We start from the raw sequence: 144179 nt of genomic DNA, 5'->3' as shown, positions 1-144179 counted from the left end.
AAATATTTTACAATAATTTAACTTTTTTAGGCTACATCTTCCAAGAAGGAAAATACTAAAGTACCACCTGCTGAACCAGCTGAAGTTACAAACGGAACAGATGAAAAAAAAATTACAAAACGCAATAAAGCAGAAGTGAGTATATGTTGCCACCAAGTCTTTTTTGTTTTATGAAGTGTATTTTAGCCTGTAAGCGTTGAAAATGTCGAGGAATCTGTTGCACCTAAAGCATGGGAAAACAAGGTATTTATATTTTACTTGAAGTGAATTTTTGTGATAATTTCCACAAAAAAAAAGTGTGCTTCAGTTCTAAATATTTTACAATAATTTAACTTTTTTAGGCTACATCTTCCAAGAAGGAAAATACTAAAGTACCACCTGCTGAACCAGCTGAAGTTACAAACGGAACAGATGAAAAAAAAATTACAAAACGCAATAAAGCAGAAGTGAGTATATGTTGACACCAAGTCTTTTTTGTTTTATGAAGTGTATTTTAGCCTGTAAGCGTTGAAAATGTCGAGGAAACTGTTGCACCTAAAGCATGGGAAAACAAGGTATTTATATTTTACTTGAAGTGAATTTTTGTGATAATTTCCACAAAAAAAACGTGTGGTTCAGTTCTAAATATTTTACAATAATTTAACTTTTTTAGGCTACATCTTCCAAGAAGGAAAATACTAAAGTACCACCTGCTGAACCAGCTGAAGTTACAAACGGAACAGATGAAAAAAAAATTACAAAACGCAATAAAGCAGAAGTGAGTATATGTTGCCACCAAGTCTTTTTTGTTTTATGAAGTGTATTTTAGCCTGTAAGCGTTGAAAATGTCGAGGAAACTGTTGCACCTAAAGCATGGGAAAACAAGGTATTTATATTTTACTTGAAGTGAATTTTTGTGATAATTTCCACAAAAAAAAAGTGTGGTTCAGTTCTAAATATTTTACAATAATTTAACTTTTTTAGGCTACATCTTCCAAGAAGGAAAATACTAAAGTACCACCTGCTGAACCAGCTGAAGTTACAAACGGAACAGATGAAAAAAAAATTACAAAACGCAATAAAGCAGAAGTGAGTATATGTTGACACCAAGTCTTTTTTGTTTTATGAAGTGTATTTTAGCCTGTAAGCGTTGAAAATGTCGAGGAAACTGTTGCACCTAAAGCATGGGAAAACAAGGTATTTATATTTTACTTGAAGTGAATTTTTGTGATAATTTCCACAAAAAAAAAGTGTGGTTCAGTTCTAAATATTTTACAATAATTTAACTTTTTTAGGCTACATCTTCCAAGAAGGAAAATACTAAAGTACCACCTGCTGAACCAGCTGAAGTTACAAACGGAACAGATGAAAAAAAAATTACAAAACGCAATAAAGCAGAAGTGAGTATATGTTGACACCAAGTCTTTTTTGTTTTATGAAGTGTATTTTAGCCTGTAAGCGTTGAAAATGTCGAGGAAACTGTTGCACCTAAAGCATGGGAAAACAAGGTATTTATATTTTACTTGAAGTGAATTTTTGTGATAATTTCCACAAAAAAAACGTGTGGTTCAGTTCTAAATATTTTACAATAATTTAACTTTTTTAGGCTACATCTTCCAAGAAGGAAAATACTAAAGTACCACCTGCTGAACCAGCTGAAGTTACAAACGGAACAGATGAAAAAAAAATTACAAAACGCAATAAAGCAGAAGTGAGTATATGTTGCCACCAAGTCTTTTTTGTTTTATGAAGTGTATTTTAGCCTGTAAGCGTTGAAAATGTCGAGGAAACTGTTGCACCTAAAGCATGGGAAAACAAGGTATTTATATTTTACTTGAAGTGAATTTTTGTGATAATTTCCACAAAAAAAAAGTGTGGTTCAGTTCTAAATATTTTACAATAATTTAACTTTTTTAGGCTACATCTTCCAAGAAGGAAAATACTAAAGTACCACCTGCTGAAGCAGCTGAAGTTACAAACGGAACAGATGAAAAAAAAATTACAAAACGCAATAAAGCAGAAGTGAGTATATTGCCACCAAGTTTTAATTGTTTTACAAATTAAGATCTGTTCTAGCCCGTAAGTGCTGAAAGTAAGGAGGAACCTAAGGCAGAGAAAACTAAGGTATTTTATTTTTCACTTGTAATAGAATTTGAAGAATAACACAAAACTTTATAGGGTAAAACTGCCAAGAAGGCAGACAGTGGAAATAAAGAAGAAACCCAAGTGGAAGAAGCGAAAAAACCTCAAACACGCACAGGTCTTGCTACTAAGAGAGAGTTTGTACCAAAGGGGCCTAAAAATTCGACAGTAACTAATTGGGAAAATATAAATTTCAAATGCACTACGAAATCCCCGAAAGGAAAAGCTCCCAACTTTCATATCACTACGTGGAATGTAGACGGATTAAGAAGCTGGTTAAAGAAGGGATGCCTTGATATCTTGAAGTATGACAAACCAGATATACTTTGTATTCAAGAGACTAAGTGCGCTGTATATAAATTACCAGAAGAAGTCAAGACTATAGAAGGTTACGAAACATTGTGGTGCTGTAGCGATAAAGATGGCTATGCAGGTGTAGGCATTATGGTTAAAGATAAACCACTTAATGTTATTTATGGGATTGACTCTAAAGAACATGATACAGAGGGCAGATGTATCACTGTGGAGTATGAAACTTTCTTTGTAGTCAACGTATATGTCCCCCATGCAGGTAAATGTTTAATTTTTTTTTATCTGGAGAGAATTTATTTAGTAAAAGACTCACTACTTTTATTGAAAAAAAAATACAACGCTTTTTAACCAATGTGTTGATTTTTGAAATCTGTTGAATCTTAAATGAGCTGTGTTCTTTAAACCAAGTGTTAATTGGTCCCATATTTGTTCAGTAAATTGTAAATAAAAAAGTTGGAGTTATGTGGATAGCCAATCATAAAATAGCGAAAAATTATTGAAAATGTGAGAATTTCTGACCCGACGTCAGCAATGTTTCTTTTTGGATCAGCCAGTCACAGAACAAGAGATAGAAAACTTGCCAACAAAGGTAGCTTGAACTTTTTGGCTATAAAAATTCTAATGTGTTCTAGGTTCTAATTACCAAATTATCTTTTTTTTTATAAGTGTATTTAATACTTTTTGTGTAAAATTTCGAGAAAATTGTCTCTAGTGCATTTTTAATACCAAAAATGTCAGGAAATGTGTTTACTCCAAGGTTTAAATGTCTTTGGCCTATAAAATGCGGTGATTTTTGCCTTATTTCTGACGAAATTCTTTGAAATAGTTTCGTATTTAGTCGATTATATTTCTTAAAAACTTAATGACTGGAATGTCTGGAAGTAAAATAAAATTTGTGGAATTGGAATAAAAAAACATTCGGAACAAAAAAAAAAACATCAAACGAAACTAATAACTTATCTTCATGCAGTTTGATACAACTATTTGATTTTACTTATAAATTTTAAAGATATTTTAATTGAAAAACTAGGCTGCTGACTTTTCCGATTTGTGAATTTTTAGAAGACAATAAAAGTTTAGGAACAATTGAATTTAGTATGATTTTTGTGAAATCTCGTAAAATACTTGTTGAAACAATAAAAAAGGCAATAATTATTTATGTTGACCTAAACCACAGTTGTCCAACTTTTTTTCTAGTTTTTAGAACGTGTTTACACCAAGGATTATACTAACCGCTTGAAAAAAGGCGAAATATTGTCATAATCAAATAAATTCAGTGGTTTTCCGCTACTTTTAGCCACATTTCGCGAACTTTTTAGTACAAAATTTTTGAACTAATTTAATAATTTTTCTCCTCAATCTGAGTTATATATTATTCGTCAATAATTTGTTGATCCGAATTGTTTTGGAACAACAGGTCTTCTAAGTAGATTTTTGACTTATGTTCAGATTTTTCTTAATTTTTAGAAGGCGCTTATACTAAGGATTAAGTAAAAGTCCTTGGCCTTCATTTTTGACATATGTTCAGATTTTTCTTAATTTTTAGAATGCCCTTATACTAAGGATTAAGTAAAAGTCCGTGGCCTTCTTACTCGAAAATACAAAAACCCTTCATTTTAAACATTAATTTTATTTTTGCTTACGTTGCGCATTAGATTTATATTTTAATTTATAAAAAAAATAAATAAACAAAAAATAACAATAAAAAACAGAGTTGATTTAACATTGTGTCAATTCGTAATAAAATACAGCCACATTTTTTGGTTCTTCGAGCCGGATATCTTACGATTTGTCATTGAAATTGACATTTGTCATTGACAATGCTTTGTTTATGATTAACTGTGGACTGTATTTTATGATGAATTGATGCATTGTTCAATCAAACTATTTTTTTTTTAACTGATAATGTTACTACAAGATGGTATCATTTTATAAATGAAAATATAAGTCGAGTGAGCAACACATTTTTGAGGAAACTCTTCCAAATACTGGCGTTTTTGCCTGATAAACTTGATAGAACGTTCGAAAAAAATTATTCACCTTTAAACACAAAAAAAGGCAAACATAACACAATTTTCGAATACTTTTCGGTGTATTTTTGCCGATATTTTTCAAAACATTTGCCTGACAGGGCCAAAAACATGCTAAATCCCTTGTAAAAAGGTAAAATGATGCCATGATCATTTGATCAAACAAATTTAGTTGTTTTTTGTCAGTTTTAGCAAAATCTCGCGGTTTTTTTTAATAAAAACGTCTTTATTTTTCGCTTAAGGAAAGAGAAAAAAGTATTCTATTTTTGAATTAATGTAATAATAATTTTTCGCCTCATTCTGATTGTATGCTTCACAATTTTTATTTAAAGTATTTTTCCTAGCTCTTACTTAAATATTTTGAACAATCTTGAACAACCTTCTCACGGGTTGATGCAACGTTTTTTACAGTAATTTGTTTCAAAATTTCAAATATCTCCTCCAAATTTTAATTTAAAGGCTTACGCGTATTTGAATCGACCAAGTCTCAAATATTTTATTTAAAAGCTTTTGTATGAGAGATTTATCGAAGATGTGACGTAAAGAATAATGTATTTGGTACATTTCTCTTAAATTAGTTTGTATGTTACTATCGTCTTAAGTTAACCAAAGGCATTGTTTTTGTTTTTTAAATAAAAGTTTGATGTGTCGGGTTTGTATCGAATTTATATTCATTATTTTCACACCAACGATCGAACAGTAAGTAATTCATTCGCATTTATTAACAGGTCGAAATTTAGTCACCTTGCCAAAACGTTTAGATTGGAACGAACAATTCGAGAAGTTTATTAAAAATTTGGACTCCCAAAAACCAGTCATAATTTGTGGGGATATGAACGTGGCACACAAAGAGATTGACTTGGCTAATCCCAAAACCAACACCAATAGTGCTGGGTTTTCAGTGGAGGAACGTGACGGCATGACTGCTTTTCTTGGAAACGGTTATGTTGATATTTATCGCCACTTATATCCCGAGAAGGAAAAAGCTTACACTTTCTGGATCTACATGAGAAATGCCAGACCTAACAACGTTGGATGGTAAAATAATAATACTGTGCGATATCTAGTTTTAATATTAAATTTTTCAGGCGCTTGGATTATTTCTTAGTCTCCCAAAGATTTGTGGACAACGTTTGCGATAACATAATACATAGTGATGTTATGGGGTCAGACCATTGCCCCCTTTCACTCCACATCCAGATTTAAGTGTTTGGGCCAACTCTCTGTCTTGTAGTGCCCCAACTTCTTTCAATAATTGTTTCTTCTCTTCAAAATAGTTTTTGAACCACTCGATATGTTCCCGTTTGGCGTCAACTGTCAAGTATGGATTTTTCGAAAGTCCGACACAGACCAACTCCATGAAATGCCTCAAGGGCCCCTTTTGAGGACACCAAGGCTCTAAATACTTCTCAAGAAACACGTGCTCGGTAAAGTAAACTTTCTTTTCCTCATCAAGCCCTAAAATTATAAATATGACACGATACTTAACAAATTAGGCGCAACCTTGTTCGTTATCAATGGGAAATTTCCATATTTTCCCCTGTTCGGTCCACAAGATCATCTGTTGGAAATAATTGCTAGGAGGGTGAGTAACAGCCAGCTTTAAATCCCTCTGGTATAACTCGTTCCAAGTTTTGTTTTCAACGCCCTAAACACTAAATTAGACGCTTTGCCCTCTTCAGACGTCTTTAAAAGCTTCATCAATAATTCTGTCTCGGTTTGCTTCACATCTCCTCCCAACGTCTCTGCTACGTCCTTTACAACTCTGGTCATTTGTGTCTCTGCAACAAAATTGTTTTTGCAACAAACCAGAAGTTTTTAATTCTGTTCACCACTAAGTTTTTTCAAAACAGCATACTCAGATTGATTTCTTATAGAAACTTTTCTTATTTTTTTCTTTTTGAATTCAAATTGAAATATTCAAATATTTGATCTTCATGCGCCTTTTATACTTTGTTGACAACTTTATTGAAGAGGATGTTAATAATTACTTTTTCTGTTTGTGCTAATGCGACATTCTCGTTTCTATTTTTTCGACCAAACCCGGAGCCGCTCCGGGCAACGGTTCCGGCTACAGAGGCGATCAAAGTTTTTCACTAAAAAAATTCATAAAAAAAAACTAAAAGTCGTAGAGCATTGCGGTTTGTTCGATTGAATTCTACGGCTCATTTTACATATTATATCGATTTTTCACAAGAATTAGAAATTTAAAATTTTTTGCCTAAATTTAGGGTGGCCATTTGTCTTAGTGAAAAATTTTATTCATTAAAAAAATTCATAACTCGAATAAAAGTCGTAGAGCAGTGCGGTTTGTTCCGTTGGATTCAGCGGCTTTTTTTCTCTATTATACTAATTTTTCACGCAATTTAAAATTTTCAATTTTTTTGCTCAAATTTCACCTTCAAAGAGGTGAAAAAAAATATTTTTTTTAAACTCACTCCAGTAGATTTTTATGGACTCTACATGTCTTAACAACCCACAAAAGTTGTTAGAAGTCCACAAAAAGTCCATATGTTCGATTTTTTGATGTTTGATTTTTTCAATTTTCGTCGCAGTTTTTGTCGATTTTGGGTACCCGGAACATTTCTCGAGCAATAGCTCCGGAACTATTCGAGATAACCCCATGAAGTGTAGCATCGTTGGAAAGCCCTTTTAATGATCTATCATTTGCAAAAAAGATTATTGTTGTCCGACTTATAGTTTTCGAGAGAATGCAAATAAAAGCGAAAATTAGATCATATACTCAAAAATTCATAACTAAAAAACTATTAGGAATTTGGCAATTTTCTTGATGCCAATCGATTCCCCGGATTATTTTGCATAGGTATGGATCAAAATAGTTCCACTTTTTAGAATAGTTTAGCCGTAAATGAGAAAATAAAAAAAATAAAAAAAATTTTACACCCCCCCGTTAGAAATTTTTAAAAATTTTTAAAGTGTCTCAAAATCAAATGAAACCGATTCTATCTTATAGATTTTGATGTGCTCTTTCCGATCTAAAAAAGCGTTTTCTTCTAGCTTTTTTAATTTGGGCGTAATCGGCGTTTGAAAATTGAAAATTTTTTTGGCGAGAAATCGCTTTGAGTCCTATGCCATTTTGTAGAGTTTTTTATTCCGGTTATTCTCCATTTTTCCGTTTCTCGATAACTCTAATAGTTTCGCCGTAATTTTTTTTTCACCTCTTTGAAGGTAAGTGTATTACTCAGGAAATTTTAGCAAAAAAACTGAAAATTTTAAATCTCGTGAAAAGTTGGTATAACACAGAAAATGAGCCGCTGAATTCAATGGAACAAACCGCATTGCTCTACGACTTTTAGTTTTCGAGTTATGAATTTTTTTGTTGAATAAAACTTTTCACAAAAAATTTTAAATTTTTAATTTTTGTGAAAAATTGATATAATATGTAGAATGAGCTGTAGAATTCAATGGAACAAACCGCAGTGCTCTACAACTTTTAGTTTTTTTTTTTGAATTTTTTTAATGAAAATCCAAATCTGCCAGAATCAGATCACTACGACTAACCGTTCAGAAGATATCGGCAAAAATAGAGAAAACTTTACAAATTGATTCAACTAAATTTTTATCATTGACAAGCAATTTTTTGGAGTTATTTTCTTATGATTAAGTGTTTCTAACGTAGAATGACCGGCGGAATCTAAATCTGCAAGAATCGGATCACTACGACTAACCTTTCAGAAGATATCGGGAAAAATATAGAAAACTTTACAAATTGATTCAACAAAATTTTCATCATTGACAAGCAATTTTTTGGAGTTATTTTCTTATGATTAAGTGTTTCTAACGTAGAATGACCGGCGGAATCTAAATCTGCAAGAATCGGATCACTACGACTAACCTTTCAGAAGATATCGGGAAAAATATAGAAAACTTTACAAATTGATTCAACAAAATTTTCATCATTGACAAGCAATTTTTTGGAGTTATTTTCTTATGATTAAGTGTAAGATGATGAAGATGATGGTTGTGGTGTTTCTTGTCGTTTCTCACGTATGTTTTCGTTTATATACTGCATTCGTTTTGGATTAACAATAAACGCACGTGGTACGTTGATTTTAGATAAAATTTGTGAAAAATTTTTCCAACCAGTCGGTTCAGCAGACAGTCTACTACTACTAGTACCACTTTTCATAAGGTCAATGATTATAATTAATTATATTTGAATCAGGAATTGTTTTACCGTCGTAAATAACGTTACCAACTTCGTTCCATGCAACACCATTGCTTGTTATATAATCAACTAAAACACTAGCCTTAGCTTGTAAAGTTTTCGGTAACGATTTTAGAAAATTTTTGTTAAGATGATCGGCTGCTATTAACTTATTATTTTCAACATCAACATTTTCTTTTTCACCTGTTTCAATCATTGGTATTGTTACAGGTTCACGAAATCGATTTATCACTTTTAAATATCTTTGAAGAACTTGATTGTACAACGTCCATTTCTCGTTGTCGTCAATGTGTTTCAGTTCTATAATTCTTCACATTTCACGATCCAAATCATTTATGATGTTTGGTTGATTGCTGGTACCACTTTGCATACGTTCAAATACACCTGGATCAACCATTATCATTTTCTTAGCATGCTCCATTATCGTTATTTACGAAATAAATGACCCAATACACCCGATATTATTGGCGCTAACAATAACGGTAAGAAGGCACCACCTTTTTGAACAATCAACTTTTTCTTTTGCTGAACAGACAATTTTCGATTAACTAAATCCCTCAACACTTTTTTATGTTTTTTTAGTTTACTTTTTTGTACGATTCAATGGAACTTTACCCAACAAAGTATTATGAGCGCATTCACAAATACAATGAACCAGATTTTTGTCCGCTGTATTTAAAATTGATTTACGATATTCAGGTGTTGTTTTATGTAAGAATTTTAAAAGATCAGCGTTTCTTGCTAACGTTCGCGACATCTCAAATACAACTGAGAAATGAATAACACGTTTTTTAAATTTATACTTTTTTCATACGTCTCTTAGGTATATATGCAAAAGTAGGTGATTCATCGGGTAAAATGTTTGTACGAATACGATAATCATCGGACGTATCCTGTTTTAAATCGATTAACAAATATCCATGCGGTTTCATAGTCGCATCCTTATAAGCTTCTTGAAGAAATTTTGTATTTTCTGGAAAAATCTGTCGGGCTAAAAAATTGACTTGAGCCTTGTCACGGGGGTTTTTGAAATATATAATGTAGTTTGCATTCAGTGAAATGTCTCTCTGTCCTTTGCCTTGGTGGAACAGATTTTGCGTAATATAAAAAACACTAAGATTTCGATGATGGCTACCTTTTGTAAATATATCCACAACACCACCATTTGTTTCACGCATTAAATCATCCAAAATTATTAACGTCGGCTTTAAACCATCAAATTCAGTCATATCAGGCATACCTTGACGATACTCGATTCTTAAATTACTAACAATATCATTTTTTTCATATAACGGTTGCCATTCATCATAATACTATATCACACGATCAAAACTTGTATCACACATTGATTTCAAATGATTTAAGAACTGCGTTATAAAATGTGTTTTTCCACAACCTGAAGGGCAGTGACAATAGCCGTGAACGGTGCTTTAAAACTAAAAATGTTTCCGTACTTCAATGTTTATATACATTACGTATATATAGAAGGTCTTCACGGATCAATTTAAGTACATTTATTTATATTTTTTTTATTTAAATTTCGTACCGATGTTTGAAAAGCATCCCAAACGATATAGCGACAAAAGGATTATAGGATTTGCAGCGACAATTAGTAACCTAGACAGTCGTCTGTCTGGCTGTTTTGATGAAAGAAAAGATGATTCACCGAACCATTAGAAATCTTTCTCTCAAATTTCATCCCCTACCAACATCACCACCACCACCACCACTACCACCTTCAAACCCTTTTTTCCTCATTTTCAAAGCTGACTTTCGGCGACACAAGTACCTATACATTTTTACGTGCCAAGTGTTAAATTGTGTGACAAATGTTTGGTAAGTTAATAAATAAATACAAGTCTATTTTCGCAATATGAATTTATTATTATTAGATGGACAATGTGTAATCCTGTACTCCAGAGGGGAGTACCGTCTAACATTTAGGCGGTTCACCACGTATAGAGCGTTACAGGAGGAGAATATCCTCTGCAAGTGGTGCGCCAGGCTAGAAGAAAAAGTCTGGTACAAACATATGCACATTTATAATGTAACACTCAAGTGTACGCGGTGTGAAACACCTATATTACCCCGGACACATATGGGGTGTCCTAGACGGATACATTTAGGGCGGGAAAAGGTACCCTATAATTCCCTTTTACGGAAAATTGTGTTCCCGGAATCGGACGATGACCAGTCTGAAGAAGAAAGCGGCGTCGAGGATGTAGAATGATTGTGTGGGCGATTCTTAAATATATGTTTATTTTTAATAACGTTTTTATTGAACCTCTAATAACAAGATAAAGCTGATGTGTGATTAATTTTCCGTTAATTTGTAACTAATTTTGATATATTTTAATTTTTTATTGAAACCTAGGTGTAATTCCCCGCTTAGCGACACATTCAAATTTACCGCTAAAAAAAAAGTGATTTCGAAATTGAACACTAGATGGCGCAGAGATCTGTCACATTTAAATTTCCCGCTGAAAAACTTAAACACCAGAGGGCGCCGAGATCTGTCACATTTAAATTTCCCGCTAAAATGTTTGAACACCAGAGGGCGCCAGAAAAAGTTGATGATCCAATTAATTCGTCATTAATTAATTATCGAAGGTCAATTAAAAGAGAAAGTTTGATATCAAATTTCAATTAAATTAATCGGTCGTTATCAATTTAATTGTCATTAATTATCAATTAATATGTCATTAATTAGTCATTAATTCACTAATTAATTTTTAAATGGGTCCCCCTTTCTACTTTTGGAGTTCACCATTTCCGGTTCCGATGTGGTTGGCTTGGGCGTCGCTGGTATCGGTGAGGTCAATTCCGCCGGAGGCGGAATTCTGATGAGCGGAACTCTTTTTGGTTTTCGGATTTTCGTCCGATCCCCGATGGCATCAAAAGTGCGCTTTGTAGGCACAGTTTTGTGAGGGAGTTTTGGCCTGGACCTCACTTTGAAAATGGTTTGGTTCGTTTTGAGAAAAACGCTTTTTCACGCAAGGTGGAGCGCACAACTAGCACAAGTACAAGTCGCAAAGGGTTGTCGCTAATCTGAACAGGTAAAGGTTTAAAACTTTGACTGCTTGATCGAGACTTCGAAAATTTAATTTACTTTTTTCTTCTTTAAACGTGGGGAATGTTGATTTTTTGCACAGTTGGCAACATTACCCTCTCCTCCTCTACTTGTCTTTGACAGATTGACATTTATTGTAATTCTTCACAATTGTGTTATTTCAGTGAAATTGGCATGGTTGGACGTATTACGGTAAATAATGTCCGACTCAGAAACGACCCCCAGCGATTGTAACAGCCCCCAAATTCAAGAACTGAACAACTTGCGGCACCTCCTCAAATTACAACGCGACAGGTACACCCATCTCCAAATACTATACCAAGCTGTGGCCGATTTTATATCCACTGCTGGTGCCTTGAACCCTGAACTTGCAACCAAAGTGGAAAATATTTTACATGAGCAAAGTTGCCAGCAAGTTGATGTGTTAGACAATGAATACACACAGTTACTAGGATTACGATCTTCAGGAAACAGTGAGTTAAGCTTTAACGAAGGTCGCACTCTCAGAAAAGAAATAGGGCTCATTTTGGAGCACAAATACAAGAAAGTTTGTGACGAGTTTTTGAAAGCAACTTCGCAGAATGTGAACTCAGTGGATGGTCGTGACGGTTGTGATTTCAGTGTCAGGCCTGAAGATAACACGTTGGTGGTGTTGAAGAAAAAACTGGAGGAGCAACAGCAAAAGTATTTAGAAAATGAATTAACTAAAGAGAAGATTTTGGAAGATATTGCTAAACTACGACTGGAAAAATTACCAAAAGTGTGTGATGAAAAAATAAAAGAATGTCAAATAAGGGCCCAAGTGGGCGAACTAAGAACGAAACTTGCGTGCGAGACTTCCAGAATTGACGTATTTATGGAGAGAAGCAACTCGTTGAAAGCCTGTTACGTTTGGAAAATCCACCCTGACTTAGAAGGGCGGGTCAGGGTGTAATTTTAATGCCCTTAACGGCGTCAGAGTGAACGGCTGACGTCGGAGCGTCAATGTTCCTGTTCCTTCTGTGATGTCCGCTTTTTTGTCAACCTTACAAAGAAATGTTTTTTTCTTCCTTATATGTGGCTCGGTGCGTCCCGCATTCAGTTGTGGGCAAACTTGAATGTCGCAGCCTTTTAGTGCCCACTGTCCTGAAAATGTTTCTGGTTAAAACCGTAGGTTGGTACCTTGATAACTTAGTTGGGAAAATCGTCGGAAATGCTATCCGTTAGGGCCGGATAGCCTCCTTATTTCCTTTTGCCTGCCCTAGGGGTTCCCATGTGGGCTATGGGGGCCTTAGTTTAATTGCCCATGTCATTGTTTACATTTTCTTATCTGTTTTGAATTTGAATCTAACCTGTAATTGTCAATCTTAGTTACCTTTCTAAACTCCCTAGTTTTCCTCTTATCTTCTGTTTAGCGCGTAAATTTTAAATTTTCGTTTCCGTTTCACTTTTTTTCTGAGTCTCGTTCTTTAAAACTCCGAACGGAAATCGTTCTAGCACTTTTGTCCTAGCTCCGTTGTGGGAGTCATCTCGAGTGATCAGATTTTAGATCATCTCACATTATTGTGGAGATTTGCGGTCATCGAGTGTGAAAATTTAAGTATCGTATGGAGTGATTCGTTGTGAGTGCAGCTTCACTAAGATTTTCGTGGTAAATGCTCGCACCATCGCCGTAGCCGAATAGTCGGATTCGCAGGACAAAATTCTTTTGCTAACACGAGGAAGCCGCCCAACATCAAAGGTACCGAATTGATTCTGATGAGCCCTTTTCTTTGTTTTCTTGGTTCAGTGTGTATTTCGATTTAAAGGCTTCAAATTGGGGGGAGTAAAACCTTCGAGGGGACCTAACATCCCATCATCTCTCGTTCCGGACGTGGTCCTTCGCCGTTATCACCAAACCCGCCATCTGCGAGGTCAACAGCTACCTCTGAGGGAGCCCCTCATCGAAAAGACGGTCAGGCAAGCCTTTGTTAATTACGGACGCGCCGGAACCCCCTAACCTCGAGCCTTTTTGCTGTCTCGTGTGTTCTCTTTCTTCCAATTTTTTTTGTTTGATCGCCTCACGATCAAAGGTAATATTGCTGATCTCATTTTGTAATTTAATATATATAATTTCGTTGTAAATCGTCTCTGGACATATCGGTTGGTAGATTCGGTTATTAATTTTGCGCTTATCGATATCAGTCACAAAACATAGATCTATGAGTTTGCGGCCGACAAAGAATAATATTCCGAGCACGTGATCGGTATAAGAGAATCACTTTTCTCCTGTCTACTTGTCCAGCGTAGATAGAATAGTATTTTTTATTTCTTTAATAATTTTTAATTTCCTACATTTTTTTAAATCTTTGTTATATAATATTTTAATCCATTAAAATTTAATTTCGGGGAAACCCCTTTTTCTTTCCTTTCTTTTTTTTCCCCCTCTAGTTGGGGTTATACAACTAGTGGCGCCCAATAACTTCGGTTTATAGTTCTTTGTGATCACCCACGCCCAACACCCAGAGCCGGCTGGCACCAACTTGTGTTACTTAGGTAACATATTTTGGCGCCCAACGTGGGGCCACGTTTTCTGAATTGTGTGGGAATTTGTCGTTGAGTTAGAAATATTCGGGTTGGCCGTTCTGGTCGTTATTACTGTTAAAAGATGGATCCACATCGGTTAGGTCGTGATGAATTAAGATATGAGCTATTAGTAAGGGGTTTTTCCGATGTTAGGGCAGAAACATTGAGCTCGTTGCGGAGGAAATTGTCTGAGCTGCTGCGTACCGAGTCATTCGGGGAACTCGTCTTAGATAGTAGCGTAAAGTTAGATAGGGTGGATGAATTAAGAATTGTCAACACGAAAGTGGTTGAATTAAAGCATTCGTTGGAAGCCGTAGCGCGCTTGCAAAAAAATAGTAATGACCACCGAGTTTTTGAAAGCAAGTTACGCCATCTGTACGGTCGGGTAATTCGGGTGCAGCAGTCTCTTAGCTCGGAAACACCTGACGAAGCTGTCGAAAACGCTATCGCCAACATCCTTCAGGAATTGGATGACATAGACATGTCCCTGAACTTAAAACTCTCGAGTGCCGACCCTTCTGTAGCGATGGGAAGTTTGCCATCCCCAATAGTGGAGGGCGCCCAGGGTTTGCCGGTTCAGGTTCGTAGTCATCCACAACCACCAGTACCGGTTTATAAATGGGGCATCACTTTTACCGGAGAGAAGGACGGACTAAGCGTGAATGCGTTTATTGAACGGGTGGAGGAGTACCGAGTGGCACGCTCCTGTACCGAGGCCCAACTGACCGACTCAATAATAGATTTGTTGGGAGGTAGCGCCCTCATTTGGTACCGGTCGGTTCGGGCGGAAATTTCGACATGGACGGATTTTGTGCAACGGTTGCGGGCGGAGTTTTTGCCCTTCGATTACGAAACGGATTTATGGGGCGAGATCCGATCACGGGTTCAAAGCTCGTCTGAACGCGTGGGCAACTATTTCGCTTGCATGGTGAATTTATTTAATCGTCTCCCCACAAAACCTACCGAGGAAGAGAAACTAAAAGTATTGCGTCGGAATATTTCCCCATATTATATCCGCGGTCTCGGGCTGAGCGATGTAACGAGCGTCCAGCACCTCTTAGAACTTTGCAAAAAGCTGGAAGTTTCTAAGCAATATGCTTCTGTCACTCGTCCGGCAATAAATCAGGTAAATTTATTAGAGCCAGACCTTGCAGGTCCCGGAACTTCGGAGCCAGACATTAAACTTGAGCCGATCGAGAGTGTCTGTTGGAACTGTAACGAGCGGGGACACTACTTTTCCGGATGTAAAAAGCCGCGAAGACAAAGGTTTTGCTATCGATGTGGGAAGAAAGATGTGGTAAAAAGTCAGTGCTCTTGCAGTTCGGGAAACGCGGACGGGGATCGTGGAAAAGCCGGACCACGATCTCAGCAGTAACGGGAGCAACGGCGGATAATTCATGGCAGGAGTGGCTTAACCTTATTCGTACCGAATTTAAAAAGGCCAAGATTGAAGCGCTTTTCGCAAAGCAGACGGGGGATCCGCGACCCTATTTAGACGTATCGATACACGGAATTAAGTTCTCTGCGTTGTTGGATTCGGGAGCCACTCAAACGGTATTAGGTTGTAGTGGGTGGGCTAAAGTAAGCTCATCCGGTGTAGTTTTAGAACCACCAAGTAGTGTTTCAGTTAGGGTTGCAAATGGGGAATGTTGCAAGGTTATGGGGTCGGCCAATTTGCCAATTGTTTTGAACGACCGCGTGAAGTTAATTAAGGTATTGGTGGTGGCCAATTTAGAGAGTGATCTCATCTTGGGAATTGACTTTTGGAAGGACATGGATATTATCCCTTGTTTTCGGACTAATCGTTATTGTTTCGGCTCGAGACAAATACCGGATCACATATCAGCAATCGCTGATAAAAAGGTTTCGGAACAAGGGTTGTTAAAGTTTAAAGAAATGATAGGACAGTTCTTTGAAAGAATGGGGTCGGAGCTAGGGTGTGCACGAGGCATACAACACAAAATCACCGTGGGTGATCACCAACCGATTAAACAGCGGTACTATCCCGTGTCGCCGTTCATTCAGGAGAAAATTAATGAGGAAGTGGATAAAATGCTTACTCTAGGCGTAATTGAACCGTCGCGGTCGGCGTGGTCTTCACCAGTTGTGATGGTGAAGAAGCCAAATAACGAGTATCGGTTCTGTATAGATTTTCGGAAGGTCAATCAGATTACCAAACGCGATGCCTATCCACTTCCCTACATCAACACTATCTTGGATCGGTTACGCAATGCAAAGTATCTCTCGTCAATTGACGTAAAGAGTGCATATTGGCAGATTGAGCTGGAGGAGTCAAGTAAGGAAATAACCGCGTTTACTGTACCGGGTAAGGGGCTCTTTCAGTTCCGTCGTATGCCGTTTGGTTTGAATAACGCCCCTGCCACCTGGCAAAGGTTTGTCGACCAGGTCCTGGGAGCAGAGTTAGAACCTATGGTTTTCGTTTATTTAGATGATGTGATAATCGCCACTCCGGATTTCGCCACTCACTGTGAAGTAGTGAAAAAAGTTCTAGATCGACTTTCAGGGGCGGGTTTGACACTAAATCAGGAAAAATGCGAATTTTTAAAACCCCAGCTTAAGTATCTGGGATATGTTGTGGACGAAAATGGTCTTCGGACGGACCTGTCGAAGGTGGAGTGTATGGTCGATTATCCCACCCCCAAAAATGTCCGAGAAGTGCGGCGATTTATAGGGCTTGCTTCATGGTATAGGCGGTTCATTAAAGATTTTTCGACTATATTATCCCCTTTGGCCAAACTTACTCGTAAATCGCAAAAGTTCGTCTGGTCAAAAGAAGCAGAGGAGGCTTTTTGCAAAATTAAACAGTGTCTCGTAACTGCGCCGATCCTGGCGTGTCCAGATTTCTCCTTGCCGTTTATTCTTCAATGTGACGCGTCACAAGTCGGGTTAGGTTGTGTCCTTAGTCAGAATTTTTCGGACGGCGAGAAAGTCATAGCTTACGCTAGTCGGTCTCTGACCCACGGTGAGTCTCGGTTCTCAACAACGGAGCTCGAATGTCTCGCGGTATTGTGGGGAATAGAAAAATTTCGGCCCTATATTGAGGGGACTAAGTTTAGTGTGATAACCGATCACTTCTCTTTACTGTGGCTCCATAAACTCCAAAATCCTTCAGGTAGATTAGCTCGTTGGTCGTTAAGGTTACAAGGTTACGAGTTCGACATTATTCATCGAAAAGGGAAATCCCATGTGGTGCCAGATGCTTTATCGCGGGCGGTTGAATACATTGATGTTTCTCGGGCGGACCAGGACGACTGGTACAAAGACTTAATACGAAAAGTCACTTCTTCTCCCAATGAATATCCCAAGTGGTGTGTTAGAAACGAAAAACTTTATAAATTAGCTCGTTCTGGACCATGCTCGTCTAATCCGGATAGCGAGTGGAAGCTAGTTGTCCCAAAATCGTGTCGCGAAGCCGTTTTGATAGAGCAACATGATGAACCAACTGCAGGTCATTTGGGGTATTTCAAAACGAAAAAACGCGTTGCTGCTTTATATTATTGGCCTAAAATGGATGCAGATATTGCTCGATACGTTCGTCGATGTGAGGTCTGTCAGAGCCAGAAACCCGAACAACGCCCCCCATACGGGAAGATGGGTAGAAGAGAAGTCTCGCAACCGTGGGAATTAGTATGTACGGACCTTATGGGTCCTTTTCCCCGATCCAAAAAGGGAAATCGGTTTATTTTGATTGTAGCTGATTGCTTTACCAAATATGTACTTCTGTTCGCATTAAAATCGGCAACGAGTAAAGAAGTCGCATATCACCTGGAAAACGATTTGTTTTTGGTATATGGAGTCCCAAATTTAATTATATGTGACAATGGGATGCAGTACGTAAGTAAAAAGGTTAAAGACATGGTTGCGTCTTATGAGTCCAATATAACGTTTAATCCAAACTATCATCCGCAAGCCAATCCTAGCGAAAGGATCAACCGAGTCGCCAAAACTGCAATTAGGTGTTATCTAAAAGACTCTACGCACCAAGAATGGGACGCAAATTTAAGTAAGGTCGGTTTTGCGTTACGAACTGCGGTACATGAGGTCACGGGGTATAGTCCAGCTTATTTAAACTTTGGTAGAGAACTGTTTTTATCGGGAAAGCTCCATAAAATCTTCCAAACTAATGAAAAGGGTGATGTCATAGATTTTGCGGGGAGAGATAGTTTAGCTTGTCACGTAAAGGAATTGCAACAGCTATGCGATATAGTAAAAATGCGGTTAGATCAAGCGTACGCTCATAGTGCTAGGCGTTATAATTTACGGACTCGCCCCCTATCGTTAGAGAAAGGTCAAGTCGTCTGGAAGCGGAATTATGTTTTGTCGAAAGCGGGTGATAATTTTGCGGCCGGACTCGCCCCGAAGTTCGTCAAATGTATCGTACACCGTCGAGTTACGTCCAATGTGTATGAACTACTGGATTTTGAATCAAGGAAAAACCTTGGGTCGTGGCATGTTAAAGATTTGAAACTGAACCGCGGTGACGACTAAATTCTTCCTGGTGTGGGTCCATTTTTTTTTTTGGTAAGGGGGGGTTGTTACGTTTGGAAAATCCACCCTGACTTAGAAGGGCGGGTCAGGGTGTAATTTTAATGCCCTTAACGGCGTCAGAGTGAACGGCTGACGTCGGAGCGTCAATGTTCCTGTTCCTTCTGTGATGTCCGCTTTTTTGTCAACCTTACAAAGAAATGTTTTTTTCTTCCTTATATGTGGCTCGGTGCGTCCCGCATTCAGTTGTGGGCAAACTTGAATGTCGCAGCCTTTTAGTGCCCACTGTCCTGAAAATGTTTCTGGTTAAAACCGTAGGTTGGTACCTTGATAACTTAGTTGGGAAAATCGTCGGAAATGCTATCCGTTAGGGCCGGATAGCCTCCTTATTTCCTTTTGCCTGCCCTAGGGGTTCCCATGTGGGCTATGGGGGCCTTAGTTTAATTGCCCATGTCATTGTTTACATTTTCTTATCTGTTTTGAATTTGAATCTAACCTGTAATTGTCAATCTTAGTTACCTTTCTAAACTCCCTAGTTTTCCTCTTATCTTCTGTTTAGCGCGTAAATTTTAAATTTTCGTTTCCGTTTCACTTTTTTTCTGAGTCTCGTTCTTTAAAACTCCGAACGGAAATCGTTCTAGCACTTTTGTCCTAGCTCCGTTGTGGGAGTCATCTCGAGTGATCAGATTTTAGATCATCTCACATTATTGTGGAGATTTGCGGTCATCGAGTGTGAAAATTTAAGTATCGTATGGAGTGATTCGTTGTGAGTGCAGCTTCACTAAGATTTTCGTGGTAAATGCTCGCACCATCGCCGTAGCCGAATAGTCGGATTCGCAGGACAAAATTCTTTTGCTAACACGAGGAAGCCGCCCAACATCAAAGGTACCGAATTGATTCTGATGAGCCCTTTTCTTTGTTTTCTTGGTTCAGTGTGTATTTCGATTTAAAGGCTTCAAATTGGGGGGAGTAAAACCTTCGAGGGGACCTAACATCCCATCATCTCTCGTTCCGGACGTGGTCCTTCGCCGTTATCACCAAACCCGCCATCTGCGAGGTCAACAGCTACCTCTGAGGGAGCCCCTCATCGAAAAGACGGTCAGGCAAGCCTTTGTTAATTACGGACGCGCCGGAACCCCCTAACCTCGAGCCTTTTTGCTGTCTCGTGTGTTCTCTTTCTTCCAATTTTTTTTGTTTGATCGCCTCACGATCAAAGGTAATATTGCTGATCTCATTTTGTAATTTAATATATATAATTTCGTTGTAAATCGTCTCTGGACATATCGGTTGGTAGATTCGGTTATTAATTTTGCGCTTATCGATATCAGTCACAAAACATAGATCTATGAGTTTGCGGCCGACAAAGAATAATATTCCGAGCACGTGATCGGTATAAGAGAATCACTTTTCTCCTGTCTACTTGTCCAGCGTAGATAGAATAGTATTTTTTATTTCTTTAATAATTTTTAATTTCCTACATTTTTTTAAATCTTTGTTATATAATATTTTAATCCATTAAAATTTAATTTCGGGGAAACCCCTTTTTCTTTCCTTTCTTTTTTTTCCCCCTCTAGTTGGGGTTATACAACTAGTGGCGCCCAATAACTTCGGTTTATAGTTCTTTGTGATCACCCACGCCCAACACCCAGAGCCGGCTGGCACCAACTTGTGTTACTTAGGTAACAAGCCTACAAGGAGCTGCTAAAGGATATAAAGGAGCAACAACTTGAATGTGAGAGCGAGATTAAACACTTGCAAAAGATGAGGGAGAAGTACAAACAAGTGGCCTGCAAGCAGTTTGATCAGATTTTGAAGTCCTACGTGGAATACAAAGCCGCGCTTTCAAGAAAGGTAAATGATCTATAAAGCTTATTATAAATAACTAACTATTTTTATATTATATTTCTAACACTTTTGCTACATTTTTATTTAAACAAAATACAAAATTGTAATACTAGAAAAACGTCAGAAGTCACAGTGATTTTTTGCAAGCAAAACAAAACAGGCACACAATTCTTTACAAAACCATTTTCTATTCATTAGTTAGCCTTTGTGATTAAGAATAGTACACGCAAAGTCTCGTCGATATTTCCCTAATCTTATGCTTAAGAGTAATACCGATTATAATACATGGAAATGATTATTTAAACAGATGCAGTAATTAACATTAATACACACAAGTATCTTATATTACATAGAACACATTTGTAGATTAAACAAAGTTGACTTATTAGAAGCCCTTTCATATTAAAGGTCTGATCATAGATCAAAATTGTTTTTTTGTTTTAGGGTGAACTACAGGCCGAGTCTGCTAAAAGTATATTTTTACTGTAGTTAAAAAATAATCACACAGAACTCACTACTGAGCGTTTGCTACTAAATTTTTTTTCTATGTTTTTATAATTATTACTGAAAAAATAGGTTTTTTATAATTTCTATTAATATTCTTAAAGAAACGTTTTTTTGTGCAAAAAAGACCTAAAAATAAGCTTATTCGTTGTATAGCTCACAATTAATTTTAATTTGCGATTAATTTGACTTTTGGTCAATTAAATGTTAACTTAATTCGTTAGTCAATTAATTTTTAGGGTTCATTGTGAGCTACATAAGGAATAAGCTTTGAAAAAGGTTTAATAAAAACCGAAACGTCAGCTAAAGTGGTAAATTTATTTACACCCAGTTCATTGCCCGTAACAACTTTAATAAGTTATAAGGAATAAACTTAATTTTTTATGGGGTTAGTAATATTTTTTTTAAATATTTTTTGGACAAGACATTTAAGTTTTAAGTATGCTGAGAACGTATGAAAAAATATCGTAACTTTCTGAGGGCTTTAGCTGTAACAATACATAGAAATATGAAAAAAAATCCGTGTCTTTTAAAACGAAAATGGAAAAAAAATCTTTTCATTTAATTTTGTTATTAAAAAATACGATAGCGAAGACACAAGCTTAAAGTTCGTGGACTGTCGTTAAGTTTTTTCAATTTTTTTTGTTGGAATATTTTAATAATTTTAATTTAAAAACACGTTGCTATAGAAAACATATTTTAAAATAGTGGTAATAATCTAGGATTCAGGTATTAAAAAGAAGGCTTAAAATGTTACCAACAAAAAACCTGTTAAAATTGGTTACAAATATTTAATCCAATTGTAAAAGAATATTTTATTTATTATTTTTCTTAAAAACTCAGTCCTTATTCCATGTTCAGTCTGTTAAAAAAATATTTTTTTCAAAAAATAAATGAAGTATTTAACACCAAATATGAAAATACAGTAAAAATCTACTCTTAAATTGTTATTAAATTATTGTTAAAGGAAAATAACAAACAAAATGTTTGGATTTCGGTCCTAAATAGTTGAATTTTGTTTTTTGAGAAAACCCAACATTCAAATCTCGTGAAAATATTCCAATTATAAATCAAAAAGAATAAATTGTTTTATCTAATAAAAAAGACACTGTCCAAAATTATATTCAACACAGTTTTTTCTTTAAATGCTTTGAAATAGGTAATGTTGCAAAAATGTTTTATTATGAAAATGTTACGGTCTTACGGTATTTTTTTCAGTGTTTCCACGTATTTTTTTATTAAAAATAAAGCTTTAATTTCAACTGTGTAAAGGTAATTCAGAATCGTAAGTTCTTTTTTGGAAGATGTTAATTGTAATTTAAAAATAGACTTTTCATACGTAAATTGGGATTGAAATTTAAAATAACAAAATACTACAGAAAACAAAAGCTATATACTTGATTACCACTGCTTTTATTTATTACCTAATTTTAATTAAAAAATATTTAACAACTTCAACATTTTTTTCAACAGCTGAAAAGAGTAAAATATTAATTACAACTTATTCTTGTACTCTGAAATACAATTTGTAACTTCCGAATAAAAAAAAATGTTTTCCCAAACCAAAGTAACTAATCTGAACTTCAATTGACGTTATTTGAAGTTGAAAAGAGTGTAGTTAGAAAGAATCACTTTGTTTATAATTTTTGATGAAAAAAATTGCTTTCAAATTTCGAATATTCACTTCAAATAGTTCAAAAAAACTATTTTTTTTTTTGTGAACATTATCAGTCAATTTACAAAAACAATAGAGTTTCTTATGCTTCTAACTTCTCGGCTGCAGATCTCTAAAAAAATGTTAAAAGGCTAAAGCTCATACTTTTTACTTTTAAGCTAAACTAATTTTTTGTTTTATACTTTTTCCAATTTCTTTCAGAACAAAGAAAGTAGTATTTGAATATCAGAAACCATCTTCTGAACTACAATTAATACCTTCTAAAATACTGAAATTATCGGAAATTAATCTTTCAGAATTAATCATTCTCAACTACAATTGGAAAAGATGTAGTACCATTCATAACATAACACTATTGATTTAACCGTGATCACTGATCAGACCGTTATCATAAGAATTGGTTTATAACTTTATTATTATTAGTATTGTGGTAATATGACAAAATCAAGGACAAATTTAATAAAAAGTAGATGAAAAATGCATTCAATGCATTTCTACAACGTAATAGCCTCTCATGAGATCAAAGACAAAATTTAATAGATTAAAAAACACCTGGAAATAACATAACGGTTTCTGGAACGATTTAGCCTTAGATAAATTTAATCGCTGATTTGTTTGGTGTTAGGTTACGTTAAATCGTTCCGGAAACCAATAAAGCAATACATTGTAACGTTTATAAAAAAAAACTTAAATTCTTAATAAAATCATGCGCGAAATATTTGGGGAGGGGTAGAGGTCGAACGGTCAGTAGGTGTTGAGAGGTCCAGTTAAGAACATCTGCAACAATTACCTGTGACCTTAAATTAGTTATTTATTTGTTAAAAATCCAACACTTAGAACGATCAAGCAACTTTTGAGGGCGCACACCACCAAAGTAGATTCATAACTTTAGTTTTTCCGATCCCTAATACCCCATTTTAGGCCCTCAACCCCAGTATCATCCTAAAGTCCGACACGCCAATGTCGTAACCGATCAGAGGAAAATCCGAGGTCCTCAAAGTTTCTGTTATTTCGTATCCGAAGGGTTCCCCTACAGTCGATTAGAGGAGGACTCCCTTCATCAAATGGTGTGACCTTCGGGAACCTCGTAAACGGCCAAGGACTGGACGCAGATAAGTCCCAGATATCAGTTCTTCGCGATTTTCAATCTTTTCGTTATAATATATTATTCGAATTTCCTTTCTTAAAAAAAAAATTATTTCAATTTTCAAATTTTCCTTTTTAAATTTCAATTTTTATGCAACTATTAGTAATTTTTTATAACTTATAATTTCAATTAATGTGAGCGAGCGAATTGGCCAATTCTAACGTAAAGATTCGTGTCAGTAGTTGATTTAACCATCAGGTCACAAGAGTAACTTTTAATATACGGAATTTTAATTGATTATTCAATAGTTTTCTTATCTCCTTCTCAGTTGGGAGCTTCGTTATCGATAACTGAGTGGCGCCCTTAAAAGGCTAGGTTAAAAGGAATCTTGAACTCGCTCTCGGGGTGTCGATCATAAAACTGTCGGCCCGACCGGCTTAGGGTGCTTCAAATTCTGTGGTTAAGCTGATGTCACAACAAAGAATGTATTTGTGATTTACAACATTACCTACATTGGTCTTACTTGATATTTGTATGCCCAAAGAAGATGTTCCCAATTTGAACAGTTTTATTTTAAATTTGAAGTGTTTATTTAATGAAAAAGAAAAAACGTTCTAAAATACTGGTAAATCACGATAAAAAGAAACTAATTCAAGGCGTTCTCTGGATTGTCAATTTTTCGGATTACTCAATTAGTTTAATAAATATAATTTTAATTTAAGATTCGATTAACATATAGTCGAATTAAAAGATTTGACTGTAGTTAGGAACGTAGGTGTTATGCAATGAAACATGCGTAAAAAAAGATTCATATATTTTCAAAAAAAAATCTAAATACTTTTTTAACTAACAGAAATTTCTATATTTCTATCTTCCATTGCCTTTGGATCTAGCCATTTTATAAAATGTCACTAAGCACAAACTCCACACAATAGCACAGCGAACTGTTAAACAGTAATTAAAAATTACCATAGTTTTGCACTTCTTATATTAGCAGATGCTTCCTCCTACCACTTTAGGGAGATTACATTACAATGTAGGGGGTTGGTGTTTTCTCTTTTGAATAGCAATAACTATACTTTCCCAAGAATGTAAATTTTATAAAAACGAATAACATATAATAACGAATAACACTCTTAAATACCTATGGTCACTGGTAGAGTAGACAATTAACAAAAAAATCTTTAGGTCAAAGAACTCAATTATGCAATTGCCATTCATCTTTTTTTACTTAATTTTAATTTTATTTTTTAATTACTAAAAAGTGTACTGTCAACAACAACAAGCAGAAATGTCAGTTGTTATTTACAAAAATAAAAAATTACGTTATAATTCAAAAACCAATTACGTCATTAATGTTGCTATACTGTCATAATCATAATATATATAGCATGCACACAACTGAGTCCTTTGAAAACTAAAACATTCCTTTTCAGCATATTATTTGTTATATTTAAAAAAAACAAAGTGTAAATTAGGTTTTTATTAAGAATAACAGTGTACACTGGCGAGCACTTTTGACATTTTACTGACATAATCGTGGGCAATACTACTCTAACCTTTTTGACAATGAAATGACAAATGTGTCCAAAATTTTTTGCTCGCTATTGTAGGTGTCATTTTTTGACGAAACAAAGTCGTGCGAATTTTTTTAATTCTATAATTATTATCATTATTATCAATTTTTACATTAATTTGTACAGAACACAATAGCTCCAAAGCGTTATAGTTTAGGAAATAGTCACGCAATACGAATTTACTGTTTTAAATTAAAGTTAGTAAACAAAGCCTAAAGTTAGTTAGGGTTTTGTTAGGTGCTTCTAGAAGTGACTTTTGATTTTTGAAAAAGAAAAACCAAAACCAATTCAATTTACGTTAACAATTTCTGGGTAATAGAAAATTAGCCTGGTGTGTGTTCACAAATAAAGTGCTTTCTAAATACCAGCCTTAGATAAAGAAATTATTAGATAAACAAGTTACCTATTATAATACCAATTATAAATAACGTGAAACCCTTAAATTATTATTAAGCGGATAATCCCTTTTCTGGTTACATGGTTTAACTTTCTCTGGGTTGGTTCTTAATCTCGACCAAATTCCTTTTTCAACGGAAACAAAAGTCATTATTGTTTCGATGAATAAGACTAACAAGAAAGTGAGATGTGACAAATCTAATCATTTTTAGCAGGTACCTACTTTTGGGTCTGTTACTCAGACCTAGACCCTCCGGTCCCATTGTAAATCTTTCTGCGGATTTGTCTAATCAACTGCTATAAATCATCGCCCAAGGAATTTTGTGCTTCCAATGAATTAAAATTTTCGCAATATTAAGCTTATTTTTAATAACAGAAAAAAATTAAAAATACCAAGGTGTTTAAAATAACAATCTCTATCGCTTGGCCGGAGAGTTTTTTCATTTTGAAGTCTTGGTGTCTTAATACGTGTATTATTTCGAAATCGTGTTTATTTAAATAGCCATAATTTATTGAGCACTAGATTTTTTAAAATTTTCTAATGGCCATTTTGTAAATATCATTTCTAAGATACATTGAGTTTTGAAACGATGTTGATATCTTTTCAAATAACTTAATTACAGCCACAATTCTTTTACATTGAAAACGCCATAAGACGAATACGTTTAACCTAGCCTTAAGGCTCTAGACCCTCTGGGAGCTGGCGCATACGTTTTACGTGTAAACTGTTTTTAGCCGCAAATTTAGACTTGAAGAGTTTCTTGACATTTGCAGTGTTTCTTTATAAGTAAATGTAAGTCGAAGAGTCATTTTTGATTGAAATAAATGCCTAGATATTTTTTTATTAAATAAAATGTCTGTTTATGAAGTTGATACGAATTTTTGATAACGGTGCATTGTATTGAGAATTTAAAAAAAACATTTTATAGGAAATTTAAAAATACAGACCTGAGATATTTTAGATTTTTGTTAACTGTTCTTAATTGTTAGATATAATGCAAAAATTAAATTGTAAGTAGGCAACTTTTAATGCATCCTTCTTCGAATGCGTAGCTAGCTGGAAGAAGATTTATGACGGGTTTAGGACGCACCGCTGGAGGTAACCACCATTGGGGTGACCCACAAGATAATAATTTTATTGCATTTGTTCAAGACAGAGAAATGTATCGGCACAAATAGGAATTTTAGCGATTTCTCTAATAGTGGTATAAAATGAAAGCACATGATTTCGGAATTAACATTTTTTAACAAAATAATTAGGTACCTATAGATTTGCATTACGTTTTTTTTGTAGACACTGCTATCAACGTATCTTATGAGATTTTGAAATACGAGTAATCACGCTCGCTATTTTTTTGAATACTTTTAACAATAAAATTATTCCTGTTTTAAAAAAAATATAAAAAAGATGATTAAAACTTTGGTTGTACTTAGCTTCGTTCTGCACAGGTTTTGTGATAGAACTACTGAGCTCCCTCACCACGACAAGGTGTCAACCCACTGAGGAAGTTTTTTTTACTTTTATTGTTCATTCCGTTTTAGAACCCTTTCGTTGTTTTTTCCAAAAATTACGCATTATTTGTTTTCGACTTTTTCTTTTTTTTTGAAAAACTTAGTTTACTATTATTACCCATAATTTTAAATATACAAAGATTTCAACTATTTACAAGTGATATAATAAGAAATTAGGAAATACACTTACCAACCAGCAGTCGCAACAAATAATTAAATAAAAAGAAATAGATAAAATTGATATTCTGCAAAGTAACAAATTAAAAACTACAAATACCACTGTTTAAAAATTACCACTTATTACAAAACACTGTTGGGCAAGAAAGTGACCAGCACTCTGCAAAGACTCAAAGAGTAAAGAAGTTGTAGAACTATATGTTTTGATTATATATAAGTACCAACCACCACCCTAAACCCTCCACTAAATACAAGTCTTATGACTCATGAGCTTATGAAAAACTTTCTAAACTTTTTAATAAACATTTTTGTTTACATGTAATTTCAGTTTCAGGTACCCGATCTTTAGCAATGTTTACTTATATTTTAAAGAAATACACAAAATTTATATAACGTAAGAGTAACGCAGCTATATCTTCGCAAGCTAGTTATAGAAAAATTGTATAAATTTAATAAAAAAACGAGAAATAATTCCTAAATTCTAAAATAATACATAATTATAAAAGTATCATTTATTTTACTAGGCGTAACGTAAACAAATTATATCCCTAAGACTGGATCTTACAATCTCTCGATACGTTATTTGTACTATAATTATTACTGGGTATAGTTACAATAAATTTTTACAACAATGTATTTTTCAGAATTTATTACCTGGATAAAATTATCAGACGAAAAAGCGGGTTTAAAGAAGTTTTCATCATTTTAATGAGATATTCCTAGTAACTTTTTTAAAGTTAAACTGTTTTCTGAAAGAACAATAATGTTTCACCAATTAATTTTTTTATTTTATATTTTTTCAATGCAAGTGATCCAATTAGAAATGCACATGACACATAATATAGCGAACAGAATTCGGTTAATTAAAACATAAAACCCAATAAATAAATGGTGTAATGGTGTATTATTTTTTACAAAACTATGCTAGTATTTTATTATTCTTTAGTATCAAATTTTTTTAACAAAATAAAAAACGTATTTTTCACTGTATGTTGCTTGAATCTCTGAAATAAGAGAAACTATCGTGGGCGATAGTGGAATTCAGTTTGTTTACATTATTTGCATTTTATGAGAAGGGACAAGACACCCCGAGGCGAAGGTCGGATGCCTATCCGATGATTGACAACTGTCACTGAAAACAGGTCTAAAAAAAGTATGCAACTTGTAGTACACCAATTCTCAACAATCGCTTCGGTACCCTGAAGCGATTCTGAATTCTGGGAATACCCGAAGGTGTTATAATCATAACAAACACGCGTTATTTAAGTTATTATTCAAAGATTATTTAAAAATTGATACCTATTTGGTGATATAAACAATAAACAAAAACATACAAGTATAAAAATTACAATTTTAATAAAAAAAAACATCAAAATTAAGCAACATATAGGCTGACCCAGGGATTGGAAAACTCCGTTTTTGACTCTTAAATAATTGAGAAATAAATAGTAAAAATTACTTCCAAATATACAGAGTGTTTCCGAAATGAGCTACAATATAAACTTATGTTTTTTTTTAAATGAAACCCTAAATTTTGGTGCATTTGCATTAATAATTTTTTAACTTTAATAATAATTTTGATCTAAACTTGCATTGGTCGATTCTGTTTAGTTTTTAAAATAATTTATTTTTTTTGACGAAAACACGTTATTTTTAAATGTATTTCACAAAAACTAATAATCCTAGAAAATTTAGACTTTCACCATTTTAAATGTTAAAGTTTAATTTTTGGCAAAACTTTGAAAAATGGGTGAGCTCTCTTGAAAAAAAATCTGCGTTCATATATATTATGATCTTTTGGTCTGTTTCAGCGAAATTACGCAATTACTATAAAAAAAATACTTTCGAAAAATGTAACAGAAACCTAAATCATAGAAGACAAAAACAGTGACGCTAAAACTATGGAATAATTCTATTAAAACTATAATTTATTTTGTTGTGGATAAAATGCTCGAACAGATATTTTTTAAAAGTAAGCCATTCCCAATATTATTATTTCGATTTTTTTTAAATAAAAACCCCAATTTTTTTAGACGCATCCATGTAGTATCTGATGTATCATGGCTCAAAAAATTAAATGCTACATCATAATATTTCCACAATAAAAATATAAAAAAAATATTTAACAAAAAAAATACAATTTTTACATAGCCATCCTCCAACCTCTTCACAATGATAATCATGTAAACAAAATTTTCTTGTACTTCAGTCCAGAAAAGTTTGTAATAATGTACATTTATAAACAACTTCCGGACTAATATTTTTTGAATCTTTTAAATTGATTGTCAATTAAGAGAAAAACTAAAGGATTGGTTGCACTTTTGCATCAAACAAATATCAAACTATTTTGACTACAAAAAATTCTTAAGAAACATTAGGCTAATATGTTTCAATTTATTCCCACTTTCTTGTGATACTACTAACGAACATAATGACCAAATGTAATAATTTCTGCTTGTTAAGTAACTTTTATTTTATTTTAATTTAAATTCAGATATCCATAAGAATAACATTAAAGTTATTATTAGCTGAAAATTTTATTTAATGTTTAAGGTTAAATATATTTTGAGTAATTAGTAAAAGATGGCTTCATTTTTTAAATTGTATGTCCTTTCACTATGAACTTCTTTCTTTTCAGTGGTGAAGATCCTACTTTTCTAGGATTCCTAGTTTTTATAAAATATTTTTTTAAAGCGTGTAAAACATCAGTGTTCCAAAAATGCAAAAAATAGGGTGTTCCATTTAAAAAAAGTATTGTAGCTAATTTCGAAAACAGCCTGTATCTGCTCTTGAGAATAATTTTAAGTGAATCAGGGGGTCAGTATCTTCCAGTTTTTCTAAAAAACAAGATTAATATTTAATTTTTATATTGTGGCACATCCAAGTAACAATTTGGATGCTGTTTAAAAACCACCTACGGTTTTGTAAAAGTTTTATGAAGGTAGTTTGTAGTTAAGTTGCTGTAAAATAATCTTGTCTACAGGTATTGTCAGCCAATTCTTCTCATCAAGGAATATTAAAATCATAAATTCTTAAGATAGTTTAACAAAAGTTTTATAACATTCTTATAATTTCCTTGTAGTCATGTTTAAAACTTTTTACTTCAGGACAATTTTATTTGGTCAATAGAGGTAATAAAACCATAATTACTTCTTAAGTGTTTATTTAATCAAAATACAGGGTGCTCAATAACTGGCGCACCAACTCAGTGGTACGTTGTTGAGAAGCATGTGTAGATCACAGGAAAAATCTTGAAAAAATTCCTAAAGTCATATTTTAAAAAAATCTGGAGCTACAAACTTATTTTGTTAACTTTTTCAGTTTTCATTATTTTTTAATGTTTTTATGTTTCACACTAAGTAATCGTTTCCCAACACAACGATGAATAACTATTTTTAAATTTCCCATCAGACTTTAGCAGTTTTTTTAATTTAAAAAAATTATAATTTATCAAAAAAATCACAGTTTGTAGATGTGCCAACACTGGAAATTATTTCCTAGGAAACCGTTTCAAAAATAATTTATTTTTATTGTTGATCAAATTCTTTTGCGATCACGACTGTTAGACAACGTTGCCACATATCATTTATTTAAATTTCGTTATTTATCAATAACTTTAATGCAAAGATTTTTTTTACTATATTTACCTTTTTATGTGAGCAACTCTTTACCACACTCCATTGAGTTGGTGCGCCGGTTTTTGAGCACCCGGTATAAATCAAACAGTTACCTTTAAAATTAAAACTTAAACCAGCTCTGCTTTGAACACAGTTAAAATTTCTGACGGGAAACATTTAACCAGACTTATAATTTATAATAGAATCATCTTAAAACTAAGTTGTTTTTTAAAGGTTCTGTCTAGAAGTTTTTTTTATCTGAATAAATAATATGTCTTATAGCGGTTTTTATAAAAATTATTTACACTTAGCTAAAACTTATTTACTTACTTTTATTGAGAGTTAATTTTCTTCTAAATAATTTTACACTGATCATGTAGTTTTATGAATTCAGCAGACATATTTTACTGCTATTTGACTTAAAATTGAAAAATATGCACTTTTTAAACATTAAAGAAATGGTAGTAATTTTTGTTTTTTGCTTTTGTCAGCAGTAAAACTTAGGATATCACTCAAAAAATCTACTAGAATCAATTTAAAGAATGAACGCACATTTTTTTGCGTTTAACGAACAAACCCTTCCTACGATTTTAATGAAAACACAAATCAACATTAAGCAACACCTAGTAAGTATTTTAAAGAAAAAATAACTCGTGGTTATCAAATTTGAAAAAAAATCGACTTGGCAACACAAAAAAACTCACCAAATTTGATGTTATGGTTTGTCTGAAGCAGCATTGGTAATTTTTTACTTTAACTACTTCTGGATTTTCAAGCTGAAACTTACGCCAAACTATTCCTCTGAGTGCCCTGATGACCGTACACTATGAATTTTCTTGTGCAAATTGAAAATAACATTAGAAAAATAATTTTTATTTTCACTCACTTTTCACTTGAATCGCCATTTTTGTTGATTTTAAGGGATACAACGTTTGCCACCACGGTGTGCATGCGTTGCGTGTGCTTATTTCTGATTGGTTGTTATTGTTTAGCTTCAACAGGTAAGAATCGCACCTGCGTGTTTGTTATGATTATAACACCTTCGGGTATTCCCAGAATGAATTTAAATGACGTATTATACCTTTTTCATTAAAAAGTAGGTGTATTTTTTCATATTTTGCAATTTGAATTTATGTCACTGTGCTCTGATTGACGGAAGTGGGGATGCATTCCCGCATTTCCCTTCATGCAATTTACCAACAACACCGTGGTGTATATTTCCTTTTAGTTAGCTGGGGCGCAGCCCCAGCCTCCGGCCACGAATTGTACGGCGCCCTTTCTCTATAAAATACACTATTCCACGTGTCGAGTTCCACGGTTTCGAGTTTAATTGTTCGTGGGGTATGTTTATTTTTAGTTCGCTGGGGCGAAGCCCCAGCCTGTACCCTAAGACCTGTACGCGCTGTAGCTCCATAAAAATCACTATTCCACATTTCGAGTTCAACATTTTCGAGTTTAATCGTCCGTGGGGTATGTTTATTTTTAGTATTTTTACTTTAGCTACTTCTGGATTTTTGAAAATTTTTTTTTTGCATTTTGCTTTAAAAAGCCTCTAGATCAAAGATATGAACATGAAAGTTTGTGCAAATGCCCCGTTTTCGAAAAATTCGGCTTTGAATGACCTTGATCTAGACTTTTTAAATTTTATTAACACTCTAATAAATGGTATTAACCGTAAATGTAACTATAAATGAGGCAAGGCGCCTACAGATGATAGCCCGGAGGCTGGGGCTTTGCCCCAGCGACCTAAAAATAAATTTAGTTGAATCAATTTGTAAAGTTTTCTCTATTTTTGCCGATATCTTCTGAACGGTTAGTCGTAGCGATCTGATTCTTGCAGATCTGGATTCCGCCGGTCATTCTACGTTAGAAACACTTAATCATAAGAAAATAACTCCAAAAAATTGCTTGTCAATGATGAAAATTTAGTTGAATAAATTTGTAAAGTTTTCTCTATTTTTGCCGATATCTTCTGAACGGTTAGTCGTAGCGATCAGATTCTTGCAGATCTGGATTCCGCCGGTCATTCTACGTTAGAAACACTTAATCATAAGAAAATAACTCCAAAAAATTGCTTGTCAATGATGAAAATTTAGTTGAATAAATTTGTAAAGTTTTCTTTATTTTTCCCGATATCTTCTGAACGGTTAGTCGTAGCGTTCAGATTTTTGCAGATTTGGATTCCGCCGGTCATTCTACGTTAGAAACACTTAATCATAAGAAAATAACTCCAAAAAATTGCTTGTCAATGATGAAAACTTTGTTGAATCAATTTGTAAAGTTTTCTATATTTTTGCCGATATCTTCTGAACGGTTAGTCGTAGCGTTCAGATTCTTGCAGATCTGGATTCCGCCGGTCATTCTACGTTAGAAACACTTAATCATAAGAAAATAACTCCAAAAAATTGCTTGTCAATGATGAAAATTTAGTTGAATAAATTTGTAAAGTTTTCTCTATTTTTGCCGATATCTTCTGAACGGTTAGCCGTAGCGTTCAGATTCTTGCAGTTTTGGATTCCGCCGGTCATTCTACGTTAGAAACACTTAATCGTAAGAAAATAACTCCAAAAAATTGCTTGTCAATGTTGAAAATTTAGTTGAATCAATTTGTAAAGTTTTCTATATTTTTGCCGATATCTTCTGAACGGTTAGTCGTAGCGTTCAGATTTTTGCAGATTTGGATTCCGCCGGTCATTCTACGTTAGAAACACTTAATCATAAAAAAATAACTTCAAAAAATTGCTTGTCAATGTTGAAAATTTAGTTGAATCAATTTGTAAAGTTTTCTCTATTTTTGCCGATATCTTCTGAACGGTTAGCCGTAGCGTTCAGATTCTTGCAGTTTTGGATTCCGCCGGTCATTCTACGTTAGAAACACTTAATCATAAGAAAATAACTCCAAAAAATTGCTTGTCAATGTTGAAAATTTAGTTGAATCAATTTGTAAAGTTTTCTCTATTTTTGCCGATATCTTCTGAACGGTTAGTCGTAGCGATCAGATTCTTGCAGATCTGGATTCCGCCGGTCATTCTACGTTAGAAACTCTTAATCATAAGAAAATAACTCCAAAAAATTGCTTGTCAATGATGAAAATTCAGTTGAATAAATTTGTAAAGTTTTCTCTATTTTTCCCGATATCTTCTGAACGGTTAGTCGTAGTGATCTGATTCTTGCAGATCTGGATTCCGCCGGTCATTCTACGTTAGAAACACTTAATCATAAAAAAATAACTTCAAAAAATTGCTTGTCAATGATGAAAATTTAGTTGAATCAATTTGTAAAGTTTTCTCTATTTTTGCCGATATCTTCTGAACGGTTAGCCGTAGCGTTCAGATTCTTGCAGTTTTGGATTCCGCCGGTCATTCTACGTTAGAAACACTTAATCATAAGAAGATAACTCCAAAAAATTGCTTGTCAATGTTGAAAATTTAGTTGAATCAATTTGTAAAGTTTTCTATATTTTTGCCGATATCTTCTGAACGGTTAGCCGTAGCGTTCAGATTCTTGCAGTTTTGGATTCCGCCGGTCATTCTACGTTAGAAACACTTAACCATAAGAAAATAACTCCAAAAAATTGCTTGTCAATGATGAAAATTTAGTTGAATAAATTTGTAAAGTTTTCTCTATTTTTCCCGATATCTTCTGAACGGTTAGTCGTAGCGTTCAGATTTTTGCAGATTTGGATTCCGCCGGTCATTCTACGTTAGAAACACTTAATCATAAGAAGATAACTCCAAAAAATTGCTTGTCAATGTTGAAAATTTAGTTGAATCAATTTGTAAAGTTTTCTATATTTTTGCCGATATCTTCTGAACGGTTAGTCGTAGCGTTCAGATTTTTGCAGATTTGGATTCCGCCGGTCATTCTACGTTAGAAACACTTAATCATAAAAAAATAACTTCAAAAAATTGCTTGTCAATGTTGAAAATTTAGTTGAATCAATTTGTAAAGTTTTCTATATTTTTCCCGATATCTTCTGAACGGTTAGTCGTAGTGATCCGATTCTTGCAGATTTAGATTCCGCCGGTCATTCTATGTTAGAAACACTTAATTGAAAAGAAATAGGTCCGAAAAATTGATAGTCAATGATGAAAATTTAGTTGAATCAATTTGTAAAGTTTTCTTTATTTTTGCCGATATCTTCTGAACGGTTAGTCGTAGCGATCTGATTCTTGCAGATCTGGATTCCGCCGGTCATTCTACGTTAGAAACACTTAATCATAAGAAAATAACTCCAAAAAATTGCTTGTCAATGTTGAAAATTTAGTTGAATCAATTTGTAAAGTTTTCTCTATTTTTGCCGATATCTTCTGAACGGTTAGCCATAGCGTTCAGATTCTTGCAGTTTTGGATTCCGCCGGTCATTCTACGTTAGAAACACTTAATCGTAAAAAAATAACTCCAAAAAATTGCTTGTCAATGTTGAAAATTTAGTTGAATCAATTTGTAAAGTTTTCTCAATTTTTGCCGATTTCTTCTGAATGGTTAGTCGTAGCGATCTGATTCTTGCAGATTTGGATTCCGCCGGTCATTCTATGTTAGAAACACTTAATTGAAAAGAAATAGGTCCGAAAAATTGATAGTCAATGATGAAAATTTAGTTGAATCAATTTGTAAAGTTTTCTTTATTTTTGCCGATATCTTCTGAACGGTTAGTCGTAGCTATCTGATTCTTGCAGATTTGGATTCCGCCGGTCATTCTATGTTAGAAACACTTAATTGAAAAAAAATAATTTCGAAAAATTGATACTCAATGATTAAAATTTAGTTGAATCAATTTGTAAAGTTTTCTCTATTTTTGCCGATATCTTCTGAACGGTTAGTCGTAGCGATCTGATTCTTGCAGATTTGGATTTCGCCGGTCATTCTATGTTAGAAGCACTTAATTGAAAAGAAATAAGTCCGAAAAATTGATAGTCAATAAGTAGATAACGAATGGGGGGACAACACATCACAACCTTGACCTTGAGTTTGACTCCGCCCATTTCCCCTCTCTTTCTTTCAAGGCTACTCGTTCTCTCTCTTACTTTTTCAAGGTCAACCCCTCTCACTTCCCCTCCACTTCAAGGCCAAGGCATTGTTGGACCTTGATGTTTTCAAGGTCAAGGTCATTCATGCTACTCCCCACTTTTGCAAGGTCAACAACTTCCCTCTTTACTTATCATTCAAGGTCACTGCAGCTAATATATATAGAATTCAATACAAATTCAAAAACAGTATCTAATAAGTATTTCTCAATATTAAAGTAGTAAAAAAATGTGGTATCGTTTTACTTGTGAAGGTGTCATAATAGTGGAAGAAACGTGTTTCCACAACCAGTTAGGACACATATCTTTGGAAGGTGGTTGGGAACGTTTCTTTAATAGAGTGGTTGTGCCGCTATGCCCCTGCTATGTAAACGTAGTGACAGAAATGTCAGATGACGCACACGCAAATGGAGCTGAGCGCTACCATAGTAAATAGCAGTGATAAAGGCTGCACTTATCATTTCTTAATACATTTGTGGATTCTCATTCTTTGCCTTTGATATTCTCGGAATTTTTAGTATAGTTTCCTATTTTCTTCAAGCTTTTCGGTGGTTTTGTAACCCTACTTTATCTAACCCTACAGAAGATGGAAGAATATGTGGCAAAATATGCTTAAATTTTCGGTTGTGAATAGATATTTGCCGAGATTTTCGCATATTCAGACATTGCAATACCCTTTTTCAAAACGAAATATAATTCAGCTTCTAAAGCCCCTTTGTGTTGGATTTAGACAAAAGCCTTGGTTTAACGAATTTAACCAGTGGCTTAACTGTGCAAAAAATGTGCACACGAGTTCAGGGATGCATATCATATTTTTTTTTGTTACAAATATCTAATAATGTGGACATTTCATTTCACTTTATTTGTTAGTTGTTACACAGTATAACTAACACAGAACTAAAAAAAATGAGCAGAAATTTTGATTAAAACGCAAAACCTTTCTTTTCGGGCGGAAGTTTTTAATTGTTGCAAAATATTACCTAAATATTCAAAATATCGATTTTATTATTTATTTTAAAAACAAAAGCCCTGTATTAAAAAAGCATCTATCTGAAGTAGTTGGACGAAATTAAAAAACGGGTTTTGTTTTCGTACTTCAGATCTATCATTTGATAAGCGAAGACATTCCTGAAGTCACCAGATCATGCAAAAAAAACTGCATGCTAGAAAAAATTCCACTAAGTTATAAATAGTTATAATAAAGCCAAAATTTTTCACCAAATATATTTTTGTTTTTTTTTAATCATATGTATTTTTCTGCTTAATTTAAACTAATTAATTTATATTATTATGCTCATGCATCTTCGGAGGATTATTTACAATAATTACGTCTTTATTTAAGAAAAATCTGCTCTAAAAATTTTAACCTTGTAAACTTAGTCCAAGTAGTGCATTTTTTGACACAGATTATGTAATTTTTTTTCTAATTCGGTCAATTTTGGGTTCCAAAACAACAGTGTAAGACCTGTTAAACAAAGCTGAAGAAACATTATGTACCTCAACAACTAAATAAAAACAAGTTATTACTATCATAATCGAGAAATAAATATTTATGACATTTTAGCCTAAAACTTCCAAGAGGGAACAACCACCAGCTGAACCAGCTGAAGGTGAAAACGAGACAACCGAAAAAAAAATTACAAAACGCAATAAAGCAGAAGTGAGTATATGTTGCCACCAAGTCTTTTTTGTTTTATGAAGTGTATTTTAGCCTGTAAGCGTTGAAAATGTCGAGGAAACTGTTGCACCTAAAGCATGGGAAAACAAGGTATTTATATTTTACTTGAAGTGAATTTTTGTGATAATTTCCACAAAAAAAAAGTGTGGTTCAGTTCTAAATATTTTACAATAATTTAACTTTTTTAGGCTACATCTTCCAAGAAGGAAAATACTAAAGTACCACCTGCTGAACCAGCTGAAGTTACAAACGGAACAGATGAAAAAAAAATTACAAAACGCAATAAAGCAGAAGTGAGTATATGTTGACACCAAGTCTTTTTTGTTTTATGAAGTGTATTTTAGCCTGTAAGCGTTGAAAATGTCGAGGAAACTGTTGCACCTAAAGCATGGGAAAACAAGGTATTTATATTTTACTTGAAATGAATTTTTGTGATAATTTCCACAAAAAAAAGTGTGGTTCAGTTCTAAATATTTTACAATAATTTAACTTTTTTAGGCTACATCTTCCAAGAAGGAAAATACTAAAGTACCACCTGCTGAACCAGCTGAAGTTACAAACGGAACAGATGAAAAAAAAATTACAAAACGCAATAAAGCAGAAGTGAGTATATGTTGCCACCAAGTCTTTTTTGTTTTATGAAGTGTATTTTAGCCTGTAAGCGTTGAAAATGTCGAGGAAACTGTTGCACCTAAAGCATGGGAAAACAAGGTATTTATATTTTACTTGAAGTGAATTTTTGTGATAATTTCCACAAAAAAAGTGTGGTTCAGTTCTAAATATTTTACAATAATTTAACTTTTTTAGGCTACATCTTCCAAGAAGGAAAATACTAAAGTACCACCTGCTGAACCAGCTGAAGTTACAAACGGAACAGATGAAAAAAAAATTACAAAACGCAATAAAGCAGAAGTGAGTATATTGCCACCAAGTTTTAATTGTTTTACAAATTAAGATCTGTTCTAGCCCGTAAGTGCTGAAAGTAAGGAGGAACCTAAGGCAGAGAAAACTAAGGTATTTTATTTTTCACTTGTAATAGAATTTGAAGAATAACACAAAACTTTATAGGGTAAAACTGCCAAGAAGGCAGACAGTGGAAATAAAGAAGAAACCCAAGTGGAAGAAGCGAAAAAACCTCAAACACGCACAGGTCTTGCTACTAAGAGAGAGTTTGTACAAAGTACAAAGGGGCCTAAAAATTCGACAGTAACTAATTGGGAAAATATAAATTTCAAATGCACTACGAAATCCCCGAAAGGAAAAGCTCCCAACTTTCATATCACTACGTGGAATGTAGACGGATTAAGAAGCTGGTTAAAGAAGGGATGCCTTGATATCTTGAAGTATGACAAACCAGATATACTTTGTATTCAAGAGACTAAGTGCGCTGTATATAAATTACCAGAAGAAGTCAAGACTATAGAAGGTTACGAAGGCTGCTGACTTTTCCGATTTGTGAATTTTTAGAAGACAATAAAAGTTTAGGAACAATTGAATTTAGTATGATTTTTGTGAAATCTCGTAAAATACTTGTTGAAACAATAAAAAAGGCAATAATTATTTATGTTGACCTAAACCACAGTTGTCCAACTTTTTTTCTAGTTTTTAGAACGTGTTTACACCAAGGATTATACTAACCGCTTGAAAAAAGGCGAAATATTGTCATAATCAAATAAATTCAGTGGTTTTCCGCTACTTTTAGCCACATTTCGCGAACTTTTTAGTACAAAATTTTTGAACTAATTTAATAATTTTTCTCCTCAATCTGAGTTATATATTATTCGTCAATAATTTGTTGATCCGAATTGTTTTGGAACAACAGGTCTTCTAAGTAGATTTTTGACTTATGTTCAGATTTTTCTTAATTTTTAGAAGGCGCTTATACTAAGGATTAAGTAAAAGTCCTTGGCCTTCATTTTTGACATATGTTCAGATTTTTCTTAATTTTTAGAATGCCCTTATACTAAGGATTAAGTAAAAGTCCGTGGCCTTCTTACTCGAAAATACAAAAACCCTTCATTTTAAACATTAATTTTATTTTTGCTTACGTTGCGCATTAGATTTATATTTTAATTTATAAAAAAAATAAATAAACAAAAAATAACAATAAAAAACAGAGTTGATTTAACATTGTGTCAATTCGTAATAAAATACAGCCACATTTTTTGGTTCTTCGAGCCGGATATCTTACGATTTGTCATTGAAATTGACATTTGTCATTGACAATGCTTTGTTTATGATTAACTGTGGACTGTATTTTATGATGAATTGATGCATTGTTCAATCAAACTATTTTTTTTTTAACTGATAATGTTACTACAAGATGGTATCATTTTATAAATGAAAATATAAGTCGAGTGAGCAACACATTTTTGAGGAAACTCTTCCAAATACTGGCGTTTTTGCCTGATAAACTTGATAGAACGTTCGAAAAAAATTATTCACCTTTAAACACAAAAAAAGGCAAACATAACACAATTTTCGAATACTTTTCGGTGTATTTTTGCCGATATTTTTCAAAACATTTGCCTGACAGGGCCAAAAACATGCTAAATCCCTTGTAAAAAGGTAAAATGATGCCATGATCATTTGATCAAACAAATTTAGTTGTTTTTTGTCAGTTTTAGCAAAATCTCGCGGTTTTTTTTAATAAAAACGTCTTTATTTTTCGCTTAAGGAAAGAGAAAAAAGTATTCTATTTTTGAATTAATGTAATAATAATTTTTCGCCTCATTCTGATTGTATGCTTCACAATTTTTATTTAAAGTATTTTTCCTAGCTCTTACTTAAATATTTTGAACAATCTTGAACAACCTTCTCACGGGTTGATGCAACGTTTTTTACAGTAATTTGTTTCAAAATTTCAAATATCTCCTCCAAATTTTAATTTAAAGGCTTACGCGTATTTGAATCGACCAAGTCTCAAATATTTTATTTAAAAGCTTTTGTATGAGAGATTTATCGAAGATGTGACGTAAAGAATAATGTATTTGGTACATTTCTCTTAAATTAGTTTGTATGTTACTATCGTCTTAAGTTAACCAAAGGCATTGTTTTTGTTTTTTAAATAAAAGTTTGATGTGTCGGGTTTGTATCGAATTTATATTCATTATTTTCACACCAACGATCGAACAGTAAGTAATTCATTCGCATTTATTAACAGGTCGAAATTTAGTCACCTTGCCAAAACGTTTAGATTGGAACGAACAATTCGAGAAGTTTATTAAAAATTTGGACTCCCAAAAACCAGTCATAATTTGTGGGGATATGAACGTGGCACACAAAGAGATTGACTTGGCTAATCCCAAAACCAACACCAATAGTGCTGGGTTTTCAGTGGAGGAACGTGACGGCATGACTGCTTTTCTTGGAAACGGTTATGTTGATATTTATCGCCACTTATATCCCGAGAAGGAAAAAGCTTACACTTTCTGGATCTACATGAGAAATGCCAGACCTAACAACGTTGGATGGTAAAATAATAATACTGTGCGATATCTAGTTTTAATATTAAATTTTTCAGGCGCTTGGATTATTTCTTAGTCTCCCAAAGATTTGTGGACAACGTTTGCGATAACATAATACATAGTGATGTTATGGGGTCAGACCATTGCCCCCTTTCACTCCACATCCAGATTTAAGTGTTTGGGCCAACTCTCTGTCTTGTAGTGCCCCAACTTCTTTCAATAATTGTTTCTTCTCTTCAAAATAGTTTTTGAACCACTCGATATGTTCCCGTTTGGCGTCAACTGTCAAGTATGGATTTTTCGAAAGTCCGACACAGACCAACTCCATGAAATGCCTCAAGGGCCCCTTTTGAGGACACCAAGGCTCTAAATACTTCTCAAGAAACACGTGCTCGGTAAAGTAAACTTTCTTTTCCTCATCAAGCCCTAAAATTATAAATATGACACGATACTTAACAAATTAGGCGCAACCTTGTTCGTTATCAATGGGAAATTTCCATATTTTCCCCTGTTCGGTCCACAAGATCATCTGTTGGAAATAATTGCTAGGAGGGTGAGTAACAGCCAGCTTTAAATCCCTCTGGTATAACTCGTTCCAAGTTTTGTTTTCAACGCCCTAAACACTAAATTAGACGCTTTGCCCTCTTCAGACGTCTTTAAAAGCTTCATCAATAATTCTGTCTCGGTTTGCTTCACATCTCCTCCCAACGTCTCTGCTACGTCCTTTACAACTCTGGTCATTTGTGTCTCTGCAACAAAATTGTTTTTGCAACAAACCAGAAGTTTTTAATTCTGTTCACCACTAAGTTTTTTCAAAACAGCATACTCAGATTGATTTCTTATAGAAACTTCTCTTATTTTTTTCTTTTTGAATTCAAATTGAAATATTCAAATATTTGATCTTCATGCGCCTTTTATACTTTGTTGACAACTTTATTGAAGAGGATGTTAATAATTACTTTTTCTGTTTGTGCTAATGCGACATTCTCGTTTCTATTTTTTCGACCAAACCCGGAGCCGCTCCGGGCAACGGTTCCGGCTACAGAGGCGATCAAAGTTTTTCACTAAAAAAATTCATAAAAAAAAAACTAAAAGTCGTAGAGCATTGCGGTTTGTTCGATTGAATTCTACGGCTCATTTTACATATTATATCGATTTTTCACAAGAATTAGAAATTTAAAATTTTTTGCCTAAATTTAGGGTGGCCATTTGTCTTAGTGAAAAATTTTATTCATTAAAAAAATTCATAACTCGAATAAAAGTCGTAGAGCAGTGCGGTTTGTTCCGTTGGATTCAGCGGCTTTTTTTCTCTATTATACTAATTTTTCACGCAATTTAAAATTTTCAATTTTTTTGCTCAAATTTCACCTTCAAAGAGGTGAAAAAAAATATTTTTTTTAAACTCACTCCAGTAGATTTTTATGGACTCTACATGTCTTAACAACCCACAAAAGTTGTTAGAAGTCCACAAAAAGTCCATATGTTCGATTTTTTGATGTTTGATTTTTTCAATTTTCGTCGCAGTTTTTGTCGATTTTGGGTACCCGGAACATTTCTCGAGCAATAGCTCCGGAACTATTCGAGATAACCCCATGAAGTGTAGCATCGTTGGAAAGCCCTTTTAATGATCTATCATTTGCAAAAAAGATTATTGTTGTCCGACTTATAGTTTTCGAGAGAATGCAAATAAAAGCGAAAATTAGATCATATACTCAAAAATTCATAACTAAAAAACTATTAGGAATTTGGCAATTTTCTTGATGCCAATCGATTCCCCGGATCATTTTGCATAGGTATGGATCAAAATAGTTCCACTTTTTAGAATAGTTTAGCCGTAAATGAGAAAATAAAAAAAATAAAAAAAATTTTACACCCCCCCGTTAGAAATTTTTAAAAATTTTTAAAGTGTCTCAAAATCAAATGAAACCGATTCTATCTTATAGATTTTGATGTGCTCTTTCCGATCTAAAAAAGCGTTTTCTTCTAGCTTTTTTAATTTGGGCGTAATCGGCGTTTGAAAATTGAAAATTTTTTTGGCGAGAAATCGCTTTGAGTCCTATGCCATTTTGTAGAGTTTTTTATTCCGGTTATTCTCCATTTTTCCGTTTCTCGATAACTCTAATAGTTTCGCCGTAATTTTTTTTTCACCTCTTTGAAGGTAAGGGTATTACTCAGGAAATTTTAGCAAAAAAACTGAAAATTTTAAATCTCGTGAAAAGTTGGTATAACACAGAAAATGAGCCGCTGAATTCAATGGAACAAACCGCATTGCTCTACGACTTTTAGTTTTCGAGTTATGAATTTTTTTGTTGAATAAAACTTTTCACAAAAAATTTTAAATTTTTAATTTTTGTGAAAAATTGATATAATATGTAGAATGAGCTGTAGAATTCAATGGAACAAACCGCAGTGCTCTACAACTTTTAGTTTTTTTTTTTTGAATTTTTTTAATGAAAATCCAAATCTGCCAGAATCAGATCACTACGACTAACCGTTCAGAAGATATCGGCAAAAATAGAGAAAACTTTACAAATTGATTCAACTAAATTTTTATCATTGACAAGCAATTTTTTGGAGTTATTTTCTTATGATTAAGTGTTTCTAACGTAGAATGACCGGCGGAATCTAAATCTGCAAGAATCGGATCACTACGACTAACCTTTCAGAAGATATCGGGAAAAATATAGAAAACTTTACAAATTGATTCAACAAAATTTTCATCATTGACAAGCAATTTTTTGGAGTTATTTTCTTATGATTAAGTGTTTCTAACGTAGAATGACCGGCGGAATCTAAATCTGCAAGAATCGGATCACTACGACTAACCTTTCAGAAGATATCGGGAAAAATATAGAAAACTTTACAAATTGATTCAACAAAATTTTCATCATTGACAAGCAATTTTTTGGAGTTATTTTCTTATGATTAAGTGTAAGATGATGAAGATGATGGTTGTGGTGTTTCTTGTCGTTTCTCACGTATGTTTTCGTTTATATACTGCATTCGTTTTGGATTAACAATAAACGCACGTGGTACGTTGATTTTAGATAAAATTTGTGAAAAATTTTTCCAACCAGTCGGTTCAGCAGACAGTCTACTACTACTAGTACCACTTTTCATAAGGTCAATGATTATAATTAATTATTAGCTTGTAAAGTTTTCGGTAACGATTTTAGAAAATTTTTGTTAAGATGATCGGCTGCTATTAACTTATTATTTTCAACATCAACATTTTCTTTTTCACCTGTTTCAATCATTGGTATTGTTACAGGTTCACGAAATCGATTTATCACTTTTAAATATCTTTGAAGAACTTGATTGTACAACGTCCATTTCTCGTTGTCGTCAATGTGTTTCAGTTCTATAATTCTTCACATTTCACGATCCAAATCATTTATGATGTTTGGTTGATTGCTGGTACCACTTTGCATACGTTCAAATACACCTGGATCAACCATTATCATTTTCTTAGCATGCTCCATTATCGTTATTTACGAAATAAATGACCCAATACACCCGATATTATTGGCGCTAACAATAACGGTAAGAAGGCACCACCTTTTTGAACAATCAACTTTTTCTTTTGCTGAACAGACAATTTTCGATTAACTAAATCCCTCAACACTTTTTTATGTTTTTTTAGTTTACTTTTTTGTACGATTCAATGGAACTTTACCCAACAAAGTATTATGAGCGCATTCACAAATACAATGAACCAGATTTTTGTCCGCTGTATTTAAAATTGATTTACGATATTCAGGTGTTGTTTTATGTAAGAATTTTAAAAGATCAGCGTTTCTTGCTAACGTTCGCGACATCTCAAATACAACTGAGAAATGAATAACACGTTTTTTAAATTTATACTTTTTTCATACGTCTCTTAGGTATATATGCAAAAGTAGGTGATTCATCGGGTAAAATGTTTGTACGAATACGATAATCATCGGACGTATCCTGTTTTAAATCGATTAACAAATATCCATGCGGTTTCATAGTCGCATCCTTATAAGCTTCTTGAAGAAATTTTGTATTTTCTGGAAAAATCTGTCGGGCTAAAAAATTGACTTGAGCCTTGTCACGGGGGTTTTTGAAATATATAATGTAGTTTGCATTCAGTGAAATGTCTCTCTGTCCTTTGCCTTGGTGGAACAGATTTTGCGTAATATAAAAAACACTAAGATTTCGATGATGGCTACCTTTTGTAAATATATCCACAACACCACCATTTGTTTCACGCATTAAATCATCCAAAATTATTAACGTCGGCTTTAAACCATCAAATTCAGTCATATCAGGCATACCTTGACGATACTCGATTCTTAAATTACTAACAATATCATTTTTTTCATATAACGGTTGCCATTCATCATAATACTATATCACACGATCAAAACTTGTATCACACATTGATTTCAAATGATTTAAGAACTGCGTTATAAAATGTGTTTTTCCACAACCTGAAGGGCAGTGACAATAGCCGTGAACGGTGCTTTAAAACTAAAAATGTTTCCGTACTTCAATGTTTATATACATTACGTATATATAGAAGGTCTTCACGGATCAATTTAAGTACATTTATTTATATTTTTTTTATTTAAATTTCGTACCGATGTTTGAAAAGCATCCCAAACGATATAGCGACAAAAGGATTATAGGATTTGCAGCGACAATTAGTAACCTAGACAGTCGTCTGTCTGGCTGTTTTGATGAAAGAAAAGATGATTCACCGAACCATTAGAAATCTTTCTCTCAAATTTCATCCCCTACCAACATCACCACCACCACCACCACTACCACCTTCAAACCCTTTTTTCCTCATTTTCAAAGCTGACTTTCGGCGACACAAGTACCTATACATTTTTACGTGCCAAGTGTTAAATTGTGTGACAAATGTTTGGTAAGTTAATAAATAAATACAAGTCTATTTTCGCAATATGAATTTATTATTATTAGATGGACAATGTGTAATCCTGTACTCCAGAGGGGAGTACCGTCTAACATTTAGGCGGTTCACCACGTATAGAGCGTTACAGGAGGAGAATATCCTCTGCAAGTGGTGCGCCAGGCTAGAAGAAAAAGTCTGGTACAAACATATGCACATTTATAATGTAACACTCAAGTGTACGCGGTGTGAAACACCTATATTACCCCGGACACATATGGGGTGTCCTAGACGGATACATTTAGGGCGGGAAAAGGTACCCTATAATTCCCTTTTACGGAAAATTGTGTTCCCGGAATCGGACGATGACCAGTCTGAAGAAGAAAGCGGCGTCGAGGATGTAGAATGATTGTGTGGGCGATTCTTAAATATATGTTTATTTTTAATAACGTTTTTATTGAACCTCTAATAACAAGATAAAGCTGATGTGTGATTAATTTTCCGTTAATTTGTAACTAATTTTGATATATTTTAATTTTTTATTGAAACCTAGGTGTAATTCCCCGCTTAGCGACACATTCAAATTTACCGCTAAAAAAAAAGTGATTTCGAAATTGAACACTAGATGGCGCAGAGATCTGTCACATTTAAATTTCCCGCTGAAAAACTTAAACACCAGAGGGCGCCGAGATCTGTCACATTTAAATTTCCCGCTAAAATGTTTGAACACCAGAGGGCGCCAGAAAAAGTTGATGATCCAATTAATTCGTCATTAATTAATTATCGAAGGTCAATTAAAAGAGAAAGTTTGATATCAAATTTCAATTAAATTAATCGGTCGTTATCAATTTAATTGTCATTAATTATCAATTAATATGTCATTAATTCACTAATTAATTTTTAAATGGGTCCCCCTTTCTACTTTTGGAGTTCACCATTTCCGGTTCCGATGTGGTTGGCTTGGGCGTCGCTGGTATCGGTGAGGTCAATTCCGCCGGAGGCGGAATTCTGATGAGCGGAACTCTTTTTGGTTTTCGGATTTTCGTCCGATCCCCGATGGCATCAAAAGTGCGCTTTGTAGGCACAGTTTTGTGAGGGAGTTTTGGCCTGGACCTCACTTTGAAAATGGTTTGGTTCGTTTTGAGAAAAACGCTTTTTCACGCAAGGTGGAGCGCACAACTAGCACAAGTACAAGTCGCAAAGGGTTGTCGCTAATCTGAACAGGTAAAGGTTTAAAACTTTGACTGCTCGATCGAGACTTCGAAAATTTAATTTACTTTTTTCTTCTTTAAACGTGGGGAATGTTGATTTTTTGCACAGTTGGCAACATTACCCTCTCCTCCTCTACTTGTCTTTGACAGATTGACATTTATTGTAATTCTTCACAATTGTGTTATTTCAGTGAAATTGGCATGGTTGGACGTATTACGGTAAATAATGTCCGACTCAGAAACGACCCCCAGCGATTGTAACAGCCCCCAAATTCAAGAACTGAACAACTTGCGGCACCTCCTCAAATTACAACGCGACAGGTACACCCATCTCCAAATACTATACCAAGCTGTGGCCGATTTTATATCCACTGCTGGTGCCTTGAACCCTGAACTTGCAACCAAAGTGGAAAATATTTTACATGAGCAAAGTTGCCAGCAAGTTGATGTGTTAGACAATGAATACACACAGTTACTAGGATTACGATCTTCAGGAAACAGTGAGTTAAGCTTTAACGAAGGTCGCACTCTCAGAAAAGAAATAGGGCTTATTTTGGAGCACAAATACAAGAAAGTTTGTGACGAGTTTTTGAAAGCAACTTCGCAGAATGTGAACTCAGTGGATGGTCGTGACGGTTGTGATTTCAGTGTCAGGCCTGAAGATAACACGTTGGTGGTGTTGAAGAAAAAACTGGAGGAGCAACAGCAAAAGTATTTAGAAAATGAATTAACTAAAGAGAAGATTTTGGAAGATATTGCTAAACTACGACTGGAAAAATTACCAAAAGTGTGTGATGAAAAAATAAAAGAATGTCAAATAAGGGCCCAAGTGGGCGAACTAAGAACGAAACTTGCGTGCGAGACTTCCAGAATTGACGTATTTATGGAGAGAAGCAACTCGTTGAAAGCCTACAAGGAGCTGCTAAAGGATATAAAGGAGCAACAACTTGAATGTGAGAGCGAGATTAAACACTTGCAAAAGATGAGGGAGAAGTACAAACAAGTGGCCTGCAAGCAGTTTGATCAGATTTTGAAGTCCTACGTGGAATACAAAGCCGCGCTTTCAAGAAAGGTAAATGATCTATAAAGCTTATTATAAATAACTAACTATTTTTATATTATATTTCTAACACTTTTGCTACATTTTTATTTAAACAAAATACAAAATTGTAATACTAGAAAAACGTCAGAAGTCACAGTGATTTTTTGCAAGCAAAACAAAACAGGCACACAATTCTTTACAAAACCATTTTCTATTCATTAGTTAGCCTTTGTGATTAAGAATAGTACACGCAAAGTCTCGTCGATATTTCCCTAATCTTATGCTTAAGAGTAATACCGATTATAATACATGGAAATGATTATTTAAACAGATGCAGTAATTAACATTAATACACACAAGTATCTTATATTACATAGAACACATTTGTAGATTAAACAAAGTTGACTTATTAGAAGCCCTTTCATATTAAAGGTCTGATCATAGATCAAAATTGTTTTTTTGTTTTAGGGTGAACTACAGGCCGAGTCTGCTAAAAGTATATTTTTACTGTAGTTAAAAAATAATCACACAGAACTCACTACTGAGCGTTTGCTACTAAATTTTTTTTCTATGTTTTTATAATTATTACTGAAAAAATAGGTTTTTTATAATTTCTATTAATATTCTTAAAGAAACGTTTTTTTGTGCAAAAAAGACCTAAAAATAAGCTTATTCGTTGTATAGCTCACAATTAATTTTAATTTGCGATTAATTTGACTTTTGGTCAATTAAATGTTAACTTAATTCGTTAGTCAATTAATTTTTAGGGTTCATTGTGAGCTACATAAGGAATAAGCTTTGAAAAAGGTTTAATAAAAACCGAAACGTCAGCTAAAGTGGTAAATTTATTTACACCCAGTTCATTGCCCGTAACAACTTTAATAAGTTATAAGGAATAAACTTAATTTTTTATGGGGTTAGTAATATTTTTTTTAAATATTTTTTGGACAAGACATTTAAGTTTTAAGTATGCTGAGAACGTATGAAAAAATATCGTAACTTTCTGAGGGCCTTAGCTGTAACAATACATAGAAATATGAAAAAAAATCCGTGTCTTTTAAAACGAAAATGGAAAAAAAATCTTTTCATTTAATTTTGTTATTAAAAAATACGATAGCGAAGACACAAGCTTAAAGTTCGTGGACTGTCGTTAAGTTTTTTCAATTTTTTTTTGTTGGAATATTTTAATAATTTTAATTTAAAAACACGTTGCTATAGAAAACATATTTTAAAATAGTGGTAATAATCTAGGATTCAGGTATTAAAAAGAAGGCTTAAAATGTTACCAACAAAAAACCTGTTAAAATTGGTTACAAATATTTAATCCAATTGTAAAAGAATATTTTATTTATTATTTTTCTTAAAAACTCAGTCCTTATTCCATGTTCAGTCTGTTAAAAAAATATTTTTTTCAAAAAATAAATGAAGTATTTAACACCAAATATGAAAATACAGTAAAAATCTACTCTTAAATTGTTATTAAATTATTGTTAAAGGAAAATAACAAACAAAATGTTTGGATTTCGGTCCTAAATAGTTGAATTTTGTTTTTTGAGAAAACCCAACATTCAAATCTCGTGAAAATATTCCAATTATAAATCAAAAAGAATAAATTGTTTTATCTAATAAAAAAGACACTGTCCAAAATTATATTCAACACAGTTTTTTCTTTAAATGCTTTGAAATAGGTAATGTTGCAAAAATGTTTTATTATGAAAATGTTACGGTCTTACGGTATTTTTTTCAGTGTTTCCACGTATTTTTTTATTAAAAATAAAGCTTTAATTTCAACTGTGTAAAGGTAATTCAGAATCGTAAGTTCTTTTTTGGAAGATGTTAATTGTAATTTAAAAATAGACTTTTCATACGTAAATTGGGATTGAAATTTAAAATAACAAAATACTACAGAAAACAAAAGCTATATACTTGATTACCACTGCTTTTATTTATTACCTAATTTTAATTAAAAAATATTTAACAACTTCAACATTTTTTTCAACAGCTGAAAAGAGTAAAATATTAATTACAACTTATTCTTGTACTCTGAAATACAATTTGTAACTTCCGAATAAAAAAAAATGTTTTCCCAAACCAAAGTAACTAATCTGAACTTCAATTGACGTTATTTGAAGTTGAAAAGAGTGTAGTTAGAAAGAATCACTTTGTTTATAATTTTTGATGAAAAAAATTGCTTTCAAATTTCGAATATTCACTTCAAATAGTTCAAAAAAACTATTTTTTTTTTTGTGAACATTATCAGTCAATTTACAAAAACAATAGAGTTTCTTATGCTTCTAACTTCTCGGCTGCAGATCTCTAAAAAAATGTTAAAAGGCTAAAGCTCATACTTTTTACTTTTAAGCTAAACTAATTTTTTGTTTTATACTTTTTCCAATTTCTTTCAGAACAAAGAAAGTAGTATTTGAATATCAGAAACCATCTTCTGAACTACAATTAATACCTTCTAAAATACTGAAATTATCGGAAATTAATCTTTCAGAATTAATCATTCTCAACTACAATTGGAAAAGATGTAGTACCATTCATAACATAACACTATTGATTTAACCGTGATCACTGATCAGACCGTTATCATAAGAATTGGTTTATAACTTTATTATTATTAGTATTGTGGTAATATGACAAAATCAAGGACAAATTTAATAAAAAGTAGATGAAAAATGCATTCAATGCATTTCTACAACGTAATAGCCTCTCATGAGATCAAAGACAAAATTTAATAGATTAAAAAACACCTGGAAATAACATAACGGTTTCTGGAACGATTTAGCCTTAGATAAATTTAATCGCTGATTTGTTTGGTGTTAGGTTACGTTAAATCGTTCCGGAAACCAATAAAGCAATACATTGTAACGTTTATAAAAAAAAACTTAAATTCTTAATAAAATCATGCGCGAAATATTTGGGGAGGGGTAGAGGTCGAACGGTCAGTAGGTGTTGAGAGGTCCAGTTAAGAACATCTGCAACAATTACCTGTGACCTTAAATTAGTTATTTATTTGTTAAAAATCCAACACTTAGAACGATCAAGCAACTTTTGAGGGCGCACACCACCAAAGTAGATTCATAACTTTAGTTTTTCCGATCCCTAATACCCCATTTTAGGCCCTCAACCCCAGTATCATCCTAAAGTCCGACACGCCAATGTCGTAACCGATCAGAGGAAAATCCGAGGTCCTCAAAGTTTCTGTTATTTCGTATCCGAAGGGTTCCCCTACAGTCGATTAGAGGAGGACTCCCTTCATCAAATGGTGTGACCTTCGGGAACCTCGTAAACGGCCAAGGACTGGACGCAGATAAGTCCCAGATATCAGTTCTTCGCGATTTTCAATCTTTTCGTTATAATATATTATTCGAATTTCCTTTCTTAAAAAAAAAATTATTTCAATTTTCAAATTTTCCTTTTTAAATTTCAATTTTTATGCAACTATTAATAATTTTTTATAACTTATAATTTCAATTAATGTGAGCGAGCGAATTGGCCAATTCTAACGTAAAGATTCGTGTCAGTAGTTGATTTAACCATCAGGTCACAAGAGTAACTTTTAATATACGGAATTTTAATTGATTATTCAATAGTTTTCTTATCTCCTTCTCAGTTGGGAGCTTCGTTATCGATAACTGAGTGGCGCCCTTAAAAGGCTAGGTTAAAAGGAATCTTGAACTCGCTCTCGGGGTGTCGATCATAAAACTGTCGGCCCGACCGGCTTAGGGTGCTTCAAATTCTGTGGTTAAGCTGATGTCACAACAAAGAATGTATTTGTGATTTACAACATTACCTACATTGGTCTTACTTGATATTTGTATGCCCAAAGAAGATGTTCCCAATTTGAACAGTTTTATTTTAAATTTGAAGTGTTTATTTAATGAAAAAGAAAAAACGTTCTAAAATACTGGTAAATCACGATAAAAAGAAACTAATTCAAGGCGTTCTCTGGATTGTCAATTTTTCGGATTACTCAATTAGTTTAATAAATATAATTTTAATTTAAGATTCGATTAACATATAGTCGAATTAAAAGATTTGACTGTAGTTAGGAACGTAGGTGTTATGCAATGAAACATGCGTAAAAAAAGATTCATATATTTTCAAAAAAAAATCTAAATACTTTTTTAACTAACAGAAATTTCTATATTTCTATCTTCCATTGCCTTTGGATCTAGCCATTTTATAAAATGTCACTAAGCACAAACTCCACACAATAGCACAGCGAACTGTTAAACAGTAATTAAAAATTACCATAGTTTTGCACTTCTTATATTAGCAGATGCTTCCTCCTACCACTTTAGGGAGATTACATTACAATGTAGGGGGTTGGTGTTTTCTCTTTTGAATAGCAATAACTATACTTTCCCAAGAATGTAAATTTTATAAAAACGAATAACATATAATAACGAATAACACTCTTAAATACCTATGGTCACTGGTAGAGTAGACAATTAACAAAAAAATCTTTAGGTCAAAGAACTCAATTCATCTTTTTTTACTTAATTTTAATTTTATTTTTTAATTACTAAAAAGTGTACTGTCAACAACAACAAGCAGAAATGTCAGTTGTTATTTACAAAAATAAAAAATTACGTTATAATTCAAAAACCAATTACGTCATTAATGTTGCTATACTGTCATAATCATAATATATATAGCATGCACACAACTGAGTCCTTTGAAAACTAAAACATTCCTTTTCAGCATATTATTTGTTATATTTAAAAAAAACAAAGTGTAAATTAGGTTTTTATTAAGAATAACAGTGTACACTGGCGAGCACTTTTGACATTTTACTGACATAATCGTGGGCAATACTACTCTAACCTTTTTGACAATGAAATGACAAATGTGTCCAAAATTTTTTGCTCGCTATTGTAGGTGTCATTTTTTGACGAAACAAAGTCGTGCGAATTTTTTTAATTCTATAATTATTATCATTATTATCAATTTTTACATTAATTTGTACAGAACACAATAGCTCCAAAGCGTTATAGTTTAGGAAATAGTCACGCAATACGAATTTACTGTTTTAAATTAAAGTTAGTAAACAAAGCCTAAAGTTAGTTAGGGTTTTGTTAGGTGCTTCTAGAAGTGACTTTTGATTTTTGAAAAAGAAAAACCAAAACCAATTCAATTTACGTTAACAATTTCTGGGTAATAGAAAATTAGCCTGGTGTGTGTTCACAAATAAAGTGCTTTCTAAATACCAGCCTTAGATAAAGAAATTATTAGATAAACAAGTTACCTATTATAATACCAATTATAAATAACGTGAAACCCTTAAATTATTATTAAGCGGATAATCCCTTTTCTGGTTACATGGTTTAACTTTCTCTGGGTTGGTTCTTAATCTCGACCAAATTCCTTTTTCAACGGAAACAAAAGTCATTATTGTTTCGATGAATAAGACTAACAAGAAAGTGAGATGTGACAAATCTAATCATTTTTAGCAGGTACCTACTTTTGGGTCTGTTACTCAGACCTAGACCCTCCGGTCCCATTGTAAATCTTTCTGCGGATTTGTCTAGTCAACTGCTATAAATCATCGCCCAAGGAATTTTGTGCTTCCAATGAATTAAAATTTTCGCAATATTAAGCTTATTTTTAATAACAGAAAAAAATTAAAAATACCAAGGTGTTTAAAATAACAATCTCTATCGCTTGGCCGGAGAGTTTTTTCATTTTGAAGTCTTGGTGTCTTAATACGTGTATTATTTCGAAATCGTGTTTATTTAAATAGCCATAATTTATTGAGCACTAGATTTTTTAAAATTTTCTAATGGCCATTTTGTAAATATCATTTCTAAGATACATTGAGTTTTGAAACGATGTTGATATCTTTTCAAATAACTTAATTACAGCCACAATTCTTTTACATTGAAAACGCCATAAGACGAATACGTTTAACCTAGCCTTAAGGCTCTAGACCCTCTGGGAGCTGGCGCATACGTTTTACGTGTAAACTGTTTTTAGCCGCAAATTTAGACTTGAAGAGTTTCTTGACATTTGCAGTGTTTCTTTATAAGTAAATGTAAGTCGAAGAGTCATTTTTGATTGAAATAAATGCCTAGATATTTTTTTATTAAATAAAATGTCTGTTTATGAAGTTGATACGAATTTTTGATAACGGTGCATTGTATTGAGAATTTAAAAAAAACATTTTATAGGAAATTTAAAAATACAGACCTGAGATATTTTAGATTTTTGTTAACTGTTCTTAATTGTTAGATATAATGCAAAAATTAAATTGTAAGTAGGCAACTTTTAATGCATCCTTCTTCGAATGCGTAGCTAGCTGGAAGAAGATTTATGACGGGTTTAGGACGCACCGCTGGAGGTAACCACCATTGGGGTGACCCACAAGATAATAATTTTATTGCATTTGTTCAAGACAGAGAAATGTATCGGCACAAATAGGAATTTTAGCGATTTCTCTAATAGTGGTATAAAATGAAAGCACATGATTTCGGAATTAACATTTTTTAACAAAATAATTAGGTACCTATAGATTTGCATTACGTTTTTTTTGTAGACACTGCTATCAACGTATCTTATGAGATTTTGAAATACGAGTAATCACGCTCGCTATTTTTTTGAATACTTTTAACAATAAAATTATTCCTGTTTTAAAAAAAATATAAAAAAGATGATTAAAACTTTGGTTGTACTTAGCTTCGTTCTGCACAGGTTTTGTGATAGAACTACTGAGCTCCCTCACCACGACAAGGTGTCAACCCACTGAGGAAGTTTTTTTTACTTTTATTGTTCATTCCGTTTTAGAACCCTTTCGTTGTTTTTTCCAAAAATTACGCATTATTTGTTTTCGACTTTTTCTTTTTTTTTGAAAAACTTAGTTTACTATTATTACCCATAATTTTAAATATACAAAGATTTCAACTATTTACAAGTGATATAATAAGAAATTAGGAAATACACTTACCAACCAGCAGTCGCAACAAATAATTAAATAAAAAGAAATAGATAAAATTGATATTCTGCAAAGTAACAAATTAAAAACTACAAATACCACTGTTTAAAAATTACCACTTATTACAAAACACTGTTGGGCAAGAAAGTGACCAGCACTCTGCAAAGACTCAAAGAGTAAAGAAGTTGTAGAACTATATGTTTTGATTATATATAAGTACCAACCACCACCCTAAACCCTCCACTAAATACAAGTCTTATGACTCATGAGCTTATGAAAAACTTTCTAAACTTTTTAATAAACATTTTTGTTTACATGTAATTTCAGTTTCAGGTACCCGATCTTTAGCAATGTTTACTTATATTTTAAAGAAATACACAAAATTTATATAACGTAAGAGTAACGCAGCTATATCTTCGCAAGCTAGTTATAGAAAAATTGTATAAATTTAATAAAAAAACGAGAAATAATTCCTAAATTCTAAAATAATACATAATTATAAAAGTATCATTTATTTTACTAGGCGTAACGTAAACAAATTATATCCCTAAGACTGGATCTTACAATCTCTCGATACGTTATTTGTACTATAATTATTACTGGGTATAGTTACAATAAATTTTTACAACAATGTATTTTTCAGAATTTATTACCTGGATAAAATTATCAGACGAAAAAGCGGGTTTAAAGAAGTTTTCATCATTTTAATGAGATATTCCTAGTAACTTTTTTAAAGTTAAACTGTTTTCTGAAAGAACAATAATGTTTCACCAATTAATTTTTTTATTTTATATTTTTTCAATGCAAGTGATCCAATTAGAAATGCACATGACACATAATATAGCGAACAGAATTCGGTTAATTAAAACATAAAACCCAATAAATAAATGGTGTAATGGTGTATTATTTTTTACAAAACTATGCTAGTATTTTATTATTCTTTAGTATCAAATTTTTTTAACAAAATAAAAAACGTATTTTTCACTGTATGTTGCTTGAATCTCTGAAATAAGAGAAACTATCGTGGGCGATAGTGGAATTCAGTTTGTTTACATTATTTGCATTTTATGAGAAGGGACAAGACACCCCGAGGCGAAGGTCGGATGCCTATCCGATGATTGACAACTGTCACTGAAAACAGGTCTAAAAAAAGTATGCAACTTGTAGTACACCAATTCTCAACAATCGCTTCGGTACCCTGAAGCGATTCTGAATTCTGGGAATACCCGAAGGTGTTATAATCATAACAAACACGCGTTATTTAAGTTATTATTCAAAGATTATTTAAAAATTGATACCTATTTGGTGATATAAACAATAAACAAAAACATACAAGTATAAAAATTACAATTTTAATAAAAAAAAACATCAAAATTAAGCAACATATAGGCTGACCCAGGGATTGGAAAACTCCGTTTTTGACTCTTAAATAATTGAGAAATAAATAGTAAAAATTACTTCCAAATATACAGAGTGTTTCCGAAATGAGCTACAATATAAACTTATGTTTTTTTTTAAATGAAACCCTAAATTTTGGTGCATTTGCATTAATAATTTTTTAACTTTAATAATAATTTTGATCTAAACTTGCATTGGTCGATTCTGTTTAGTTTTTAAAATAATTTATTTTTTTTGACGAAAACACGTTATTTTTAAATGTATTTCACAAAAACTAATAATCCTAGAAAATTTAGACTTTCACCATTTTAAATGTTAAAGTTTAATTTTTGGCAAAACTTTGAAAAATGGGTGAGCTCTCTTGAAAAAAAATCTGCGTTCATATATATTATGATCTTTTGGTCTGTTTCAGCGAAATTACGCAATTACTATAAAAAAAATACTTTCGAAAAATGTAACAGAAACCTAAATCATAGAAGACAAAAACAGTGACGCTAAAACTATGGAATAATTCTATTAAAACTATAATTTATTTTGTTGTGGATAAAATGCTCGAACAGATATTTTTTAAAAGTAAGCCATTCCCAATATTATTATTTCGATTTTTTTTAAATAAAAACCCCAATTTTTTTAGACGCATCCATGTAGTATCTGATGTATCATGGCTCAAAAAATTAAATGCTACATCATAATATTTCCACAATAAAAATATAAAAAAAATATTTAACAAAAAAAATACAATTTTTACATAGCCATCCTCCAACCTCTTCACAATGATAATCATGTAAACAAAATTTTCTTGTACTTCAGTCCAGAAAAGTTTGTAATAATGTACATTTATAAACAACTTCCGGACTAATATTTTTTGAATCTTTTAAATTGATTGTCAATTAAGAGAAAAACTAAAGGATTGGTTGCACTTTTGCATCAAACAAATATCAAACTATTTTGACTACAAAAAATTCTTAAGAAACATTAGGCTAATATGTTTCAATTTATTCCCACTTTCTTGTGATACTACTAACGAACATAATGACCAAATGTAATAATTTCTGCTTGTTAAGTAACTTTTATTTTATTTTAATTTAAATTCAGATATCCATAAGAATAACATTAAAGTTATTATTAGCTGAAAATTTTATTTAATGTTTAAGGTTAAATATATTTTGAGTAATTAGTAAAAGATGGCTTCATTTTTTAAATTGTATGTCCTTTCACTATGAACTTCTTTCTTTTCAGTGGTGAAGATCCTACTTTTCTAGGATTCCTAGTTTTTATAAAATATTTTTTTAAAGCGTGTAAAACATCAGTGTTCCAAAAATGCAAAAAATAGGGTGTTCCATTTAAAAAAAGTATTGTAGCTAATTTCGAAAACAGCCTGTATCTGCTCTTGAGAATAATTTTAAGTGAATCAGGGGGTCAGTATCTTCCAGTTTTTCTAAAAAACAAGATTAATATTTAATTTTTATATTGTGGCACATCCAAGTAACAATTTGGATGCTGTTTAAAAACCACCTACGGTTTTGTAAAAGTTTTATGAAGGTAGTTTGTAGTTAAGTTGCTGTAAAATAATCTTGTCTACAGGTATTGTCAGCCAATTCTTCTCATCAAGGAATATTAAAATCATAAATTCTTAAGATAGTTTAACAAAAGTTTTATAACATTCTTATAATTTCCTTGTAGTCATGTTTAAAACTTTTTACTTCAGGACAATTTTATTTGGTCAATAGAGGTAATAAAACCATAATTACTTCTTAAGTGTTTATTTAATCAAAATACAGGGTGCTCAATAACTGGCGCACCAACTCAGTGGTACGTTGTTGAGAAGCATGTGTAGATCACAGGAAAAATCTTGAAAAAATTCCTAAAGTCATATTTTAAAAAAATCTGGAGCTACAAACTTATTTTGTTAACTTTTTCAGTTTTCATTATTTTTTAATGTTTTTATGTTTCACACTAAGTAATCGTTTCCCAACACAACGATGAATAACTATTTTTAAATTTCCCATCAGACTTTAGCAGTTTTTTTAATTTAAAAAAATTATAATTTATCAAAAAAATCACAGTTTGTAGATGTGCCAACACTGGAAATTATTTCCTAGGAAACCGTTTCAAAAATAATTTATTTTTATTGTTGATCAAATTCTTTTGCGATCACGACTGTTAGACAACGTTGCCACATATCATTTATTTAAATTTCGTTATTTATCAATAACTTTAATGCAAAGATTTTTTTTACTATATTTACCTTTTTATGTGAGCAACTCTTTACCACACTCCATTGAGTTGGTGCGCCGGTTTTTGAGCACCCGGTATAAATCAAACAGTTACCTTTAAAATTAAAACTTAAACCAGCTCTGCTTTGAACACAGTTAAAATTTCTGACGGGAAACATTTAACCAGACTTATAATTTATAATAGAATCATCTTAAAACTAAGTTGTTTTTTAAAGGTTCTGTCTAGAAGTTTTTTTTATCTGAATAAATAATATGTCTTATAGCGGTTTTTATAAAAATTATTTACACTTAGCTAAAACTTATTTACTTACTTTTATTGAGAGTTAATTTTCTTCTAAATAATTTTACACTGATCATGTAGTTTTATGAATTCAGCAGACATATTTTACTGCTATTTGACTTAAAATTGAAAAATATGCACTTTTTAAACATTAAAGAAATGGTAGTAATTTTTGTTTTTTGCTTTTGTCAGCAGTAAAACTTAGGATATCACTCAAAAAATCTACTAGAATCAATTTAAAGAATGAACGCACATTTTTTTGCGTTTAACGAACAAACCCTTCCTACGATTTTAATGAAAACACAAATCAACATTAAGCAACACCTAGTAAGTATTTTAAAGAAAAAATAACTCGTGGTTATCAAATTTGAAAAAAAATCGACTTGGCAACACAAAAAAACTCACCAAATTTGATGTTATGGTTTGTCTGAAGCAGCATTGGTAATTTTTTACTTTAACTACTTCTGGATTTTCAAGCTGAAACTTACGCCAAACTATTCCTCTGAGTGCCCTGATGACCGTACACTATGAATTTTCTTGTGCAAATTGAAAATAACATTAGAAAAATAATTTTTATTTTCACTCACTTTTCACTTGAATCGCCATTTTTGTTGATTTTAAGGGATACAACGTTTGCCACCACGGTGTGCATGCGTTGCGTGTGCTTATTTCTGATTGGTTGTTATTGTTTAGCTTCAACAGGTAAGAATCGCACCTGCGTGTTTGTTATGATTATAACACCTTCGGGTATTCCCAGAATGAATTTAAATGACGTATTATACCTTTTTCATTAAAAAGTAGGTGTATTTTTTCATATTTTGCAATTTGAATTTATGTCACTGTGCTCTGATTGACGGAAGTGGGGATGCATTCCCGCATTTCCCTTCATGCAATTTACCAACAACACCGTGGTGTATATTTCCTTTTAGTTAGCTGGGGCGCAGCCCCAGCCTCCGGCCACGAATTGTACGGCGCCCTTTCTCTATAAAATACACTATTCCACGTGTCGAGTTCCACGGTTTCGAGTTTAATTGTTCGTGGGGTATGTTTATTTTTAGTTCGCTGGGGCGAAGCCCCAGCCTGTACCCTAAGACCTGTACGCGCTGTAGCTCCATAAAAATCACTATTCCACATTTCGAGTTCAACATTTTCGAGTTTAATCGTCCGTGGGGTATGTTTATTTTTAGTATTTTTACTTTAGCTACTTCTGGATTTTTGAAAATTTTTTTTTTGCATTTTGCTTTAAAAAGCCTCTAGATCAAAGATATGAACATGAAAGTTTGTGCAAATGCCCCGTTTTCGAAAAATTCGGCTTTGAATGACCTTGATCTAGACTTTTTAAATTTTATTAACACTCTAATAAATGGTATTAACCGTAAATGTAACTATAAATGAGGCAAGGCGCCTACAGATGATAGCCCGGAGGCTGGGGCTTTGCCCCAGCGACCTAAAAATAAATTTAGTTGAATCAATTTGTAAAGTTTTCTCTATTTTTGCCGATATCTTCTGAACGGTTAGTCGTAGCGATCTGATTCTTGCAGATCTGGATTCCGCCGGTCATTCTACGTTAGAAACACTTAATCATAAGAAAATAGCTCCAAAAAATTGCTTGTCAATGATGAAAATTTAGTTGAATAAATTTGTAAAGTTTTCTCTATTTTTGCCGATATCTTCTGAACGGTTAGTCGTAGCGATCTGATTCTTGCAGATCTGGATTCCGCCGGTCATTCTACGTTAGAAACACTTAATCATAAGAAAATAACTCCAAAAAATTGCTTGTCAATGATGAAAATTTAGTTGAATAAATTTGTAAAGTTTTCTCTATTTTTGCCGATATCTTCTGAACGGTTAGTCGTAGCGATCAGATTCTTGCAGATCTGGATTCCGCCGGTCATTCTACGTTAGAAACACTTAATCATAAGAAAATAACTCCAAAAAATTGCTTGTCAATGATGAAAATTTAGTTGAATAAATTTGTAAAGTTTTCTCTATTTTTCCCGATATCTTCTGAACGGTTAGTCGTAGCGTTCAGATTTTTGCAGATTTGGATTCCGCCGGTCATTCTACGTTAGAAACACTTAATCGTAAGAAAATAACTCCAAAAAATTGCTTGTCAATGTTGAAAATTTAGTTGAATCAATTTGTAAAGTTTTCTCTATTTTTGCCGATATCTTCTGAACGGTTAGTCGTAGCGATCTGATTCTTGCAGATCTGGATTCCGCCGGTCATTCTACGTTAGAAACACTTAATCATAAGAAAATAGCTCCAAAAAATTGCTTGTCAATGATGAAAATTTAGTTGAATAAATTTGTAAAGTTTTCTCTATTTTTGCCGATATCTTCTGAACGGTTAGTCGTAGCGATCTGATTCTTGCAGATCTGGATTCCGCCGGTCATTCTACGTTAGAAACACTTAATCGTAAGAAAATAACTCCAAAAAATTGCTTGTCAATGTTGAAAATTTAGTTGAATCAATTTGTAAAGTTTTCTATATTTTTGCCGATATCTTCTGAACGGTTAGTCGTAGCGTTCAGATTTTTGCAGATTTGGATTCCGCCGGTCATTCTACGTTAGAAACACTTAATCATAAGAAGATAACTCCAAAAAATTGCTTGTCAATGTTGAAAATTTAGTTGAATCAATTTGTAAAGTTTTCTCTATTTTTGCCGATATCTTCTGAACGGTTAGCCGTAGCGTTCAGATTCTTGCAGTTTTGGATTCCGCCGGTCATTCTACGTTAGAAACACTTAATCGTAAGAAAATAACTCCAAAAAATTGCTTGTCAATGTTGAAAATTTAGTTGAATCAATTTGTAAAGTTTTCTATATTTTTGCCGATATCTTCTGAACGGTTAGTCGTAGCGTTCAGATTTTTGCAGATTTGGATTCCGCCGGTCATTCTACGTTAGAAACACTTAATCATAAAAAAATAACTTCAAAAAATTGCTTGTCAATGTTGAAAATTTAGTTGAATCAATTTGTAAAGTTTTCTCTATTTTTGCCGATATCTTCTGAACGGTTAGCCGTAGCGTTCAGATTCTTGCAGTTTTGGATTCCGCCGGTCATTCTACGTTAGAAACACTTAATCGTAAGAAAATAACTCCAAAAAATTGCTTGTCAATGTTGAAAATTTAGTTGAATCAATTTGTAAAGTTTTCTATATTTTTGCCGATATCTTCTGAACGGTTAGTCGTAGCGTTCAGATTTTTGCAGATTTGGATTCCGCCGGTCATTCTACGTTAGAAACACTTAATCATAAAAAAATAACTTCAAAAAATTGCTTGTCAATGTTGAAAATTTAGTTGAATCAATTTGTAAAGTTTTCTCTATTTTTGCCGATATCTTCTGAACGGTTAGCCGTAGCGTTCAGATTCTTGCAGTTTTGGATTCCGCCGGTCATTCTACGTTAGAAACACTTAATCATAAGAAAATAACTCCAAAAAATTGCTTGTCAATGTTGAAAATTTAGTTGAATCAATTTGTAAAGTTTTCTATATTTTTCCCGATATCTTCTGAACGGTTAGTCGTAGTGATCCGATTCTTGCAGATCTGGATTCCGCCGGTCATTCTACGTTAGAAACACTTAATCATAAGAAAATAACTCCAAAAAATTGCTTGTCAATGTTGAAAATTTAGTTGAATCAATTTGTAAAGTTTTCTCAATTTTTGCCGATTTCTTCTGAACGGTTAGTCGTAGCGATCTGATTCTTGCAGATTTGGATTCCGCCGGTCATTCTATGTTAGAAACACTTAATTGAAAAGAAATAGGTCCGAAAAATTGATAGTCAATGATGAAAATTTAGTTGAATCAATTTGTAAAGTTTTCTTTATTTTTGCCGATATCTTCTGAACGGTTAGTCGTAGCGATCTGATTCTTGCAGATTTGGATTTCGCCGGTCATTCTATGTTAGAAGCACTTAATTGAAAAGAAATAAGTCCGAAAAATTGATAGTCAATAAGTAGATAACGAATGGGGGGACAACACATCACAACCTTGACCTTGAGTTTGACTCCGCCCATTTCCCCTCTCTTTCTTTCAAGGCTATTCGTTCTCTCTCTCTTACTTTTTCAAGGTCAACCCCTCTCACTTCCCCTCCACTTCAAGGCCAAGGCATTGTTGGACCTTGATGTTTTCAAGGTCAAGGTCATTCATGCTACTCCCCACTTTTGCAAGGTCAACAACTTCCCTCTTTACTTATCATTCAAGGTCACTGCAGCTAATATATATAGAATTCAATACAAATTCAAAAACAGTATCAAATAAGTATTTCTCAATATTAAAGTAGTAAAAAAATGTGGTATCGTTTTACTTGTGAAGGTGTCATAATAGTGGAAGAAACGTGTTTCCACAACCAGTTAGGACACATATCTTTGGAAGGTGGTTGGGAACGTTTCTTTAATAGAGTGGTTGTGCCGCTATGCCCCTGCTATGTAAACGTAGTGACAGAAATGTCAGATGACGCACACGCAAATGGAGCTGAGCGCTACCATAGTAAATAGCAGTGATAAAGGCTGCACTTATCATTTCTTAATACATTTGTGGATTCTCATTCTTTGCCTTTGATATTCTCGGAATTTTTAGTATAGTTTCCTATTTTCTTCAAGCTTTTCGGTGGTTTTGTAACCCTACTTTATCTAACCCTACAGAAGATGGAAGAATATGTGGCAAAATATGCTTAAATTTTCGGTTGTGAATAGATATTTGCCGAGATTTTCGCATATTCAGACATTGCAATACCCTTTTTCAAAACGAAATATAATTCAGCTTCTAAAGCCCCTTTGTGTTGGATTTAGACAAAAGCCTTGGTTTAACGAATTTAACCAGTGGCTTAACTGTGCAAAAAATGTGCACACGAGTTCAGGGATGCATATCATATTTTTTTTTGTTACAAATATCTAATAATGTGGACATTTCATTTCACTTTATTTGTTAGTTGTTACACAGTATAACTAACACAGAACTAAAAAAAAATGAGCAGAAATTTTGATTAAAACGCAAAACCTTTCTTTTCGGGCGGAAGTTTTTAATTGTTGCAAAATATTACCTAAATATTCAAAATATCGATTTTATTATTTATTTTAAAAACAAAAGCCCTGTATTAAAAAAGCATCTATCTGAAGTAGTTGGACGAAATTAAAAAACGGGTTTTGTTTTCGTACTTCAGATCTATCATTTGATAAGCGAAGACATTCCTGAAGTCACCAGATCATGCAAAAAAAACTGCATGCTAGAAAAAATTCCACTAAGTTATAAATAGTTATAATAAAGCCAAAATTTTTCACCAAATATATTTTTGTTTTTTTTTAATCATATGTATTTTTCTGCTTAATTTAAACTAATTAATTTATATTATTATGCTCATGCATCTTCGGAGGATTATTTACAATAATTACGTCTTTATTTAAGAAAAATCTGCTCTAAAAATTTTAACCTTGTAAACTTAGTCCAAGTAGTGCATTTTTTGACACAGATTATGTAATTTTTTTTCTAATTTGGTCAATTTTGGGTTCCAAAACAACAGTGTAAGACCTGTTAAACAAAGCTGAAGAAACATTATGTACCTCAACAACTAAATAAAAACAAGTTATTACTATCATAATCGAGAAATAAATATTTATGACATTTTAGCCTAAAACTTCCAAGAGGGAACAACCACCAGCTGAACCAGCTGAAGGTGAAAACGAGACAACCGAAAAAAAAATTACAAAACGCAATAAAGCAGAAGTGAGTATATGTTGCCACCAAGTCTTTTTTGTTTTATGAAGTGTATTTTAGCCTGTAAGCGTTGAAAATGTCGAGGAAACTGTTGCACCTAAAGCATGGGAAAACAAGGTATTTATATTTTACTTGAAGTGAATTTTTGTGATAATTTCCACAAAAAAAGTGTGGTTCAGTTCTAAATATTTTACAATAATTTAACTTTTTTAGGCTACATCTTCCAAGAAGGAAAATACTAAAGTACCACCTGCTGAACCAGCTGAAGTTACAAACGGAACAGATGAAAAAAAAATTACAAAACGCAATAAAGCAGAAGTGAGTATATGTTGACACCAAGTCTTTTTTGTTTTATGAAGTGTATTTTAGCCTGTAAGCGTTGAAAATGTCGAGGAAACTGTTGCACCTAAAGCATGGGAAAACAAGGTATTTATATTTTACTTGAAGTGAATTTTTGTGATAATTTCCACAAAAAAAAAGTGTGGTTCAGTTCTAAATATTTTACAATAATTTAACTTTTTTAGGCTACATCTTCCAAGAAGGAAAATACTAAAGTACCACCTGCTGAACCAGCTGAAGTTACAAACGGAACAGATGAAAAAAAAATTACAAAACGCAATAAAGCAGAAGTGAGTATATGTTGACACCAAGTCTTTTTTGTTTTATGAAGTGTATTTTAGCCTGTAAGCGTTGAAAATGTCGAGGAAACTGTTGCACCTAAAGCATGGGAAAACAAGGTATTTATATTTTACTTGAAGTGAATTTTTGTGATAATTTCCACAAAAAAAAAGTGTGGTTCAGTTCTAAATATTTTACAATAATTTAACTTTTTTAGGCTACATCTTCCAAGAAGGAAAATACTAAAGTACCACCTGCTGAACCAGCTGAAGTTACAAACGGAACAGATGAAAAAAAAATTACAAAACGCAATAAAGCAGAAGTGAGTATATGTTGACACCAAGTCTTTTTTGTTTTATGAAGTGTATTTTAGCCTGTAAGCGTTGAAAATGTCGAGGAAACTGTTGCACCTAAAGCATGGGAAAACAAGGTATTTATATTTTACTTGAAGTGAATTTTTGTGATAATTTCCACAAAAAAAAAGTGTGGTTCAGTTCTAAATATTTTACAATAATTTAACTTTTTTAGGCTACATCTTCCAAGAAGGAAAATACTAAAGTACCACCTGCTGAACCAGCTGAAGTTACAAACGGAACAGATGAAAAAAAAATTACAAAACGCAATAAAGCAGAAGTGAGTATATGTTGACACCAAGTCTTTTTTGTTTTATGAAGTGTATTTTAGCCTGTAAGCGTTGAAAATGTCGAGGAAACTGTTGCACCTAAAGCATGGGAAAACAAGGTATTTATATTTTACTTGAAGTGAATTTTTGTGATAATTTCCACAAAAAAAGTGTGGTTCAGTTCTAAATATTTTACAATAATTTAACTTTTTTAGGCTACATCTTCCAAGAAGGAAAATACTAAAGTACCACCTGCTGAACCAGCTGAAGTTACAAACGGAACAGATGAAAAAAAAATTACAAAACGCAATAAAGCAGAAGTGAGTATATGTTGCCACCAAGTCTTTTTTGTTTTATGAAGTGTATTTTAGCCTGTAAGCGTTGAAAATGTCGAGGAAACTGTTGCACCTAAAGCATGGGAAAACAAGGTATTTATATTTTACTTGAAGTGAATTTTTGTGATAATTTCCACAAAAAAAGTGTGGTTCAGTTCTAAATATTTTACAATAATTTAACTTTTTTAGGCTACATCTTCCAAGAAGGAAAATACTAAAGTACCACCTGCTGAACCAGCTGAAGTTACAAACGGAACAGATGAAAAAAAAATTACAAAACGCAATAAAGCAGAAGTGAGTATATGTTGACACCAAGTCTTTTTTGTTTTATGAAGTGTATTTTAGCCTGTAAGCGTTGAAAATGTCGAGGAAACTGTTGCACCTAAAGCATGGGAAAACAAGGTATTTATATTTTACTTGAAGTGAATTTTTGTGATAATTTCCACAAAAAAAGTGTGGTTCAGTTCTAAATATTTTACAATAATTTAACTTTTTTAGGCTACATCTTCCAAGAAGGAAAATACTAAAGTACCACCTGCTGAACCAGCTGAAGTTACAAACGGAACAGATGAAAAAAAAATTACAAAACGCAATAAAGCAGAAGTGAGTATATGTTGACACCAAGTCTTTTTTGTTTTATGAAGTGTATTTTAGCCTGTAAGCGTTGAAAATGTCGAGGAAACTGTTGCACCTAAAGCATGGGAAAACAAGGTATTTATATTTTACTTGAAGTGAATTTTTGTGATAATTTCCACAAAAAAAGTGTGGTTCAGTTCTAAATATTTTACAATAATTTAACTTTTTTAGGCTACATCTTCCAAGAAGGAAAATACTAAAGTACCACCTGCTGAACCAGCTGAAGTTACAAACGGAACAGATGAAAAAAAAATTACAAAACGCAATAAAGCAGAAGTGAGTATATGTTGCCACCAAGTCTTTTTTGTTTTATGAAGTGTATTTTAGCCTGTAAGCGTTGAAAATGTCGAGGAAACTGTTGCACCTAAAGCATGGGAAAACAAGGTATTTATATTTTACTTGAAGTGAATTTTTGTGATAATTTCCACAAAAAAAGTGTGGTTCAGTTCTAAATATTTTACAATAATTTAACTTTTTTAGGCTACATCTTCCAAGAAGGAAAATACTAAAGTACCACCTGCTGAACCAGCTGAAGTTACAAACGGAACAGATGAAAAAAAAATTACAAAACGCAATAAAGCAGAAGTGAGTATATGTTGCCACCAAGTCTTTTTTGTTTTATGAAGTGTATTTTAGCCTGTAAGCGTTGAAAATGTCGAGGAAACTGTTGCACCTAAAGCATGGGAAAACAAGGTATTTATATTTTACTTGAAGTGAATTTTTGTGATAATTTCCACAAAAAAAGTGTGGTTCAGTTCTAAATATTTTACAATAATTTAACTTTTTTAGGCTACATCTTCCAAGAAGGAAAATACTAAAGTACCACCTGCTGAACCAGCTGAAGTTACAAACGGAACAGATGAAAAAAAAATTACAAAACGCAATAAAGCAGAAGTGAGTATATGTTGACACCAAGTCTTTTTTGTTTTATGAAGTGTATTTTAGCCTGTAAGCGTTGAAAATGTCGAGGAAACTGTTGCACCTAAAGCATGGGAAAACAAGGTATTTATATTTTACTTGAAGTGAATTTTTGTGATAATTTCCACAAAAAAAAAAGTGTGGTTCAGTTCTAAATATTTTACAATAATTTAACTTTTTTAGGCTACATCTTCCAAGAAGGAAAATACTAAAGTACCACCTGCTGAACCAGCTGAAGTTACAAACGGAACAGATGAAAAAAAAATTACAAAACGCAATAAAGCAGAAGTGAGTATATGTTGACACCAAGTCTTTTTTGTTTTATGAAGTGTATTTTAGCCTGTAAGCGTTGAAAATGTCGAGGAAACTGTTGCACCTAAAGCATGGGAAAACAAGGTATTTATATTTTACTTGAAGTGAATTTTTGTGATAATTTCCACAAAAAAAAGTGTGGTTCAGTTCTAAATATTTTACAATAATTTAACTTTTTTAGGCTACATCTTCCAAGAAGGAAAATACTAAAGTACCACCTGCTGAACCAGCTGAAGTTACAAACGGAACAGATGAAAAAAAAATTACAAAACGCAATAAAGCAGAAGTGAGTATATGTTGACACCAAGTCTTTTTTGTTTTATGAAGTGTATTTTAGCCTGTAAGCGTTGAAAATGTCGAGGAAACTGTTGCACCTAAAGCATGGGAAAACAAGGTATTTATATTTTACTTGAAGTGAATTTTTGTGATAATTTCCACAAAAAAAAGTGTGGTTCAGTTCTAAATATTTTACAATAATTTAACTTTTTTAGGCTACATCTTCCAAGAAGGAAAATACTAAAGTACCACCTGCTGAACCAGCTGAAGTTACAAACGGAACAGATGAAAAAAAAATTACAAAACGCAATAAAGCAGAAGTGAGTATATGTTGCCACCAAGTCTTTTTTGTTTTATGAAGTGTATTTTAGCCTGTAAGCGTTGAAAATGTCGAGGAAACTGTTGCACCTAAAGCATGGGAAAACAAGGTATTTATATTTTACTTGAAGTGAATTTTTGTGATAATTTCCACAAAAAAAGTGTGGTTCAGTTCTAAATATTTTACAATAATTTAACTTTTTTAGGCTACATCTTCCAAGAAGGAAAATACTAAAGTACCACCTGCTGAACCAGCTGAAGTTACAAACGGAACAGATGAAAAAAAAATTACAAAACGCAATAAAGCAGAAGTGAGTATATGTTGCCACCAAGTCTTTTTTGTTTTATGAAGTGTATTTTAGCCTGTAAGCGTTGAAAATGTCGAGGAAACTGTTGCACCTAAAGCATGGGAAAACAAGGTATTTATATTTTACTTGAAGTGAATTTTTGTGATAATTTCCACAAAAAAAAGTGTGGTTCAGTTCTAAATATTTTACAATAATTTAACTTTTTTAGGCTACATCTTCCAAGAAGGAAAATACTAAAGTACCACCTGCTGAACCAGCTGAAGTTACAAACGGAACAGATGAAAAAAAAATTACAAAACGCAATAAAGCAGAAGTGAGTATATGTTGCCACCAAGTCTTTTTTGTTTTATGAAGTGTATTTTAGCCTGTAAGCGTTGAAAATGTCGAGGAAACTGTTGCACCTAAAGCATGGGAAAACAAGGTATTTATATTTTACTTGAAGTGAATTTTTGTGATAATTTCCACAAAAAAAGTGTGGTTCAGTTCTAAATATTTTACAATAATTTAACTTTTTTAGGCTACATCTTCCAAGAAGGAAAATACTAAAGTACCACCTGCTGAACCAGCTGAAGTTACAAACGGAACAGATGAAAAAAAAATTACAAAACGCAATAAAGCAGAAGTGAGTATATGTTGACACCAAGTCTTTTTTGTTTTATGAAGTGTATTTTAGCCTGTAAGCGTTGAAAATGTCGAGGAAACTGTTGCACCTAAAGCATGGGAAAACAAGGTATTTATATTTTACTTGAAGTGAATTTTTGTGATAATTTCCACAAAAAAAAAAGTGTGGTTCAGTTCTAAATATTTTACAATAATTTAACTTTTTTAGGCTACATCTTCCAAGAAGGAAAATACTAAAGTACCACCTGCTGAACCAGCTGAAGTTACAAACGGAACAGATGAAAAAAAAATTACAAAACGCAATAAAGCAGAAGTGAGTATATGTTGACACCAAGTCTTTTTTGTTTTATGAAGTGTATTTTAGCCTGTAAGCGTTGAAAATGTCGAGGAAACTGTTGCACCTAAAGCATGGGAAAACAAGGTATTTATATTTTACTTGAAGTGAATTTTTGTGATAATTTCCACAAAAAAAGTGTGGTTCAGTTCTAAATGTAAATGAAACTCGGAATTCACCCAAAAACTAATTTATTAGCAAATTAGATTCAACAACGACATTGACACTGCCACAGTGTCCTTCCAACTAACTAGGCGTTGCCCGTACGCGCCTCACGCGTCATCATTTTCCGCCAATTTCACCAGCAGCGCCCCCTTCACTTAACAGTCGGCCACGCTTCCGTGTTCCACGTCCTCGGGGAACCACCGGTGTTTCTAAAACAAGTAATTAACCAATACCATGTATCCGAGCCGTAGTATACATCTACAGCCCGAGTCCCACTTAAGAACTATTTATAAACAACCTGAAAATAATCATAATCGTGTTTCTCACGTCGAGAATGAATCTGAAAATAATCATAATCGTGTTTCTCACGTTGAGAATGAATCTGAAAATAATCATAATCGTGTTTCTCACGTTGAGAATTAATTAAGAACAACAATAAGAACACCAACAACAACAACAATAAGAACACCAACACCAACAAGATCAGTAACCTCAAGAATAAGTAGAAGAACAATAACAAGAACAAGAACAATAACAAGAACAAGAACAATAACAACAACAACAAATCATTAACTCATGAGTTTCAACGTAAAGCGCTTAAAAACAACATTTGGGCCCAAAATCGTGAGTTCACGTTGAACTTCACTCAGCTTCACAGCGAACTCAGTCATTCGTCACTGACATCGCCTATTGTTTCGTCTCCACTCGTCGTGGCGACAACGTAATGTCTCAATTTGTCCACTGAGTGAACACCCTCATATCGTTTTTGGGAACGCGTCGCCCCCGGCATGTCCGTCACGACATACCTATCGTAGTCGAGCACTTTCTGAATTCGGTACGGTCCCGAATATTTAGGTAACAGCTTCCGACTTTTGCCCTCGTTTGAAGCTCGCGTGGTGCGTACCAACACGAGATCACCTGCATTAAATCTCTTTGGGGCACAGCGTCGCTTGTCATAACGCTCTTTTTGCTTCTGCTGTTCCTTTTCGACACGCTGAGCAACGTCTGCTCGTGTCCGTGGCAAATCACCATCATGAACACCCTCTGTCACCACGTTGGTGAGGATTGAGTCATTAGCATGTCGAGGTGTATACCCCAACAACAATTCGTATGGACTTTTGCCCGTAGTCGAATTCGGCGTAGAATTAATAGCCCAACTAATTCTACTCACAAAGTCATCCCATTTCTCTTCTTCTCTCGAGCTAGCAGCAAGCTGAGATAAAATCGTACGATTTAATCGCTCCACCTGGCCATTAGCCCGTGGTGTGGCAGTCGCGGTTAGTACTAATTTAACGTTTAAATCGGTACAATGTGTCTTAAACTTTTTGCTAGAAAAACAAGCCCCACGATCGGCTATTATACGTTTAGGTACACCAAACATTCCTGTAAGAGAAGCTAAAAATGATAAAACAGGGCCCACCTTAGTATTAGGCACGGCCCTGAGAAAGACAAATTTAGTAAATGCATCGATAATAGCTAAAAGATAAGAATTATGTGATTTGCTCTTTACAAATGGTCCCAAATGATCCATGTGCAATGTGTCAAATGGTTGCGAATTCTTAGGTATGGGATTCAAAAATCCTGGCTGTTTTCCTCCGGCTTCCTTATTGTAGAGACACTCCAAGCAGCTAGAAATATATTTATGAACATACCTCCGCATTGAAGGAAACCAATAAGATTTCGACACAGATGCCAAAGTTTTCTCATTCGATAAATGGCCAATTCCATCGTGGTGTGCTAATAAAATCTGGCGTCTTACCGCTTTTGGTACGACCCATTTTAATCCTGACTCAGTCTGTTTGAATACTCGACCATCTTTTAGTTTATACTCTTTGTGAATGGCACGCTCTTCAGCGTTAGTCGGTGATTTTTCCAATATTTCCTTCAACAATGCGCATCTCGCATCCTTCATTTGAACAGCTAAAATCCAATCATCATCGTTAACATTAATATGCAAAACTTCCACTGAAGGCTCCGAAGGATCTAATACCGTATTTCTACTCAAAGCGTCAACGTGACTCATTTTACTGCCAGGTCTGTATTCTACAGTAAAGTCGAACTCAGAAGTCAACAACCACCATCTCCCAATTCGTGGAATCAAATCTCTCTTGGTAAGGGTTGTTCGTAAAGCATTACAGTCTGTGATCACCTTGAATTGAAGCCCCAACAAGTATACTCGATAATGTTTGAGAGAACAGACCACCGCTAGCGTTTCTAGCTCGTACGAGTGGTACCTTTGTTCCTCTTTGGTCGTCTGTCGGCTGAAAAACATAACTGGACGCAAAGATCCATCACCTTGTCGTTGCAACAGAATGCCACCAATTCCAACTTTAGAAGCGTCAGTGTGTAACTCCGTTTCAGCTTCCGCGTCGTAAATTGCAAGAACTGGTCTGCTCGTCAAGATGTCTTTTAAAGTCTGAAAAGCCCGCTCTTGTGCTTCTTCCCAAACAAATGCACTGCCTTTCTTTAGGAGACTCGTCAAACTGTTTGCTATTGTTGCGTAATCTTTCACGTACTTTCGAAAGTACCCACACAAACCTAAGAATTGCCTAAGTTTGTGTACGTCTGTTGGTTTGGGAAAAGCTGTCACCGCTTTGATTTTTGTCTCGCCTGGCTTAATGCCTTCCGCACTGATCTCATGCCCTAAATACTCTATTTGACTTCCAAAGAAGCAACATTTACTCAGCTTTAGAGTCAATCCGAACTGTCGAAGCAATTGAAACACCGTTCGTAAATTGTTAAGACCTGTTTCAAAGTCTTTGGAAGGTATCAGAAGATCATCTATGTAACAAAAAGCGGTCTGAAACCGTAATGGACCCAACACCTTATTCATAGCTCGCTGAAACACTGCCGGAGCGTTGGCTAGACCAAAAGGCATGCGGACAAACTCGTAATGCCCATCAGGCGTAACAAATGCTGTCTTTGGAATCGATTCGGTGGCCATTGGGATCTGATAGTACCCACTCGCGAGATCTAGTGTGGTGAAAAACTTTGCACCGTTTAGTTTATCCAAATGTTCGTCTACTCGTGGTAACGGAAAGCGATCTTTGATTGTTTTCGAATTTAATTGCCGATAATCAACACACATACGGTGTTGCCCATCTTTCTTCCGCACCAACAGTATGGGACTCGAATATGGCGAGTCTGATTCTCGTATGACTCCGCTACCTAACAAGTCATTTACTATATCTCGAACAATTCTTCTTTCGTGATGCGATAACCGATAAGGACGATAAATTACAGGTTTATCATCAGTCAAAGTTAGCTTCATTTCTGCCGCAGTTGTGGCACCTATTTCCGCTACATTTCGTGCAAAACAATCTCGAAATTCGTTAACGAGTTGTAACAATTGCTCGAACTGAGCCGGGTCTAGATTCTTATTGACTTGTGTAAGAAGTTCCCACCGTTGAAAACTCTTTACCTCAATCTTCCCCATAGAAAAGACACTCACCGTCGTAGCTGTCCTTTCCTGCTCGCAAGGCTCAGCTCTCGCAACGATTTGCGCCTTTCGATAGACCAGATCTTGGTGCGATAGATTGCGAACGGTCACTAGGCCTCCATCACATGTGACACACCGATGAACAACGTGTTCGAACCCTGGTCTCGGACGTTGACACCCTTCAACGTAATAAGCTCCTTTCCACCCATCGTCTTTTGCCTTGATTCGTATGCAACCAATGGATTGAGGAGGGATCACTGTTTCCTCTTCCGCCCAAAGTGCAACTTTTCGCGTCGGAAGTTGGCCTAGAAATGCTTGGATCGATTCGTTGTTTCCGTCAACTACTCTCACAGCTTCCTCATTTGCTATAATCGTATTAGCACCCGCATTCAGGAAGGTCTGTCCCACTATGACAGGCACACGTTGTGCACTGTCTTCGACGATCAAAGCTTTTACGTTTGCCTTGACAAGATCCACTTCTAGCTCTACTTCGACTTCCCCATGCACTTTGGTGATTCCCTGGCCATAACCACGAATCAAATGTAAACTTGGCTGCCACATCAGTCCCAATTCTCTAGCAACACTTTGCTTGACAAGGACCGGTTCAGCTCCTGAGTCAATGTAAGCTCGCGTCGGCTTACCATTGACCTTAATGTCTATGTAATAATTCTTATTATTACTTGCGTCAGCTACACTTGTCGTTAGTGCCTGCTTAGACATGTTTTCTTTTACTACGTTACCACGTCGGCACTCAGCATCCACATGTCCAATGCGACCACATTTCTTACACTCAATTCTTGGTTTCGGGCACTTTGTCGCAACATGTCCTCGATTACGACAATTGTAACACCGAACTGACGAATACAGTTTTTGTGTTTCGACTCGACTTGGAAGGAACCTCCTCCTTTCCCGAGGCGCCTGCTTTGCGAGCGTATCCCGCTTGTCACCTTCGGATCTCAGAGTCGACAAATACTCAGCGTACAAGCTTTCGGGTGTAACGTAACGCCCTGCTCTAGCCCCATTTCTGAGAGTCACATCAGTGATTCCATCAATAAGACAGGAAACTGCATTCGTTCCTGTTATGTCACAAGCCTGCAACAGATTTAATTTCCCAAAATAATATTGTGCCCAGGTTTCACCATCTTCCTTCACCCTATTCACTAGCTTACGAAGTGTGGAAGCATAATCGTGGTGATCGGGGAAGGTGGCTTGTAACAAACGTTTCCATTCATCCCAGCTCCGGTCGTATGCTGAGGGATCGAGATTGTCGTACCACTCCTTGGCCAACCCCTTGAGTCGACTTATCATGCCGTAAATCGTTGTACGTTCGTCCCAACCGTTCACGAGAGCCAACTGGTCAATTTTATGCAACCACTTAGTGGTACTAAAATTGGGGTTTCCTGGAGCGAATTCAGGAATCAGGTCACTTTTAATGCCAACTTGTCCTGATGTGTGCTCAAAATTGCGGTTTAGCAAACGTCGATTCAAGTTTTCCACAAGTTGCTCAAGTCTCGCGATTCTAGCGGACTCGGCCGAAACTGGGGGTGAATTTACTGTACTGGAGACCCCAGGCGCGGACCTTTTCGGCCGTGGCTCATCGTCACTTGAGTCCGAGTCGTCCGAGTCCACATTTCCTCGGTACCTGTGACGCCCCATTGCGAAAATCTCACCAGAAAACTTTTCGCGCCTTTTGAGCCACACCCAAATGAAAATTGACAGCGTGTGGTTGCGTAACTCCTAGAACTCGTCAGAAATCAGAAAAACCAGATAAATTCGGCTAGCACCCGATTGATTTGTTCGATTTCAAGTAGTAAAACACAATTTTGTTACGAATGAAACGGTACAGATTCCCAAAACTTCAATTTTTGGCCCTTGCCTTGGCGACCCACAAATTCCTCACAAAATCACCACAATTCACCACTCTCTATCGGAAACGATTATTTGAGCAATATCCCACCGCTGCTCTGTAAATGAAACTCGGAATTCACCCAAAAACTAATTTATTAGCAAATTAGATTCAACAACGACATTGACACTGCCACAGTGTCCTTCCAACTAACTAGGCGTTGCCCGTACGCGCCTCACGCGTCATCATTTTCCGCCAATTTCACCAGCAGCGCCCCCTTCACTTAACATAAATATTTTACAATAATTTAACTTTTTTAGGCTACATCTTCCAAGAAGGAAAATACTAAAGTACCACCTGCTGAACCAGCTGAAGTTACAAACGGAACAGATGAAAAAAAAATTACAAAACGCAATAAAGCAGAAGTGAGTATATGTTGACACCAAGTCTTTTTTGTTTTATGAAGTGTATTTTAGCCTGTAAGCGTTGAAAATGTCGAGGAAACTGTTGCACCTAAAGCATGGGAAAACAAGGTATTTATATTTTACTTGAAGTGAATTTTTGTGATAATTTCCACAAAAAAAAGTGTGGTTCAGTTCTAAATATTTTACAATAATTTAACTTTTTTAGGCTACATCTTCCAAGAAGGAAAATACTAAAGTACCACCTGCTGAACCAGCTGAAGTTACAAACGGAACAGATGAAAAAAAAATTACAAAACGCAATAAAGCAGAAGTGAGTATATGTTGACACCAAGTCTTTTTTGTTTTATGAAGTGTATTTTAGCCTGTAAGCGTTGAAAATGTCGAGGAAACTGTTGCACCTAAAGCATGGGAAAACAAGGTATTTATATTTTACTTGAAGTGAATTTTTGTGATAATTTCCACAAAAAAAAGTGTGGTTCAGTTCTAAATATTTTACAATAATTTAACTTTTTTAGGCTACATCTTCCAAGAAGGAAAATACTAAAGTACCACCTGCTGAACCAGCTGAAGTTACAAACGGAACAGATGAAAAAAAAATTACAAAACGCAATAAAGCAGAAGTGAGTATATGTTGCCACCAAGTCTTTTTTGTTTTATGAAGTGTATTTTAGCCTGTAAGCGTTGAAAATGTCGAGGAAACTGTTGCACCTAAAGCATGGGAAAACAAGGTATTTATATTTTACTTGAAGTGAATTTTTGTGATAATTTCCACAAAAAAAGTGTGGTTCAGTTCTAAATATTTTACAATAATTTAACTTTTTTAGGCTACATCTTCCAAGAAGGAAAATACTAAAGTACCACCTGCTGAACCAGCTGAAGTTACAAACGGAACAGATGAAAAAAAAATTACAAAACGCAATAAAGCAGAAGTGAGTATATGTTGACACCAAGTCTTTTTTGTTTTATGAAGTGTATTTTAGCCTGTAAGCGTTGAAAATGTCGAGGAAACTGTTGCACCTAAAGCATGGGAAAACAAGGTATTTATATTTTACTTGAAGTGAATTTTTGTGATAATTTCCACAAAAAAAAGTGTGGTTCAGTTCTAAATATTTTACAATAATTTAACTTTTTTAGGCTACATCTTCCAAGAAGGAAAATACTAAAGTACCACCTGCTGAACCAGCTGAAGTTACAAACGGAACAGATGAAAAAAAAATTACAAAACGCAATAAAGCAGAAGTGAGTATATGTTGACACCAAGTCTTTTTTGTTTTATGAAGTGTATTTTAGCCTGTAAGCGTTGAAAATGTCGAGGAAACTGTTGCACCTAAAGCATGGGAAAACAAGGTATTTATATTTTACTTGAAGTGAATTTTTGTGATAATTTCCACAAAAAAAGTGTGGTTCAGTTCTAAATATTTTACAATAATTTAACTTTTTTAGGCTACATCTTCCAAGAAGGAAAATACTAAAGTACCACCTGCTGAACCAGCTGAAGTTACAAACGGAACAGATGAAAAAAAAATTACAAAACGCAATAAAGCAGAAGTGAGTATATGTTGACACCAAGTCTTTTTTGTTTTATGAAGTGTATTTTAGCCTGTAAGCGTTGAAAATGTCGAGGAAACTGTTGCACCTAAAGCATGGGAAAACAAGGTATTTATATTTTACTTGAAGTGAATTTTTGTGATAATTTCCACAAAAAAAAGTGTGGTTCAGTTCTAAATATTTTACAATAATTTAACTTTTTTAGGCTACATCTTCCAAGAAGGAAAATACTAAAGTACCACCTGCTGAACCAGCTGAAGTTACAAACGGAACAGATGAAAAAAAAATTACAAAACGCAATAAAGCAGAAGTGAGTATATGTTGACACCAAGTCTTTTTTGTTTTATGAAGTGTATTTTAGCCTGTAAGCGTTGAAAATGTCGAGGAAACTGTTGCACCTAAAGCATGGGAAAACAAGGTATTTATATTTTACTTGAAGTGAATTTTTGTGATAATTTCCACAAAAAAAAAAGTGTGGTTCAGTTCTAAATATTTTACAATAATTTAACTTTTTTAGGCTACATCTTCCAAGAAGGAAAATACTAAAGTACCACCTGCTGAACCAGCTGAAGTTACAAACGGAACAGATGAAAAAAAAATTACAAAACGCAATAAAGCAGAAGTGAGTATATGTTGCCACCAAGTCTTTTTTGTTTTATGAAGTGTATTTTAGCCTGTAAGCGTTGAAAATGTCGAGGAAACTGTTGCACCTAAAGCATGGGAAAACAAGGTATTTATATTTTACTTGAAGTGAATTTTTGTGATAATTTCCACAAAAAAAGTGTGGTTCAGTTCTAAATATTTTACAATAATTTAACTTTTTTAGGCTACATCTTCCAAGAAGGAAAATACTAAAGTACCACCTGCTGAACCAGCTGAAGTTACAAACGGAACAGATGAAAAAAAAATTACAAAACGCAATAAAGCAGAAGTGAGTATATGTTGACACCAAGTCTTTTTTGTTTTATGAAGTGTATTTTAGCCTGTAAGCGTTGAAAATGTCGAGGAAACTGTTGCACCTAAAGCATGGGAAAACAAGGTATTTATATTTTACTTGAAGTGAATTTTTGTGATAATTTCCACAAAAAAAAGTGTGGTTCAGTTCTAAATATTTTACAATAATTTAACTTTTTTAGGCTACATCTTCCAAGAAGGAAAATACTAAAGTACCACCTGCTGAACCAGCTGAAGTTACAAACGGAACAGATGAAAAAAAAATTACAAAACGCAATAAAGCAGAAGTGAGTATATGTTGACACCAAGTCTTTTTTGTTTTATGAAGTGTATTTTAGCCTGTAAGCGTTGAAAATGTCGAGGAAACTGTTGCACCTAAAGCATGGGAAAACAAGGTATTTATATTTTACTTGAAGTGAATTTTTGTGATAATTTCCACAAAAAAAAGTGTGGTTCAGTTCTAAATATTTTACAATAATTTAACTTTTTTAGGCTACATCTTCCAAGAAGGAAAATACTAAAGTACCACCTGCTGAACCAGCTGAAGTTACAAACGGAACAGATGAAAAAAAAATTACAAAACGCAATAAAGCAGAAGTGAGTATATGTTGCCACCAAGTCTTTTTTGTTTTATGAAGTGTATTTTAGCCTGTAAGCGTTGAAAATGTCGAGGAAACTGTTGCACCTAAAGCATGGGAAAACAAGGTATTTATATTTTACTTGAAGTGAATTTTTGTGATAATTTCCACAAAAAAAAAGTGTGGTTCAGTTCTAAATATTTTACAATAATTTAACTTTTTTAGGCTACATCTTCCAAGAAGGAAAATACTAAAGTACCACCTGCTGAACCAGCTGAAGTTACAAACGGAACAGATGAAAAAAAAATTACAAAACGCAATAAAGCAGAAGTGAGTATATGTTGACACCAAGTCTTTTTTGTTTTATGAAGTGTATTTTAGCCTGTAAGCGTTGAAAATGTCGAGGAAACTGTTGCACCTAAAGCATGGGAAAACAAGGTATTTATATTTTACTTGAAGTGAATTTTTGTGATAATTTCCACAAAAAAAAAGTGTGGTTCAGTTCTAAATATTTTACAATAATTTAACTTTTTTAGGCTACATCTTCCAAGAAGGAAAATACTAAAGTACCACCTGCTGAACCAGCTGAAGTTACAAACGGAACAGATGAAAAAAAAATTACAAAACGCAATAAAGCAGAAGTGAGTATATGTTGCCACCAAGTCTTTTTTGTTTTATGAAGTGTATTTTAGCCTGTAAGCGTTGAAAATGTCGAGGAAACTGTTGCACCTAAAGCATGGGAAAACAAGGTATTTATATTTTACTTGAAGTGAATTTTTGTGATAATTTCCACAAAAAAAAAGTGTGCTTCAGTTCTAAATATTTTACAATAATTTAACTTTTTTAGGCTACATCTTCCAAGAAGGAAAATACTAAAGTACCACCTGCTGAACCAGCTGAAGTTACAAACGGAACAGATGAAAAAAAAATTACAAAACGCAATAAAGCAGAAGTGAGTATATGTTGACACCAAGTCTTTTTTGTTTTATGAAGTGTATTTTAGCCTGTAAGCGTTGAAAATGTCGAGGAAACTGTTGCACCTAAAGCATGGGAAAACAAGGTATTTATATTTTACTTGAAGTGAATTTTTGTGATAATTTCCACAAAAAAAACGTGTGGTTCAGTTCTAAATATTTTACAATAATTTAACTTTTTTAGGCTACATCTTCCAAGAAGGAAAATACTAAAGTACCACCTGCTGAACCAGCTGAAGTTACAAACGGAACAGATGAAAAAAAAATTACAAAACGCAATAAAGCAGAAGTGAGTATATGTTGCCACCAAGTCTTTTTTGTTTTATGAAGTGTATTTTAGCCTGTAAGCGTTGAAAATGTCGAGGAAACTGTTGCACCTAAAGCATGGGAAAACAAGGTATTTATATTTTACTTGAAGTGAATTTTTGTGATAATTTCCACAAAAAAAAAGTGTGGTTCAGTTCTAAATATTTTACAATAATTTAACTTTTTTAGGCTACATCTTCCAAGAAGGAAAATACTAAAGTACCACCTGCTGAACCAGCTGAAGTTACAAACGGAACAGATGAAAAAAAAATTACAAAACGCAATAAAGCAGAAGTGAGTATATGTTGACACCAAGTCTTTTTTGTTTTATGAAGTGTATTTTAGCCTGTAAGCGTTGAAAATGTCGAGGAAACTGTTGCACCTAAAGCATGGGAAAACAAGGTATTTATATTTTACTTGAAGTGAATTTTTGTGATAATTTCCACAAAAAAAAAGTGTGGTTCAGTTCTAAATATTTTACAATAATTTAACTTTTTTAGGCTACATCTTCCAAGAAGGAAAATACTAAAGTACCACCTGCTGAACCAGCTGAAGTTACAAACGGAACAGATGAAAAAAAAATTACAAAACGCAATAAAGCAGAAGTGAGTATATGTTGACACCAAGTCTTTTTTGTTTTATGAAGTGTATTTTAGCCTGTAAGCGTTGAAAATGTCGAGGAAACTGTTGCACCTAAAGCATGGGAAAACAAGGTATTTATATTTTACTTGAAGTGAATTTTTGTGATAATTTCCACAAAAAAAACGTGTGGTTCAGTTCTAAATATTTTACAATAATTTAACTTTTTTAGGCTACATCTTCCAAGAAGGAAAATACTAAAGTACCACCTGCTGAACCAGCTGAAGTTACAAACGGAACAGATGAAAAAAAAATTACAAAACGCAATAAAGCAGAAGTGAGTATATGTTGCCACCAAGTCTTTTTTGTTTTATGAAGTGTATTTTAGCCTGTAAGCGTTGAAAATGTCGAGGAAACTGTTGCACCTAAAGCATGGGAAAACAAGGTATTTATATTTTACTTGAAGTGAATTTTTGTGATAATTTCCACAAAAAAAAAGTGTGGTTCAGTTCTAAATATTTTACAATAATTTAACTTTTTTAGGCTACATCTTCCAAGAAGGAAAATACTAAAGTACCACCTGCTGAAGCAGCTGAAGTTACAAACGGAACAGATGAAAAAAAAATTACAAAACGCAATAAAGCAGAAGTGAGTATATTGCCACCAAGTTTTAATTGTTTTACAAATTAAGATCTGTTCTAGCCCGTAAGTGCTGAAAGTAAGGAGGAACCTAAGGCAGAGAAAACTAAGGTATTTTATTTTTCACTTGTAATAGAATTTGAAGAATAACACAAAACTTTATAGGGTAAAACTGCCAAGAAGGCAGACAGTGGAAATAAAGAAGAAACCCAAGTGGAAGAAGCGAAAAAACCTCAAACACGCACAGGTCTTGCTACTAAGAGAGAGTTTGTACCAAAGGGGCCTAAAAATTCGACAGTAACTAATTGGGAAAATATAAATTTCAAATGCACTACGAAATCCCCGAAAGGAAAAGCTCCCAACTTTCATATCACTACGTGGAATGTAGACGGATTAAGAAGCTGGTTAAAGAAGGGATGCCTTGATATCTTGAAGTATGACAAACCAGATATACTTTGTATTCAAGAGACTAAGTGCGCTGTATATAAATTACCAGAAGAAGTCAAGACTATAGAAGGTTACGAAACATTGTGGTGCTGTAGCGATAAAGATGGCTATGCAGGTGTAGGCATTATGGTTAAAGATAAACCACTTAATGTTATTTATGGGATTGACTCTAAAGAACATGATACAGAGGGCAGATGTATCACTGTGGAGTATGAAACTTTCTTTGTAGTCAACGTATATGTCCCCCATGCAGGTAAATGTTTAATTTTTTTTTATCTGGAGAGAATTTATTTAGTAAAAGACTCACTACTTTTATTGAAAAAAAAATACAACGCTTTTTAACCAATGTGTTGATTTTTGAAATCTGTTGAATCTTAAATGAGCTGTGTTCTTTAAACCAAGTGTTAATTGGTCCCATATTTGTTCAGTAAATTGTAAATAAAAAAGTTGGAGTTATGTGGATAGCCAATCATAAAATAGCGAAAAATTATTGAAAATGTGAGAATTTCTGACCCGACGTCAGCAATGTTTCTTTTTGGATCAGCCAGTCACAGAACAAGAGATAGAAAACTTGCCAACAAAGGTAGCTTGAACTTTTTGGCTATAAAAATTCTAATGTGTTCTAGGTTCTAATTACCAAATTATCTTTTTTTTTATAAGTGTATTTAATACTTTTTGTGTAAAATTTCGAGAAAATTGTCTCTAGTGCATTTTTAATACCAAAAATGTCAGGAAATGTGTTTACTCCAAGGTTTAAATGTCTTTGGCCTATAAAATGCGGTGATTTTTGCCTTATTTCTGACGAAATTCTTTGAAATAGTTTCGTATTTAGTCGATTATATTTCTTAAAAACTTAATGACTGGAATGTCTGGAAGTAAAATAAAATTTGTGGAATTGGAATAAAAAAACATTCGGAACAAAAAAAAAAACATCAAACGAAACTAATAACTTATCTTCATGCAGTTTGATACAACTATTTGATTTTACTTATAAATTTTAAAGATATTTTAATTGAAAAACTAGGCTGCTGACTTTTCCGATTTGTGAATTTTTAGAAGACAATAAAAGTTTAGGAACAATTGAATTTAGTATGATTTTTGTGAAATCTCGTAAAATACTTGTTGAAACAATAAAAAAGGCAATAATTATTTATGTTGACCTAAACCACAGTTGTCCAACTTTTTTTCTAGTTTTTAGAACGTGTTTACACCAAGGATTATACTAACCGCTTGAAAAAAGGCGAAATATTGTCATAATCAAATAAATTCAGTGGTTTTCCGCTACTTTTAGCCACATTTCGCGAACTTTTTAGTACAAAATTTTTGAACTAATTTAATAATTTTTCTCCTCAATCTGAGTTATATATTATTCGTCAATAATTTGTTGATCCGAATTGTTTTGGAACAACAGGTCTTCTAAGTAGATTTTTGACTTATGTTCAGATTTTTCTTAATTTTTAGAAGGCGCTTATACTAAGGATTAAGTAAAAGTCCTTGGCCTTCATTTTTGACATATGTTCAGATTTTTCTTAATTTTTAGAATGCCCTTATACTAAGGATTAAGTAAAAGTCCGTGGCCTTCTTACTCGAAAATACAAAAACCCTTCATTTTAAACATTAATTTTATTTTTGCTTACGTTGCGCATTAGATTTATATTTTAATTTATAAAAAAAATAAATAAACAAAAAATAACAATAAAAAACAGAGTTGATTTAACATTGTGTCAATTCGTAATAAAATACAGCCACATTTTTTGGTTCTTCGAGCCGGATATCTTACGATTTGTCATTGAAATTGACATTTGTCATTGACAATGCTTTGTTTATGATTAACTGTGGACTGTATTTTATGATGAATTGATGCATTGTTCAATCAAACTATTTTTTTTTTAACTGATAATGTTACTACAAGATGGTATCATTTTATAAATGAAAATATAAGTCGAGTGAGCAACACATTTTTGAGGAAACTCTTCCAAATACTGGCGTTTTTGCCTGATAAACTTGATAGAACGTTCGAAAAAAATTATTCACCTTTAAACACAAAAAAAGGCAAACATAACACAATTTTCGAATACTTTTCGGTGTATTTTTGCCGATATTTTTCAAAACATTTGCCTGACAGGGCCAAAAACATGCTAAATCCCTTGTAAAAAGGTAAAATGATGCCATGATCATTTGATCAAACAAATTTAGTTGTTTTTTGTCAGTTTTAGCAAAATCTCGCGGTTTTTTTTAATAAAAACGTCTTTATTTTTCGCTTAAGGAAAGAGAAAAAAGTATTCTATTTTTGAATTAATGTAATAATAATTTTTCGCCTCATTCTGATTGTATGCTTCACAATTTTTATTTAAAGTATTTTTCCTAGCTCTTACTTAAATATTTTGAACAATCTTGAACAACCTTCTCACGGGTTGATGCAACGTTTTTTACAGTAATTTGTTTCAAAATTTCAAATATCTCCTCCAAATTTTAATTTAAAGGCTTACGCGTATTTGAATCGACCAAGTCTCAAATATTTTATTTAAAAGCTTTTGTATGAGAGATTTATCGAAGATGTGACGTAAAGAATAATGTATTTGGTACATTTCTCTTAAATTAGTTTGTATGTTACTATCGTCTTAAGTTAACCAAAGGCATTGTTTTTGTTTTTTAAATAAAAGTTTGATGTGTCGGGTTTGTATCGAATTTATATTCATTATTTTCACACCAACGATCGAACAGTAAGTAATTCATTCGCATTTATTAACAGGTCGAAATTTAGTCACCTTGCCAAAACGTTTAGATTGGAACGAACAATTCGAGAAGTTTATTAAAAATTTGGACTCCCAAAAACCAGTCATAATTTGTGGGGATATGAACGTGGCACACAAAGAGATTGACTTGGCTAATCCCAAAACCAACACCAATAGTGCTGGGTTTTCAGTGGAGGAACGTGACGGCATGACTGCTTTTCTTGGAAACGGTTATGTTGATATTTATCGCCACTTATATCCCGAGAAGGAAAAAGCTTACACTTTCTGGATCTACATGAGAAATGCCAGACCTAACAACGTTGGATGGTAAAATAATAATACTGTGCGATATCTAGTTTTAATATTAAATTTTTCAGGCGCTTGGATTATTTCTTAGTCTCCCAAAGATTTGTGGACAACGTTTGCGATAACATAATACATAGTGATGTTATGGGGTCAGACCATTGCCCCCTTTCACTCCACATCCAGATTTAAGTGTTTGGGCCAACTCTCTGTCTTGTAGTGCCCCAACTTCTTTCAATAATTGTTTCTTCTCTTCAAAATAGTTTTTGAACCACTCGATATGTTCCCGTTTGGCGTCAACTGTCAAGTATGGATTTTTCGAAAGTCCGACACAGACCAACTCCATGAAATGCCTCAAGGGCCCCTTTTGAGGACACCAAGGCTCTAAATACTTCTCAAGAAACACGTGCTCGGTAAAGTAAACTTTCTTTTCCTCATCAAGCCCTAAAATTATAAATATGACACGATACTTAACAAATTAGGCGCAACCTTGTTCGTTATCAATGGGAAATTTCCATATTTTCCCCTGTTCGGTCCACAAGATCATCTGTTGGAAATAATTGCTAGGAGGGTGAGTAACAGCCAGCTTTAAATCCCTCTGGTATAACTCGTTCCAAGTTTTGTTTTCAACGCCCTAAACACTAAATTAGACGCTTTGCCCTCTTCAGACGTCTTTAAAAGCTTCATCAATAATTCTGTCTCGGTTTGCTTCACATCTCCTCCCAACGTCTCTGCTACGTCCTTTACAACTCTGGTCATTTGTGTCTCTGCAACAAAATTGTTTTTGCAACAAACCAGAAGTTTTTAATTCTGTTCACCACTAAGTTTTTTCAAAACAGCATACTCAGATTGATTTCTTATAGAAACTTTTCTTATTTTTTTCTTTTTGAATTCAAATTGAAATATTCAAATATTTGATCTTCATGCGCCTTTTATACTTTGTTGACAACTTTATTGAAGAGGATGTTAATAATTACTTTTTCTGTTTGTGCTAATGCGACATTCTCGTTTCTATTTTTTCGACCAAACCCGGAGCCGCTCCGGGCAACGGTTCCGGCTACAGAGGCGATCAAAGTTTTTCACTAAAAAAATTCATAAAAAAAAACTAAAAGTCGTAGAGCATTGCGGTTTGTTCAATTGAATTCTACGGCTCATTTTACATATTATATCGATTTTTCACAAGAATTAGAAATTTAAAATTTTTTGCCTAAATTTAGGGTGGCCATTTGTCTTAGTGAAAAATTTTATTCATTAAAAAAATTCATAACTCGAATAAAAGTCGTAGAGCAGTGCGGTTTGTTCCGTTGGATTCAGCGGCTTTTTTTCTCTATTATACTAATTTTTCACGCAATTTAAAATTTTCAATTTTTTTGCTCAAATTTCACCTTCAAAGAGGTGAAAAAAAATATTTTTTTTAAACTCACTCCAGTAGATTTTTATGGACTCTACATGTCTTAACAACCCACAAAAGTTGTTAGAAGTCCACAAAAAGTCCATATGTTCGATTTTTTGATGTTTGATTTTTTCAATTTTCGTCGCAGTTTTTGTCGATTTTGGGTACCCGGAACATTTCTCGAGCAATAGCTCCGGAACTATTCGAGATAACCCCATGAAGTGTAGCATCGTTGGAAAGCCCTTTTAATGATCTATCATTTGCAAAAAAGATTATTGTTGTCCGACTTATAGTTTTCGAGAGAATGCAAATAAAAGCGAAAATTAGATCATATACTCAAAAATTCATAACTAAAAAACTATTAGGAATTTGGCAATTTTCTTGATGCCAATCGATTCCCCGGATTATTTTGCATAGGTATGGATCAAAATAGTTCCACTTTTTAGAATAGTTTAGCCGTAAATGAGAAAATAAAAAAAATAAAAAAAATTTTACACCCCCCCGTTAGAAATTTTTAAAAATTTTTAAAGTGTCTCAAAATCAAATGAAACCGATTCTATCTTATAGATTTTGATGTGCTCTTTCCGATCTAAAAAAGCGTTTTCTTCTAGCTTTTTTAATTTGGGCGTAATCGGCGTTTGAAAATTGAAAATTTTTTTGGCGAGAAATCGCTTTGAGTCCTATGCCATTTTGTAGAGTTTTTTATTCCGGTTATTCTCCATTTTTCCGTTTCTCGATAACTCTAATAGTTTCGCCGTAATTTTTTTTTCACCTCTTTGAAGGTAAGTGTATTACTCAGGAAATTTTAGCAAAAAAACTGAAAATTTTAAATCTCGTGAAAAGTTGGTATAACACAGAAAATGAGCCGCTGAATTCAATGGAACAAACCGCATTGCTCTACGACTTTTAGTTTTCGAGTTATGAATTTTTTTGTTGAATAAAACTTTTCACAAAAAATTTTAAATTTTTAATTTTTGTGAAAAATTGATATAATATGTAGAATGAGCTGTAGAATTCAATGGAACAAACCGCAGTGCTCTACAACTTTTAGTTTTTTTTTTTGAATTTTTTTAATGAAAATCCAAATCTGCCAGAATCAGATCACTACGACTAACCGTTCAGAAGATATCGGCAAAAATAGAGAAAACTTTACAAATTGATTCAACTAAATTTTTATCATTGACAAGCAATTTTTTGGAGTTATTTTCTTATGATTAAGTGTTTCTAACGTAGAATGACCGGCGGAATCTAAATCTGCAAGAATCGGATCACTACGACTAACCTTTCAGAAGATATCGGGAAAAATATAGAAAACTTTACAAATTGATTCAACAAAATTTTCATCATTGACAAGCAATTTTTTGGAGTTATTTTCTTATGATTAAGTGTTTCTAACGTAGAATGACCGGCGGAATCTAAATCTGCAAGAATCGGATCACTACGACTAACCTTTCAGAAGATATCGGGAAAAATATAGAAAACTTTACAAATTGATTCAACAAAATTTTCATCATTGACAAGCAATTTTTTGGAGTTATTTTCTTATGATTAAGTGTAAGATGATGAAGATGATGGTTGTGGTGTTTCTTGTCGTTTCTCACGTATGTTTTCGTTTATATACTGCATTCGTTTTGGATTAACAATAAACGCACGTGGTACGTTGATTTTAGATAAAATTTGTGAAAAATTTTTCCAACCAGTCGGTTCAGCAGACAGTCTACTACTACTAGTACCACTTTTCATAAGGTCAATGATTATAATTAATTATATTTGAATCAGGAATTGTTTTACCGTCGTAAATAACGTTACCAACTTCGTTCCATGCAACACCATTGCTTGTTATATAATCAACTAAAACACTAGCCTTAGCTTGTAAAGTTTTCGGTAACGATTTTAGAAAATTTTTGTTAAGATGATCGGCTGCTATTAACTTATTATTTTCAACATCAACATTTTCTTTTTCACCTGTTTCAATCATTGGTATTGTTACAGGTTCACGAAATCGATTTATCACTTTTAAATATCTTTGAAGAACTTGATTGTACAACGTCCATTTCTCGTTGTCGTCAATGTGTTTCAGTTCTATAATTCTTCACATTTCACGATCCAAATCATTTATGATGTTTGGTTGATTGCTGGTACCACTTTGCATACGTTCAAATACACCTGGATCAACCATTATCATTTTCTTAGCATGCTCCATTATCGTTATTTACGAAATAAATGACCCAATACACCCGATATTATTGGCGCTAACAATAACGGTAAGAAGGCACCACCTTTTTGAACAATCAACTTTTTCTTTTGCTGAACAGACAATTTTCGATTAACTAAATCCCTCAACACTTTTTTATGTTTTTTTAGTTTACTTTTTTGTACGATTCAATGGAACTTTACCCAACAAAGTATTATGAGCGCATTCACAAATACAATGAACCAGATTTTTGTCCGCTGTATTTAAAATTGATTTACGATATTCAGGTGTTGTTTTATGTAAGAATTTTAAAAGATCAGCGTTTCTTGCTAACGTTCGCGACATCTCAAATACAACTGAGAAATGAATAACACGTTTTTTAAATTTATACTTTTTTCATACGTCTCTTAGGTATATATGCAAAAGTAGGTGATTCATCGGGTAAAATGTTTGTACGAATACGATAATCATCGGACGTATCCTGTTTTAAATCGATTAACAAATATCCATGCGGTTTCATAGTCGCATCCTTATAAGCTTCTTGAAGAAATTTTGTATTTTCTGGAAAAATCTGTCGGGCTAAAAAATTGACTTGAGCCTTGTCACGGGGGTTTTTGAAATATATAATGTAGTTTGCATTCAGTGAAATGTCTCTCTGTCCTTTGCCTTGGTGGAACAGATTTTGCGTAATATAAAAAACACTAAGATTTCGATGATGGCTACCTTTTGTAAATATATCCACAACACCACCATTTGTTTCACGCATTAAATCATCCAAAATTATTAACGTCGGCTTTAAACCATCAAATTCAGTCATATCAGGCATACCTTGACGATACTCGATTCTTAAATTACTAACAATATCATTTTTTTCATATAACGGTTGCCATTCATCATAATACTATATCACACGATCAAAACTTGTATCACACATTGATTTCAAATGATTTAAGAACTGCGTTATAAAATGTGTTTTTCCACAACCTGAAGGGCAGTGACAATAGCCGTGAACGGTGCTTTAAAACTAAAAATGTTTCCGTACTTCAATGTTTATATACATTACGTATATATAGAAGGTCTTCACGGATCAATTTAAGTACATTTATTTATATTTTTTTTATTTAAATTTCGTACCGATGTTTGAAAAGCATCCCAAACGATATAGCGACAAAAGGATTATAGGATTTGCAGCGACAATTAGTAACCTAGACAGTCGTCTGTCTGGCTGTTTTGATGAAAGAAAAGATGATTCACCGAACCATTAGAAATCTTTCTCTCAAATTTCATCCCCTACCAACATCACCACCACCACCACCACTACCACCTTCAAACCCTTTTTTCCTCATTTTCAAAGCTGACTTTCGGCGACACAAGTACCTATACATTTTTACGTGCCAAGTGTTAAATTGTGTGACAAATGTTTGGTAAGTTAATAAATAAATACAAGTCTATTTTCGCAATATGAATTTATTATTATTAGATGGACAATGTGTAATCCTGTACTCCAGAGGGGAGTACCGTCTAACATTTAGGCGGTTCACCACGTATAGAGCGTTACAGGAGGAGAATATCCTCTGCAAGTGGTGCGCCAGGCTAGAAGAAAAAGTCTGGTACAAACATATGCACATTTATAATGTAACACTCAAGTGTACGCGGTGTGAAACACCTATATTACCCCGGACACATATGGGGTGTCCTAGACGGATACATTTAGGGCGGGAAAAGGTACCCTATAATTCCCTTTTACGGAAAATTGTGTTCCCGGAATCGGACGATGACCAGTCTGAAGAAGAAAGCGGCGTCGAGGATGTAGAATGATTGTGTGGGCGATTCTTAAATATATGTTTATTTTTAATAACGTTTTTATTGAACCTCTAATAACAAGATAAAGCTGATGTGTGATTAATTTTCCGTTAATTTGTAACTAATTTTGATATATTTTAATTTTTTATTGAAACCTAGGTGTAATTCCCCGCTTAGCGACACATTCAAATTTACCGCTAAAAAAAAAGTGATTTCGAAATTGAACACTAGATGGCGCAGAGATCTGTCACATTTAAATTTCCCGCTGAAAAACTTAAACACCAGAGGGCGCCGAGATCTGTCACATTTAAATTTCCCGCTAAAATGTTTGAACACCAGAGGGCGCCAGAAAAAGTTGATGATCCAATTAATTCGTCATTAATTAATTATCGAAGGTCAATTAAAAGAGAAAGTTTGATATCAAATTTCAATTAAATTAATCGGTCGTTATCAATTTAATTGTCATTAATTATCAATTAATATGTCATTAATTCACTAATTAATTTTTAAATGGGTCCCCCTTTCTACTTTTGGAGTTCACCATTTCCGGTTCCGATGTGGTTGGCTTGGGCGTCGCTGGTATCGGTGAGGTCAATTCCGCCGGAGGCGGAATTCTGATGAGCGGAACTCTTTTTGGTTTTCGGATTTTCGTCCGATCCCCGATGGCATCAAAAGTGCGCTTTGTAGGCACAGTTTTGTGAGGGAGTTTTGGCCTGGACCTCACTTTGAAAATGGTTTGGTTCGTTTTGAGAAAAACGCTTTTTCACGCAAGGTGGAGCGCACAACTAGCACAAGTACAAGTCGCAAAGGGTTGTCGCTAATCTGAACAGGTAAAGGTTTAAAACTTTGACTGCTTGATCGAGACTTCGAAAATTTAATTTACTTTTTTCTTCTTTAAACGTGGGGAATGTTGATTTTTTGCACAGTTGGCAACATTACCCTCTCCTCCTCTACTTGTCTTTGACAGATTGACATTTATTGTAATTCTTCACAATTGTGTTATTTCAGTGAAATTGGCATGGTTGGACGTATTACGGTAAATAATGTCCGACTCAGAAACGACCCCCAGCGATTGTAACAGCCCCCAAATTCAAGAACTGAACAACTTGCGGCACCTCCTCAAATTACAACGCGACAGGTACACCCATCTCCAAATACTATACCAAGCTGTGGCCGATTTTATATCCACTGCTGGTGCCTTGAACCCTGAACTTGCAACCAAAGTGGAAAATATTTTACATGAGCAAAGTTGCCAGCAAGTTGATGTGTTAGACAATGAATACACACAGTTACTAGGATTACGATCTTCAGGAAACAGTGAGTTAAGCTTTAACGAAGGTCGCACTCTCAGAAAAGAAATAGGGCTCATTTTGGAGCACAAATACAAGAAAGTTTGTGACGAGTTTTTGAAAGCAACTTCGCAGAATGTGAACTCAGTGGATGGTCGTGACGGTTGTGATTTCAGTGTCAGGCCTGAAGATAACACGTTGGTGGTGTTGAAGAAAAAACTGGAGGAGCAACAGCAAAAGTATTTAGAAAATGAATTAACTAAAGAGAAGATTTTGGAAGATATTGCTAAACTACGACTGGAAAAATTACCAAAAGTGTGTGATGAAAAAATAAAAGAATGTCAAATAAGGGCCCAAGTGGGCGAACTAAGAACGAAACTTGCGTGCGAGACTTCCAGAATTGACGTATTTATGGAGAGAAGCAACTCGTTGAAAGCCTACAAGGAGCTGCTAAAGGATATAAAGGAGCAACAACTTGAATGTGAGAGCGAGATTAAACACTTGCAAAAGATGAGGGAGAAGTACAAACAAGTGGCCTGCAAGCAGTTTGATCAGATTTTGAAGTCCTACGTGGAATACAAAGCCGCGCTTTCAAGAAAGGTAAATGATCTATAAAGCTTATTATAAATAACTAACTATTTTTATATTATATTTCTAACACTTTTGCTACATTTTTATTTAAACAAAATACAAAATTGTAATACTAGAAAAACGTCAGAAGTCACAGTGATTTTTTGCAAGCAAAACAAAACAGGCACACAATTCTTTACAAAACCATTTTCTATTCATTAGTTAGCCTTTGTGATTAAGAATAGTACACGCAAAGTCTCGTCGATATTTCCCTAATCTTATGCTTAAGAGTAATACCGATTATAATACATGGAAATGATTATTTAAACAGATGCAGTAATTAACATTAATACACACAAGTATCTTATATTACATAGAACACATTTGTAGATTAAACAAAGTTGACTTATTAGAAGCCCTTTCATATTAAAGGTCTGATCATAGATCAAAATTGTTTTTTTGTTTTAGGGTGAACTACAGGCCGAGTCTGCTAAAAGTATATTTTTACTGTAGTTAAAAAATAATCACACAGAACTCACTACTGAGCGTTTGCTACTAAATTTTTTTTCTATGTTTTTATAATTATTACTGAAAAAATAGGTTTTTTATAATTTCTATTAATATTCTTAAAGAAACGTTTTTTTGTGCAAAAAAGACCTAAAAATAAGCTTATTCGTTGTATAGCTCACAATTAATTTTAATTTGCGATTAATTTGACTTTTGGTCAATTAAATGTTAACTTAATTCGTTAGTCAATTAATTTTTAGGGTTCATTGTGAGCTACATAAGGAATAAGCTTTGAAAAAGGTTTAATAAAAACCGAAACGTCAGCTAAAGTGGTAAATTTATTTACACCCAGTTCATTGCCCGTAACAACTTTAATAAGTTATAAGGAATAAACTTAATTTTTTATGGGGTTAGTAATATTTTTTTTAAATATTTTTTGGACAAGACATTTAAGTTTTAAGTATGCTGAGAACGTATGAAAAAATATCGTAACTTTCTGAGGGCTTTAGCTGTAACAATACATAGAAATATGAAAAAAAATCCGTGTCTTTTAAAACGAAAATGGAAAAAAAATCTTTTCATTTAATTTTGTTATTAAAAAATACGATAGCGAAGACACAAGCTTAAAGTTCGTGGACTGTCGTTAAGTTTTTTCAATTTTTTTTGTTGGAATATTTTAATAATTTTAATTTAAAAACACGTTGCTATAGAAAACATATTTTAAAATAGTGGTAATAATCTAGGATTCAGGTATTAAAAAGAAGGCTTAAAATGTTACCAACAAAAAACCTGTTAAAATTGGTTACAAATATTTAATCCAATTGTAAAAGAATATTTTATTTATTATTTTTCTTAAAAACTCAGTCCTTATTCCATGTTCAGTCTGTTAAAAAAATATTTTTTTCAAAAAATAAATGAAGTATTTAACACCAAATATGAAAATACAGTAAAAATCTACTCTTAAATTGTTATTAAATTATTGTTAAAGGAAAATAACAAACAAAATGTTTGGATTTCGGTCCTAAATAGTTGAATTTTGTTTTTTGAGAAAACCCAACATTCAAATCTCGTGAAAATATTCCAATTATAAATCAAAAAGAATAAATTGTTTTATCTAATAAAAAAGACACTGTCCAAAATTATATTCAACACAGTTTTTTCTTTAAATGCTTTGAAATAGGTAATGTTGCAAAAATGTTTTATTATGAAAATGTTACGGTCTTACGGTATTTTTTTCAGTGTTTCCACGTATTTTTTTATTAAAAATAAAGCTTTAATTTCAACTGTGTAAAGGTAATTCAGAATCGTAAGTTCTTTTTTGGAAGATGTTAATTGTAATTTAAAAATAGACTTTTCATACGTAAATTGGGATTGAAATTTAAAATAACAAAATACTACAGAAAACAAAAGCTATATACTTGATTACCACTGCTTTTATTTATTACCTAATTTTAATTAAAAAATATTTAACAACTTCAACATTTTTTTCAACAGCTGAAAAGAGTAAAATATTAATTACAACTTATTCTTGTACTCTGAAATACAATTTGTAACTTCCGAATAAAAAAAAATGTTTTCCCAAACCAAAGTAACTAATCTGAACTTCAATTGACGTTATTTGAAGTTGAAAAGAGTGTAGTTAGAAAGAATCACTTTGTTTATAATTTTTGATGAAAAAAATTGCTTTCAAATTTCGAATATTCACTTCAAATAGTTCAAAAAAACTATTTTTTTTTTTGTGAACATTATCAGTCAATTTACAAAAACAATAGAGTTTCTTATGCTTCTAACTTCTCGGCTGCAGATCTCTAAAAAAATGTTAAAAGGCTAAAGCTCATACTTTTTACTTTTAAGCTAAACTAATTTTTTGTTTTATACTTTTTCCAATTTCTTTCAGAACAAAGAAAGTAGTATTTGAATATCAGAAACCATCTTCTGAACTACAATTAATACCTTCTAAAATACTGAAATTATCGGAAATTAATCTTTCAGAATTAATCATTCTCAACTACAATTGGAAAAGATGTAGTACCATTCATAACATAACACTATTGATTTAACCGTGATCACTGATCAGACCGTTATCATAAGAATTGGTTTATAACTTTATTATTATTAGTATTGTGGTAATATGACAAAATCAAGGACAAATTTAATAAAAAGTAGATGAAAAATGCATTCAATGCATTTCTACAACGTAATAGCCTCTCATGAGATCAAAGACAAAATTTAATAGATTAAAAAACACCTGGAAATAACATAACGGTTTCTGGAACGATTTAGCCTTAGATAAATTTAATCGCTGATTTGTTTGGTGTTAGGTTACGTTAAATCGTTCCGGAAACCAATAAAGCAATACATTGTAACGTTTATAAAAAAAAACTTAAATTCTTAATAAAATCATGCGCGAAATATTTGGGGAGGGGTAGAGGTCGAACGGTCAGTAGGTGTTGAGAGGTCCAGTTAAGAACATCTGCAACAATTACCTGTGACCTTAAATTAGTTATTTATTTGTTAAAAATCCAACACTTAGAACGATCAAGCAACTTTTGAGGGCGCACACCACCAAAGTAGATTCATAACTTTAGTTTTTCCGATCCCTAATACCCCATTTTAGGCCCTCAACCCCAGTATCATCCTAAAGTCCGACACGCCAATGTCGTAACCGATCAGAGGAAAATCCGAGGTCCTCAAAGTTTCTGTTATTTCGTATCCGAAGGGTTCCCCTACAGTCGATTAGAGGAGGACTCCCTTCATCAAATGGTGTGACCTTCGGGAACCTCGTAAACGGCCAAGGACTGGACGCAGATAAGTCCCAGATATCAGTTCTTCGCGATTTTCAATCTTTTCGTTATAATATATTATTCGAATTTCCTTTCTTAAAAAAAAAATTATTTCAATTTTCAAATTTTCCTTTTTAAATTTCAATTTTTATGCAACTATTAGTAATTTTTTATAACTTATAATTTCAATTAATGTGAGCGAGCGAATTGGCCAATTCTAACGTAAAGATTCGTGTCAGTAGTTGATTTAACCATCAGGTCACAAGAGTAACTTTTAATATACGGAATTTTAATTGATTATTCAATAGTTTTCTTATCTCCTTCTCAGTTGGGAGCTTCGTTATCGATAACTGAGTGGCGCCCTTAAAAGGCTAGGTTAAAAGGAATCTTGAACTCGCTCTCGGGGTGTCGATCATAAAACTGTCGGCCCGACCGGCTTAGGGTGCTTCAAATTCTGTGGTTAAGCTGATGTCACAACAAAGAATGTATTTGTGATTTACAACATTACCTACATTGGTCTTACTTGATATTTGTATGCCCAAAGAAGATGTTCCCAATTTGAACAGTTTTATTTTAAATTTGAAGTGTTTATTTAATGAAAAAGAAAAAACGTTCTAAAATACTGGTAAATCACGATAAAAAGAAACTAATTCAAGGCGTTCTCTGGATTGTCAATTTTTCGGATTACTCAATTAGTTTAATAAATATAATTTTAATTTAAGATTCGATTAACATATAGTCGAATTAAAAGATTTGACTGTAGTTAGGAACGTAGGTGTTATGCAATGAAACATGCGTAAAAAAAGATTCATATATTTTCAAAAAAAAATCTAAATACTTTTTTAACTAACAGAAATTTCTATATTTCTATCTTCCATTGCCTTTGGATCTAGCCATTTTATAAAATGTCACTAAGCACAAACTCCACACAATAGCACAGCGAACTGTTAAACAGTAATTAAAAATTACCATAGTTTTGCACTTCTTATATTAGCAGATGCTTCCTCCTACCACTTTAGGGAGATTACATTACAATGTAGGGGGTTGGTGTTTTCTCTTTTGAATAGCAATAACTATACTTTCCCAAGAATGTAAATTTTATAAAAACGAATAACATATAATAACGAATAACACTCTTAAATACCTATGGTCACTGGTAGAGTAGACAATTAACAAAAAAATCTTTAGGTCAAAGAACTCAATTATGCAATTGCCATTCATCTTTTTTTACTTAATTTTAATTTTATTTTTTAATTACTAAAAAGTGTACTGTCAACAACAACAAGCAGAAATGTCAGTTGTTATTTACAAAAATAAAAAATTACGTTATAATTCAAAAACCAATTACGTCATTAATGTTGCTATACTGTCATAATCATAATATATATAGCATGCACACAACTGAGTCCTTTGAAAACTAAAACATTCCTTTTCAGCATATTATTTGTTATATTTAAAAAAAACAAAGTGTAAATTAGGTTTTTATTAAGAATAACAGTGTACACTGGCGAGCACTTTTGACATTTTACTGACATAATCGTGGGCAATACTACTCTAACCTTTTTGACAATGAAATGACAAATGTGTCCAAAATTTTTTGCTCGCTATTGTAGGTGTCATTTTTTGACGAAACAAAGTCGTGCGAATTTTTTTAATTCTATAATTATTATCATTATTATCAATTTTTACATTAATTTGTACAGAACACAATAGCTCCAAAGCGTTATAGTTTAGGAAATAGTCACGCAATACGAATTTACTGTTTTAAATTAAAGTTAGTAAACAAAGCCTAAAGTTAGTTAGGGTTTTGTTAGGTGCTTCTAGAAGTGACTTTTGATTTTTGAAAAAGAAAAACCAAAACCAATTCAATTTACGTTAACAATTTCTGGGTAATAGAAAATTAGCCTGGTGTGTGTTCACAAATAAAGTGCTTTCTAAATACCAGCCTTAGATAAAGAAATTATTAGATAAACAAGTTACCTATTATAATACCAATTATAAATAACGTGAAACCCTTAAATTATTATTAAGCGGATAATCCCTTTTCTGGTTACATGGTTTAACTTTCTCTGGGTTGGTTCTTAATCTCGACCAAATTCCTTTTTCAACGGAAACAAAAGTCATTATTGTTTCGATGAATAAGACTAACAAGAAAGTGAGATGTGACAAATCTAATCATTTTTAGCAGGTACCTACTTTTGGGTCTGTTACTCAGACCTAGACCCTCCGGTCCCATTGTAAATCTTTCTGCGGATTTGTCTAGTCAACTGCTATAAATCATCGCCCAAGGAATTTTGTGCTTCCAATGAATTAAAATTTTCGCAATATTAAGCTTATTTTTAATAACAGAAAAAAATTAAAAATACCAAGGTGTTTAAAATAACAATCTCTATCGCTTGGCCGGAGAGTTTTTTCATTTTGAAGTCTTGGTGTCTTAATACGTGTATTATTTCGAAATCGTGTTTATTTAAATAGCCATAATTTATTGAGCACTAGATTTTTTAAAATTTTCTAATGGCCATTTTGTAAATATCATTTCTAAGATACATTGAGTTTTGAAACGATGTTGATATCTTTTCAAATAACTTAATTACAGCCACAATTCTTTTACATTGAAAACGCCATAAGACGAATACGTTTAACCTAGCCTTAAGGCTCTAGACCCTCTGGGAGCTGGCGCATACGTTTTACGTGTAAACTGTTTTTAGCCGCAAATTTAGACTTGAAGAGTTTCTTGACATTTGCAGTGTTTCTTTATAAGTAAATGTAAGTCGAAGAGTCATTTTTGATTGAAATAAATGCCTAGATATTTTTTTATTAAATAAAATGTCTGTTTATGAAGTTGATACGAATTTTTGATAACGGTGCATTGTATTGAGAATTTAAAAAAAACATTTTATAGGAAATTTAAAAATACAGACCTGAGATATTTTAGATTTTTGTTAACTGTTCTTAATTGTTAGATATAATGCAAAAATTAAATTGTAAGTAGGCAACTTTTAATGCATCCTTCTTCGAATGCGTAGCTAGCTGGAAGAAGATTTATGACGGGTTTAGGACGCACCGCTGGAGGTAACCACCATTGGGGTGACCCACAAGATAATAATTTTATTGCATTTGTTCAAGACAGAGAAATGTATCGGCACAAATAGGAATTTTAGCGATTTCTCTAATAGTGGTATAAAATGAAAGCACATGATTTCGGAATTAACATTTTTTAACAAAATAATTAGGTACCTATAGATTTGCATTACGTTTTTTTTGTAGACACTGCTATCAACGTATCTTATGAGATTTTGAAATACGAGTAATCACGCTCGCTATTTTTTTGAATACTTTTAACAATAAAATTATTCCTGTTTTAAAAAAAATATAAAAAAGATGATTAAAACTTTGGTTGTACTTAGCTTCGTTCTGCACAGGTTTTGTGATAGAACTACTGAGCTCCCTCACCACGACAAGGTGTCAACCCACTGAGGAAGTTTTTTTTACTTTTATTGTTCATTCCGTTTTAGAACCCTTTCGTTGTTTTTTCCAAAAATTACGCATTATTTGTTTTCGACTTTTTCTTTTTTTTTGAAAAACTTAGTTTACTATTATTACCCATAATTTTAAATATACAAAGATTTCAACTATTTACAAGTGATATAATAAGAAATTAGGAAATACACTTACCAACCAGCAGTCGCAACAAATAATTAAATAAAAAGAAATAGATAAAATTGATATTCTGCAAAGTAACAAATTAAAAACTACAAATACCACTGTTTAAAAATTACCACTTATTACAAAACACTGTTGGGCAAGAAAGTGACCAGCACTCTGCAAAGACTCAAAGAGTAAAGAAGTTGTAGAACTATATGTTTTGATTATATATAAGTACCAACCACCACCCTAAACCCTCCACTAAATACAAGTCTTATGACTCATGAGCTTATGAAAAACTTTCTAAACTTTTTAATAAACATTTTTGTTTACATGTAATTTCAGTTTCAGGTACCCGATCTTTAGCAATGTTTACTTATATTTTAAAGAAATACATGTAAATGAAACTCGGAATTCACCCAAAAACTAATTTATTAGCAAATTAGATTCAACAACGACATTGACACTGCCACAGTGTCCTTCCAACTAACTAGGCGTTGCCCGTACGCGCCTCACGCGTCATCATTTCCCGCCAATTTCAACAGCAGCGCCCCCTTCACTTAACAGTCGGCCACGCTTCCGTGTTCCACGTCCTCGGGGAACCACCGGTGTTTCTAAAACAAGTAATTAACCAATACCATGTATCCGAGCCGTAGTATACATCTACAGCCCGAGTCCCACTTAAGAACTATTTATAAACAACCTGAAAATAATCATAATCGTTTTTCTCACGTTGAGAATGAATCTGAAAATAATCATAATCGTGTTTCTCACGTTGAGAATGAATCTGAAAATAATCATAATCGTGTTTCTCACGTTGAGAATTAATTAAGAACAACAACAATAAGAACACCAACAACAACAACAATAAGAACACCAACACCAACAAGATCAGTAACCTCAAGAATAAGTAGAAGAACAATAACAAGAACAAGAACAATAACAACAACAACAAATCATTAACTCATGAGTTTCAACGTAAAGCGCTTAAAAACAACATTTGGGCCCAAAATCGTGAGTTCACGTTGAACTTCACTCAGCTTCACAGCGAACTCAGTCATTCGTCACTGACATCGCCTATTGTTTCGTCTCCACTCGTCGTGGCGACAACGTAATGTCTCAATTTGTCCACTGAGTGAACACCCTCATATCGTTTTTGGGAACGCGTCGCCCCCGGCATGTCTGTCACGACGTACCTATCGTAGTCGAGCACTTTCTGAATTCGGTACGGTCCCGAATATTTAGGTAACAGCTTCCGACTTTTGCCCTCGTTTGAAGCTCGCGTGGTGCGTACCAACACGAGATCACCTGCATTAAATCTCTTTGGGGCACAGCGTCGCTTGTCATAACGCTCTTTTTGCTTCTGCTGTTCCTTTTCGACACGCTGAGCAACGTCTGCTCGTGTCCGTGGCAAATCACCATCATGAACACCCTCTGTCACCACGTTGGTGAGGATTGAGTCATTAGCATGTCGAGGTGTATACCCCAACAACAATTCGTATGGACTTTTGCCCGTAGTCGAATTCGGCGTAGAATTAACACCCCAACTAATTCTACTCACAAAGTCATCCCATTTCTCTTCTTCTCTCGAGCTAGCAGCAAGCTGAGATAAAATCGTACGATTCAATCGCTCCACCTGGCCGTTAGCCCGTGGTGTAGCAGTCGCGGTTAGTACTAATTTAACGTTTAAATCGGTACAATGTGTCTTAAACTTTTTGCTAGAAAAACAAGCCCCACGATCGGCTATTATACGTTTAGGTACACCAAACATTCCTGTAAGAGAAGCTAAAAATGATAAAACAGGGCCCACCTTAGTATTAGGCACGGCCCTGAGAAAGACAAATTTAGTAAATGCATCGATAATAGCTAAAAGATAAGAATTATGTGATTTGCTCTTTACAAATGGTCCCAAATGATCCATGTGCAATGTGTCAAATGGTTGCGAATTCTTAGGTATGGGATTCAAAAATCCTGGCTGTTTTCCTCCGGCTTCCTTATTGTAGAGACACTCCAAGCAGCTAGAAATATATTTATGAACATACCTCCGCATTGAAGGAAACCAATAAGATTTCGACACAGATGCCAAAGTTTTCTCATTCGATAAATGGCCAATTCCATCGTGGTGTGCTAATAAAATCTGGCGTCTTACCGCTTTTGGTACGACCCATTTTAATCCTGACTCAGTCTGTTTGAATACTCGACCATCTTTTAGTTTATACTCTTTGTGAATGGCACGCTCTTCAGCGTTCGTCGGTGATTTTTCCAATATTTCCTTCAACAATGCGCATCTCGCATCCTTCATTTGAACAGCTAAAATCCAATCATCATCGTTAACATTAATATGCAAGACTTCCACTGAAGGCTCCGAAGGATCTAATACCGGATTTCTACTCAAAGCGTCAACGTGATTCATTTTACTGCCAGGTCTGTATTCTACAGTAAAGTCGAACTCAGAAGTCAACAACCACCATCTCCCAATTCGTGGAATCAAATCTCTCTTGGTAAGGGTTGTTCGTAAAGCATTACAGTCACCGCTAGCGTTTCTAGCTCGTACGAGTGGTACCTTTGTTCCTCTTTGGTCGTCTGTCGGCTGAAAAACATAACTGGACGCAAAGATCCATCACCTTGTCGTTGCAACAGAATGCCACCAATTCCAACTTTAGAAGCGTCAGTGTGTAACTCCGTTTCAGCTTCCGCGTCGTAAATTGCAAGAACTGGTCTGCTCGTCAAAATGTCTTTTAAAGTCTGAAAAGCCCGTTCTTGTACTTCTTCCAAAACAAATGCACTGCCATTTTTCGAAAGTACCCACACAAACCTAAGAATTGCCTAAGTTTGTGTACGTCTGTTGGTTTGGGAAAAGCTGTCACCGCTTTGATTTTTGTCTCGCCTGGCTTAATGCCTTCCGCACTGATCTCATGCCCTAAATACTCTATTTGACTTCCAAAGAAGCAATATTTACTCAGCTTTAGAGTCAATCCGAACTGTCGAAGCAATTGAAACACCGTTTGTAAATTGTTAAGACCTGTTTCAAAGTCTTTGGAAGGTATCAGAAGATCATCTATGTAACAAAAAGCGGTCTGAAACTGTAATGGACCCAACACCTTATTCATAGCTCGCTGAAACACGGCCGGAGCGTTGGCTAGACCAAAAGGCATGCGGACAAACTCGCAATGCCCATCAGGCGTAACAAATGCTGTCTTTGGAATCGATTCGGTGGCCATTGGGATCTGAAAGTACCCACTCGCGAGATCTAGTGTGGTGAAAAACTTTGCACCGTTTAGTTTATCCAAATGTTCGTCTACTCGTGGTAACGGAAAGCGATCTTTGATTGTTTTCGAATTTAATTGCCGATAGTCAACACACATACGGTATTGCCCATCTTTCTTCCGCACCAACAGTATGGGACTCGAATATGGCGAGTCTGATTCTCGTATGACTCCGCTACCTAACAAGTCATTTACTATATCTCGAACAATTCTTCTTTCGTGATGCGATAACCGATAAGGACGATAAATTACAGGTTTATCATCAGTCAAAGTTAGCTTCATTTCTGCCGCAGTTGTGGCACCTATTTCCGCTACATTTCGTGCAAAACAATCTCGAAATTCGTTAACGAGTTGTAACAATTGCTCGAACTGAGCCGGGTCTAGATTCTTATTGACTTGTGTAAGAAGTTCCCACCGTTGAAAACTCTTTACCTCAACCTTCCCCACAGAAAACACACTCACCGTCGTAGCTGTCCTTTCCTGCTCGCAAGGCTCAGCTCTCGCAACGATTTGCGCCTTTCGATAGACCAGATCTTGGTGCGATAGATTGCGAACGGTCACTAGGCCTCCATCACATGTGACACACCGATGAACAACGTGTTCGAACCCTGGTCTCGGACGTTGACACCATTCAACGTAATAAGCTCCTTTCCACCCATCGTCTTTTGCCTTGATTCGTATGCAACCAATGGATTGAGGAGGGATCACTGTTTCCTCTTCCGCCCAAAGTGCAACTTTTCGCGTCGGAAGTTGGCCTAGAAATGCTTGGATCGATTCGTTGTTTCCGTCAACTACTCTCACAGCTTCCTCATTTGCTATAATCGTATTAGCACCCGCATTCAGGAAGGTCTGTCCCACTATGACAGGCACACGTTGTGCACTGTCTTCGACGATCAAAGCTTTTACGTTTGCCTTGACAAGATCCACTTCTAGCTCTACTTCGACTTCCCCATGCACTTTGGTGATTCCCTGGCCATAACCACGAATCAAATGTAAACTTGGCTGCCACATCAGTCCCAATTCTCTAGCAACACTTTGCTTGACAAGGACCGGTTCAGCTCCTGAGTCAATGTAAGCTCGCGTCGGCTTACCATTGACCTTAATGTCTATGTAATAATTCTTATTATTACTTGCGTCAGCTACACTTGTCGTTAGTGCCTGCTTAGACATGTTTTCTTTTACTACGTTACCACGTCGGCACTCAGCATCCACATGTCCAATGCGACCACATTTCTTGCACTCAATTCTTGGTTTCGGGCACTTTGTCGCAACATGTCCTCGATTACGACAATTGTAACACCGAACTGACGAATACAGTTTTTGTGTTTCGACTCGACTTGGAAGGAACCTCCTCCTTTCCCGAGGCGCCTGCTTTGCGAGCGTATCCCGCTTGTCACCTTCGGATCTCAGAGTCGACAAATACTCAGCGTACAAGCTTTCGGGTGTAACGTAACGCCCTGCTCTAGCCCCATTTCTGAGAGTCACGTCAGTGATTCCATCAATAAGACAGGAGACTGCATTCGTTCCTGTTATGTCACAAGCCTGCAACAGATTTAATTTCCCAAAATAATATTGTGCCCAGGTTTCACCATCTTCCTTCACCCTATTCACTAGCTTACGAAGTGTGGAAGCATAATCGTGGTGATCGGGGAAGGTGGCTTGTAACAAACGTTTCCATTCATCCCAACTCCGGTCGTATGCTGAGGGATCGAGATTGTCGTACCACTCCTTGGCCAACCCCTTGAGTCGACTTATCTATCATGCCGTAAATCGTTGTACGTTCGTCCCAACCGTTCACGAGAGCCAACTGGTCAATTTTATGCAACCACTTAGTGGTACTAAAATTGGGGTTTCCTGGAGCGAATTCAGGAATCAGGTCACTTTTAATGCCAACTTGTCCTGATGTGTGCTCAAAATTGCGGTTTAGCAAACGTCGATTCAAGTTTTCCACAAGTTGCTCAAGTCTCGCGATTCTAGCGGACTCGGCCGAAACTGGGGGTGAATTTACTGTAGTGGAGACCCCAGGCGCGGACCTTTTCGGCCGTGGCTCATCGTCACTTGAGTCCGAGTCGTCCGAGTCCACATTTCCTCGGTACCTGTGACGCCCCATTGCGAAAATCTCACCAGAAAACTTTTCGCGCCTTTTGAGCCACACCCAAATGAAAATTGACAGCGTGTGGTTGCGTAACTCCTAGAACTCGTCAGAAATCAGAAAAACCAGATAAATTCGGCTAGCACCCGATTGATTTGTTCGATTTCAAGTCGTAAAACACAATTTTGTTACGAATGAAACGGTACAGATTCCCAAAACTTCAATTTTTGGCCCTTGCCTTGGCGACCCACAAATTCCTCACAAAATCACCACAATTCACCACTCTCTATCGGAAACGATTATTTGAGCAATATCCCACCGCTGCTCTGTAAATGAAACTCGGAATTCACCCAAAAACTAATTTATTAGCAAATTAGATTCAACAACGACATTGACACTGCCACAGTGTCCTTCCAACTAACTAGGCGTTGCCCGTACGCGCCTCACGCGTCATCATTTCCCGCCAATTTCAACAGCAGCGCCCCCTTCACTTAACATACACAAAATTTATATAACGTAAGAGTAACGCAGCTATATCTTCGCAAGCTAGTTATAGAAAAATTGTATAAATTTAATAAAAAAACGAGAAATAATTCCTAAATTCTAAAATAATACATAATTATAAAAGTATCATTTATTTTACTAGGCGTAACGTAAACAAATTATATCCCTAAGACTGGATCTTACAATCTCTCGATACGTTATTTGTACTATAATTATTACTGGGTATAGTTACAATAAATTTTTACAACAATGTATTTTTCAGAATTTATTACCTGGATAAAATTATCAGACGAAAAAGCGGGTTTAAAGAAGTTTTCATCATTTTAATGAGATATTCCTAGTAACTTTTTTAAAGTTAAACTGTTTTCTGAAAGAACAATAATGTTTCACCAATTAATTTTTTTATTTTATATTTTTTCAATGCAAGTGATCCAATTAGAAATGCACATGACACATAATATAGCGAACAGAATTCGGTTAATTAAAACATAAAACCCAATAAATAAATGGTGTAATGGTGTATTATTTTTTACAAAACTATGCTAGTATTTTATTATTCTTTAGTATCAAATTTTTTTAACAAAATAAAAAACGTATTTTTCACTGTATGTTGCTTGAATCTCTGAAATAAGAGAAACTATCGTGGGCGATAGTGGAATTCAGTTTGTTTACATTATTTGCATTTTATGAGAAGGGACAAGACACCCCGAGGCGAAGGTCGGATGCCTATCCGATGATTGACAACTGTCACTGAAAACAGGTCTAAAAAAAGTATGCAACTTGTAGTACACCAATTCTCAACAATCGCTTCGGTACCCTGAAGCGATTCTGAATTCTGGGAATACCCGAAGGTGTTATAATCATAACAAACACGCGTTATTTAAGTTATTATTCAAAGATTATTTAAAAATTGATACCTATTTGGTGATATAAACAATAAACAAAAACATACAAGTATAAAAATTACAATTTTAATAAAAAAAAACATCAAAATTAAGCAACATATAGGCTGACCCAGGGATTGGAAAACTCCGTTTTTGACTCTTAAATAATTGAGAAATAAATAGTAAAAATTACTTCCAAATATACAGAGTGTTTCCGAAATGAGCTACAATATAAACTTATGTTTTTTTTTAAATGAAACCCTAAATTTTGGTGCATTTGCATTAATAATTTTTTAACTTTAATAATAATTTTGATCTAAACTTGCATTGGTCGATTCTGTTTAGTTTTTAAAATAATTTATTTTTTTTGACGAAAACACGTTATTTTTAAATGTATTTCACAAAAACTAATAATCCTAGAAAATTTAGACTTTCACCATTTTAAATGTTAAAGTTTAATTTTTGGCAAAACTTTGAAAAATGGGTGAGCTCTCTTGAAAAAAAATCTGCGTTCATATATATTATGATCTTTTGGTCTGTTTCAGCGAAATTACGCAATTACTATAAAAAAAATACTTTCGAAAAATGTAACAGAAACCTAAATCATAGAAGACAAAAACAGTGACGCTAAAACTATGGAATAATTCTATTAAAACTATAATTTATTTTGTTGTGGATAAAATGCTCGAACAGATATTTTTTAAAAGTAAGCCATTCCCAATATTATTATTTCGATTTTTTTTAAATAAAAACCCCAATTTTTTTAGACGCATCCATGTAGTATCTGATGTATCATGGCTCAAAAAATTAAATGCTACATCATAATATTTCCACAATAAAAATATAAAAAAAATATTTAACAAAAAAAATACAATTTTTACATAGCCATCCTCCAACCTCTTCACAATGATAATCATGTAAACAAAATTTTCTTGTACTTCAGTCCAGAAAAGTTTGTAATAATGTACATTTATAAACAACTTCCGGACTAATATTTTTTGAATCTTTTAAATTGATTGTCAATTAAGAGAAAAACTAAAGGATTGGTTGCACTTTTGCATCAAACAAATATCAAACTATTTTGACTACAAAAAATTCTTAAGAAACATTAGGCTAATATGTTTCAATTTATTCCCACTTTCTTGTGATACTACTAACGAACATAATGACCAAATGTAATAATTTCTGCTTGTTAAGTAACTTTTATTTTATTTTAATTTAAATTCAGATATCCATAAGAATAACATTAAAGTTATTATTAGCTGAAAATTTTATTTAATGTTTAAGGTTAAATATATTTTGAGTAATTAGTAAAAGATGGCTTCATTTTTTAAATTGTATGTCCTTTCACTATGAACTTCTTTCTTTTCAGTGGTGAAGATCCTACTTTTCTAGGATTCCTAGTTTTTATAAAATATTTTTTTAAAGCGTGTAAAACATCAGTGTTCCAAAAATGCAAAAAATAGGGTGTTCCATTTAAAAAAAGTATTGTAGCTAATTTCGAAAACAGCCTGTATCTGCTCTTGAGAATAATTTTAAGTGAATCAGGGGGTCAGTATCTTCCAGTTTTTCTAAAAAACAAGATTAATATTTAATTTTTATATTGTGGCACATCCAAGTAACAATTTGGATGCTGTTTAAAAACCACCTACGGTTTTGTAAAAGTTTTATGAAGGTAGTTTGTAGTTAAGTTGCTGTAAAATAATCTTGTCTACAGGTATTGTCAGCCAATTCTTCTCATCAAGGAATATTAAAATCATAAATTCTTAAGATAGTTTAACAAAAGTTTTATAACATTCTTATAATTTCCTTGTAGTCATGTTTAAAACTTTTTACTTCAGGACAATTTTATTTGGTCAATAGAGGTAATAAAACCATAATTACTTCTTAAGTGTTTATTTAATCAAAATACAGGGTGCTCAATAACTGGCGCACCAACTCAGTGGTACGTTGTTGAGAAGCATGTGTAGATCACAGGAAAAATCTTGAAAAAATTCCTAAAGTCATATTTTAAAAAAATCTGGAGCTACAAACTTATTTTGTTAACTTTTTCAGTTTTCATTATTTTTTAATGTTTTTATGTTTCACACTAAGTAATCGTTTCCCAACACAACGATGAATAACTATTTTTAAATTTCCCATCAGACTTTAGCAGTTTTTTTAATTTAAAAAAATTATAATTTATCAAAAAAATCACAGTTTGTAGATGTGCCAACACTGGAAATTATTTCCTAGGAAACCGTTTCAAAAATAATTTATTTTTATTGTTGATCAAATTCTTTTGCGATCACGACTGTTAGACAACGTTGCCACATATCATTTATTTAAATTTCGTTATTTATCAATAACTTTAATGCAAAGATTTTTTTTACTATATTTACCTTTTTATGTGAGCAACTCTTTACCACACTCCATTGAGTTGGTGCGCCGGTTTTTGAGCACCCGGTATAAATCAAACAGTTACCTTTAAAATTAAAACTTAAACCAGCTCTGCTTTGAACACAGTTAAAATTTCTGACGGGAAACATTTAACCAGACTTATAATTTATAATAGAATCATCTTAAAACTAAGTTGTTTTTTAAAGGTTCTGTCTAGAAGTTTTTTTTATCTGAATAAATAATATGTCTTATAGCGGTTTTTATAAAAATTATTTACACTTAGCTAAAACTTATTTACTTACTTTTATTGAGAGTTAATTTTCTTCTAAATAATTTTACACTGATCATGTAGTTTTATGAATTCAGCAGACATATTTTACTGCTATTTGACTTAAAATTGAAAAATATGCACTTTTTAAACATTAAAGAAATGGTAGTAATTTTTGTTTTTTGCTTTTGTCAGCAGTAAAACTTAGGATATCACTCAAAAAATCTACTAGAATCAATTTAAAGAATGAACGCACATTTTTTTGCGTTTAACGAACAAACCCTTCCTACGATTTTAATGAAAACACAAATCAACATTAAGCAACACCTAGTAAGTATTTTAAAGAAAAAATAACTCGTGGTTATCAAATTTGAAAAAAAATCGACTTGGCAACACAAAAAAACTCACCAAATTTGATGTTATGGTTTGTCTGAAGCAGCATTGGTAATTTTTTACTTTAACTACTTCTGGATTTTCAAGCTGAAACTTACGCCAAACTATTCCTCTGAGTGCCCTGATGACCGTACACTATGAATTTTCTTGTGCAAATTGAAAATAACATTAGAAAAATAATTTTTATTTTCACTCACTTTTCACTTGAATCGCCATTTTTGTTGATTTTAAGGGATACAACGTTTGCCACCACGGTGTGCATGCGTTGCGTGTGCTTATTTCTGATTGGTTGTTATTGTTTAGCTTCAACAGGTAAGAATCGCACCTGCGTGTTTGTTATGATTATAACACCTTCGGGTATTCCCAGAATGAATTTAAATGACGTATTATACCTTTTTCATTAAAAAGTAGGTGTATTTTTTCATATTTTGCAATTTGAATTTATGTCACTGTGCTCTGATTGACGGAAGTGGGGATGCATTCCCGCATTTCCCTTCATGCAATTTACCAACAACACCGTGGTGTATATTTCCTTTTAGTTAGCTGGGGCGCAGCCCCAGCCTCCGGCCACGAATTGTACGGCGCCCTTTCTCTATAAAATACACTATTCCACGTGTCGAGTTCCACGGTTTCGAGTTTAATTGTTCGTGGGGTATGTTTATTTTTAGTTCGCTGGGGCGAAGCCCCAGCCTGTACCCTAAGACCTGTACGCGCTGTAGCTCCATAAAAATCACTATTCCACATTTCGAGTTCAACATTTTCGAGTTTAATCGTCCGTGGGGTATGTTTATTTTTAGTATTTTTACTTTAGCTACTTCTGGATTTTTGAAAATTTTTTTTTTGCATTTTGCTTTAAAAAGCCTCTAGATCAAAGATATGAACATGAAAGTTTGTGCAAATGCCCCGTTTTCGAAAAATTCGGCTTTGAATGACCTTGATCTAGACTTTTTAAATTTTATTAACACTCTAATAAATGGTATTAACCGTAAATGTAACTATAAATGAGGCAAGGCGCCTACAGATGATAGCCCGGAGGCTGGGGCTTTGCCCCAGCGACCTAAAAATAAATTTAGTTGAATCAATTTGTAAAGTTTTCTCTATTTTTGCCGATATCTTCTGAACGGTTAGTCGTAGCGATCTGATTCTTGCAGATCTGGATTCCGCCGGTCATTCTACGTTAGAAACACTTAATCATAAGAAAATAACTCCAAAAAATTGCTTGTCAATGATGAAAATTTAGTTGAATAAATTTGTAAAGTTTTCTCTATTTTTGCCGATATCTTCTGAACGGTTAGTCGTAGCGATCAGATTCTTGCAGATCTGGATTCCGCCGGTCATTCTACGTTAGAAACACTTAATCATAAGAAAATAACTCCAAAAAATTGCTTGTCAATGATGAAAATTTAGTTGAATAAATTTGTAAAGTTTTCTTTATTTTTCCCGATATCTTCTGAACGGTTAGTCGTAGCGTTCAGATTTTTGCAGATTTGGATTCCGCCGGTCATTCTACGTTAGAAACACTTAATCATAAGAAAATAACTCCAAAAAATTGCTTGTCAATGATGAAAACTTTGTTGAATCAATTTGTAAAGTTTTCTATATTTTTGCCGATATCTTCTGAACGGTTAGTCGTAGCGTTCAGATTCTTGCAGATCTGGATTCCGCCGGTCATTCTACGTTAGAAACACTTAATCATAAGAAAATAACTCCAAAAAATTGCTTGTCAATGATGAAAATTTAGTTGAATAAATTTGTAAAGTTTTCTCTATTTTTGCCGATATCTTCTGAACGGTTAGCCGTAGCGTTCAGATTCTTGCAGTTTTGGATTCCGCCGGTCATTCTACGTTAGAAACACTTAATCGTAAGAAAATAACTCCAAAAAATTGCTTGTCAATGTTGAAAATTTAGTTGAATCAATTTGTAAAGTTTTCTATATTTTTGCCGATATCTTCTGAACGGTTAGTCGTAGCGTTCAGATTTTTGCAGATTTGGATTCCGCCGGTCATTCTACGTTAGAAACACTTAATCATAAAAAAATAACTTCAAAAAATTGCTTGTCAATGTTGAAAATTTAGTTGAATCAATTTGTAAAGTTTTCTCTATTTTTGCCGATATCTTCTGAACGGTTAGCCGTAGCGTTCAGATTCTTGCAGTTTTGGATTCCGCCGGTCATTCTACGTTAGAAACACTTAATCATAAGAAAATAACTCCAAAAAATTGCTTGTCAATGTTGAAAATTTAGTTGAATCAATTTGTAAAGTTTTCTCTATTTTTGCCGATATCTTCTGAACGGTTAGTCGTAGCGATCAGATTCTTGCAGATCTGGATTCCGCCGGTCATTCTACGTTAGAAACTCTTAATCATAAGAAAATAACTCCAAAAAATTGCTTGTCAATGATGAAAATTCAGTTGAATAAATTTGTAAAGTTTTCTCTATTTTTCCCGATATCTTCTGAACGGTTAGTCGTAGTGATCTGATTCTTGCAGATCTGGATTCCGCCGGTCATTCTACGTTAGAAACACTTAATCATAAAAAAATAACTTCAAAAAATTGCTTGTCAATGATGAAAATTTAGTTGAATCAATTTGTAAAGTTTTCTCTATTTTTGCCGATATCTTCTGAACGGTTAGCCGTAGCGTTCAGATTCTTGCAGTTTTGGATTCCGCCGGTCATTCTACGTTAGAAACACTTAATCATAAGAAGATAACTCCAAAAAATTGCTTGTCAATGTTGAAAATTTAGTTGAATCAATTTGTAAAGTTTTCTATATTTTTGCCGATATCTTCTGAACGGTTAGCCGTAGCGTTCAGATTCTTGCAGTTTTGGATTCCGCCGGTCATTCTACGTTAGAAACACTTAACCATAAGAAAATAACTCCAAAAAATTGCTTGTCAATGATGAAAATTTAGTTGAATAAATTTGTAAAGTTTTCTCTATTTTTCCCGATATCTTCTGAACGGTTAGTCGTAGCGTTCAGATTTTTGCAGATTTGGATTCCGCCGGTCATTCTACGTTAGAAACACTTAATCATAAGAAGATAACTCCAAAAAATTGCTTGTCAATGTTGAAAATTTAGTTGAATCAATTTGTAAAGTTTTCTATATTTTTGCCGATATCTTCTGAACGGTTAGTCGTAGCGTTCAGATTTTTGCAGATTTGGATTCCGCCGGTCATTCTACGTTAGAAACACTTAATCATAAAAAAATAACTTCAAAAAATTGCTTGTCAATGTTGAAAATTTAGTTGAATCAATTTGTAAAGTTTTCTATATTTTTCCCGATATCTTCTGAACGGTTAGTCGTAGTGATCCGATTCTTGCAGATTTAGATTCCGCCGGTCATTCTATGTTAGAAACACTTAATTGAAAAGAAATAGGTCCGAAAAATTGATAGTCAATGATGAAAATTTAGTTGAATCAATTTGTAAAGTTTTCTTTATTTTTGCCGATATCTTCTGAACGGTTAGTCGTAGCGATCTGATTCTTGCAGATCTGGATTCCGCCGGTCATTCTACGTTAGAAACACTTAATCATAAGAAAATAACTCCAAAAAATTGCTTGTCAATGTTGAAAATTTAGTTGAATCAATTTGTAAAGTTTTCTCTATTTTTGCCGATATCTTCTGAACGGTTAGCCATAGCGTTCAGATTCTTGCAGTTTTGGATTCCGCCGGTCATTCTACGTTAGAAACACTTAATCGTAAAAAAATAACTCCAAAAAATTGCTTGTCAATGTTGAAAATTTAGTTGAATCAATTTGTAAAGTTTTCTCAATTTTTGCCGATTTCTTCTGAATGGTTAGTCGTAGCGATCTGATTCTTGCAGATTTGGATTCCGCCGGTCATTCTATGTTAGAAACACTTAATTGAAAAGAAATAGGTCCGAAAAATTGATAGTCAATGATGAAAATTTAGTTGAATCAATTTGTAAAGTTTTCTTTATTTTTGCCGATATCTTCTGAACGGTTAGTCGTAGCTATCTGATTCTTGCAGATTTGGATTCCGCCGGTCATTCTATGTTAGAAACACTTAATTGAAAAAAAATAATTTCGAAAAATTGATACTCAATGATTAAAATTTAGTTGAATCAATTTGTAAAGTTTTCTCTATTTTTGCCGATATCTTCTGAACGGTTAGTCGTAGCGATCTGATTCTTGCAGATTTGGATTTCGCCGGTCATTCTATGTTAGAAGCACTTAATTGAAAAGAAATAAGTCCGAAAAATTGATAGTCAATAAGTAGATAACGAATGGGGGGACAACACATCACAACCTTGACCTTGAGTTTGACTCCGCCCATTTCCCCTCTCTTTCTTTCAAGGCTACTCGTTCTCTCTCTTACTTTTTCAAGGTCAACCCCTCTCACTTCCCCTCCACTTCAAGGCCAAGGCATTGTTGGACCTTGATGTTTTCAAGGTCAAGGTCATTCATGCTACTCCCCACTTTTGCAAGGTCAACAACTTCCCTCTTTACTTATCATTCAAGGTCACTGCAGCTAATATATATAGAATTCAATACAAATTCAAAAACAGTATCTAATAAGTATTTCTCAATATTAAAGTAGTAAAAAAATGTGGTATCGTTTTACTTGTGAAGGTGTCATAATAGTGGAAGAAACGTGTTTCCACAACCAGTTAGGACACATATCTTTGGAAGGTGGTTGGGAACGTTTCTTTAATAGAGTGGTTGTGCCGCTATGCCCCTGCTATGTAAACGTAGTGACAGAAATGTCAGATGACGCACACGCAAATGGAGCTGAGCGCTACCATAGTAAATAGCAGTGATAAAGGCTGCACTTATCATTTCTTAATACATTTGTGGATTCTCATTCTTTGCCTTTGATATTCTCGGAATTTTTAGTATAGTTTCCTATTTTCTTCAAGCTTTTCGGTGGTTTTGTAACCCTACTTTATCTAACCCTACAGAAGATGGAAGAATATGTGGCAAAATATGCTTAAATTTTCGGTTGTGAATAGATATTTGCCGAGATTTTCGCATATTCAGACATTGCAATACCCTTTTTCAAAACGAAATATAATTCAGCTTCTAAAGCCCCTTTGTGTTGGATTTAGACAAAAGCCTTGGTTTAACGAATTTAACCAGTGGCTTAACTGTGCAAAAAATGTGCACACGAGTTCAGGGATGCATATCATATTTTTTTTTGTTACAAATATCTAATAATGTGGACATTTCATTTCACTTTATTTGTTAGTTGTTACACAGTATAACTAACACAGAACTAAAAAAAATGAGCAGAAATTTTGATTAAAACGCAAAACCTTTCTTTTCGGGCGGAAGTTTTTAATTGTTGCAAAATATTACCTAAATATTCAAAATATCGATTTTATTATTTATTTTAAAAACAAAAGCCCTGTATTAAAAAAGCATCTATCTGAAGTAGTTGGACGAAATTAAAAAACGGGTTTTGTTTTCGTACTTCAGATCTATCATTTGATAAGCGAAGACATTCCTGAAGTCACCAGATCATGCAAAAAAAACTGCATGCTAGAAAAAATTCCACTAAGTTATAAATAGTTATAATAAAGCCAAAATTTTTCACCAAATATATTTTTGTTTTTTTTTAATCATATGTATTTTTCTGCTTAATTTAAACTAATTAATTTATATTATTATGCTCATGCATCTTCGGAGGATTATTTACAATAATTACGTCTTTATTTAAGAAAAATCTGCTCTAAAAATTTTAACCTTGTAAACTTAGTCCAAGTAGTGCATTTTTTGACACAGATTATGTAATTTTTTTTCTAATTCGGTCAATTTTGGGTTCCAAAACAACAGTGTAAGACCTGTTAAACAAAGCTGAAGAAACATTATGTACCTCAACAACTAAATAAAAACAAGTTATTACTATCATAATCGAGAAATAAATATTTATGACATTTTAGCCTAAAACTTCCAAGAGGGAACAACCACCAGCTGAACCAGCTGAAGGTGAAAACGAGACAACCGAAAAAAAAATTACAAAACGCAATAAAGCAGAAGTGAGTATATGTTGCCACCAAGTCTTTTTTGTTTTATGAAGTGTATTTTAGCCTGTAAGCGTTGAAAATGTCGAGGAAACTGTTGCACCTAAAGCATGGGAAAACAAGGTATTTATATTTTACTTGAAGTGAATTTTTGTGATAATTTCCACAAAAAAAAAGTGTGGTTCAGTTCTAAATATTTTACAATAATTTAACTTTTTTAGGCTACATCTTCCAAGAAGGAAAATACTAAAGTACCACCTGCTGAACCAGCTGAAGTTACAAACGGAACAGATGAAAAAAAAATTACAAAACGCAATAAAGCAGAAGTGAGTATATGTTGACACCAAGTCTTTTTTGTTTTATGAAGTGTATTTTAGCCTGTAAGCGTTGAAAATGTCGAGGAAACTGTTGCACCTAAAGCATGGGAAAACAAGGTATTTATATTTTACTTGAAATGAATTTTTGTGATAATTTCCACAAAAAAAAGTGTGGTTCAGTTCTAAATATTTTACAATAATTTAACTTTTTTAGGCTACATCTTCCAAGAAGGAAAATACTAAAGTACCACCTGCTGAACCAGCTGAAGTTACAAACGGAACAGATGAAAAAAAAATTACAAAACGCAATAAAGCAGAAGTGAGTATATGTTGCCACCAAGTCTTTTTTGTTTTATGAAGTGTATTTTAGCCTGTAAGCGTTGAAAATGTCGAGGAAACTGTTGCACCTAAAGCATGGGAAAACAAGGTATTTATATTTTACTTGAAGTGAATTTTTGTGATAATTTCCACAAAAAAAGTGTGGTTCAGTTCTAAATATTTTACAATAATTTAACTTTTTTAGGCTACATCTTCCAAGAAGGAAAATACTAAAGTACCACCTGCTGAACCAGCTGAAGTTACAAACGGAACAGATGAAAAAAAAATTACAAAACGCAATAAAGCAGAAGTGAGTATATTGCCACCAAGTTTTAATTGTTTTACAAATTAAGATCTGTTCTAGCCCGTAAGTGCTGAAAGTAAGGAGGAACCTAAGGCAGAGAAAACTAAGGTATTTTATTTTTCACTTGTAATAGAATTTGAAGAATAACACAAAACTTTATAGGGTAAAACTGCCAAGAAGGCAGACAGTGGAAATAAAGAAGAAACCCAAGTGGAAGAAGCGAAAAAACCTCAAACACGCACAGGTCTTGCTACTAAGAGAGAGTTTGTACAAAGTACAAAGGGGCCTAAAAATTCGACAGTAACTAATTGGGAAAATATAAATTTCAAATGCACTACGAAATCCCCGAAAGGAAAAGCTCCCAACTTTCATATCACTACGTGGAATGTAGACGGATTAAGAAGCTGGTTAAAGAAGGGATGCCTTGATATCTTGAAGTATGACAAACCAGATATACTTTGTATTCAAGAGACTAAGTGCGCTGTATATAAATTACCAGAAGAAGTCAAGACTATAGAAGGTTACGAAGGCTGCTGACTTTTCCGATTTGTGAATTTTTAGAAGACAATAAAAGTTTAGGAACAATTGAATTTAGTATGATTTTTGTGAAATCTCGTAAAATACTTGTTGAAACAATAAAAAAGGCAATAATTATTTATGTTGACCTAAACCACAGTTGTCCAACTTTTTTTCTAGTTTTTAGAACGTGTTTACACCAAGGATTATACTAACCGCTTGAAAAAAGGCGAAATATTGTCATAATCAAATAAATTCAGTGGTTTTCCGCTACTTTTAGCCACATTTCGCGAACTTTTTAGTACAAAATTTTTGAACTAATTTAATAATTTTTCTCCTCAATCTGAGTTATATATTATTCGTCAATAATTTGTTGATCCGAATTGTTTTGGAACAACAGGTCTTCTAAGTAGATTTTTGACTTATGTTCAGATTTTTCTTAATTTTTAGAAGGCGCTTATACTAAGGATTAAGTAAAAGTCCTTGGCCTTCATTTTTGACATATGTTCAGATTTTTCTTAATTTTTAGAATGCCCTTATACTAAGGATTAAGTAAAAGTCCGTGGCCTTCTTACTCGAAAATACAAAAACCCTTCATTTTAAACATTAATTTTATTTTTGCTTACGTTGCGCATTAGATTTATATTTTAATTTATAAAAAAAATAAATAAACAAAAAATAACAATAAAAAACAGAGTTGATTTAACATTGTGTCAATTCGTAATAAAATACAGCCACATTTTTTGGTTCTTCGAGCCGGATATCTTACGATTTGTCATTGAAATTGACATTTGTCATTGACAATGCTTTGTTTATGATTAACTGTGGACTGTATTTTATGATGAATTGATGCATTGTTCAATCAAACTATTTTTTTTTTAACTGATAATGTTACTACAAGATGGTATCATTTTATAAATGAAAATATAAGTCGAGTGAGCAACACATTTTTGAGGAAACTCTTCCAAATACTGGCGTTTTTGCCTGATAAACTTGATAGAACGTTCGAAAAAAATTATTCACCTTTAAACACAAAAAAAGGCAAACATAACACAATTTTCGAATACTTTTCGGTGTATTTTTGCCGATATTTTTCAAAACATTTGCCTGACAGGGCCAAAAACATGCTAAATCCCTTGTAAAAAGGTAAAATGATGCCATGATCATTTGATCAAACAAATTTAGTTGTTTTTTGTCAGTTTTAGCAAAATCTCGCGGTTTTTTTTAATAAAAACGTCTTTATTTTTCGCTTAAGGAAAGAGAAAAAAGTATTCTATTTTTGAATTAATGTAATAATAATTTTTCGCCTCATTCTGATTGTATGCTTCACAATTTTTATTTAAAGTATTTTTCCTAGCTCTTACTTAAATATTTTGAACAATCTTGAACAACCTTCTCACGGGTTGATGCAACGTTTTTTACAGTAATTTGTTTCAAAATTTCAAATATCTCCTCCAAATTTTAATTTAAAGGCTTACGCGTATTTGAATCGACCAAGTCTCAAATATTTTATTTAAAAGCTTTTGTATGAGAGATTTATCGAAGATGTGACGTAAAGAATAATGTATTTGGTACATTTCTCTTAAATTAGTTTGTATGTTACTATCGTCTTAAGTTAACCAAAGGCATTGTTTTTGTTTTTTAAATAAAAGTTTGATGTGTCGGGTTTGTATCGAATTTATATTCATTATTTTCACACCAACGATCGAACAGTAAGTAATTCATTCGCATTTATTAACAGGTCGAAATTTAGTCACCTTGCCAAAACGTTTAGATTGGAACGAACAATTCGAGAAGTTTATTAAAAATTTGGACTCCCAAAAACCAGTCATAATTTGTGGGGATATGAACGTGGCACACAAAGAGATTGACTTGGCTAATCCCAAAACCAACACCAATAGTGCTGGGTTTTCAGTGGAGGAACGTGACGGCATGACTGCTTTTCTTGGAAACGGTTATGTTGATATTTATCGCCACTTATATCCCGAGAAGGAAAAAGCTTACACTTTCTGGATCTACATGAGAAATGCCAGACCTAACAACGTTGGATGGTAAAATAATAATACTGTGCGATATCTAGTTTTAATATTAAATTTTTCAGGCGCTTGGATTATTTCTTAGTCTCCCAAAGATTTGTGGACAACGTTTGCGATAACATAATACATAGTGATGTTATGGGGTCAGACCATTGCCCCCTTTCACTCCACATCCAGATTTAAGTGTTTGGGCCAACTCTCTGTCTTGTAGTGCCCCAACTTCTTTCAATAATTGTTTCTTCTCTTCAAAATAGTTTTTGAACCACTCGATATGTTCCCGTTTGGCGTCAACTGTCAAGTATGGATTTTTCGAAAGTCCGACACAGACCAACTCCATGAAATGCCTCAAGGGCCCCTTTTGAGGACACCAAGGCTCTAAATACTTCTCAAGAAACACGTGCTCGGTAAAGTAAACTTTCTTTTCCTCATCAAGCCCTAAAATTATAAATATGACACGATACTTAACAAATTAGGCGCAACCTTGTTCGTTATCAATGGGAAATTTCCATATTTTCCCCTGTTCGGTCCACAAGATCATCTGTTGGAAATAATTGCTAGGAGGGTGAGTAACAGCCAGCTTTAAATCCCTCTGGTATAACTCGTTCCAAGTTTTGTTTTCAACGCCCTAAACACTAAATTAGACGCTTTGCCCTCTTCAGACGTCTTTAAAAGCTTCATCAATAATTCTGTCTCGGTTTGCTTCACATCTCCTCCCAACGTCTCTGCTACGTCCTTTACAACTCTGGTCATTTGTGTCTCTGCAACAAAATTGTTTTTGCAACAAACCAGAAGTTTTTAATTCTGTTCACCACTAAGTTTTTTCAAAACAGCATACTCAGATTGATTTCTTATAGAAACTTCTCTTATTTTTTTCTTTTTGAATTCAAATTGAAATATTCAAATATTTGATCTTCATGCGCCTTTTATACTTTGTTGACAACTTTATTGAAGAGGATGTTAATAATTACTTTTTCTGTTTGTGCTAATGCGACATTCTCGTTTCTATTTTTTCGACCAAACCCGGAGCCGCTCCGGGCAACGGTTCCGGCTACAGAGGCGATCAAAGTTTTTCACTAAAAAAATTCATAAAAAAAAAACTAAAAGTCGTAGAGCATTGCGGTTTGTTCGATTGAATTCTACGGCTCATTTTACATATTATATCGATTTTTCACAAGAATTAGAAATTTAAAATTTTTTGCCTAAATTTAGGGTGGCCATTTGTCTTAGTGAAAAATTTTATTCATTAAAAAAATTCATAACTCGAATAAAAGTCGTAGAGCAGTGCGGTTTGTTCCGTTGGATTCAGCGGCTTTTTTTCTCTATTATACTAATTTTTCACGCAATTTAAAATTTTCAATTTTTTTGCTCAAATTTCACCTTCAAAGAGGTGAAAAAAAATATTTTTTTTAAACTCACTCCAGTAGATTTTTATGGACTCTACATGTCTTAACAACCCACAAAAGTTGTTAGAAGTCCACAAAAAGTCCATATGTTCGATTTTTTGATGTTTGATTTTTTCAATTTTCGTCGCAGTTTTTGTCGATTTTGGGTACCCGGAACATTTCTCGAGCAATAGCTCCGGAACTATTCGAGATAACCCCATGAAGTGTAGCATCGTTGGAAAGCCCTTTTAATGATCTATCATTTGCAAAAAAGATTATTGTTGTCCGACTTATAGTTTTCGAGAGAATGCAAATAAAAGCGAAAATTAGATCATATACTCAAAAATTCATAACTAAAAAACTATTAGGAATTTGGCAATTTTCTTGATGCCAATCGATTCCCCGGATCATTTTGCATAGGTATGGATCAAAATAGTTCCACTTTTTAGAATAGTTTAGCCGTAAATGAGAAAATAAAAAAAATAAAAAAAATTTTACACCCCCCCGTTAGAAATTTTTAAAAATTTTTAAAGTGTCTCAAAATCAAATGAAACCGATTCTATCTTATAGATTTTGATGTGCTCTTTCCGATCTAAAAAAGCGTTTTCTTCTAGCTTTTTTAATTTGGGCGTAATCGGCGTTTGAAAATTGAAAATTTTTTTGGCGAGAAATCGCTTTGAGTCCTATGCCATTTTGTAGAGTTTTTTATTCCGGTTATTCTCCATTTTTCCGTTTCTCGATAACTCTAATAGTTTCGCCGTAATTTTTTTTTCACCTCTTTGAAGGTAAGGGTATTACTCAGGAAATTTTAGCAAAAAAACTGAAAATTTTAAATCTCGTGAAAAGTTGGTATAACACAGAAAATGAGCCGCTGAATTCAATGGAACAAACCGCATTGCTCTACGACTTTTAGTTTTCGAGTTATGAATTTTTTTGTTGAATAAAACTTTTCACAAAAAATTTTAAATTTTTAATTTTTGTGAAAAATTGATATAATATGTAGAATGAGCTGTAGAATTCAATGGAACAAACCGCAGTGCTCTACAACTTTTAGTTTTTTTTTTTTGAATTTTTTTAATGAAAATCCAAATCTGCCAGAATCAGATCACTACGACTAACCGTTCAGAAGATATCGGCAAAAATAGAGAAAACTTTACAAATTGATTCAACTAAATTTTTATCATTGACAAGCAATTTTTTGGAGTTATTTTCTTATGATTAAGTGTTTCTAACGTAGAATGACCGGCGGAATCTAAATCTGCAAGAATCGGATCACTACGACTAACCTTTCAGAAGATATCGGGAAAAATATAGAAAACTTTACAAATTGATTCAACAAAATTTTCATCATTGACAAGCAATTTTTTGGAGTTATTTTCTTATGATTAAGTGTTTCTAACGTAGAATGACCGGCGGAATCTAAATCTGCAAGAATCGGATCACTACGACTAACCTTTCAGAAGATATCGGGAAAAATATAGAAAACTTTACAAATTGATTCAACAAAATTTTCATCATTGACAAGCAATTTTTTGGAGTTATTTTCTTATGATTAAGTGTAAGATGATGAAGATGATGGTTGTGGTGTTTCTTGTCGTTTCTCACGTATGTTTTCGTTTATATACTGCATTCGTTTTGGATTAACAATAAACGCACGTGGTACGTTGATTTTAGATAAAATTTGTGAAAAATTTTTCCAACCAGTCGGTTCAGCAGACAGTCTACTACTACTAGTACCACTTTTCATAAGGTCAATGATTATAATTAATTATATTTGAATCAGGAATTGTTTTACCGTCGTAAATAACGTTACCAACTTCGTTCCATGCAACACCATTGCTTGTTATATAATCAACTAAAACACTAGCCTTAGCTTGTAAAGTTTTCGGTAACGATTTTAGAAAATTTTTGTTAAGATGATCGGCTGCTATTAACTTATTATTTTCAACATCAACATTTTCTTTTTCACCTGTTTCAATCATTGGTATTGTTACAGGTTCACGAAATCGATTTATCACTTTTAAATATCTTTGAAGAACTTGATTGTACAACGTCCATTTCTCGTTGTCGTCAATGTGTTTCAGTTCTATAATTCTTCACATTTCACGATCCAAATCATTTATGATGTTTGGTTGATTGCTGGTACCACTTTGCATACGTTCAAATACACCTGGATCAACCATTATCATTTTCTTAGCATGCTCCATTATCGTTATTTACGAAATAAATGACCCAATACACCCGATATTATTGGCGCTAACAATAACGGTAAGAAGGCACCACCTTTTTGAACAATCAACTTTTTCTTTTGCTGAACAGACAATTTTCGATTAACTAAATCCCTCAACACTTTTTTATGTTTTTTTAGTTTACTTTTTTGTACGATTCAATGGAACTTTACCCAACAAAGTATTATGAGCGCATTCACAAATACAATGAACCAGATTTTTGTCCGCTGTATTTAAAATTGATTTACGATATTCAGGTGTTGTTTTATGTAAGAATTTTAAAAGATCAGCGTTTCTTGCTAACGTTCGCGACATCTCAAATACAACTGAGAAATGAATAACACGTTTTTTAAATTTATACTTTTTTCATACGTCTCTTAGGTATATATGCAAAAGTAGGTGATTCATCGGGTAAAATGTTTGTACGAATACGATAATCATCGGACGTATCCTGTTTTAAATCGATTAACAAATATCCATGCGGTTTCATAGTCGCATCCTTATAAGCTTCTTGAAGAAATTTTGTATTTTCTGGAAAAATCTGTCGGGCTAAAAAATTGACTTGAGCCTTGTCACGGGGGTTTTTGAAATATATAATGTAGTTTGCATTCAGTGAAATGTCTCTCTGTCCTTTGCCTTGGTGGAACAGATTTTGCGTAATATAAAAAACACTAAGATTTCGATGATGGCTACCTTTTGTAAATATATCCACAACACCACCATTTGTTTCACGCATTAAATCATCCAAAATTATTAACGTCGGCTTTAAACCATCAAATTCAGTCATATCAGGCATACCTTGACGATACTCGATTCTTAAATTACTAACAATATCATTTTTTTCATATAACGGTTGCCATTCATCATAATACTATATCACACGATCAAAACTTGTATCACACATTGATTTCAAATGATTTAAGAACTGCGTTATAAAATGTGTTTTTCCACAACCTGAAGGGCAGTGACAATAGCCGTGAACGGTGCTTTAAAACTAAAAATGTTTCCGTACTTCAATGTTTATATACATTACGTATATATAGAAGGTCTTCACGGATCAATTTAAGTACATTTATTTATATTTTTTTTATTTAAATTTCGTACCGATGTTTGAAAAGCATCCCAAACGATATAGCGACAAAAGGATTATAGGATTTGCAGCGACAATTAGTAACCTAGACAGTCGTCTGTCTGGCTGTTTTGATGAAAGAAAAGATGATTCACCGAACCATTAGAAATCTTTCTCTCAAATTTCATCCCCTACCAACATCACCACCACCACCACCACTACCACCTTCAAACCCTTTTTTCCTCATTTTCAAAGCTGACTTTCGGCGACACAAGTACCTATACATTTTTACGTGCCAAGTGTTAAATTGTGTGACAAATGTTTGGTAAGTTAATAAATAAATACAAGTCTATTTTCGCAATATGAATTTATTATTATTAGATGGACAATGTGTAATCCTGTACTCCAGAGGGGAGTACCGTCTAACATTTAGGCGGTTCACCACGTATAGAGCGTTACAGGAGGAGAATATCCTCTGCAAGTGGTGCGCCAGGCTAGAAGAAAAAGTCTGGTACAAACATATGCACATTTATAATGTAACACTCAAGTGTACGCGGTGTGAAACACCTATATTACCCCGGACACATATGGGGTGTCCTAGACGGATACATTTAGGGCGGGAAAAGGTACCCTATAATTCCCTTTTACGGAAAATTGTGTTCCCGGAATCGGACGATGACCAGTCTGAAGAAGAAAGCGGCGTCGAGGATGTAGAATGATTGTGTGGGCGATTCTTAAATATATGTTTATTTTTAATAACGTTTTTATTGAACCTCTAATAACAAGATAAAGCTGATGTGTGATTAATTTTCCGTTAATTTGTAACTAATTTTGATATATTTTAATTTTTTATTGAAACCTAGGTGTAATTCCCCGCTTAGCGACACATTCAAATTTACCGCTAAAAAAAAAGTGATTTCGAAATTGAACACTAGATGGCGCAGAGATCTGTCACATTTAAATTTCCCGCTGAAAAACTTAAACACCAGAGGGCGCCGAGATCTGTCACATTTAAATTTCCCGCTAAAATGTTTGAACACCAGAGGGCGCCAGAAAAAGTTGATGATCCAATTAATTCGTCATTAATTAATTATCGAAGGTCAATTAAAAGAGAAAGTTTGATATCAAATTTCAATTAAATTAATCGGTCGTTATCAATTTAATTGTCATTAATTATCAATTAATATGTCATTAATTAGTCATTAATTCACTAATTAATTTTTAAATGGGTCCCCCTTTCTACTTTTGGAGTTCACCATTTCCGGTTCCGATGTGGTTGGCTTGGGCGTCGCTGGTATCGGTGAGGTCAATTCCGCCGGAGGCGGAATTCTGATGAGCGGAACTCTTTTTGGTTTTCGGATTTTCGTCCGATCCCCGATGGCATCAAAAGTGCGCTTTGTAGGCACAGTTTTGTGAGGGAGTTTTGGCCTGGACCTCACTTTGAAAATGGTTTGGTTCGTTTTGAGAAAAACGCTTTTTCACGCAAGGTGGAGCGCACAACTAGCACAAGTACAAGTCGCAAAGGGTTGTCGCTAATCTGAACAGGTAAAGGTTTAAAACTTTGACTGCTCGATCGAGACTTCGAAAATTTAATTTACTTTTTTCTTCTTTAAACGTGGGGAATGTTGATTTTTTGCACAGTTGGCAACATTACCCTCTCCTCCTCTACTTGTCTTTGACAGATTGACATTTATTGTAATTCTTCACAATTGTGTTATTTCAGTGAAATTGGCATGGTTGGACGTATTACGGTAAATAATGTCCGACTCAGAAACGACCCCCAGCGATTGTAACAGCCCCCAAATTCAAGAACTGAACAACTTGCGGCACCTCCTCAAATTACAACGCGACAGGTACACCCATCTCCAAATACTATACCAAGCTGTGGCCGATTTTATATCCACTGCTGGTGCCTTGAACCCTGAACTTGCAACCAAAGTGGAAAATATTTTACATGAGCAAAGTTGCCAGCAAGTTGATGTGTTAGACAATGAATACACACAGTTACTAGGATTACGATCTTCAGGAAACAGTGAGTTAAGCTTTAACGAAGGTCGCACTCTCAGAAAAGAAATAGGGCTCATTTTGGAGCACAAATACAAGAAAGTTTGTGACGAGTTTTTGAAAGCAACTTCGCAGAATGTGAACTCAGTGGATGGTCGTGACGGTTGTGATTTCAGTGTCAGGCCTGAAGATAACACGTTGGTGGTGTTGAAGAAAAAACTGGAGGAGCAACAGCAAAAGTATTTAGAAAATGAATTAACTAAAGAGAAGATTTTGGAAGATATTGCTAAACTACGACTGGAAAAATTACCAAAAGTGTGTGATGAAAAAATAAAAGAATGTCAAATAAGGGCCCAAGTGGGCGAACTAAGAACGAAACTTGCGTGCGAGACTTCCAGAATTGACGTATTTATGGAGAGAAGCAACTCGTTGAAAGCCTACAAGGAGCTGCTAAAGGATATAAAGGAGCAACAACTTGAATGTGAGAGCGAGATTAAACACTTGCAAAAGATGAGGGAGAAGTACAAACAAGTGGCCTGCAAGCAGTTTGATCAGATTTTGAAGTCCTACGTGGAATACAAAGCCGCGCTTTCAAGAAAGGTAAATGATCTATAAAGCTTATTATAAATAACTAACTATTTTTATATTATATTTCTAACACTTTTGCTACATTTTTATTTAAACAAAATACAAAATTGTAATACTAGAAAAACGTCAGAAGTCACAGTGATTTTTTGCAAGCAAAACAAAACAGGCACACAATTCTTTACAAAACCATTTTCTATTCATTAGTTAGCCTTTGTGATTAAGAATAGTACACGCAAAGTCTCGTCGATATTTCCCTAATCTTATGCTTAAGAGTAATACCGATTATAATACATGGAAATGATTATTTAAACAGATGCAGTAATTAACATTAATACACACAAGTATCTTATATTACATAGAACACATTTGTAGATTAAACAAAGTTGACTTATTAGAAGCCCTTTCATATTAAAGGTCTGATCATAGATCAAAATTGTTTTTTTGTTTTAGGGTGAACTACAGGCCGAGTCTGCTAAAAGTATATTTTTACTGTAGTTAAAAAATAATCACACAGAACTCACTACTGAGCGTTTGCTACTAAATTTTTTTTCTATGTTTTTATAATTATTACTGAAAAAATAGGTTTTTTATAATTTCTATTAATATTCTTAAAGAAACGTTTTTTTGTGCAAAAAAGACCTAAAAATAAGCTTATTCGTTGTATAGCTCACAATTAATTTTAATTTGCGATTAATTTGACTTTTGGTCAATTAAATGTTAACTTAATTCGTTAGTCAATTAATTTTTAGGGTTCATTGTGAGCTACATAAGGAATAAGCTTTGAAAAAGGTTTAATAAAAACCGAAACGTCAGCTAAAGTGGTAAATTTATTTACACCCAGTTCATTGCCCGTAACAACTTTAATAAGTTATAAGGAATAAACTTAATTTTTTATGGGGTTAGTAATATTTTTTTTAAATATTTTTTGGACAAGACATTTAAGTTTTAAGTATGCTGAGAACGTATGAAAAAATATCGTAACTTTCTGAGGGCCTTAGCTGTAACAATACATAGAAATATGAAAAAAAATCCGTGTCTTTTAAAACGAAAATGGAAAAAAAATCTTTTCATTTAATTTTGTTATTAAAAAATACGATAGCGAAGACACAAGCTTAAAGTTCGTGGACTGTCGTTAAGTTTTTTCAATTTTTTTTTGTTGGAATATTTTAATAATTTTAATTTAAAAACACGTTGCTATAGAAAACATATTTTAAAATAGTGGTAATAATCTAGGATTCAGGTATTAAAAAGAAGGCTTAAAATGTTACCAACAAAAAACCTGTTAAAATTGGTTACAAATATTTAATCCAATTGTAAAAGAATATTTTATTTATTATTTTTCTTAAAAACTCAGTCCTTATTCCATGTTCAGTCTGTTAAAAAAATATTTTTTTCAAAAAATAAATGAAGTATTTAACACCAAATATGAAAATACAGTAAAAATCTACTCTTAAATTGTTATTAAATTATTGTTAAAGGAAAATAACAAACAAAATGTTTGGATTTCGGTCCTAAATAGTTGAATTTTGTTTTTTGAGAAAACCCAACATTCAAATCTCGTGAAAATATTCCAATTATAAATCAAAAAGAATAAATTGTTTTATCTAATAAAAAAGACACTGTCCAAAATTATATTCAACACAGTTTTTTCTTTAAATGCTTTGAAATAGGTAATGTTGCAAAAATGTTTTATTATGAAAATGTTACGGTCTTACGGTATTTTTTTCAGTGTTTCCACGTATTTTTTTATTAAAAATAAAGCTTTAATTTCAACTGTGTAAAGGTAATTCAGAATCGTAAGTTCTTTTTTGGAAGATGTTAATTGTAATTTAAAAATAGACTTTTCATACGTAAATTGGGATTGAAATTTAAAATAACAAAATACTACAGAAAACAAAAGCTATATACTTGATTACCACTGCTTTTATTTATTACCTAATTTTAATTAAAAAATATTTAACAACTTCAACATTTTTTTCAACAGCTGAAAAGAGTAAAATATTAATTACAACTTATTCTTGTACTCTGAAATACAATTTGTAACTTCCGAATAAAAAAAAATGTTTTCCCAAACCAAAGTAACTAATCTGAACTTCAATTGACGTTATTTGAAGTTGAAAAGAGTGTAGTTAGAAAGAATCACTTTGTTTATAATTTTTGATGAAAAAAATTGCTTTCAAATTTCGAATATTCACTTCAAATAGTTCAAAAAAACTATTTTTTTTTTTGTGAACATTATCAGTCAATTTACAAAAACAATAGAGTTTCTTATGCTTCTAACTTCTCGGCTGCAGATCTCTAAAAAAATGTTAAAAGGCTAAAGCTCATACTTTTTACTTTTAAGCTAAACTAATTTTTTGTTTTATACTTTTTCCAATTTCTTTCAGAACAAAGAAAGTAGTATTTGAATATCAGAAACCATCTTCTGAACTACAATTAATACCTTCTAAAATACTGAAATTATCGGAAATTAATCTTTCAGAATTAATCATTCTCAACTACAATTGGAAAAGATGTAGTACCATTCATAACATAACACTATTGATTTAACCGTGATCACTGATCAGACCGTTATCATAAGAATTGGTTTATAACTTTATTATTATTAGTATTGTGGTAATATGACAAAATCAAGGACAAATTTAATAAAAAGTAGATGAAAAATGCATTCAATGCATTTCTACAACGTAATAGCCTCTCATGAGATCAAAGACAAAATTTAATAGATTAAAAAACACCTGGAAATAACATAACGGTTTCTGGAACGATTTAGCCTTAGATAAATTTAATCGCTGATTTGTTTGGTGTTAGGTTACGTTAAATCGTTCCGGAAACCAATAAAGCAATACATTGTAACGTTTATAAAAAAAAACTTAAATTCTTAATAAAATCATGCGCGAAATATTTGGGGAGGGGTAGAGGTCGAACGGTCAGTAGGTGTTGAGAGGTCCAGTTAAGAACATCTGCAACAATTACCTGTGACCTTAAATTAGTTATTTATTTGTTAAAAATCCAACACTTAGAACGATCAAGCAACTTTTGAGGGCGCACACCACCAAAGTAGATTCATAACTTTAGTTTTTCCGATCCCTAATACCCCATTTTAGGCCCTCAACCCCAGTATCATCCTAAAGTCCGACACGCCAATGTCGTAACCGATCAGAGGAAAATCCGAGGTCCTCAAAGTTTCTGTTATTTCGTATCCGAAGGGTTCCCCTACAGTCGATTAGAGGAGGACTCCCTTCATCAAATGGTGTGACCTTCGGGAACCTCGTAAACGGCCAAGGACTGGACGCAGATAAGTCCCAGATATCAGTTCTTCGCGATTTTCAATCTTTTCGTTATAATATATTATTCGAATTTCCTTTCTTAAAAAAAAAATTATTTCAATTTTCAAATTTTCCTTTTTAAATTTCAATTTTTATGCAACTATTAATAATTTTTTATAACTTATAATTTCAATTAATGTGAGCGAGCGAATTGGCCAATTCTAACGTAAAGATTCGTGTCAGTAGTTGATTTAACCATCAGGTCACAAGAGTAACTTTTAATATACGGAATTTTAATTGATTATTCAATAGTTTTCTTATCTCCTTCTCAGTTGGGAGCTTCGTTATCGATAACTGAGTGGCGCCCTTAAAAGGCTAGGTTAAAAGGAATCTTGAACTCGCTCTCGGGGTGTCGATCATAAAACTGTCGGCCCGACCGGCTTAGGGTGCTTCAAATTCTGTGGTTAAGCTGATGTCACAACAAAGAATGTATTTGTGATTTACAACATTACCTACATTGGTCTTACTTGATATTTGTATGCCCAAAGAAGATGTTCCCAATTTGAACAGTTTTATTTTAAATTTGAAGTGTTTATTTAATGAAAAAGAAAAAACGTTCTAAAATACTGGTAAATCACGATAAAAAGAAACTAATTCAAGGCGTTCTCTGGATTGTCAATTTTTCGGATTACTCAATTAGTTTAATAAATATAATTTTAATTTAAGATTCGATTAACATATAGTCGAATTAAAAGATTTGACTGTAGTTAGGAACGTAGGTGTTATGCAATGAAACATGCGTAAAAAAAGATTCATATATTTTCAAAAAAAAATCTAAATACTTTTTTAACTAACAGAAATTTCTATATTTCTATCTTCCATTGCCTTTGGATCTAGCCATTTTATAAAATGTCACTAAGCACAAACTCCACACAATAGCACAGCGAACTGTTAAACAGTAATTAAAAATTACCATAGTTTTGCACTTCTTATATTAGCAGATGCTTCCTCCTACCACTTTAGGGAGATTACATTACAATGTAGGGGGTTGGTGTTTTCTCTTTTGAATAGCAATAACTATACTTTCCCAAGAATGTAAATTTTATAAAAACGAATAACATATAATAACGAATAACACTCTTAAATACCTATGGTCACTGGTAGAGTAGACAATTAACAAAAAAATCTTTAGGTCAAAGAACTCAATTCATCTTTTTTTACTTAATTTTAATTTTATTTTTTAATTACTAAAAAGTGTACTGTCAACAACAACAAGCAGAAATGTCAGTTGTTATTTACAAAAATAAAAAATTACGTTATAATTCAAAAACCAATTACGTCATTAATGTTGCTATACTGTCATAATCATAATATATATAGCATGCACACAACTGAGTCCTTTGAAAACTAAAACATTCCTTTTCAGCATATTATTTGTTATATTTAAAAAAAACAAAGTGTAAATTAGGTTTTTATTAAGAATAACAGTGTACACTGGCGAGCACTTTTGACATTTTACTGACATAATCGTGGGCAATACTACTCTAACCTTTTTGACAATGAAATGACAAATGTGTCCAAAATTTTTTGCTCGCTATTGTAGGTGTCATTTTTTGACGAAACAAAGTCGTGCGAATTTTTTTAATTCTATAATTATTATCATTATTATCAATTTTTACATTAATTTGTACAGAACACAATAGCTCCAAAGCGTTATAGTTTAGGAAATAGTCACGCAATACGAATTTACTGTTTTAAATTAAAGTTAGTAAACAAAGCCTAAAGTTAGTTAGGGTTTTGTTAGGTGCTTCTAGAAGTGACTTTTGATTTTTGAAAAAGAAAAACCAAAACCAATTCAATTTACGTTAACAATTTCTGGGTAATAGAAAATTAGCCTGGTGTGTGTTCACAAATAAAGTGCTTTCTAAATACCAGCCTTAGATAAAGAAATTATTAGATAAACAAGTTACCTATTATAATACCAATTATAAATAACGTGAAACCCTTAAATTATTATTAAGCGGATAATCCCTTTTCTGGTTACATGGTTTAACTTTCTCTGGGTTGGTTCTTAATCTCGACCAAATTCCTTTTTCAACGGAAACAAAAGTCATTATTGTTTCGATGAATAAGACTAACAAGAAAGTGAGATGTGACAAATCTAATCATTTTTAGCAGGTACCTACTTTTGGGTCTGTTACTCAGACCTAGACCCTCCGGTCCCATTGTAAATCTTTCTGCGGATTTGTCTAGTCAACTGCTATAAATCATCGCCCAAGGAATTTTGTGCTTCCAATGAATTAAAATTTTCGCAATATTAAGCTTATTTTTAATAACAGAAAAAAATTAAAAATACCAAGGTGTTTAAAATAACAATCTCTATCGCTTGGCCGGAGAGTTTTTTCATTTTGAAGTCTTGGTGTCTTAATACGTGTATTATTTCGAAATCGTGTTTATTTAAATAGCCATAATTTATTGAGCACTAGATTTTTTAAAATTTTCTAATGGCCATTTTGTAAATATCATTTCTAAGATACATTGAGTTTTGAAACGATGTTGATATCTTTTCAAATAACTTAATTACAGCCACAATTCTTTTACATTGAAAACGCCATAAGACGAATACGTTTAACCTAGCCTTAAGGCTCTAGACCCTCTGGGAGCTGGCGCATACGTTTTACGTGTAAACTGTTTTTAGCCGCAAATTTAGACTTGAAGAGTTTCTTGACATTTGCAGTGTTTCTTTATAAGTAAATGTAAGTCGAAGAGTCATTTTTGATTGAAATAAATGCCTAGATATTTTTTTATTAAATAAAATGTCTGTTTATGAAGTTGATACGAATTTTTGATAACGGTGCATTGTATTGAGAATTTAAAAAAAACATTTTATAGGAAATTTAAAAATACAGACCTGAGATATTTTAGATTTTTGTTAACTGTTCTTAATTGTTAGATATAATGCAAAAATTAAATTGTAAGTAGGCAACTTTTAATGCATCCTTCTTCGAATGCGTAGCTAGCTGGAAGAAGATTTATGACGGGTTTAGGACGCACCGCTGGAGGTAACCACCATTGGGGTGACCCACAAGATAATAATTTTATTGCATTTGTTCAAGACAGAGAAATGTATCGGCACAAATAGGAATTTTAGCGATTTCTCTAATAGTGGTATAAAATGAAAGCACATGATTTCGGAATTAACATTTTTTAACAAAATAATTAGGTACCTATAGATTTGCATTACGTTTTTTTTGTAGACACTGCTATCAACGTATCTTATGAGATTTTGAAATACGAGTAATCACGCTCGCTATTTTTTTGAATACTTTTAACAATAAAATTATTCCTGTTTTAAAAAAAATATAAAAAAGATGATTAAAACTTTGGTTGTACTTAGCTTCGTTCTGCACAGGTTTTGTGATAGAACTACTGAGCTCCCTCACCACGACAAGGTGTCAACCCACTGAGGAAGTTTTTTTTACTTTTATTGTTCATTCCGTTTTAGAACCCTTTCGTTGTTTTTTCCAAAAATTACGCATTATTTGTTTTCGACTTTTTCTTTTTTTTTGAAAAACTTAGTTTACTATTATTACCCATAATTTTAAATATACAAAGATTTCAACTATTTACAAGTGATATAATAAGAAATTAGGAAATACACTTACCAACCAGCAGTCGCAACAAATAATTAAATAAAAAGAAATAGATAAAATTGATATTCTGCAAAGTAACAAATTAAAAACTACAAATACCACTGTTTAAAAATTACCACTTATTACAAAACACTGTTGGGCAAGAAAGTGACCAGCACTCTGCAAAGACTCAAAGAGTAAAGAAGTTGTAGAACTATATGTTTTGATTATATATAAGTACCAACCACCACCCTAAACCCTCCACTAAATACAAGTCTTATGACTCATGAGCTTATGAAAAACTTTCTAAACTTTTTAATAAACATTTTTGTTTACATGTAATTTCAGTTTCAGGTACCCGATCTTTAGCAATGTTTACTTATATTTTAAAGAAATACACAAAATTTATATAACGTAAGAGTAACGCAGCTATATCTTCGCAAGCTAGTTATAGAAAAATTGTATAAATTTAATAAAAAAACGAGAAATAATTCCTAAATTCTAAAATAATACATAATTATAAAAGTATCATTTATTTTACTAGGCGTAACGTAAACAAATTATATCCCTAAGACTGGATCTTACAATCTCTCGATACGTTATTTGTACTATAATTATTACTGGGTATAGTTACAATAAATTTTTACAACAATGTATTTTTCAGAATTTATTACCTGGATAAAATTATCAGACGAAAAAGCGGGTTTAAAGAAGTTTTCATCATTTTAATGAGATATTCCTAGTAACTTTTTTAAAGTTAAACTGTTTTCTGAAAGAACAATAATGTTTCACCAATTAATTTTTTTATTTTATATTTTTTCAATGCAAGTGATCCAATTAGAAATGCACATGACACATAATATAGCGAACAGAATTCGGTTAATTAAAACATAAAACCCAATAAATAAATGGTGTAATGGTGTATTATTTTTTACAAAACTATGCTAGTATTTTATTATTCTTTAGTATCAAATTTTTTTAACAAAATAAAAAACGTATTTTTCACTGTATGTTGCTTGAATCTCTGAAATAAGAGAAACTATCGTGGGCGATAGTGGAATTCAGTTTGTTTACATTATTTGCATTTTATGAGAAGGGACAAGACACCCCGAGGCGAAGGTCGGATGCCTATCCGATGATTGACAACTGTCACTGAAAACAGGTCTAAAAAAAGTATGCAACTTGTAGTACACCAATTCTCAACAATCGCTTCGGTACCCTGAAGCGATTCTGAATTCTGGGAATACCCGAAGGTGTTATAATCATAACAAACACGCGTTATTTAAGTTATTATTCAAAGATTATTTAAAAATTGATACCTATTTGGTGATATAAACAATAAACAAAAACATACAAGTATAAAAATTACAATTTTAATAAAAAAAAACATCAAAATTAAGCAACATATAGGCTGACCCAGGGATTGGAAAACTCCGTTTTTGACTCTTAAATAATTGAGAAATAAATAGTAAAAATTACTTCCAAATATACAGAGTGTTTCCGAAATGAGCTACAATATAAACTTATGTTTTTTTTTAAATGAAACCCTAAATTTTGGTGCATTTGCATTAATAATTTTTTAACTTTAATAATAATTTTGATCTAAACTTGCATTGGTCGATTCTGTTTAGTTTTTAAAATAATTTATTTTTTTTGACGAAAACACGTTATTTTTAAATGTATTTCACAAAAACTAATAATCCTAGAAAATTTAGACTTTCACCATTTTAAATGTTAAAGTTTAATTTTTGGCAAAACTTTGAAAAATGGGTGAGCTCTCTTGAAAAAAAATCTGCGTTCATATATATTATGATCTTTTGGTCTGTTTCAGCGAAATTACGCAATTACTATAAAAAAAATACTTTCGAAAAATGTAACAGAAACCTAAATCATAGAAGACAAAAACAGTGACGCTAAAACTATGGAATAATTCTATTAAAACTATAATTTATTTTGTTGTGGATAAAATGCTCGAACAGATATTTTTTAAAAGTAAGCCATTCCCAATATTATTATTTCGATTTTTTTTAAATAAAAACCCCAATTTTTTTAGACGCATCCATGTAGTATCTGATGTATCATGGCTCAAAAAATTAAATGCTACATCATAATATTTCCACAATAAAAATATAAAAAAAATATTTAACAAAAAAAATACAATTTTTACATAGCCATCCTCCAACCTCTTCACAATGATAATCATGTAAACAAAATTTTCTTGTACTTCAGTCCAGAAAAGTTTGTAATAATGTACATTTATAAACAACTTCCGGACTAATATTTTTTGAATCTTTTAAATTGATTGTCAATTAAGAGAAAAACTAAAGGATTGGTTGCACTTTTGCATCAAACAAATATCAAACTATTTTGACTACAAAAAATTCTTAAGAAACATTAGGCTAATATGTTTCAATTTATTCCCACTTTCTTGTGATACTACTAACGAACATAATGACCAAATGTAATAATTTCTGCTTGTTAAGTAACTTTTATTTTATTTTAATTTAAATTCAGATATCCATAAGAATAACATTAAAGTTATTATTAGCTGAAAATTTTATTTAATGTTTAAGGTTAAATATATTTTGAGTAATTAGTAAAAGATGGCTTCATTTTTTAAATTGTATGTCCTTTCACTATGAACTTCTTTCTTTTCAGTGGTGAAGATCCTACTTTTCTAGGATTCCTAGTTTTTATAAAATATTTTTTTAAAGCGTGTAAAACATCAGTGTTCCAAAAATGCAAAAAATAGGGTGTTCCATTTAAAAAAAGTATTGTAGCTAATTTCGAAAACAGCCTGTATCTGCTCTTGAGAATAATTTTAAGTGAATCAGGGGGTCAGTATCTTCCAGTTTTTCTAAAAAACAAGATTAATATTTAATTTTTATATTGTGGCACATCCAAGTAACAATTTGGATGCTGTTTAAAAACCACCTACGGTTTTGTAAAAGTTTTATGAAGGTAGTTTGTAGTTAAGTTGCTGTAAAATAATCTTGTCTACAGGTATTGTCAGCCAATTCTTCTCATCAAGGAATATTAAAATCATAAATTCTTAAGATAGTTTAACAAAAGTTTTATAACATTCTTATAATTTCCTTGTAGTCATGTTTAAAACTTTTTACTTCAGGACAATTTTATTTGGTCAATAGAGGTAATAAAACCATAATTACTTCTTAAGTGTTTATTTAATCAAAATACAGGGTGCTCAATAACTGGCGCACCAACTCAGTGGTACGTTGTTGAGAAGCATGTGTAGATCACAGGAAAAATCTTGAAAAAATTCCTAAAGTCATATTTTAAAAAAATCTGGAGCTACAAACTTATTTTGTTAACTTTTTCAGTTTTCATTATTTTTTAATGTTTTTATGTTTCACACTAAGTAATCGTTTCCCAACACAACGATGAATAACTATTTTTAAATTTCCCATCAGACTTTAGCAGTTTTTTTAATTTAAAAAAATTATAATTTATCAAAAAAATCACAGTTTGTAGATGTGCCAACACTGGAAATTATTTCCTAGGAAACCGTTTCAAAAATAATTTATTTTTATTGTTGATCAAATTCTTTTGCGATCACGACTGTTAGACAACGTTGCCACATATCATTTATTTAAATTTCGTTATTTATCAATAACTTTAATGCAAAGATTTTTTTTACTATATTTACCTTTTTATGTGAGCAACTCTTTACCACACTCCATTGAGTTGGTGCGCCGGTTTTTGAGCACCCGGTATAAATCAAACAGTTACCTTTAAAATTAAAACTTAAACCAGCTCTGCTTTGAACACAGTTAAAATTTCTGACGGGAAACATTTAACCAGACTTATAATTTATAATAGAATCATCTTAAAACTAAGTTGTTTTTTAAAGGTTCTGTCTAGAAGTTTTTTTTATCTGAATAAATAATATGTCTTATAGCGGTTTTTATAAAAATTATTTACACTTAGCTAAAACTTATTTACTTACTTTTATTGAGAGTTAATTTTCTTCTAAATAATTTTACACTGATCATGTAGTTTTATGAATTCAGCAGACATATTTTACTGCTATTTGACTTAAAATTGAAAAATATGCACTTTTTAAACATTAAAGAAATGGTAGTAATTTTTGTTTTTTGCTTTTGTCAGCAGTAAAACTTAGGATATCACTCAAAAAATCTACTAGAATCAATTTAAAGAATGAACGCACATTTTTTTGCGTTTAACGAACAAACCCTTCCTACGATTTTAATGAAAACACAAATCAACATTAAGCAACACCTAGTAAGTATTTTAAAGAAAAAATAACTCGTGGTTATCAAATTTGAAAAAAAATCGACTTGGCAACACAAAAAAACTCACCAAATTTGATGTTATGGTTTGTCTGAAGCAGCATTGGTAATTTTTTACTTTAACTACTTCTGGATTTTCAAGCTGAAACTTACGCCAAACTATTCCTCTGAGTGCCCTGATGACCGTACACTATGAATTTTCTTGTGCAAATTGAAAATAACATTAGAAAAATAATTTTTATTTTCACTCACTTTTCACTTGAATCGCCATTTTTGTTGATTTTAAGGGATACAACGTTTGCCACCACGGTGTGCATGCGTTGCGTGTGCTTATTTCTGATTGGTTGTTATTGTTTAGCTTCAACAGGTAAGAATCGCACCTGCGTGTTTGTTATGATTATAACACCTTCGGGTATTCCCAGAATGAATTTAAATGACGTATTATACCTTTTTCATTAAAAAGTAGGTGTATTTTTTCATATTTTGCAATTTGAATTTATGTCACTGTGCTCTGATTGACGGAAGTGGGGATGCATTCCCGCATTTCCCTTCATGCAATTTACCAACAACACCGTGGTGTATATTTCCTTTTAGTTAGCTGGGGCGCAGCCCCAGCCTCCGGCCACGAATTGTACGGCGCCCTTTCTCTATAAAATACACTATTCCACGTGTCGAGTTCCACGGTTTCGAGTTTAATTGTTCGTGGGGTATGTTTATTTTTAGTTCGCTGGGGCGAAGCCCCAGCCTGTACCCTAAGACCTGTACGCGCTGTAGCTCCATAAAAATCACTATTCCACATTTCGAGTTCAACATTTTCGAGTTTAATCGTCCGTGGGGTATGTTTATTTTTAGTATTTTTACTTTAGCTACTTCTGGATTTTTGAAAATTTTTTTTTTGCATTTTGCTTTAAAAAGCCTCTAGATCAAAGATATGAACATGAAAGTTTGTGCAAATGCCCCGTTTTCGAAAAATTCGGCTTTGAATGACCTTGATCTAGACTTTTTAAATTTTATTAACACTCTAATAAATGGTATTAACCGTAAATGTAACTATAAATGAGGCAAGGCGCCTACAGATGATAGCCCGGAGGCTGGGGCTTTGCCCCAGCGACCTAAAAATAAATTTAGTTGAATCAATTTGTAAAGTTTTCTCTATTTTTGCCGATATCTTCTGAACGGTTAGTCGTAGCGATCTGATTCTTGCAGATCTGGATTCCGCCGGTCATTCTACGTTAGAAACACTTAATCATAAGAAAATAGCTCCAAAAAATTGCTTGTCAATGATGAAAATTTAGTTGAATAAATTTGTAAAGTTTTCTCTATTTTTGCCGATATCTTCTGAACGGTTAGTCGTAGCGATCTGATTCTTGCAGATCTGGATTCCGCCGGTCATTCTACGTTAGAAACACTTAATCATAAGAAAATAACTCCAAAAAATTGCTTGTCAATGATGAAAATTTAGTTGAATAAATTTGTAAAGTTTTCTCTATTTTTGCCGATATCTTCTGAACGGTTAGTCGTAGCGATCAGATTCTTGCAGATCTGGATTCCGCCGGTCATTCTACGTTAGAAACACTTAATCATAAGAAAATAACTCCAAAAAATTGCTTGTCAATGATGAAAATTTAGTTGAATAAATTTGTAAAGTTTTCTCTATTTTTCCCGATATCTTCTGAACGGTTAGTCGTAGCGTTCAGATTTTTGCAGATTTGGATTCCGCCGGTCATTCTACGTTAGAAACACTTAATCGTAAGAAAATAACTCCAAAAAATTGCTTGTCAATGTTGAAAATTTAGTTGAATCAATTTGTAAAGTTTTCTCTATTTTTGCCGATATCTTCTGAACGGTTAGTCGTAGCGATCTGATTCTTGCAGATCTGGATTCCGCCGGTCATTCTACGTTAGAAACACTTAATCATAAGAAAATAGCTCCAAAAAATTGCTTGTCAATGATGAAAATTTAGTTGAATAAATTTGTAAAGTTTTCTCTATTTTTGCCGATATCTTCTGAACGGTTAGTCGTAGCGATCTGATTCTTGCAGATCTGGATTCCGCCGGTCATTCTACGTTAGAAACACTTAATCGTAAGAAAATAACTCCAAAAAATTGCTTGTCAATGTTGAAAATTTAGTTGAATCAATTTGTAAAGTTTTCTATATTTTTGCCGATATCTTCTGAACGGTTAGTCGTAGCGTTCAGATTTTTGCAGATTTGGATTCCGCCGGTCATTCTACGTTAGAAACACTTAATCATAAGAAGATAACTCCAAAAAATTGCTTGTCAATGTTGAAAATTTAGTTGAATCAATTTGTAAAGTTTTCTCTATTTTTGCCGATATCTTCTGAACGGTTAGCCGTAGCGTTCAGATTCTTGCAGTTTTGGATTCCGCCGGTCATTCTACGTTAGAAACACTTAATCGTAAGAAAATAACTCCAAAAAATTGCTTGTCAATGTTGAAAATTTAGTTGAATCAATTTGTAAAGTTTTCTATATTTTTGCCGATATCTTCTGAACGGTTAGTCGTAGCGTTCAGATTTTTGCAGATTTGGATTCCGCCGGTCATTCTACGTTAGAAACACTTAATCATAAAAAAATAACTTCAAAAAATTGCTTGTCAATGTTGAAAATTTAGTTGAATCAATTTGTAAAGTTTTCTCTATTTTTGCCGATATCTTCTGAACGGTTAGCCGTAGCGTTCAGATTCTTGCAGTTTTGGATTCCGCCGGTCATTCTACGTTAGAAACACTTAATCATAAGAAAATAACTCCAAAAAATTGCTTGTCAATGTTGAAAATTTAGTTGAATCAATTTGTAAAGTTTTCTATATTTTTCCCGATATCTTCTGAACGGTTAGTCGTAGTGATCCGATTCTTGCAGATCTGGATTCCGCCGGTCATTCTACGTTAGAAACACTTAATCATAAGAAAATAACTCCAAAAAATTGCTTGTCAATGTTGAAAATTTAGTTGAATCAATTTGTAAAGTTTTCTCAATTTTTGCCGATTTCTTCTGAACGGTTAGTCGTAGCGATCTGATTCTTGCAGATTTGGATTCCGCCGGTCATTCTATGTTAGAAACACTTAATTGAAAAGAAATAGGTCCGAAAAATTGATAGTCAATGATGAAAATTTAGTTGAATCAATTTGTAAAGTTTTCTTTATTTTTGCCGATATCTTCTGAACGGTTAGTCGTAGCGATCTGATTCTTGCAGATTTGGATTTCGCCGGTCATTCTATGTTAGAAGCACTTAATTGAAAAGAAATAAGTCCGAAAAATTGATAGTCAATAAGTAGATAACGAATGGGGGGACAACACATCACAACCTTGACCTTGAGTTTGACTCCGCCCATTTCCCCTCTCTTTCTTTCAAGGCTATTCGTTCTCTCTCTCTTACTTTTTCAAGGTCAACCCCTCTCACTTCCCCTCCACTTCAAGGCCAAGGCATTGTTGGACCTTGATGTTTTCAAGGTCAAGGTCATTCATGCTACTCCCCACTTTTGCAAGGTCAACAACTTCCCTCTTTACTTATCATTCAAGGTCACTGCAGCTAATATATATAGAATTCAATACAAATTCAAAAACAGTATCAAATAAGTATTTCTCAATATTAAAGTAGTAAAAAAATGTGGTATCGTTTTACTTGTGAAGGTGTCATAATAGTGGAAGAAACGTGTTTCCACAACCAGTTAGGACACATATCTTTGGAAGGTGGTTGGGAACGTTTCTTTAATAGAGTGGTTGTGCCGCTATGCCCCTGCTATGTAAACGTAGTGACAGAAATGTCAGATGACGCACACGCAAATGGAGCTGAGCGCTACCATAGTAAATAGCAGTGATAAAGGCTGCACTTATCATTTCTTAATACATTTGTGGATTCTCATTCTTTGCCTTTGATATTCTCGGAATTTTTAGTATAGTTTCCTATTTTCTTCAAGCTTTTCGGTGGTTTTGTAACCCTACTTTATCTAACCCTACAGAAGATGGAAGAATATGTGGCAAAATATGCTTAAATTTTCGGTTGTGAATAGATATTTGCCGAGATTTTCGCATATTCAGACATTGCAATACCCTTTTTCAAAACGAAATATAATTCAGCTTCTAAAGCCCCTTTGTGTTGGATTTAGACAAAAGCCTTGGTTTAACGAATTTAACCAGTGGCTTAACTGTGCAAAAAATGTGCACACGAGTTCAGGGATGCATATCATATTTTTTTTTGTTACAAATATCTAATAATGTGGACATTTCATTTCACTTTATTTGTTAGTTGTTACACAGTATAACTAACACAGAACTAAAAAAAAATGAGCAGAAATTTTGATTAAAACGCAAAACCTTTCTTTTCGGGCGGAAGTTTTTAATTGTTGCAAAATATTACCTAAATATTCAAAATATCGATTTTATTATTTATTTTAAAAACAAAAGCCCTGTATTAAAAAAGCATCTATCTGAAGTAGTTGGACGAAATTAAAAAACGGGTTTTGTTTTCGTACTTCAGATCTATCATTTGATAAGCGAAGACATTCCTGAAGTCACCAGATCATGCAAAAAAAACTGCATGCTAGAAAAAATTCCACTAAGTTATAAATAGTTATAATAAAGCCAAAATTTTTCACCAAATATATTTTTGTTTTTTTTTAATCATATGTATTTTTCTGCTTAATTTAAACTAATTAATTTATATTATTATGCTCATGCATCTTCGGAGGATTATTTACAATAATTACGTCTTTATTTAAGAAAAATCTGCTCTAAAAATTTTAACCTTGTAAACTTAGTCCAAGTAGTGCATTTTTTGACACAGATTATGTAATTTTTTTTCTAATTTGGTCAATTTTGGGTTCCAAAACAACAGTGTAAGACCTGTTAAACAAAGCTGAAGAAACATTATGTACCTCAACAACTAAATAAAAACAAGTTATTACTATCATAATCGAGAAATAAATATTTATGACATTTTAGCCTAAAACTTCCAAGAGGGAACAACCACCAGCTGAACCAGCTGAAGGTGAAAACGAGACAACCGAAAAAAAAATTACAAAACGCAATAAAGCAGAAGTGAGTATATGTTGCCACCAAGTCTTTTTTGTTTTATGAAGTGTATTTTAGCCTGTAAGCGTTGAAAATGTCGAGGAAACTGTTGCACCTAAAGCATGGGAAAACAAGGTATTTATATTTTACTTGAAGTGAATTTTTGTGATAATTTCCACAAAAAAAGTGTGGTTCAGTTCTAAATATTTTACAATAATTTAACTTTTTTAGGCTACATCTTCCAAGAAGGAAAATACTAAAGTACCACCTGCTGAACCAGCTGAAGTTACAAACGGAACAGATGAAAAAAAAATTACAAAACGCAATAAAGCAGAAGTGAGTATATGTTGACACCAAGTCTTTTTTGTTTTATGAAGTGTATTTTAGCCTGTAAGCGTTGAAAATGTCGAGGAAACTGTTGCACCTAAAGCATGGGAAAACAAGGTATTTATATTTTACTTGAAGTGAATTTTTGTGATAATTTCCACAAAAAAAAAGTGTGGTTCAGTTCTAAATATTTTACAATAATTTAACTTTTTTAGGCTACATCTTCCAAGAAGGAAAATACTAAAGTACCACCTGCTGAACCAGCTGAAGTTACAAACGGAACAGATGAAAAAAAAATTACAAAACGCAATAAAGCAGAAGTGAGTATATGTTGACACCAAGTCTTTTTTGTTTTATGAAGTGTATTTTAGCCTGTAAGCGTTGAAAATGTCGAGGAAACTGTTGCACCTAAAGCATGGGAAAACAAGGTATTTATATTTTACTTGAAGTGAATTTTTGTGATAATTTCCACAAAAAAAAAGTGTGGTTCAGTTCTAAATATTTTACAATAATTTAACTTTTTTAGGCTACATCTTCCAAGAAGGAAAATACTAAAGTACCACCTGCTGAACCAGCTGAAGTTACAAACGGAACAGATGAAAAAAAAATTACAAAACGCAATAAAGCAGAAGTGAGTATATGTTGACACCAAGTCTTTTTTGTTTTATGAAGTGTATTTTAGCCTGTAAGCGTTGAAAATGTCGAGGAAACTGTTGCACCTAAAGCATGGGAAAACAAGGTATTTATATTTTACTTGAAGTGAATTTTTGTGATAATTTCCACAAAAAAAAAGTGTGGTTCAGTTCTAAATATTTTACAATAATTTAACTTTTTTAGGCTACATCTTCCAAGAAGGAAAATACTAAAGTACCACCTGCTGAACCAGCTGAAGTTACAAACGGAACAGATGAAAAAAAAATTACAAAACGCAATAAAGCAGAAGTGAGTATATGTTGACACCAAGTCTTTTTTGTTTTATGAAGTGTATTTTAGCCTGTAAGCGTTGAAAATGTCGAGGAAACTGTTGCACCTAAAGCATGGGAAAACAAGGTATTTATATTTTACTTGAAGTGAATTTTTGTGATAATTTCCACAAAAAAAGTGTGGTTCAGTTCTAAATATTTTACAATAATTTAACTTTTTTAGGCTACATCTTCCAAGAAGGAAAATACTAAAGTACCACCTGCTGAACCAGCTGAAGTTACAAACGGAACAGATGAAAAAAAAATTACAAAACGCAATAAAGCAGAAGTGAGTATATGTTGCCACCAAGTCTTTTTTGTTTTATGAAGTGTATTTTAGCCTGTAAGCGTTGAAAATGTCGAGGAAACTGTTGCACCTAAAGCATGGGAAAACAAGGTATTTATATTTTACTTGAAGTGAATTTTTGTGATAATTTCCACAAAAAAAGTGTGGTTCAGTTCTAAATATTTTACAATAATTTAACTTTTTTAGGCTACATCTTCCAAGAAGGAAAATACTAAAGTACCACCTGCTGAACCAGCTGAAGTTACAAACGGAACAGATGAAAAAAAAATTACAAAACGCAATAAAGCAGAAGTGAGTATATGTTGACACCAAGTCTTTTTTGTTTTATGAAGTGTATTTTAGCCTGTAAGCGTTGAAAATGTCGAGGAAACTGTTGCACCTAAAGCATGGGAAAA

At 33.2% G+C, this 144179-nt stretch overlaps 8 protein-coding genes and 2 long non-coding RNA genes across 23 annotated transcripts; 7 read left to right on the top strand and 3 right to left on the bottom strand.

Moving 5' to 3' along the window:
• Nucleotides 1-2425: 2425 nt before the first annotated feature.
• Nucleotides 2426-10922, top strand: LOC135265762 (DNA repair nuclease APEX1-like). 2 transcript variants are annotated; one of them, XR_010333611.1, is made up of 4 exons: nucleotides 2426-2692; nucleotides 5192-5501; nucleotides 5552-10488; nucleotides 10545-10922. XR_010333611.1 is itself a non-coding variant. In XM_064355916.1 (3 exons), exons 1-3 carry the CDS (start codon nucleotides 2566-2568, stop codon nucleotides 5667-5669), a joined length of 555 nt encoding a protein of 184 aa, XP_064211986.1. In that variant the 5' UTR covers nucleotides 2426-2565; the 3' UTR covers nucleotides 5670-10922. The 2 variants fall into 2 exon arrangements, 1 of the variants encoding a protein (XP_064211986.1); XM_064355916.1 differs by having other exon boundaries at nucleotides 5552-10922.
• Nucleotides 10923-23008: 12086 nt separating this feature from the next.
• Nucleotides 23009-27452, top strand: LOC135265763 (uncharacterized). Its single transcript, XR_010333612.1, has 2 exons — nucleotides 23009-23670; nucleotides 23718-27452. It is a non-coding gene; the product is annotated as an uncharacterized LOC135265763 (long non-coding RNA).
• An 11272-nt stretch (nucleotides 27453-38724) lies between these two features.
• On the top strand, nucleotides 38725-65075 carry LOC135265598 (uncharacterized). Of its 5 annotated transcripts, XR_010333314.1 has the most exons (7): nucleotides 38725-38881; nucleotides 38936-41340; nucleotides 41391-46231; nucleotides 46288-47440; nucleotides 47619-47927; nucleotides 48076-48499; nucleotides 48938-49305. XR_010333314.1 is itself a non-coding variant. In XM_064355363.1 (4 exons), the coding sequence occupies exons 3-4, from the start codon at nucleotides 47654-47656 to the stop codon at nucleotides 51640-51642; spliced, it is 894 nt and encodes a 297-aa protein (XP_064211433.1). In that variant the 5' UTR covers nucleotides 43536-46231; nucleotides 46288-47440; nucleotides 47619-47653; the 3' UTR covers nucleotides 51643-55315. The 5 variants fall into 5 exon arrangements, 3 of the variants coding, with proteins under 3 accessions (XP_064211433.1, XP_064211435.1, XP_064211434.1); XR_010333315.1 differs by lacking the exons at nucleotides 46288-47440; nucleotides 47619-47927; nucleotides 48076-48499; nucleotides 48938-49305 and adding an exon at nucleotides 64952-65075 and having other exon boundaries at nucleotides 41391-41729; XM_064355363.1 differs by lacking the exons at nucleotides 38725-38881; nucleotides 38936-41340; nucleotides 48938-49305 and adding an exon at nucleotides 51595-55315 and having other exon boundaries at nucleotides 43536-46231; nucleotides 47619-48499.
• Nucleotides 41353-41939, bottom strand: LOC135265599 (small ribosomal subunit protein mS31-like). Its single transcript, XM_064355366.1, has 2 exons — nucleotides 41806-41939; nucleotides 41353-41760 (listed from the first exon to the last, which is right to left on the bottom strand). The coding sequence occupies exons 1-2, from the start codon at nucleotides 41861-41863 to the stop codon at nucleotides 41462-41464; spliced, it is 357 nt and encodes a 118-aa protein (XP_064211436.1). The 5' UTR covers nucleotides 41864-41939; the 3' UTR covers nucleotides 41353-41461.
• A 5435-nt stretch (nucleotides 65076-70510) lies between the features above and the next one.
• Nucleotides 70511-76052, bottom strand: LOC135265654 (uncharacterized). Of its 3 annotated transcripts, none has more exons than XM_064355571.1 (2): nucleotides 73953-76052; nucleotides 70511-70710 (listed from the first exon to the last, which is right to left on the bottom strand). In XM_064355571.1, exons 1-2 carry the CDS (start codon nucleotides 75594-75596, stop codon nucleotides 70657-70659), a joined length of 1698 nt encoding a protein of 565 aa, XP_064211641.1. In that variant the 5' UTR covers nucleotides 75597-76052; the 3' UTR covers nucleotides 70511-70656. The 3 variants fall into 3 exon arrangements, with proteins under 3 accessions (XP_064211641.1, XP_064211639.1, XP_064211640.1); XM_064355569.1 differs by lacking the exon at nucleotides 70511-70710 and adding an exon at nucleotides 72476-72640 and having other exon boundaries at nucleotides 72702-76048; XM_064355570.1 differs by lacking the exon at nucleotides 70511-70710 and adding an exon at nucleotides 72767-72965 and having other exon boundaries at nucleotides 73018-76049.
• On the top strand, nucleotides 75646-90719 carry LOC658053 (exodeoxyribonuclease). The gene is made up of 7 exons (XM_064355325.1): nucleotides 75646-75670; nucleotides 81698-81798; nucleotides 81853-81900; nucleotides 81955-82489; nucleotides 84989-85298; nucleotides 85349-90285; nucleotides 90342-90719. Exons 1-6 carry the CDS (start codon nucleotides 75646-75648, stop codon nucleotides 85464-85466), a joined length of 1137 nt encoding a protein of 378 aa, XP_064211395.1. The 3' UTR covers nucleotides 85467-90285; nucleotides 90342-90719.
• A 144-nt stretch (nucleotides 90720-90863) lies between these two features.
• Nucleotides 90864-115296, top strand: LOC135265569 (uncharacterized). Of its 2 annotated transcripts, XM_064355292.1 has the most exons (3): nucleotides 90864-91494; nucleotides 91673-92553; nucleotides 115147-115296. In XM_064355292.1, exons 2-3 carry the CDS (start codon nucleotides 91708-91710, stop codon nucleotides 115279-115281), a joined length of 981 nt encoding a protein of 326 aa, XP_064211362.1. In that variant the 5' UTR covers nucleotides 90864-91494; nucleotides 91673-91707; the 3' UTR covers nucleotides 115282-115296. The 2 variants fall into 2 exon arrangements, with proteins under 2 accessions (XP_064211362.1, XP_064211363.1); XM_064355293.1 differs by lacking the exon at nucleotides 90864-91494 and having other exon boundaries at nucleotides 91581-92553.
• On the top strand, nucleotides 94939-99382 carry LOC135265570 (uncharacterized). Its single transcript, XR_010333280.1, has 2 exons — nucleotides 94939-95600; nucleotides 95648-99382. It is a non-coding gene; the product is annotated as an uncharacterized LOC135265570 (long non-coding RNA).
• An 821-nt stretch (nucleotides 115297-116117) lies between the features above and the next one.
• Nucleotides 116118-142269, top strand: LOC135265596 (uncharacterized). Of its 6 annotated transcripts, XR_010333312.1 has the most exons (7): nucleotides 116118-116274; nucleotides 116329-118733; nucleotides 118784-123722; nucleotides 123779-124942; nucleotides 125121-125429; nucleotides 125578-126001; nucleotides 142120-142266. XR_010333312.1 is itself a non-coding variant. In XM_064355360.1 (4 exons), the coding sequence occupies exons 3-4, from the start codon at nucleotides 125156-125158 to the stop codon at nucleotides 129142-129144; spliced, it is 894 nt and encodes a 297-aa protein (XP_064211430.1). In that variant the 5' UTR covers nucleotides 120946-123722; nucleotides 123779-124942; nucleotides 125121-125155; the 3' UTR covers nucleotides 129145-132817. The 6 variants fall into 6 exon arrangements, 4 of the variants coding, with proteins under 4 accessions (XP_064211430.1, XP_064211431.1, XP_064211428.1 ...); XR_010333313.1 differs by lacking the exons at nucleotides 123779-124942; nucleotides 125121-125429; nucleotides 125578-126001 and having other exon boundaries at nucleotides 118784-119122; nucleotides 142120-142246; XM_064355360.1 differs by lacking the exons at nucleotides 116118-116274; nucleotides 116329-118733; nucleotides 142120-142266 and adding an exon at nucleotides 129097-132817 and having other exon boundaries at nucleotides 120946-123722; nucleotides 125121-126001.
• Nucleotides 118746-119332, bottom strand: LOC135265597 (small ribosomal subunit protein mS31-like). The gene is made up of 2 exons (XM_064355362.1): nucleotides 119199-119332; nucleotides 118746-119153 (listed from the first exon to the last, which is right to left on the bottom strand). Exons 1-2 carry the CDS (start codon nucleotides 119254-119256, stop codon nucleotides 118855-118857), a joined length of 357 nt encoding a protein of 118 aa, XP_064211432.1. The 5' UTR covers nucleotides 119257-119332; the 3' UTR covers nucleotides 118746-118854.
• Nucleotides 142270-144179: the final 1910 nt, after the last annotated feature.

The sequence above is a fragment of the Tribolium castaneum genome, chromosome 3 (genome assembly GCF_031307605.1).
Source record: "Tribolium castaneum strain GA2 chromosome 3, icTriCast1.1, whole genome shotgun sequence".
Taxonomy (NCBI): domain Eukaryota; kingdom Metazoa; phylum Arthropoda; class Insecta; order Coleoptera; family Tenebrionidae; genus Tribolium; species Tribolium castaneum.
This window is presented reverse-complemented; position numbering and strand designations above follow the sequence as displayed.

Excerpts from the sequence above, each read along its gene's own strand:
- LOC135265762 (XM_064355916.1), top strand. The coding sequence starts at position 2,566 with ATGGTTAAAGATAAACCACTTAATGTTATTTATGGGATTGACTCTAAA. Across the intron at positions 2,693-5,191 it reads CGTATATGTCCCCCATGCAG|GTCGAAATTTAGTCACCTTG; the intron begins GTAAATGTTTAA and ends ATTTATTAACAG. Across the intron at positions 5,502-5,551 it reads AGACCTAACAACGTTGGATG|GCGCTTGGATTATTTCTTAG; the intron begins GTAAAATAATAA and ends TAAATTTTTCAG.
- LOC135265599 (XM_064355366.1), bottom strand. The coding sequence starts at position 41,863 with ATGATCTTGTGGACCGAACAGGGGAAAATATGGAAATTTCCCATTGAT. Across the intron at positions 41,761-41,805 it reads TCCCATTGATAACGAACAAG|GGCTTGATGAGGAAAAGAAA; the intron begins GTTGCGCCTAAT and ends TTATAATTTTAG.
- LOC135265598 (XM_064355363.1), top strand. The coding sequence starts at position 47,654 with ATGTCCGACTCAGAAACGACCCCCAGCGATTGTAACAGCCCCCAAATT. Across the intron at positions 48,500-51,594 it reads AAGCCGCGCTTTCAAGAAAG|GCCCTCAACCCCAGTATCAT; the intron begins GTAAATGATCTA and ends ACCCCATTTTAG.
- LOC135265654 (XM_064355569.1), bottom strand. The coding sequence starts at position 75,596 with ATGGGGCGTCACAGGTACCGAGGAAATGTGGACTCGGACGACTCGGAC. Across the intron at positions 72,641-72,701 it reads AGCTAGAAACGCTAGCGGTG|ACTGTAATGCTTTACGAACA; the intron begins GTCTGTTCTCTC and ends AGGTGATCACAG.
- LOC658053 (XM_064355325.1), top strand. The coding sequence starts at position 75,646 with ATGAAAATTGACAGCGTGTGGTTGC. Across the intron at positions 75,671-81,697 it reads AATTGACAGCGTGTGGTTGC|CATCTTCCAAGAAGGAAAAT; the intron begins GTAACTCCTAGA and ends TTTTTTAGGCTA. Across the intron at positions 81,799-81,852 it reads CAAAACGCAATAAAGCAGAA|CCCGTAAGTGCTGAAAGTAA; the intron begins GTGAGTATATTG and ends GATCTGTTCTAG.
- LOC135265569 (XM_064355292.1), top strand. The coding sequence starts at position 91,708 with ATGTCCGACTCAGAAACGACCCCCAGCGATTGTAACAGCCCCCAAATT. Across the intron at positions 92,554-115,146 it reads AAGCCGCGCTTTCAAGAAAG|CCTAAAACTTCCAAGAGGGA; the intron begins GTAAATGATCTA and ends ATGACATTTTAG.
- LOC135265597 (XM_064355362.1), bottom strand. The coding sequence starts at position 119,256 with ATGATCTTGTGGACCGAACAGGGGAAAATATGGAAATTTCCCATTGAT. Across the intron at positions 119,154-119,198 it reads TCCCATTGATAACGAACAAG|GGCTTGATGAGGAAAAGAAA; the intron begins GTTGCGCCTAAT and ends TTATAATTTTAG.
- LOC135265596 (XM_064355358.1), top strand. The coding sequence starts at position 125,156 with ATGTCCGACTCAGAAACGACCCCCAGCGATTGTAACAGCCCCCAAATT. Across the intron at positions 126,002-142,119 it reads AAGCCGCGCTTTCAAGAAAG|CCTAAAACTTCCAAGAGGGA; the intron begins GTAAATGATCTA and ends ATGACATTTTAG.